The sequence below is a fragment of the Salvia splendens genome, chromosome 22 (genome assembly GCF_004379255.2).
Source record: "Salvia splendens isolate huo1 chromosome 22, SspV2, whole genome shotgun sequence".
Classification (NCBI taxonomy): domain Eukaryota; kingdom Viridiplantae; phylum Streptophyta; class Magnoliopsida; order Lamiales; family Lamiaceae; genus Salvia; species Salvia splendens.
The window spans coordinates 5,978,712-6,103,512 of record NC_056053.1 but is presented as its reverse complement, the minus strand read 5'-3'; the positions used below and the strand labels follow the sequence as shown (position 1 = coordinate 6,103,512).

Below are 124,801 nucleotides of genomic sequence, written 5' to 3'. Positions count from 1 at the left end.
GACGGTTGAAAATTAGTTGTGACAGCTGGCGGTTGGTTAAGAATTAGTTATGCGCTTAGATTTTTTTCTTAGCTCTTTTTGTGAGTAAGCTTCGATAGTATAAATAGCTTACGTTTCAGCTGCTTGTAATCAGAGTTTTTTTCACAATAATCAATAAAGTCTAAGTTTCTGTTTTTGTCATCTCTTCTCTCTCGGTTTGAGTAGTCTTAGCTCCTTGAGTGTATTTGCTATAATGGATGTATTTTGAGTTTCTACCTGGTATCAGAAGTAAACACCACCGTGTTTCCGCTCCGATCTCTACTTTAATCTTCATCCTTCACGATGAACAACCGTGGCAACCGTGGTAATCGCGGAGGAGATGCAATCGTCTCTGCCGATGATCACAGCAGTCCTTACTATCTTCATCCTAGTGATAGTCCTGGTCTTCAGCTTGTTCCTCACGTCCTCATTGGATCCAATTATATCAATTGGAGCAGATCAATCATCACTGCTCTCATTGCGAAGAACAAGCTGCAGTTTGTCGATGGATCTCTGATTCGACCAAATGATGATGATCTCCTCTATTCTGCTTGGATTCGTTGCAACAGTATGGTGGTATCGTGGTTACGCAACTCTGTTTCTCCTCAAATCTGCTCCAGCGTCATGTATCTGGACAATGCTTATGAGGTTTGGTCTGATCTTCATGAACGTTTTTCTCAAGCTGATTCAGCTAGATCTTATCAATTAAAGCAAAAACTTATGGCTCTTGTGCAAGGAAATTATGATGTTAGCACATACTTTACAAATCTTCGAATTGTGTGGGATGAATTCAAGCATACACAACCTGCTGCTTGGTGCACTTGTGGTACTTGTAGGTGCAACAGTGCTTTGCATTGGCACACACACCAGGAAGATGAATGCACAATTCAATTTCTTATTGGTTTGAATTCCTCATATTCTCAGATCAGATCCATTATTTTATCCACCGTGCCTCTACCTTCTCTATCCAAAGCTTTTTCTCTTGTTGCTCAAGAAGAGAGACAACGAACTATTGATAGTACTATGATGCACTCTTCTCCAGTTTCATCAAGTGAACAGCCGTTTAGCATCAATGCAGCTTCATCGAATTTTGGCCGTGGAAGACTGCTATGCTCTCATTGTGGTCGAAATAATCACACTGTCGATAGATGCTTTTCTCTACATGGATTTCCTCAAGGTTATGGCCGAGGAAGAGGAAAACCTCCTTACAGAGACTTCTCTACACCTAAGGTCAATTATGTTGAAGAATCAGCTACTGAGGATAGTGACAAAGCTGTCACCAGTTCGCTGCCCCCTTCAACAACTTCTACAGATCAACTTCAGCAGCTAATTTCTCTACTGCAATCTCAGTTTGCTGCCATTTCTACATCAAATACTCCACAGCCTTCAAGCTCCTCTCACACCTCTACTAATCAATCCAGTCCTCAGCCTTTCATCTCTCCTCAATCCACTCCATTTACTGGTACCACTCTTTTCTCTCCTTTTGTTGCTGCTTCTTCATTATCTTCTTCTCTGTGGTTACTTGACACTGGTGCCACACATCACGTTTGTTGTGATATTACCTTTTTCTCTCAATCATCTCCTGTTTATGATGCCTTTGTGAATCTACCAAATGGTGAAAAAGCAAACGTTACTCACATGGGCACAATCCACTTAACACCAACAATTACTCTCCAATCTGTATTGTGTGTTCCTTCATTCTCTTTCAACCTAATCTCCATCAGTTCTCTCACTTCATCTATGTCTTGTTGTGTTTCTTTCACGCATGACTCCATCCTCATTCAGGGAGCTTCTCCGGGGATTGTGATTGGGAAGGGTAGCCGACTTGGTAATCTCTACTCCCTTGATATATCCACTGCAAATTGTTCCACTCCATCAAATTTAGCAAATTCAGATTCTAGCTCTTGTGTAAATTCTGTTGTTGCCTTGGACATTTGGCACAAGAGACTTGGTCATTTGGCTTTCAATAAACTCAAATCTATGAATGATGTTATTTCATTTTCTAAATCTACTCATTCGAATTGTGAAGTCTGCCCTTTAGCCAAACAACATCATCTTCCTTTCCACGAATCTGATTCTGTTGCTGCTCATACTTTTGATCTCATACATTGTGACATCTGGGGTCCTTTTACTCCTTGCACCACACACGGCCATGCCTATTTTTTGACTATTGTTGATGATAAATCTAGGTTTGTATGGACTTTTCTCATGCAACATAAATCCGATGTCAAAACTATCCCAACTCAATTCTTTCACACTGTCTCCACTCAGTTCTCCAAGAAGATCAAAACTATAAGATCTGATAATGGACCCGAATTCCACCTACCATCTCTATATACTTCTTTTGGCACTCTAGTTCAACACTCTTGTGTTGAAACCCCTCAGCAAAATGCTAGGGTAGAAAGAAAACATCAGCATTTACTCAATGTGGCTAGAAGTCTCCTTTTTCAGTCACACTTGCCTATACATTCTGGGGAGACAGTGTCCTTGCTGCCTCATACATTATAAACAGAATCCCATCCTCTGTACTCCCAAACAATGCCACTCATTTCCATATTCTATTCAATAAACCACCCTCCTATTCTCACATGAAAGTCTTTGGTTGCCTATGTTTTGTTTCAACCTTACAAAGAGACAGAAACAAGTTCTCTCCAAGGGCTTCCAGATGTGTCTTCTTGGGATACCCCTCTGGATATAAAGGATATAGAGTTCTTAATCTTGACTCTATGCAAGAAATCATAACAAGAAATGTGGTGTTCCATGAAGATTCTTTTCCATATTCCCATCTGCATCCATCTTCTTTCCCATATGCCCCACCACAGCTTTCAGCCTCACATGATATTTCTACCGCACCTCATACTTCTCCATCTATTCCAGATCTTTTTAGCTCACCTACAACTCCATCTACTTCAGATCATACCTTACCTCCTGATATCTCTCATACTCTCCCACAGAATGCTACTACCAGAACTGGAAGAGTCACCAAACCTCCCTCACACTTGACGGATTATGTTTGTAATTCAGTTTCCTCTTCAACTCCATATCCCATATCTTCTTATTTTTCTCTATCCAAACTCTCTCCACAACACCTCAAATACATAATACTTATGACTGCGGTCTTTGAGCCTAAGCCATATTCTCAAGCTTCATCTTCCCCGGATTGGCAGCAAGCTATGCAGGAGGAGTTAGCTGCTCTGGAGAAGACAAAGACTTGGACTATTATGCCTTTACCTGCTGGGAAATTCCCCATCGATTGCAAATGGGTGTACAAGGTAAAATTCAAAGTTGATGCCTCGGTAGAAAGACTCAAAGCTCGCTTGGTTGCAAAGGGTTTCACACAACTTGAGGGCATTGATTTTCTTGACACCTTTTCCCCGGTTGCCAAGCTAACCACTGTGAAACTTTTACTAGCCATTGCTGCTATTGAAGGCTGGACTCTCTCACACTTAGACATCAATAATGCCTTTCTTTATGGTGATTTGGAAGAAGAGATTTATATGAACTTACCACCTGGGCTCATTGTTGAAGGGGGGTGCTCTACTGATCCTAAGCTTGTATGCAAGCTGAATAAATCTCTATATGGCTTAAAACAAGCCTCACGACAGTGGTATCTCAAGCTTTCTGAAGTTTTAGCCAAGTTTGGACTCCAACAATCAGCCTCGGATCACTCTTTCTTCTTTAAGAAAGATAAAACAACATTCTTTGGTGTTGTAGTGTATGTTGATGATATGATGGTTGCTACTAACACACCGGATATGATAGAAGAGTTCAAGAATTTCCTCACTTAGTTCTTCAAGTTTAAGGACTTAGGAGATCCAAAGTATTTCCTAGGCCTTGAGATAGCAAGAAGTAAGCAAGGCATTCAGATTTCTCAAAGGAAGTATGCTATGGATCTAATTAGAGATGCTGGTTTATTGGGCTGTAAGCCATCATCAATTCCTATGGATCCTACGAATAATCTGAAACAAGACACCGGTCATCCTATGCAAGATCCATCAAAATATAGAAGACAAATAGGGAGACTACTCTACTTGTGCATAACAAGTCTTGACATAACATTCGCAGTTCACAAATTGAGTCAATATGTATCACAACCTTGTGATGAGCATTGGGAAGCTACTGAAAAGATACTTAGATACCTGAAGGGAACACCGGGGCACTGTTTATTTTACTCAAGTGATAATGATCCCACACTTAGCATCTTTTCAGATGCGGATTGGGCAGCATGCCTTGATACTAGAAGATCCATGACAGGATATTGCCTATTCCTTGGCTCATCATTGATTTCTTGGAAGGCAAAGAAGCAACATACGGTTTCAAGGTCATCAGCCGAGGCAGAGTACAGGGCCATGGCACATGCTACTTGCGAGGTAGTATGGGGAAGAGCTCTATTAGAAGATTTTGGTATTAAAATTGAAAGAGCAGTTCCCTTGTTCTGTGATAATCAAGCGGCAATACACATCAGTTCTAATCCAGTGTTTCACGAGCGTACGAAGCACATCGAGATAGATTGTCACACTGTGAGAGAGAGATATTTGGATGGTGTTATCAAACCTACGCAGATAAAGAATGATCAGCAGCTAGCTGATATTTTTACTAAACCACTAGGTGTTTCAGCTTTTGAAAATATTCTCAGCAAGATGAACTTTCGAAGCCTATATAGTCCATCTTGAGAGGGGGTGTTGAAGCTGAGATCTTATGCAACATACATGCAAACGAGCTGGAACGAAAGGAAATCAGAAATGAAGAAGACTGTTGGAAAAGTAGCCGTTGGTGACGGTTGAAAATTAGTTGTGACAGCTGGCGGTTGGTTAGGAATTAGTTATGCGCTTAGATTTTTCTTAGCTCTTTTTGTGAGTAAGCTTCGATAGTATAAATAGCTTACGTTTCAGCTGCTTGTAATCAGAGTTTTTTTCACAATAATCAATAAAGTCTAAGTTTCTGTTTTTGTTATCTCTTCTCTCTCGGTTTGAGTAGTCTTAGCTCCTTGAGTGTATTTGCTATAATGGATGTATTTTGAGTTTCTACACGATCGGTTGGAACGGGGTATACCTTGAACAGATTTTGAGAGAACAACTGATAGCTCCCTCCTTCGAGTTGGGTTCTCGGTTTATTGAATTTGATTGACAAGAGTATGGCTGGTGTTCTTGTTGCATAGAAACGATTAGGAGGAAACTGATTTGTGAAAGGTATATTATAGAGAGGAGGTGGCTGATGGGTAGTTTAGATTTGGGGAGAGATTCATGGAGTGGGGGCGGTTTCAACGTGAGGAAGGAGTGGAAAGATTTGTTTTCCTTTTTTTATGTGATATTCATTAACTTAATTATTTTCAAATTTATTTGCAGATCATGGAGGAGGAAGATCTCTACAAAATCTTTATTTAAAATTTGAATTAAGGAATAATTGGTGATCAAGCCAACTAGGAAAAGATTTAATTAGATTAATTTGATTTTTTTTCTCTCTTTTTTTTCGGGGTGTTACATATAATGTAAACAACAAAGTTTAATTTCAACTTATCACTACTTTCGAGTTGCCTAAATCCGATGCGAATAGAATATTAAACGATGAAACTGGAAGAGTATATATAATGCGAAATAGAATAAAAAACAACTTCTTTTCTGTAAAATGCAATTGTTAACTGTATACAATGCAAAATCAGACTTCAATACTTAATTCACACAACATGCACTTTATTGACATTTGAAATAATGCAATATTCAACACGGGAAGATGCATAATAATCTACATTTTGCTTCTTTTGTCGTGAAACTGCAACTTCTTTTGACATAAATGTTTACTTCTTTTGTTCGAAAGTTTGCTTAATTTGTGCTAAACTTTGCTTATTATGTGCAAACATTTTCTTTATTTGTGCGAAACTTTGCTTAATAAAAAACTCGAGATTCCATTGACGAATTAAAGTATAATAAAAAAACTCACAAACTGGCGAATTGTCTAATTCCATTGACGCGTTTCTTTGGAGTGAAATCAAGATTTACGATTTGTATTTCAACAACATATAAATCCAAGAACAAGGGTTATGTGCATATGCGTGAAAACTTCTCAAATAATCTATGTAAATGAGTGTTTTGTAGAAGAAGGTAATGAAAGATTGGAAAAACTGTAAGTCGATTATGGATCAATCTTCTTCAACCGTAAAAAATAGTGAAAACTATGGAAAGTATGATTAATTCAATTGTAAAAAGAGTAAATATTGTAACTTACCATGTGAGAATGACTGCAGTTTAGGGAATTAGTGTAATTGGTCAAAATATACATTCCAAGCTTACCCTTTGTTCATGCAAATATGAATATTAAATCAAATTGTCAGCATATGACGTGGCATAATCGTGTGCGTCAGTAACTGAAATCGGATGACCTATATTGGTAGGAAGTTGTGAACTTAAAATGAGTTATTTTTGAAGTGCATCTCTGTTGCTTAATTTACACTTATTATGAACAAAATAATGAATCATTAAATGATGATTAACTTCAAAAGGAGAGTTACTAAGAGATTATTAATGGCAATTAATATGTGTCTAAGGCATGAGAGCTTAGATTAATGCATTGAGTATCCAACATGTATTTCAATCATAAAAATAACGATCATTTAATTGGATTCAAATTTGTTTTCGCAAAAAAACAAAACGAAGCAGCTTATTTATGAAATAATTACACCGATGAATATGTTAAAAAGATATCATCACCTCATGCACGATTAACGCACGTCCACATTTCGAATGTATTATAAATTCGAATAATTACCAAGCTTACACATTATCAACCCAAAAATAGTAATCATTTTCAAATTAGTATTTACTAGAAAAGATAGCATATGTCACACTGGCAGCTATTAAGAAAATTTCCCGAAATACAGAATATATCAATTTTAGAATATCCATCTCCTAATTAAAAAAAAATACTAGCTCTGTCCTTCCTTTCCTAAATGTTCTATTTTTTTTCTTCTTTTCATCCTATTAAATGTCATTTATCACTTTTACTACTAATGAAAAATAATTCTCGTATTACTCCCAACTTTTTTTTTATCTCTTTTATAAAATCAAACGATTTCTTAAAAATTTGAATTGAAAAAAAAAATAGAAAAAAATGCATAATCAAGAAGCAACTACCCCATTAACGGTTGGTTGGATTGAGAGATGCATCTCCACCGAACAAATCGCCATTATCAATTCTTCAAGCAAACGAAGACGTCAATTCGATTTCTACCCACTCACTCACTCACTCCTGCTTTTGTTTTCCTACATTGTGTGTTTCAGATCTCTGCATTCAATCTCCCAATTTTCTACTTTCTAGGGCTCTGCATTTCTCCTTTCACTCGCTCTCCACTGATTCAGCTCCGTGCATTCACTTGATCGATGCGATTGCTGTGATTTGGTGCCTTGTTGTTTGATTCACCGATTCCTCAAATGGCGGTGGATCCTGGCCCTGTGACTCCTGGACAGGTCCGATTTCGATATAATCACTTCATTTCTGCTTCGATTTGACTTGATTGGGAGTTGAACATTTGCCTCATTTTGGATTTGGACATTGAGACAAGTTTTTCTGACTAAACTTGAAGATTTTCAGTGGACCAGCTGTATTGGTGACATGGTTTTTAGTTGTTGAGTTAGTTATTTCCTGATCGCTTGGGTTTAATTGCTTCTTTAACTCGAGTCTAGGTTTTAGGAATTCTAGTATGTTGAATGTGCTGCTTCAATGAAAATCTACTTAGTTTTCTCTGCTTCGAGTTTTGGAATCTGAAGCTATAGTTTGAGTTAATGGTTCGTTTCATGTGATGTGTGTGAAAATGCAGTTTCTATTAGAAAATATTGCTCTATATGTTTGTGATAGTGCTTGTATGGCCTTTCTGGACAATTTAACTCATTTTTGGCTTCAAGTGGAAATGGAAAATTTCAGATGTTCTATGATCAGGTTCTTTGTGAGGATTTAATAAGATAATTAGGATGAGGGGACAAAATTCTTTCATCTAGCATTCCACTAGTTTGGCTTTATCGTCAGATAATATAATTGTGTGGATCTCCATTATCTTCATTAGAAGATAGCTTTTGAATTAATCTTTACAAATGACTACACGAAAAGGTAGCAATAATTCATGCAGGGGAACTCTTGTCTTTGAATATAAAATAAAGTGATTTTTGATATACTACCATGGATGTGTGGTGACTTTTTGTCTCTTCTTGCCTGTGTAGCAATATTTGAGGATTGTCACATCCTTAAACTGTTTTCTTTATAAATCTCTACTTATGATTTTCTAGGTGTCGTTTCTGCTTGGTGTAATTCCAGTTATTATCACATGGATATATTCTGAGTGGTTGGAGTATAGGAAATCATCCTCCCTTTCTAAAGTGTAAGCTCCTAATACTTCTCCTGTCTAGACACTTTGGACCAAACCGATATGATTATCATAAATTCTTCTGTTATTCATCTCCTATGATGTACGACTTTCTTTTCTTCCAAAAGTCATTCAGATAATAACCTGACTGAACTGGAAAGTGAAGCTATCAAAGAAGATGAACGAGCAGTTTTATTGGAAGGAGGTCTTGCTAAATCGGCCTCTACAAAATCATCCAGTTCATCTATAAAGACTAACATAATTAGGTTGGTCTTTCTTGTGAGTACATGAATAAATATAATTAGCTCTGTTTTATTTGAATTTTTTCATAATTAAATTGATGTATTCGTCTTACCAGCTGTGTGTGATTTACAGGTTTTTAACCATGGACGACGCGTTTTTACTTGAAAATCGACTACTTTTAAGGGCAATGTGAGTTTCGTATGATGTTTTAATGTTCCATTATGCTGTGTTGTTTCATTTATTACTGGAAAATAACTCGCGCAGGGCTGAGTTTGGGGGAATCCTGTTCTACTTCTATGTATGTGACCGGACAGATATATTTTCAGATTCTACCAAGGTGCCATATCATTCTTTGTTATTCTTGTTGCTATTAATAAAAAATCTGATCGCAGTTATACCTATCCGATCAAAGTTTAAGTTTGAGAACACTTTTATAACGATAAAACAGTAAACTTAACAAATATCTCATTCATACTCCTGATACAATGTAAAGAAAAGCTATAACTGTATAATAATACCATTTCTGTATGCTGTGTTACAACGAGAATATGTCTTAACTAAATTTCTCATTTTTCCATTGTTGGACAGAACTACAACCGCGATCTGTTTATTTTTCTGTATATACTTCTCATCATAACTTCAGCAATGACTTCTCTTAAGAAGCACCACGATAAATCTGCATTTTCTGGAAAAGCAATTCTATACCTTAATCGCCATCAGACTGAGGAATGGAAAGGATGGATGCAGGCAAGTATTCATTTTTGTTTAATTTGATGTTAAACCCACGAATACGTTTGAAGAAATAATAAATAGGCTTGTTGCCGCCCCACGACTCGTAGGTCTGGCTTCCTCACAGTGGATATTGATGTTTCTTACACTTATCAGATGACCATCTCTTTCTGCTGGCGAAGTATCTGAATATGTACTATGTTGTTTATAGGTGCTCTTTTTGATGTATCATTACTTTGCCGCAGCAGAGATATACAATGCAATTCGTATGTTTATTGCTGCATATGTTTGGATGACTGGCTTCGGAAACTTCTCCTATTATTATATTCGCAAAGATTTTAGTGTTGCTCGATTTGCTCAGGTGATGTTACTATCTGTCATTGTTCTTTTTTTGGTTTCCTAACAATTGGTCTAACTTGACTGGGTTCTTATCTTAATGCAGATGATGTGGAGGCTCAACTTTTTTGTGTCATTTTGTTGTATTGTTCTTAATAACGACTATATGCTGTACTACATCTGCCCAATGCATACCCTTTTCACTCTAATGGTGTACGGGGCTCTTGGCATTGGTCACAAGTATAATGATATAAGATCAGTCATGGCTTTGAAGTTCTTGGTGTGCTTTCTCATAGTTATCTTTGTATGGGAAGTTCCTGGTGTTTTTGAAGTTATATGGAGTCCTTTCACTTTCCTTTTAGGTTCGTGATCCATTTATTTTTCCTTGTTACTTTAACCAGTCTCATTCTGTCTTTTCCAGTGATATTCATATCTTCAGTTAGGCCAATTCAATTTCAGTTAGCTGTATATGTTATTTGTGCCAGAGAATTGATACCTTGATTGTTAATGTTACTGACAGGGTATAGTGATCCTGCAAAACTAGAACTTCCTCGACTTCATGAGTGGCATTTTAGGTCTGGTCTTGATCGTTATATTTGGATCATCGGAATGATTTATGCCTATTTTCACCCAAATGTAATGTTCTAAGCTTTCAATTTCGCTGATGTTTCTTAGCATGAATTAGGAACTTAGACCATTTTGTCATTGCAGGTTGAAAAGTTGATGGAGAAATTGGAGGAATCTGAGGCCAAGAGAAGACGTGCCATCAAGACGTCCATTGTTACTGTTACCTTAATTGTGAGTCACTCAACCTATTTATATATAGTGTGTGATGTTTGATTATTCCTTCTTCAGTTTTTCTTTGAACTTAACAGCAATCATTGAGTTATAGGTTGGCTACCTTTGGTACGAAAACATTTACAAGCTAGACAAAATTGCATACAACAAGTTGCATCCTTACACATCATGGATTCCCATAAGGTGTGTCCTTACACATTGTCTCAATGGCAGTTTTCCTTATATAGTGTGTTATGGATTTTCTCAATGGCAGTTTCTTTACAGTGTCTACATTTGTTTGCGAAATTTCAGCCAGCACCTTCGGAACTTTTCCTTGACACTTTTTGCGTAAGTCATATAATGATTTTCTTTAGATCTCAACACTCAACAGATATTGGCATATCACGTTACTTTTGCTCAATTATATGTGCTGCTTTGCTTTCTTTCCAGGTGGCTCGGGAAAATAACTTTGGAGACCTATATTTCCCAGTTCCACATCTGGCTTAGGTATGTGCTTATTTTAGTGTTTTAACAACTTAAATTCTTGCATATGATGATACTTGAATGCTGACCTTCAAATGCACATGAACATCTTAACAAGAAAATCCTGCTTTAATATGTGCTATCCTTTATTCTAGTAGGGCTCACAGGTTTTTCTTGATTTTGTATTACAGATCTAATACGCCCAATGGACAGCCTAAATGGCTGCTATCCTTCATTCCAGATTATCCCATGCTCAACTTCATGCTGACAACTGCCATTTATATCTTGGTTGGTTATGTGCTGAATCTATATGCTGAAAATTTCGAATATTCCTTTCTTGTTGGAAAATTTTTAATATGTGATTCAATTGCTGCTGCAGATATCTTGTCGGCTTTTTGAGCTCACCAATACGCTCAAGTCAGCTTTTATTCCCACAAGAGATGATAAGAAACTGCTGTACAACTTTTTTACAGCGGCTGTCATCTCCATGTGTTTGTATTCCATTTCGTTCATCCTGGTTCAGATTTCTCGTTAGTCTGAGTAAGTTCCTTATCTAATTAAGCTACTGATTAGCAAAATACACCTACTCCGTTTATATTCCTAGTTGAGATTGGAAAAGCACCACCCTAGTATGTCATGGTTTGTGCTAGAAGGTTTTATCTTCGTTTCTGTTTTCCGCAAAGACAACGATTGGGCTGTTGAATACCATTTTCCTTTTTAGACATCTAACATCTTTTGCTGTCATATTTATCTGTCATAGTTACTAGTTTGGTGCAGATTTCTACATAAACAAGCTAAGAAGGCATAGTAGAAGGCTCAGCTCGGCTTGGCTCGACTCAACTTGTAGAAAAGGAAAAGTAGGGACCTCATAGCTCTTATCTTGGGGATGAGGCGATGGTTCAGTACCAGCAATTTTGTGAAAATGATGGGAATTCAATGCTATTTACATGTTAAATGAGGAAAAAAAAACATGGAAAGTGTAATTCAATAATCAATGTATATTTTTATTTGCACAAAATACACATGAAAAAATATAATCAATGTTGATGTTTCCTTGCAATCTCGTTCTCACAGTTGACGAGCAAGTCGAGACTCCTTATGATCCATCAACGAAGAAACGTGCATTCGTGGGGCCGTTTGTTAACTTACACACTACTAATTCTTGAAGGAGAATCAAGCTCAACTTTGCTAGGTGGACGGACTATACTTCAATGGAGGTGGAAACAACATATTCTTGGTTGCACTTCTTGAATTTGTTGGTTTCCCAATTCTTATCCCATTCTACATCTATTTTTCATCTCGATCAACCTATACAATCTATGAGGAATCACCCAACAAGACTACCATGACCACAATATACATGTTGCTAGGTTTGTTCGAAGCCGGTTGTAGCATTATGTACGCAATCGGACTCCAACATCTCCCGGTCTCCACATATTCACTCATCGCCACTACTCAACTTGGCTTCTGTAAAAGTCATGGATTAAATATGTCCGGTCAATGGATTTTGACCAAATAATAAATCCATTGACCAAATAATAAATATGACGAGACATTTAATTTTGTGAAATTAAATGATATAGCGTCGATCTACATTTTACGTAGATAAATGTTATATATTCACTTTCTCAAATCCGATTTCCGGTGAGTGAGAAATAGTGGATTAAAGTTGGGCATAATTAGCTTTTAATTAAAGCTTGGAGTTTGAGCTTAGGGAGTAATTAACTAGTGTTAATTATCCCACATAGGAGAAGTAACACATATTTTAATGTGTTTAAATTAAGTGACTTTATGTTACTTAATAATTATAGTGGACCAAGATGGGTGAAAGAGCGCACACGTGCGCGCCACCGCCTGCCCGCCCGAGCCCGAGCCCGTGGTCGCGGGCCCGATCTTGGATCTTGGTCTTTGGGTGGTCTTTGGGCTTGGTGCTTGGCCCAAACTAATCTTTTTAGACCACCGTCGAGTCAGCAATCCAAGTGGCTTGACACATCGTCAAGCGAGGCACAGTCACGGCTGCCACATAAGAAATCCACATGCTCCACACGCGAAAGGCACACTCCTGCCACACGCCTGTAACCGACGACGGTTACGAATTTGCCATGATGAGCCTTCAATGGCTTGGTTGACCCTGCATGGTGGCTTGGCCTATAAATCGGCTAGCCATACCACTGCATTAGCTACACAAAAACAAGCATTCTCTGCATTCATAAGCTCTCTCCCTCTCTCTGCATTGTCTTTATGTCGAAGCTCTGCCCTCTCCTCCATCCAGTTCGCCGGAGCTATGCTGATAGCGGTGCTGCTTCACCAGAGACGTAGCCGTTTTACCATTGGGGACGACACGCCAAACCGAGAGCAATACCGGGGCGTATCTCGTCTTGCGGGAAGAGGCCTCCTCGACTTGGCTAAACTTTGTTCACGGTTTATTGTTTCTTTTCGTTGTAATTTCAGCTTCAGTTTCTCCATCTGTATTCCTTCCTTTTGGGTTGTATTACGCCCTGTTTATATCTTGTAATCCCCAGAAACCAACAATCGCAAGACGAGATATAACTTGGTTTTGATGGAATTTGGACTCTAAGCTGAACCTAAAAACTTTCGAAACATTTAACACCTTTGCTGGAGATGTCGACTGAATCCAACACCGCTGCTGCCACCACCACCGCCGCCATTTCCTCCACCATGGCGACCACTGGACCTATCAACACTTCATCGATTCTGTCGATGATGCCAACCCCTGGGTTCTATCCATCTTCATCAACAACCCATTGGGTGTATGTTAACACCCATGGGCTCACTGGCGGATCCACCTCGAGTGGAACAGTTGGTTCCACTTTTAGTGGTTCCTTCGGATCCTTTGATGGATCGAGTACTGGGGCCTTCGGGTCTCACACAGGTGCTGGGGCCTTCGGGTCTCACACGGGTGCTGGTTCCTTCGGGACCAACACGGGTATTGGCTCCTCCGGGACCAATATGAACATGACGGGCTCTATGCCCAACATGACCATGGCGGGCTCTATGCCCAACCACGTTGTTGGCTCCTTCGGGGGCAACAGAATTGGTTTCTTCCATGGACCAAGTGCGGCACCTTTGGCACCAAGAATGATGCCACCTGCCGAGAAGCCACCGAAGTTTGGAGGATCTGACTTCAAGCGGTGGTACCAGAAGATGTTGTTCTACTTGACAACATTGGGCGTCGCCAACTTCCTCACGGAAAACGAGCCACCCGCGCCAACCGACCAAGAGACTAGGCTCGAAGTCATGGCGGACTATGAAGCTTGGAGAAAGGGGGATTATCTATGTAAAAATTTTATTTTAAGTGCATTAGATGATAGCCTCTACAATGTATACTCCAATGTAACCACATCTAAACAAATGTGGGAAACCTAGAAAAGAAGTATAGCATAGATAATGCTGCAGGGACTGAACAAGTTGTAGCTTCCAAATTTATGGACTACAAGATGGTCGATTCTCGACCTGTCATGGAGCAAGTCCAAGAGCTCCAAATGATCATCCACGCACTAGTGGCTGAAGGGATGACCTTGCCCGATAAATTCCTAAGGTGCACGATCATTGACAAGCTTCCTCCCAGTTGGAAGGACTTCAAGAGCTATCTCAAGCACAAGCGAAAGCAGATGACCCTTGAAGACTTGATCGTGAAGTTGCGCATTGAGGTTGATGTGCGCAAAAGCGACCAAAAGGCTAAGGGCTTCACCCCACTTGAAGCCAAAGCCAATCTGTTGGAGCGGGGCGGTCCCTCCAACAAACGCCTTCGCCCAAACCGTCCAAATGACAAAGGGAAGGGAAAACAGCCTTCAAAGAAGTTTGAAGGCGACTGCTACAAATGTGGCAAACCAGGCCACTTTGCAAAGGACTGCCGCAGCAAGAAAAAGAAGCCGGCTGCCCACGTCGTTGAGAAGGAGTTCAAGGACTGGGACGAGAATGACCTCATTGCTGTGGTCACTGAAGAGGTTAACCTTGTTGATAACAAGGGTGGCTGGTACATCGACACCGGCACTACTGCTCATGTCTGCTAAGATAGGAGCAAGTTTGCCTCCTACACCGCGGTTGAAAGAAGGAAGATCAACATGGGGAATCAAGCATCCTCCGAAGTCCTTGGCATCGGAAATGTGATCCTCATGGTGACGTCTGGCGTCACAATAACGTTGAAGGATGTGCTGCATGTCCCGGACATCCGCAAGAACCTAGTGTCAGGATCAATACTAGTTAATAAGGGGTTTAAACTTGTATTTGAGTCTGATAGGTTTGCTTTGTATAAGTTTGGAAAATCCCTCGGGAAAGGTTATGTAACCGATGGGCTTTTCAAGCTTAGTGTGGCAACCCGCAGTGTTGCAAAGCCCTTGGCTAATAATAATAAAGCGTCTACTTCCTCTTATTTGACTTAGTCTTCAAATTTATGGCATTGTAGATTGGGACATGTAAATTCAAAAGCCATTAAAAGATTAGTGAATTTAGATTTACTAAAGGCTAATGAAGTGGATACCCAAGATAAATGTGAAATTTGTCTTGAAGCAAAAATGACTAAGTTGCCGTTTCACTCAGTTGAACGAAGCACAAAACCCCTTGAATTAATTCACACGGATGTATGTGATTTAAAGATGGTGCAAACTAGAGGTGGTAAAAAGTACTTTATCACTTTCATAGATGATTGCACAAGGTATTGCTACATTTATCTTTTAAGAAGTAAAGATAAAGCAATAGAAGCGTTCAAAAATTATAAGAACGAAGTTGAGAATCAACTTGGTTGTAAAATCAAAACGATTCGAAGCGATAGAGGAGGCAAATATATAGCCCCGTTTGAGGAGTTATGCAACGCAAGTGGTATAATTCATCAAACAACGGCTCCATATTCACCACAATCTAACGGTGTTGCAGAACGCAAAAATCGAACTATAAAAGAGATGATGAATGCACTGCTTCTGACTTCAGGATTACCACATAACATTTGGGGGGAAGCTGTTTTGACAGCCAACTATATCTTGAATAAAATCCCTCTCAAAGGAAAAGATGTTACTCCTTATGAGTTGTGGAAGGGAAGGAAGCCATCCTACAAATACCTCAAAGTGTGGGGGTGTTTGGCAAAGGTGATGGTTCCTCCACCCAAAGAAGTTACAATCCGACCTAAAACGGTTGATTGCATCTTCATTGGATATGCACTTAACAGTAGTGCATATCGATTTGTTGTTCACAAGTCTGAAATATCGACTATCACAGTAGGAACAACAATTGAGTCGAGGAATGCTATATTTCTCGAAAATACATTTCCTTGCAAAGACAAGGAAAAAGTCTCAACCAATTCTGAGATAAGAATTGAAGAAGCCACTAGTTCTAAACCAGTGGAAGAAGAAGCCACTAGTTCTAAATCAGCGGATGAGGAACCTGAATCGCGCAAGCGTGCAAGGCCCGATCCAAAAGATACAGTACTAAGACGTGGTAATAGAGTCAGAACGCCAAAAACATTTGGTCTTGACTATATTGCTCTCATGTTGGATGAAGAACCAACATCGATAAAAGTAGCCTTTGCTGGCCCAGACGGGCTGCATTGGAGAGAAGCTGTTCAAAGCGAAATTGATTCAATTTTGCTAAACCACACTTGGGTGTTGGTAGATCTACCTGAAGGTGCGAAACCTCTAGGTTGCAAATGGGTACTTAAAAGGAAATTTAAGGCCGATGGAACAGTGGATAAGTATAAAGCTCGATTAGTAGTAAATGGTTTTAAACAAAAGGAAGGGCATGACTTCTTCGATACCTATTCACCCGTAACAAGGGTTACATCTATCTGAGTGCTTCTCGCTATTGCTGCATTGCACAATCTTGAGATTCATCAAATGGATGTAAAGACCGCGTTTCTAAATGGTGAACTAGAAGATGAAATATATATGGAACAACCCGAAGGGTTTGTAGTACCTGGACAAGAGAAAAAGGTATGCAAGCTCGTAAAGTCCTTATATGGATTAAAACAAGCGCCATTGCAATGGCACTTGAAGTTTGATAATGTGATGTTATCAAATGGGTTTAAAATCAACGAGTGCGACAAATGTGTCTACATCAAGAGCACTAATAACGGCCATGTTATAGTGTGTCTATACGTTGACGATATGTTAATCTTGGGTAGCAACACTCAAGTCATTAACGATACAAAGGCCATGTTAAAGAGAAACTTTGACATGAAAGACATGGGTCTAGCCGATGTAATTCTTGGAATGAAGATTCTAAGAACATCTGATGGAATCATCTTAACACAATCACATTATGTTGAGAAGATATTGAATAAACTCAAAGCCTATGATGGCGCGCCAGTTAAGACTCCAATTGAACTCGATGTTCACTTGAGCAAAAACAAAGGCGAGCTCGTTGCACAAGAAGAGTATGCACGGGTCATCGGGTGCATTATGTACTTGACTAATTGCACTCGACCTGACATTGCTTGTGCCGTGAACAAGTTGAGTCGTTACACGAGCAATCCAAGCAAAGAGCATTGGAGAGCTCTTGTGAGGGTTTTGAGATATTTGAAACATACTCAAAATCTTGGGCTACACTTCTCGAGATACCCCCCGGTACTTGAAGGGTACTGTGATGCGAACTAGATATCCAATAATAGAGACTCACTTTCAACAAGTGGATACGTCTTTACTATTGGGGGTGATGTTGTATCGTGGAAATCCACAAAACAGACATGTATAGCCCGATCAACAATGGAATCGGAGTTCATTGCCTTAGATAAAGCGGGTGAGGAAGCCGAGTGGCTTAAGAACTTCCTTGAAGATATTCCATGTTGGTATAAGCCAGTGCCACCAGTGTTGATCTACTGCGATAGCCAAGCGGCTATTGGAAGGGCAATCAATGGCTTCTATAATGGTAAGTCTCGACATATACGTCGACGACATAACACCGTGAGACATTTGATCACAACAGGGATGATTACAATTGACTATGTGAAGTCAATAGATAATCTAGCTGATCCGCTAACCAAAGGGTTAAACCGTGATCAAATGAACAAGTTGCTAGAGGGAATGAGTTTGAAATCCACAAACTAAAGAATTATCATAGTGGTAACCCAACCATGATGACTGGAGATCCCAAGAACTTGGTTCAAAGGGACAACTAAGCTATAAGAGTTCATGAGAAACACTCAACTATATCTATTCCCTAGAGAGCAATAGAGTGTTGGAGAACTTGCCTAGTGGTAAAGGCTAAGTCTATGACTTTTAATGGTTCTTAAGGATCTCAAAGAGATGGAGTTCTCAAAGAGACCAAGTATGGTAAGGTACTTGACTAAGAATCACCTATGTAAGTGCGAAGTGTGGGCGCTTCATAAAACACACTTATGAATCCAAAGTGGTGTCCAAGACCGCAATGGACACAAAACGTGAGAACGGATGAGGTTGAGGTGTTTAAGCGTTAACACCATTGTCTCGGTGCACGCCGTGGGGGACTAGTTCAAAGCATCGCGCTACTAAGCCGCATGTGTATCCGATGGTGTCGACTATGGAGGGTTCAAAGCCAACAACTACCTATCCTTATGCTTATATACCTCTCGAGGGTTGAGCTTGTGTCTGCATGCATATGCATTCGGCTATTTCCACTCATGTGGGGGATTGTAAAAATCATGGATTAAATATGCCCGGTCAATGGATTTTGACCAAATAATAAATATGATGAGACATTTAATTTTGTGAAATTAAATGATATAGCGTCGATCTACATTTTACCTAGATAAATGTAGTATATTCACTTTCTCAAATCCGATTTCCGGTGAGTGAGAAATAGTGGATTAAAGTTGGGCATAATTAGCTTTTAATTAAAGCTTGGAGTTTGAGCTTAGGGAGTAATTAACTAGTGTTAATTATCCCACATAGGAGAAGTAACACATATTTTAATGTGTTTAAATTAAGTGACTTTATGTTACTTAATAATTATAGTGGACCAAGATGGGTGAAAGAGCTCACACGTGCGCACACGCGCGCGCCGCCGCCTGCCCGCCTGAGCCCGTGCCCGTGGTCGTGGTCGCGGGCCTCGGGCCCGGGCCCGATCCCGATCTCGATCTCGATCTCAATCTTGGACTTGGACTTGGACTTGGACTTGGACTTGGATTTGTCAGCAATCCAAGTGGCTTGATACATCGTCAAACGAGGCACAGTCACGGCTGCCACATAAGAAATCCACATGCTCCACACGCGAAAGGCACACTCCTGCCACACGCCTGTAACCGACGACGGTTACGAATTTGCCATGATGAGCCTTCAATGGCTTGGTTGACCCTGCATGGTGGCTTGGCCTATAAATAGGCTAGCCATACCACTGCATTAGCTACACAAAAACAAGCATTCTCTGCATTCATAAGCTCTCTCCCTCTCTCTGCATTGTCTTTCTGTCGAAGCTCTGCCCTCTCCTCCATCCAGTTCGCCGGAGCTCTGCTGATAGCGGTGCTGCTTCACCAGAGACGTAGCCGTTTTACCTTTGGGTACGACACGCCAAACCCAGAGCACTACCGGGCGTATCTCGTCTTGCGGGAAGAGGCCTCCTCGACTCGGCTAAACTTTGTTCACGGTTTATTGTTTCTTTTCGTTGTAATTTCAGCTTCAGTTTCTCCCTCTGTATTCCTTCATTTTGGGTTGTATTACGCCCTGTTTATATCTTGTAATCCTCATAAACCAACAGCTTCAACGCCCTCTTTGCCTTTTTCCTCAACTCAGAGAAACTTACCCCACCCACACTTAACGCAGTGGTCCTCCTCACCATCTCCTCCGCCCTGCTCATTTTCCAACTCAATCATTACAAAAATGACTGGGTTGAAAAAGGCAGGGCAAACAACTTTATGGTGGGTTCTTTTTGCACCCTGGTGGGGTTCGCGCTTTATTCGCTGACCCTATCAGTGACAGAACTAGTCTCTGACAAAATTATTAAACAAGAAACATTTCGTTCAATTTTACACATGAACATTTTTTAATCCCATATCTCGACATGCGCCATTGCGGTTCCTCTCTCGTCTAGTGGAGGGTGGCCGGCGGTAACGAGAGAGATGGGAAATTTTCAAGCACGGGAGGGTGGCGTACGTGGTGGTGCTCACCACGTCCGCTGTTGCGTCGCAACTTCAGGGGATTGGGCCCGTTGGCCTAATTCGAGAGGTTTTGTCATTGTTTTCGAATGCGATTGCAACGGTTAGGTTGCCGATTGTTCCAATTTTGGGAGCAATTTTCTTCCATGAAAGTTTGGATAGGATCAAGATCATCTCAATTATCTTAGTTGGGGTTTCACATCTTATGTTTATCAGCCCTATTTTCACTAAAAGTAGTGAGCAATGCATAACTAGTGAAAAGTCTAGACACAAATTATGCTAATCCAAAGGTTATTATAAATCCAAAATATCTTACATATTTAATTTACAAATAAATTTCTAGAGGCATTTATGAAATGTGACTTATTTTTCTCCTTCATCTATCATATTTCTGAATTATATTGTATAAATATAACAATTATATTTATATTTTTGAAATGGAGTAGTATTTATTAACATCTTCAATTTGCCTTCAAATTACTGTTTCCATTTATTTCTTTTTTTAGGCAGTGAATATAATATTGTTACTAACAAAAGAAAATGAAATTTACGATAAATAAATTGTAACACCCCAAGATCAAAACATGTAAATAGTTTCATATAATTTAACTTCCCCTTCATCTCCATAATTTCCTAACTCATTTATCCTTATCAAATAAATTTAGCAATTAGTTAACCAAGAAACAAAACATGTTTCGTCACGTTCTTTGATTTTATTTTCGTTGTTAACTCAAAAGAATAATTCACATGGTTATTCAAATATAAGAAGATACACAACAACCTAAATCCTCAAACCTCAAATTTAGTTAAGATTAGAGTTTACATTATCTGTCGAAGCTCACATCCCTTTTTGATTTAAAGACCAACATTGCATAGCCGATCCCTCTAAAGTGTCTTCCTTATCATTTTATGAACTATTCTCCCAATTATTATTAAATATTATGGTTTTCCCATGTGGACAAATGTCACCTTTTAGTTTCATACACAATTTCCCAATGTCTCTAGATTTCTCCACTACATTCCAATTAAATACAAGACCAATCGGCATTTTTATTTTTTTTCCTACAACAACAATTTATTTAATTGTCATTTTATTCAAATATCTTTGATTTATATTTAAGCATGTGTCTTATTTATTTATAGATCTTTTTGCTACTTTAAGTATCTCAATTATCTCAACATTGGTTATCGGAAACTTTTAATAATTTCACATATGTTAGAATGAGTCTAATTCATTGGTGATGTACTAATTGGACACTCTTAATTAATCGTACATACTAATGCACATAAATAGTTATACTCTTGTCAATAAAATTCAAACAATAATTTGAACACTTCAATTATATAAAATTTTTTTAGTTTGATAAACTTTATTTCATTTAATTTATGATAAAATCAAATAATCCTAAATTGCTATATTTTTATTTTTAAAACAACAAATTGCATCTAAGCCTATTTTAGGGATGTTACATAAATAAATAATCACATTTCATTTCATCAAATTAACGGTACATGCATGCGAAAATTTTGTGCTTCACTACTTTTGTGAACTTCACTTTCCGGTGGCAAAGTTGGTGGCATAAGCCCAAGCATGGTTGTTGACGGGGTCGGTGATGTGACTTACTTTGTTCACCATCCACTTAATGCATTATTTTTAAATTACGTGTCGAAAAGAAACGCATCAATTAACAAGGAACAAAAGGATTACTAATATTAAACATAAATTTTCAAAATAAAATTGACAGCTGTGGGATTTGAACCCACGCCCTTTCGGACCAGAGCCTAAATCTGGCGCCTTAGACCACTCGGCCAAACTGTCTGATGTTTAGTGGAGTAGTTAGTACTCCTACTTTATTTAAATATCCTATTAATTAATCATTTATTAACAAATAATGTCTGTAATTACAGCAGCTGCTTTGCATCCCTAGCATGCGACAAATGCTTAATTTTTTTGGTTGTAGCATTAATTCTTATTTAATCCAACCGGTAATATTTTGACACGTATTATTGCACTCGAACAAAGGCAATTTGAAATAAAAAGCATCATAAATTATGCAAGTGGGCGAGTTTTAGTTTACAATTGATTACTACTATGCCGTTGAATGGATCATAGGTTCATAGCACATCTAATTTCGATTATCTAACAACATTGAGTGTCTAATTTGCTACAAATACAAGTGTGGGGTCTTAATAACAACGATTCAAAAGAGACTTAGGTGGAAGGTTGTGCATTATTTGGAAATAATCCCTCTAACTATTGATTGATTCATCTTAAGCACACTTTTGAGAGTATATCCAAATTTTGTTACCAAAATGTAAATCTTAAATATTGGGGCAAGACTATGTTGTTAGAGACTATGTTTTAACGGGGATCATTTTCTCATGAGAATATACACGTAGGAATGTCAATTCAACCTATAATCTACGGATTGGCCTGAATAGTTCGATAATTTTATAACTTGAAAATAATACTAGCCGAGCATACCCCAGATATTACAAAAACAACAAAACATAAAGGAGAATCTGCTAAGTTGAGGAGTCCTTGTTTTGCAAGACGAGATACGCCTCAGTAGTAGTATTCTTAAAGTGACATGTCGTCCCCAAAGATAAAACGGCTACGTCTTGTTTGTTATAGCCCCACGCAGACAGAACAAGCTCTAGCGAACTGAATTAAGGTAAAAACAGAACTTCGACAGAAAACTATATAGATATAGAGAGGGAGTGATGGAGAGTGCTTTGTAGATTTTAGTGGTGGACAATGCATGAAGTGGCTACTCTATTTATAGATGTAATCCACTAAATTAGGCTAGGCTCGGACCAAGCCCAAAGAATAATCCAAAGATCAATTATCAATATCCAAACCCAAGTCCAAGTCAAATCCAAGTCAAAGGTACACAAGATTATTTTTGAAGTTTTTGCTTAAAAAGAAACGATATGAAACAAAGGGAATACAATATATCACGGGTATAAAGTTTACAGAGTTACTGTTTTTAAGAATCTGCTACAGCAATAACAAACTTAAATTGAGAATTTAGCATATTTCCATCAAAAACTATAGCTAGATAATCATCAACGCTATTACACAATAATTATTAAACAACAGATAATGGCAAATCTTTGCTGGCCAAGAATATGAAATCTTGGCTACAAATATGCTGCATAGCATTGAGACAATAAACCAAGAAATGATTTTGTCAGCTGACCTGGCAGTCGGTCGAGCTCTACTCATTCGAGCTACCAACTCCGAGCTTCTTCACCTCCACTCGGAGGGACTTCAGATAACGGACAGCTTCATCAAGCACAGCGACAGAGCTCATCCGGTTAGCACCGGGAACGATCCCTTTCAACGCCTTCACCATCTTCCTCACTTTCTGGCGTTTCTTGTCGTTGCTGCGGCTCTCATTCGACTTCTTGAACAGCGACCGGCTCCTCTTGGACATGGACTCGTAGTTCGAGCACGAATCCGGGGAGCTGCACTCATAGATGCCATTTGTTCGCCCTGTGCTCACTTCATCGCCAGATTCTTCTACATATTCCGTACCTAGAAGAGCATCAATGTCATCCGAATCTTCTTTCAGTTGAGATGTCGTAGCTTCTCCTTCGTCATTCAAAGACTTTACGCCAACGGTCTCTTGGAAGAGAGTCGTATGGGCACCAAAACCGGGATAGAACATTTTGGAGCTTATCTCCGGGTGGAGCATAATCTGGCTTCGGTTCTTAGTTTGGTCGAAGATTATGAAGTTTCTTGGGCAGGCATCAGTGGGGTGTATATCAATGTCGCCAATAGGCATCCGGGGTTTGATATTGCCAGGGGCGACGAGCCCATCAAACAGAGAAGCCATATGAGCATTTTGCGTGCAGTAACCCACTTGATCACCAAGAGGGGGCATCAGGTTTGCAGGGAAGTTTGGCTGGTTGCTATGCATGAAAGCTAGTCTAGAAAGTTTGTCAGAAAAACAAATACGAAGCGGCTTGTTATGGTAACGATTCAGTTTTGGACAGAATTTAGGGAAAAGAAATAAATTCCCGAGGAAAGGCTAATGGTAGAACTAAGTTGTATCCATTAAGGCTAAACAGGGCAGGCTATTTTTTATCAGTTTTAAATTGGTTTCACCCAACCAAATGATAACAAATGTGATTCCGATGCCCAGACTACGTAACAGGCTTGAGCAACTGACGGAAATATTCAGCCTGATGCAAGAAAATAGTTTAGAATCCAATTCAGCAACAAATTCAAACATGCAAGTCAATCGATTCGTCTTGTATCATCATCAAGCAAAAGGAAACAAGTGCACTACGAAATGCATGTGCATTGATAAAATATATTACTACTAAAACTCAATCCTGTGATATTATAGATAAACAATAAACTAAAGAACAACTTAGAAAGGATTGAATTTTAAGCCCTATTAAATTAAATGATATAGAGTTCTTAATAATGTTGGACATCGAAGGCCTTCCAAGAAAAGGTTTGAAAGATCCGATGCAAGACATGCAACTATGAAACTATTCACATTGTACCAAATTAATCAAAACGATATAATATGAATAATTCTATCTAAAACACCCTAGATCTCAAGTACTATGACTTTACAAGAAATGCTAACACAGAGTACCAAGTGTCTTTCTTGAGAGAAAACGCCCTCAATAGGAAAATCAATCTATTCAATCAATTGTAAGTTGTAACGTTAACAAGTGACTCGACTGTAGAATTAGCTGCAAAGGGAAAATTACACAATTTCGTGGAAAATATGAAGAAAGCACTAACCTGTCTAACTTGCATCAATTGGTAAAAAGCTATGCTTCCAATACTCATATTAATATGTCCCAGTTGTTTTGCTTTCTGATTTTTCTTTCGAGATACAACAATGCGCATTCTTCTCACTTCACCCACCACGAGAAAATATAGTTAGTAGACAAGTCGACCAAAACAAGGCAGTTCAGCAAAACTTATCTGCAAGAAACAAACTCAAGAGGTTATTCACATGAAATAAATCAGTTTAACCAAGAGGAAAACGAACAAAATCAGAAATTCACCAGCGACAACTCAAAACAGGTAAGGAAAGGAAATTTAGGGTTCATGAATCCCCGAATAGGGATTATAATTCCCAATTAGGGCACATATATATCCCATTAGGGTTTATCAATCACAATCAAGTTTTGAACTTTTTTATATATTTCAAAGGCATGTAAAAGTTAAAACACAATGAATCGGTATAGATTCATGGAGCTCCAACATGGAAATGGAAAATACTATTTGGAGACCCTAAAACCATACACATCTATCAATGCCAATATGGAAAGGGCATATTCGAAGAACTCACCAAATGAAGTTGATTTATAGGATAACGAGAAAGAACACAACCAATCGCAGACGCTTCCCAAAATAATTTGGAGATCCCCACGGCATGTTGATCTACTTCTTCAGCTCAATAGGTTTAATATGTATAACACCTACCCCTTTCTGCTGCATAAAAAACATAATCCAAGACAAATCAAAATGCCAGTTGCGAACAATAGATGTATACATATAAACAACATGACAATTATATCAAATCAATTATATAATCAAAATAATTCAAGAAAGCTAAAACAGTTGCAACCAAATCAACTCTTTAACTATGAGGAAACACTGTATTATATCAGAAAGGGAGAGAGAATTCATCAAACACTTAGGATCTCAGGCTTCACTGCATATTGAACTGAAAAAACAAGAAACTATAAAAAGTAACTATCAGAAATGCAAAATTACATCCATAAAGAAAAACTTAATTCTTCACTATATTTTAATACAGCTCAAAAATTAAAAAACGCCTAAAACTGCCAAATCTAATTTCTTCAATAAAGAGGCAAAAATCTGATATCAAAGATGCAACATTTCCAGAACAATTAGAAACACATAAAAACCCCAGATCGCTTTCGCAAATCACAATCTCAGAAACCCCCAAAATGATCAGAGACAGATCATGAACAAATAAAAACTCAAATCACAAAAGTTTATAGAACAAAAAAAACAATTCCCGAAGTTCCACAAATCAATTCATCCACACCAACATTCAACTAATCAACACAATCAACGCAATTCAAAACGAAATCAGATTTGAGCAGAAAAAACATGAGCTGAGCTAAGCTGAGCGGCGAATATTACCAATATCAAAAAACCCACAGCAGAATCGGTTGTTCAGAGGGAATAATGAGCGCCGAAACTCGAAAGAGCTGATATTTTTGGTGAGTGGGAGAGAGGTTGAAAAAAGTGGTGGTCCTAGTGGAGGATTGGCGTGTGAGGATTATTAAATGCAGTAAAAGCATGGAGAGGAGAGAGAATGTATGCAACGGAGGTCCGTTGGATTAATGCGGTGGTGGCCGTCGGATTGAACGAGCACGCGTGATGAGAAAAAGGTAGGCGTCCACGAGGTGTTTGACAAAATGCGTATCTAATATTGGAATTCGTAAAATAATTAATTCCAAGCTTTCGACATTTTTAATTTTATTACTCTGTTCCCGTCTTAATTTCTTAATTTATTTACTCCGTACTCCCATAATAATTGCCACTCTTGGGCACTTTAAAGAAATACAAAAAAAAGTTGGATGAAAAATTTAATAGAACGTGAGATCTATTTTTTTATATTGATTTTGTAATAAAATGTAAGTGAAGTGAGTTAGTGTAATGTGAGACTTATTTAACATTTATGGTAAAAATGAAATGTGATAATTATTATGGAACAGAGGGTGTATTAAGTTTGATAGGGAAAAAATTCCCTAGTTATGTCATACCAAAGTGATAATGTGATGTGGTATGTCTTAATAATAAAATTTTGTCATGTGGAAATATATAAAATCTCACTTCCAACTATATTCCAACTAGATGCATAAATTATGGAAATGCATTTAATTTCTCTATAAAGTCTCACCTCCAACTATATTCCAACTAGATGCATAAATGATGGAAATACATTTAATTTCTCTATAGAAGGTATTATTGTAAATTATGGAAACTATGCCAATTTGGACAATCATATATACTAATATATAGATATATATCCACACAATTGATAATAAAATGAATAATCGATCAAAAGTCAAGTGAGTGTTAAAATAATATTGCACCACATTTAAGATTTGATGAAATTTTTTGGGTTTGTATATATACAGGGTCCTATTAGGTTGAGATTTTTTAGCATAATTGAAAATTGAGATGCATTTTCAGTCACTCTATCACAACATTTTCGAAATTTCAACTGCAAGTAGATTATGTCAACTCGGGGGTATTATCGTCAATAGTCTGCACATCAAATGTCAGTAGCCTGCATATCAAATGTCAACAACTTATAGTTGACATTATATGTGTAGAGTTGACATGAATTGTATATGTAGTTGACATTATATGTGTGTAGTTGACATGAATTGTATATGTAGTTGACATTATATGTGTGTAATTGACATAAATTGTATATGTAATTGACAAAAAATAATTAAAAAAACATTAAAATTAAAAAATATATTTATTGAATAAAATGTACCATGAAATTATCACTCTGCACTTTCATAATTAATTAATCTAAAAATATTTTCCATGTGACAAATTCTAGACCACTCATTTAATAAAAATGAGTGGCTGATAATGCATCTCAATTAGGCTAAAAAAACCTCAATTGATCACAACCCTATATATATATACAAAAATCTACACAAATAAAAAATAATAATTAAATTTTATTAGCATTGAATGCTAAAATTAAATCGTGTATGTACTTCTTTTTTATTTTAGTATTGCACATTAACTATATAAATGAATATTTATTATGTTAAAATATAAAATAGTTAATAATAATAATATCTAAATTTCACTTTATCACAGTACTCAATGTATCATGTCAAAACTTCATTAAAAATATAATAGATGATTGCTGCAGGAAATAGTCATTATATTCAAAATTGTAAAAAACAATTAAAATTATTATGAACATGTAAATATATGCGTATATATGTTGTACCAATTAAATTTAAAATTATGAAAAGATGGAGCTCCTCATGCGTTATATATGGTCCATCTATCATATACGGAATCTGCAAAAAAAATTCTTTTAATTTCATAGTTTACTTTTATAGTTTGTCTAGTTGGAAGTGAGATCTTAAATGTTTCTACATGTCAAAATTTTATTAGTAAGACATACCACATCATATTGCCACGTTGGTATGTCATGACTAGAGAATTGTTTCTCAGTTTGATATTCCCCGTTGTAAAAGATGATCACTTCTTGGCGATAAAAAAAAGTAAGAGATGGGCTTTTATTTTTAGTAATTAGTCATCTTGAGTAAGATAATTAAAAATGAATATAAATCATTTTCGATAGGACATAAAGAATATAATTTTTCAATCCCAAGTTAATCGAGTTAATTCTTTTTGGCACAAAATTTTAAGTGTTACTATTTGTTTATAAATAATGAACTTTTAATATTTTCTAGTTTCATTTGAAAAAAACATTTAATATAAATACATGAATTTTTATATTAATTATTTATTACTTTGACTTATTAGAGGTTAAAGTTTTTCTTAAATTAAGATCGACATCTTAGATAGTCGTAAATAATAACTAAGTTATGTTGGCGATGAAGCTACTCAGAGTTGTGCCCAGACATAAGTTAGATTGATAACATCCGTCGGAAGTTGTTTGAGAAAATATTTTATTATACATATTTCTTAGTTGATACGAGATTTTAGGAGTTATTAGGTTTAATTAGAGAGAAATATATATGTATAAGTATTAAATGGAGAAAAAAAAGAAATGAATATTTTAATTGGAGAGGAAAAAGTGTTTGACTGTATTAATTAAAGAGAATTTTTTTAAAAAAATAGAAATAGTATTGTATCATCTTATTTTGGATCAACTTAAAAGAAAACGGTGTCATATTACTTGAAATGAAAAATATACTGCTATTATGTTGGACATTTTAGGGAAAAAAAATAAGATTTAATTAGATAGTGAGGGTTATGAGTTATAGAAGTGTCCGAGAATGAAATTGAACGTGTTGGGACTTGATTGAAGTTGAGATTGTTCGGATACATTAATTTTAATTTTATAATGATTTTATAAGAAGAAGAAACGAATGACTAAAAATATGATAAATAAAAAAAAATAGACAAAGGTGAAGAAAACCATTGGAAGCCAAATGATATGTACTAATAAGATGAGTTTTGTTTTCCACAAATAATTACGTACCTTAAATAAATTTTCTTTTATTCTCTTATATTTTAAAAATTGTACATTTAAACTCCTAATATCTCAAAATGTGTTATTTTTTAAAATTGATGGAATATAATAAATAAATAAATATGTTAGTATGTCTTTAATCTCTATTGTTTTCCGCTAGTCAAACGGGGCATGTCGTCTGTGTGCCTATTTATATAGAAGGAGGGCACATAACTATGTAATATGAAAACAATCTAAATACAACTTATTCTCCGTTTTCTGCCCATGGACGTAGTAGCCAGCACAACGTTGGTGAATCACGTAAATTCTGTGTCTCTTTACGTTTATGTCGCAATTACACAATTACTTTATTAGTATGTCACCACAAAATAAATAAAAAAGAAAAAGAGAAGCATGCTTTGATATGAAGTGTGAATGATTTGGCTACTGGTGCAATGTTGAAAATTGAAATCCAATGAACCACGCGAATCCAACATTCTTCAAATTCATTATTTTGAGGTTGCTGAAATAGTCAATCACTAATCAAAATCGTCACTGTCATTCCAGTTAAAAGACAACCTTATATTTTTTACTATCTTTGTCTGTCAATTTTGTAGTCTTATTTTAATCCACAAATTTTAAGAAATTATTTAATTTTATAAAAAAATTAAAGAAATGAGTTAGTGAAAATTAAATTTTATTTTTATATATTAATTTTATAATAAAATATGAATGCAGTGAATAGTACCTAAAATACAAAAAAAACAAATGAAATTTAAAATTACAAACATCCTAAAATAATAAAACAAAACATTATTTATGTGTACAAAAGGAGTAAGTGTTAGATCGTACCATTGACTTCGTCAATTTTTCCTTTTAGCTTGTGGCAAGAAACATTGATGGTAGCTTATAACTCAATTAATAAATTATACTGTAATGATTGCAATCAGGAATTTAGAGGTGAAAATAATCACCATATTCAATCAATATCAATAATCAATATTAATCTGCCCATCATGTACGACAAATTTAACCATTCAAACCAACATTTTAATAAATTCGTTTCATATTTGCCGTCATAAAGTTGGACTAAATAAAACTTGGGCCATAGCATTTCTAATTAAAATTTTTTAATTATAAATGAAGATTTTAAATCCACAATTACAAGAAAATAAAGGTAAATATCAATCTAAATTTCTACAAACAAGATGACTGAATCAATTAATATAATATAGTAGCACGAGATAGTTTAACATATTTCTCATTTTTGTTAGAAAGAGACCCGGAATATTCTACAAAATCAAGGAGAAGATCACGTATTGAATGAGAAGATTGCGGAGCATCTTTACCACATTATTAGAAAGATTTGATTGAGATAATATCTTACCATGTATAGTGATTATCTAGCCTATATATGATGTACTATGCCTTTGTGAATAATAAGCAATAAAATTACCCAATTCTACATGGTATCAGAGCGGGTCGCAGACTGTGGGTCAAATTTAACTGACCCAGCAGTATATCTGGACTTAAAAATTTGGGCCAAGTGGTCCAACCGATCGAAAAAAAATTGGGCCGATTGTCCAATCAATTAGACCCCAGACTAAGAAAGCCTTCAAAAATTACCCCCAGACTAGGAGATTTCTCGTATTTGACCCCATTTTGTGTAAAAATTCGTTTGCTCCCCTAGAAACCTTGTCATATGCATTTGAGGCCCGAGATTGTGATGAATTTGACGATACATGCTGGATTTTTTACTGTGAGGCCACTGATACCATGACGTATGATAAAAGGGATTTTGTGAAATTTTATAAAACCCATAAGTCACATATCCAAACAGCCAATGGGGGGTTAACTCCAGTTGAAGGAGCAGGGACTATAGAAATATTCCCTAATGTGCAGATTACGAATTGTCTCTATGTGCCGAACTTATCTCAGAAATTAATGTCGATTAGTCATGTGACTAAGGAATTGAACTGTACTCTGCTGATGCAACCAAACTTTTGTCTCTTACAGGATATCCGGACGGGGAGGATTATGGTACGTGGCACTGAATGCCGTGGACTCTATTTTGTAGATGAGATCGCTCGACACGATGGTACGGCGATGCTTGCTAACAGACCCACTACCCAGGAGACTTGGCTCTGGCACCAAAGAATGGGTCATACTTCTCCGGGTTATCTGAAATCTTTATTTCCCAAACTTTTTGTTCCTAAAGACTTTTCTTGTGAATCGTGTGTTTTGGCCAAGAGCCACCGTAATTCTTTTAAACCCAATGATACACGAGTTGAGACTGTTTTCTCTTTAATACATTCTGATGTGTGGGGCACAGCACCTATTGGTAATAGTTCAGGGTTTAAAAACTTTGTGATATTTGTTGATGATTGCAGTAGGGCTACATGGGTATATTTTATGAAACATAAGTTAGAGCATGCGCAGCGGTGGCGTCCGTCGCCACCGCCGTCCGCGCCGCTGGCACGGCGCTGCTCGATGTATCGAGCACGTCCGTGCCAGCGGACGCACACGTGGCGCGCTCCCATTCGTCAACGGCTCGACCGTTGCATTTAAACATTTTTTTATTTTTTTTTAAAAATCGGTTTTTATTAAAAAAACCGATAAAAAAAAATTCACTTCCCCAAAAAAATATATCCATTTATAACCGTTTTTTACACCTTTTTAATTTTTTTTATATTTTTTTACCCCAAAAATACACACTTTCATCTATAAATACCCCCAATTTCACCCAAAAATTCACATCAAACTACACAACTCTCATCATCATTCTCCAATATCCATTCTCATCTCCATTCTCTCATATCCATTTTCATCTTCATTCTCTCATACCCTACAACATCACTATGTCCGGCCAAGACGATAACCCTTCGGGCTCCCACGGTTGGAACCTCGAATGGTTCGGTTCACAACCGTTTCCTAGTCCGGAAACGAAATATTCGGCCCCTCCTCAAACCCAAGATTCGGCCGTTCCGGGTGGCTACCGTCCATACCCAATCGACGACCAAGGTGCCTCCGAAGGGCGCTACGGGTGGACACTGGAGCCTAGGCCTCGCGCCCCTTGCGGAAGGTGCCGCCGGATGCGTAGTCTTATTAGGAGTTTAATTATGTAATTTTTAATTTTTAGGATTTTAATTATGTAATTTTTAATTTTAAGAAGTTTAATTATGTAATTTTTAATTTTTATAATTTTAATTATGTATTTTTTAATTTTATTTGTAATTTGTAATATTTATTATGGTTTTTAAATGGATTTTAATATTATGGAAATGTTATTGTTTAATTGAATTTTATATTAATTGTACTCGTCCTTGCGGAAGAGCACAATTGTGGGTGTTGTGCTCTTGCCAGAGAGCAGGCATGAATAGTACCGCCCGGGCCCACAACCGTGCCGCTGGCAAGAGCACGGTTGTGGATGCTCTTAGAGGTTGTTGAAAAATTTATTTTGTTCTATAAAATGGTCCAAACCCAATTTTAAATAACCATTAAAATCCTACGGTCGGACAACGGGGGGGAATTCGTGAATAATTCTATGTCTCGGTTTTTTTAAGGATAACAAGTTAATCCACCAAACTTCATGCTCTCACACACCAGAACAAAATGGGGTAGCAGAGAGGAAGAATATGATCATCCTTGAAATGACTCGAGCACTTCTTTTTTATTCCAAAGTCCCACCAATGTTTTGGCCTGAAGCTGTAGCTACTTCTGTTTACCTCCTCAACCGCCTTCCCACAAAAATACAACATCGAAAAACCCCTTTGGGCCACCTGGCTACCTTAACACAAATCCCTGCTGCCTTATCTCTTCCCCAACATTTTCGGTTGCACTGTCTACGTACACGTTCCAAAATAAGAAAGAACCAAATTTTCTCCGTGTGCAATTAAGTGTGTATTTATGGGGTATGGGATCACTCAGAAGGGCTATAGATGTTATGACCCTAAAACTAAGAGAATTACCACTACCATGAATTGCAACTTCCTCGAAACATAATTCTATTACCACCTTGGGACTCAGGGGGAGAGTGAGAGACAGGGGGAGACCCAAGAAAGCGACTTCCTTCAGTGGCATGTGCCAAGTCACTTCGATATGGGACCACCGGAGCAAGTTGGTACCATCCATGAGTCGAATTTGTCTACAGAAACGAGCCCTTCAGCGCTTCCGCCGCCATCCTCTGATCCAACCGTACCGGAATTTGAGGTAATCTCTGGTACACTTTCTGAGGATACGATTAGTACTTCTAACCCCCCTGATACAGAGGAAGACATCACTATTGACCAAGACACGGGATAATACGTACTTCTGCTGCGCAGTACAAGAGGAATCCCTCCCAAGAGATATTCACCAGAGAGGATAGGAAGAAGAAGTAGATACTCAATAGCAAGCTTTGCTGAAGCTAATATCTCCAAAATGGCAAGGGCATTCCAAACTGCACTATACGAGGAGGAGATACCTCGAACATTTGAAGAAGCCATAAAAATCAAACATTAGAAGGAAGCAATGCTGGTTGAGATGAAAGCCTTGCAGAGAAATCACACATGGGAGATCAGTTCACTACCCGAAGGGAAGCATACCGTAGGGTGCAGATGGGTCTTCACTATCAAAAGGAGATCAGATGGAAGTATTGAACGATATAAAGCTCGACTGGTAGCGAAAGGATACACTCAAACTCAAGGTATCGACTATTCTGAAACTTTCTCTCCAGTTGCCAAAATGAATACTGTAAGAGTACTTCTATCTATAGCGGCAAATAAAGACTGGCCTCTCCATCAGTATGATGTCACTAACGCTTTCCTTCATGGAGAATTGAAAGACCCGATTTACATGGAAGCTCCACCAGGTTTTTCAGAAGAGTTCGGGCGAGAGAAGATGTGTAAGTTGAAGAAAACCCTATACGGGTTAAAACAATCTCCAAGAGCATGGTTCGGCAGATTCACAGAGGTGATGAAGAAATATGGGTATCAACAAAACAGTTCTGATCACACACTATTCATCAAACGAGAAGGTGGGAAAATTACTTGCTTGATAATTTATGTGGATGATATGATTATCACTGGAGATAATGACGCCGAGATAGAGCGACTAAAGGGGCATCTTGTTGCGGAATTTGAAATGAAGAATCTGGGTGACCTCAAGTACTTCCTCGGGATTGAAGTACTTAGATCTGGAAAAGGGATTTTTATTAGCCAACGCAAGTATATACTGGATCTCTTGGCAGAGATATGAATGTTGGACTGTAGGCCAGCAGACACTCCTATAGTTCAGAATCATGGGCTCCAAATCATAAAAGGAGCAAACCCTACTGATCGGGGAAGATACCAGAGACTCGTTGGGAAACTCATCTACTTATCCCATACTAGGCCAGACATTGCCTATGCTGTAGGAGTCCTCAGCCAATTTATGCACAGTCCTCAAGAAGAACATTGGGAGGCAGCGCTTAGAGTGGCACGATACTTGAAAGGAACTGCCGGACATGGAGTACTGTTTTGGAAGAATGGGCACCTAGACATCCACGGATATACTGATGCAGACTGGGCAAGGAACTTGATGGACAGACGATCCACCGAAGGATACTTCACTTTCGTTGGTGGAAACTTGGTAACTTGGAGAAGTAAAAAGTAGAAGGTAGTGGCACTCTCAAGTGCCGAGGCTGAATTCCGAGGTATTAGAAGTGGCTTAACCGAAATAATGTGGCTTAGAAGACTGATGAGAGAGTTGGACTTGGAGTCACATAAGACTTGCAAGCTGTTATGCGATAATAAAGCTGCAATCAGCATTTCAGAGAATCCAGTGCAACATGACAGAACGAAACACGTCGAGATTGATCGACATTTCATAAAGGAAAATCTTGAGGAGAAGATAGTGGAGATCCCCTATGTAAAATCAGAAGATCAACTAGCAGACATCTTGACTAAGGCCGTCTCCCCAAAGAATTTCCAAGAAGTGTTGGGCAAGTTAAGTTTTGGAGACCCGTCACTTAACTTGAGGGGGAGTGTTAGAAAGAGACCCGGAATATTCTACAAAATCAAGGAGAAGATCATGTATTGAATGAGAAGATTGCGGAGCATCTTTACCACATTATTAGGAAGATTTAATTGAGATAATATCTTACCATGTATAGTGATTATCTAGCCTATATATGGTGTACTATACCTTTGTAAATAATAAGCAATAAAATTACCCAATTCTACAATTTTATTATAAATTCGAGACACCACTGTCTAATAACGACCATTTATGTTCTTATCCGGTTGGAAAAAAGAAAAGGATATATTGGCCACATTGTCCAGAAGTTTAGACCATTTCATAGTAAATGTGTCAAAAATCATAGTACTACCTACTATCTAATAAACGCATACTATTAAAATAATAAAAATATGTTATTGAAATATGAATTGTATTCCGATATGCTATTCAACTTGAATTTCGACAAACTTCGATCCATTTATCAAATAGCCTAGCAAGTGAATAATGTTACTAATAAATATCATGTGCAATTTATCTGAAATTGAATAATACTTGAAGATGCAAAGATTCCATAAAGAATTAACTACGAGCACTGTATGTCATATGACACATGTCACCACCATATGTATCCATAGATGGGAGAATATGGAGCAACTATATTGGCGAAAAAGTAGTAAATATTTCTAATATCCTTTCATGAATGCCCATCATGCTTAGCATATCTAGCGGCGAATTCAGAATTTTGCTTAGCATATCTAGCGGCGAATTCAGAATTTTCGGTATTGGATACAATAAAAAATAATATTGAATTGAAAGTTCAGAATCAATCATTTATCTTTTCTATGTCATTATTTTTTAGGAAAGAAACTTCATTATTAATCAAAATGGATTAATTTATAGTATTACTACTTAGACTTTCATTACTTATTAAAATTAAGTGTGAACTATATAAATGGTATTTGATATTTCACTTTCGTGCATAAATGATACTTAATCTTTATTTTATATCGTTTTTGGTACCCCATGACAAAAATAACCCTAGATACCAAATATGTGATTTTTTTTGGTATAGAGGATATTTCAATTAAATAGTATCAAACATGTGATTTTTTTTCTTCCTTTCTTATTTCTTTTTCTCTTCTTTAGTTTCTTCTTCTTTCTTCTTTCTTTTTAGTATTTTATCTTCATTTCTTCTTTCTTTTTTCTCCTTAGTTTATGTTTCCTCTTTTTTCTTTTCTCTTCTTTTTCTTCTTTCTTTTTAGTGTTTTATACATACATCTAATTGCATTCATAATATAAATCAAGAACAAAACACCTAACTAAATTATTTATTTTAAGTAATTAAATTAATTGAATATTTTTATTAAATTATTTTATACTCATTTTAGGGTTGAAACACCTAACGAAAAATGTTAACTCTTTATATCATTATAAATACAATTCACAATTTTAAATTTTTATTAAGACTATATTGATTAGTTATTAATATAAAATAATTATTATTATTATTATTATTATAGAATATTATATGATTCGTAATTTAAATAATTGTACTATAGTTATTTATTAATTACTATTCCCTTCGTTCCTTATTAATAGTGACGTTTCTTTTCAGCACGGAGTTTAAAAATAGTGTGTTAAGTGTATGGTGAATAAAGTAAGTGAGAATAAAGTAAGAGAGATAAAGAGAGAATAAAGTAAAAGAGATGATTACTTTTTGCCAAAAATAAAAATGACTCATTTAATTTGGAACTTTTAGAAATAGTAAAATGATTCTATTAACATGGAACGGAGGGAGTACTAGTTTTTGTATTATAACAATAATATTATTATAATAATTAAATATAGTTATAACTATAATTATAATTAAGTATATTTAAATTATATTAAAAATAAATTAATTATTAATTTAAAACATCAAAATAATAGCATTAATATTGATTAATAATAAGAGTGAACTATAAAAATGGTCCCTGGACTATGGGTTTATCTCGCATATAGTCCCTAGACTTTAAAAATATCGTCAGATATCCCTGGACTAAGGGTTTATCTCGAAATTGGTCTTTTTGCCCTTTTTTGATATGAAAATACCATTTTGAGGGATTGGGCAATTTGGTCTTTTTACATTTTTAACATTTTAAATCTGATATTATTTCAGTGATGTATTAAATCTGATATTATTTTGTCATCCTTCACTTTGTTTCATTATTTCAATATTAGATTTAATTTTATAAAATTAAATTTTAAATATCAATAAATTTTTATTTATTAAAACTATTAATTTATGGACACTATAAATATTGATTAAAACTATTACTTTTTATTATTTAATATAATATTCAGTTGAATCGAAGAAGTACAGAAAAATAATATTAATCATGATGGAAAAATAAGAAAAATTCTACTTAGCATTCGTTCGGTTGTGATAATTGCTTGATATTATATATTATGAAGTTGAATAAAAATCTGATACTACTAAAAATTTTATATAGGAGTATTTTGTTTAAATTTTCTAGTTAATTTTGATTGTTTTCAAATAAACAAACAAAAAATTATATTAGTCCTACATTAGGTGCATATTTATTTCAGAATAATCGTGTTATATGATCTATTTATGATTAAAACTATTAAATATTGATTAAAACTAAGTTAGCGTCGGCATACCTTATTGATTAAATATTATACACTATCAAATATTGATTAAAACTATTAATTTTTGTTATTTAATAATTTTAATAATTAATAAAAATTTATTAATATTTAAAAATCTAAATTTAAAATTAAATTTTATAAACTTAAATCTAATATTGAAATAAAGAAACAAAGTGAAGGATGACAAAAGGGAATAAGAATTATAATTTTGAAATAATATCAGATTTAGTACATCACTGAAATAATATCAGATTTAAAATGTTAAAAGTGTAAAAAGACCAAATTGCCCAAACCATCCAAATGGTATTTTCATATCAAAAAATGACAAAATGTTCAATTTCGAGACAAACCCTTAGTCCATGGACCATTTTTGTAGTTCACTCTAATAATAATAGTATAAGGAGTGAGGAGAATGAGAGAAGATATTATAATACTCCATCCGTCCCAGTTTAAGAGTCATATTTTACTATTTCCGTCCGTCCCAATTTAAGAGTCTCATTTAGAATTTACCATATTTGGACATAAAATGTAACCTCATTGTTGATGAAATTTGCACTCAAATGCCATTACTTTCATAAAAATAAAACAAAACAAAATCCTAAATTTACAAAAAGTCAAAAGGGTCCCACTTTCCACTACCTTACTTCAATTATTACGCACTCCAACAACCATTATCTCACTTCAATTATTACACACTCCAACAATTTTTTTAAACCCGTGCCCTAACTAAATTGCACTCCTAAACTGGGACGGAGGGAGTATCACTTTTGGTACTAGTTTTGTGTATGCCCAAATATCCTCTATGACACAAATGGAAAAATGTACTCCCTCCGTCCCAAGCTACTCGCACTTATTTCCTTTTTGGGCGTCCCAAGTTACTTGCACTCTTTCCATTTTTAGTAAAAAATTTCACCTACAACCGTCATTTTTGACTTTCCTATACACTCATTCCTTAATCTCCGTGCCGAAAAGGAAAGGGGCGAGTAGCCCGGGACGGAGGGAGTACTTGTTTAGAGGGCATTTTGGGGTGAAAATCTCATTAGGTACCAAAAATGTGATTTATAGGTACAAAAAATGATACTCCCTCCGTCCGTGAAATATTGTCCAAGTTTGACTCGGTACGAATTTTAAGAAATATGAATAAAAATGAATTGAAAAAGTTAATGGAATAATAGTCCCACATTTATATTATAATAGAATGTGAGTGTAAATAGTTAGTGAAAAGTGGGGTCTATTTACAAAATATAGAACAAAAGCAAAGTGGACAACTTTTTACGGACGGACCAAAATGGCAAAATTAGACAACATTTCACGGACGGAGTATAAAATAAAGACCAGATACCATTTATGTGCGAAAGTAAAAGATCATATAATATGCATGCGTTCACTATAAAATTAAAGTTCTTTCAATTTATGCACTACTGATAATTTATGAGTTTTGCATATTATGTTATTTTTAATGACAAATCATTTTTTATTATATTGAAGAAAAGTTTCAATTGTTTTCAAATAATAGAAGAGATTTAAATTACTTTATAAAATAATTAACAAATTTTAAAAATAAAATAAACGCATTATAAAAATAAATAGAAAATACTACTAAAAAGTAAAATATTTTAAAAAGAATTAGGCTTAAGAGAATAGTGTAAAGATAACATGAATATATAGGTGGAAATTGAAAAATGTTTTGCAAGCAAAAATTAAAGATATGTACATATTTAAAATTTAAAAGCATTAGTAAAACAAGAAAAATATTCAAACTGAACAATTCAAAATTGAACTTCCCGGGACTGGTACTCGGTCTAGCCGTCTAGGAACCGATAAAGGGAGCTTCCTTCCACTCGGCCAATTTCTTCAACTATTAAATGTAAGAATATACTCTATCTGTTCCATAATAGTGGAGACATTTTTTTTTGCACGGAGATTAAGAAAAATTGTGTAAAAAGAGTTAAGTAAAGGAAGGATAAAGCAGGAAAAGAAAAAGGTAGAGAGATGAATAGAGAATAAAGTAAGAGAAAGTAAACTAAGTCAAAGGAAATGTGTTGACAAAAGGGAATGACTCCACTACTATGAAACGTACTAAAATGACAAAATGACTCCACTACTATAGAACGGAGGGAGTATATAAAGTTATTAAGTGACGTTTTGGGCATACAATTGTACCCCCTAGTTCTATTCTCCTTCCGCCAGTGAGCATACCTACTTGTAGGAGTGAGGAAAAAAAATTGAAAATCGAATATCCGAATTGAACCAAACGAAAATTTGAAATTTGGTTTGGTTTTTTCGATTTTTCGGTTAGGTTCGGTTTTGAAAATACAAAATTTTGGGTTTTTCAGTTCGGTTCGGTTTTGACGAAAAAAAACCCGAAAAACTGATTTTTTTAAATATAATATATAATCTCCGTCCCAAGTTACTTGAGTCGTATTCTATTTTGGGTTACTCCAAGTTATTCGAGTCATTTATCGTTTTGACTAAATGAAGATGCAAGGATTCCCCAAAGGCCAAAGCAAGGAGATTCCTTGAAACAATGAACTACTCCAACTCATATTTGCTTAAGAAAACACATTTGAAGTTGCAAAAATTAAATTAGTTTGTAACCCAAAATTATAATGTAAGGAAAGAGATAATTCAAGTTGGAATAGTTTGTTAAGAGTCATAAATTCTGCCTACAGGAAATAGGCTGGCAAGCAAGATTTGAACATTCTTTATTCAAATCGTTGATTTATAGTGCGACAGCGAACGAATATAGGTATAGATGTTCTAAGTCATTTGTAGGGAATAATTTACGTTACACTCGCAATATGATAAGGCTTGAACAAATATATGTACTCCTATTAAATTAATAATTGTAAGTTGATTGTGTGAGTTCGAGTGTGTTTCCATAGGTCTTCATAGTGGATGGATGCATATGTAGCGTGTCAATGTCAATGGATACAATCAAATGCAATTAATATAATGTTAATGGGTGGTGATAAAATATAAGTAGTGGAAACTCTAAATTATAATCTGGATTATCAAAAAATGTTAAAATATGATAAAATAATAACAATAGAAAATGTCAATACAATATTAATACAGTGTCAACATAACATCAACGGTTGATATTGTATTTATATTTTTTGTTACTATTATTTTGTCATCTATTAACATTTTTTACTGTCCAAATTATAATTTGAAGTTTGTATAGAGTTAGAGCATCTCCAATGGCGGACGTCCGGTCGGACATCCGGTCGGACGTCGCGACGGGCGACCCGGACGTCCGCCATTGTGGCGTTTAGGGTCGGATACGGACGTCCCGTGAGGACGTCGGGTGTTCTCGGACATCCCTGCGACGGGCGGGCGGACGTCCGCCCCTGTGGCAAGGGTCGGACGTCCCGCTCGGACGTCCAAAATTTTTTTATTTTTTTTAAACCCTATATATACGGCTCGTTGAACTTCATTTCATTTGCACCACTTGTTGTTAACAAGTTTCTCTCTTCTTTTACTACAAATTTCATTTCTACTTTTAATGGAGAACGATAGGAACTCCCCGGCCACGAGCGAGTCGCAGACTCCGGCGTTTCCCATCGACCTGGAGGGAAACGTCAGCGGAAATGCGACAACGGTACCGGGAATGGGACAGATGGGGGGCATGGGTGGGATGATGTCCCCTTATATGTACAATTGGATGGGACAGATGGGTGGTATGGGTGGCAATCAGATCTGTTGCAATCAGACTCTCGCCGTCGTCGTCGCCCGGTTGGGCAAAAGGCTGCGCAGCGGAGGGCTAGGGGAACCAGCGGCGGTAGCGGGTCGTTCGAGGTCGAATCGGAGGCCACTGCTCCCCAAGAAGATATCGACCGCCTCGCCCGCGCGCAGTTAACGACAAGCTTGGTCCGGACCATGCATAGGTGGCATAGCACGACCGATCCGCTGTACAAGAGGATGCTGAAGGATGTCATCGATGGATGTCGGCGCGATTTGGGGATGCCCCCCGTTGGAGATGATGGCGCCGAGATTAGCGGAGGGGACGACGGGGGCGGCACGGGCGACGAGGACAGCGCGGAGTGAGCCAGGGATGTTGGATTATGTATTTTTCTTTTTTTGAATGACTATGTATTTTGCTTTTTTCTAACTATGTTTTTTTTATGTTTTATGAATATGTATTTTTGCCCGTATTTTGCTTTCCCGTATTCCGTGTCAAAATTATATTTCCGTTTTTACGTAATTAAATTATTGTGATTTTTTTTATTGTGAGATGTCCTAGTGGGAAGGGCGGACATAGGAGGGGATGTCCTAGTGACGTGGCAGTGAGATGGGAAGTCCTAGTGACGTGTCAGTGGGATGGGAAGTCCTAGTGGATGTCCTAGTGGGATGTCCGCCCACTGGAGATGCTTAGCATTTGATTACATTTTTACTGTTAATTCCAATTAAAATAATGCGATTACATCATCATTTTTTAAAGTTTGCTAAAGTGACCAAATTGATCTTTACTGTTAATTCCAATTAAAATAAAGCGATTACATCATCATTTTTAAAGTTAGCTAAAGTGACCAAATTGGACATGATTTATAAAATTGTGGACTCCAAGTCCATGTCAAAAATTAATCCACATAGACTAAGAAAAGCAGCAATACCTTTGTAAAGTTGGAAAAATTGGGGTTAATCACATTGCAACAAATCAATAAGTTAAAAATGTGTATGTGAATGTGTTGGGCTAGTAGTATAATTATCTGCATGTACTTCTTTCGTCCCGGTTTAAGTAATTGATTGAATTGAGACGGAGGTGTATTAATATTTCAGGTTCGAGTCTATCGTGACATGATCTTTAAATTTTTGTTCATTTAAAAAACAGTAATTTAAGGATGCATCCCGCTTGAAATTTAAGAAACTTTATCTTAGGGCATGCATATATACATGTAAATTCTCCCGTCTCATAGAAATACTTGCATTTTTCATTCCATCCATCCCATAAAAATATGATCATTTCCATTTATGAAAAGTTGTCTCTAATTCATTACTCATATATATCAATTTACTTACAACTTATACCACTATAGCCCACCATTACAACCCATTAAACATTAATAATAATATGAGTTCTATTATCAACTAACACTACGTTATATTACTAATTATGCATTAATTTCCGTGTAATTTCAAATGCATATATTTGTTTGTGACAGATGGAGTATATTACTAGGGTTGAAGTGCGTTATATTACTAACATTCAACATAGTGTATTAAAAATGTCAATACGATGACATTAAAATATCAACACATAATATCAACACAGTATCTTGAAATGTCAATAAAATTATGTGTTGACATTTTAATGTCATCGTGTAAGATTTTTAATACACTACGTTGATGAGTTAGCAGAGATAGCAACTTAAGAGATTTAACAGTTGATCACACCCCATACATGTTCTACAATCTATGAGTTGTTCAGTTTGCAAAATTAAATTTGTGTTATGTTTGATTGATGACCTTGAATCTTGTAACTTAATCATAGATGGATAGTCATGTGATAATTAGTTATAGACAACCTCTTCGTACTAAATAATCTCAGAACTTAATCTTATATTATATCTTAATACTATTTTATCTACAAAATCAAACACCACAATCTGTATGCATATTAAATTTCATGAAGATGATAATGATATACACAATCTCATCATCATTCTCCAATATCCATTCTCATCTCCATTCTCTCATATCCATTTTCATCTTCATTCTCACCACAATCCGCGAGCGCTCGCCGGTCCGCTCGCCGCCATTGCAGGCGGCAGACCGGCGAGCGAATTTTAAATTTTTTTTTTATTTTTGAAACACTATATATACACGATTTGCATGTCATTTTCATTCACACCACTTGTTTTAACGAGTACTCTCTCTATCTTAATTTCTGTACAAGATCAATAACGCGAAATGGAGAACAACAACGAAGGTACTCCAGTGACGAGCGGGTCTCAAACTCCCCCGGTACCTGTGGGAGGTCGATGGGGCCCGATGCCCGGGTACTACAACATGTACCCGTGGCAGCAGATGATGCCCGGGATGGCACCTGGGGGGAGTATGCCTGGGGGTTTACCGGCTATGCCGGGGTGGACACCCGGGAAGCAGATGATGCCGGGGTGGGGTCCCGGGATGCAGATGATGCCGGGAGGGGTACCGGCGACGCAGGGGATGCCGCGGGGGTACCGGCGACGCAGGGGACGCCGGGGGGGGATGTCTATCGCCCCAGTTTTGATTTTTCGACTGATTCTTCGCACACATCCACCCCAACGGAGGCGCAGTTCACGCAATATGAGACTTTATCCTTAGAGGAGTTGGGGTTTGATCTTCTCGGTGTTCCGGAAACTCCCGTTCAAACGGGAGGAGTAGGGCGGGGTCGGGGCCCCGCAAAGAAGAAGGGCAAGGGGAAGTACAAGAGGGTCGGCCAGTCGTTGCAGCCGGTTGAGGACGACCCCTCGGTGCGGAGGAAGTGGACGGACGCGGAGAACGTCGTGCTTTCCAAGGCGTGGGTGAGTGTCTGTGATGATCCTCTGGCTACGAACAATCAGAGGATCGTCAACATGTGGGCCAAAATTGCTGCAACCTACATGAGATTTTGCCCGGAGGGGAGGCCGCGCACCGGGGAGGAGTGCCGGAAGGGGTGGGACCAAATCAGGGCTGGGGTCTCGCGGTTTTCGGGCTTGTACGCCAACGCCCTCCGCATGTAGAGCAGTGGCCAAACGGAGGATGACTGCAGGAGGATAGCGGAGAAAGACTTCCCCTAGCCCGGGTTGTATAAGGAGTTCACCTACTGGAACTGCTACGAGGTGTTGATGGACTCCGAGAAGTTCCGGGCAGGTGTCGACGCTGGCTGGCCGAAGAAGCAACGACTGAACTATACCGGTGATTACAGCGGCAGCAGCGGCGGTTCCCCCGACCTCCCCGATGATGCTCAGGAGCTCCCGTTCCCTCCATCGTTCACTCGCCGAACTCGCCCGGTTGGTCAAAGGCGGGAACAACTGGAGGCGAGGGGGGGCGCCGGGGGGTCCCAGGAGGTACAGTCGGCATCCCCCCTTGGGCAGTCGTCGGAGGATCTCAAATTATTCGTGCGTCAACAAACGCGCGCTCAGATGGCCAAGACGTTAGCCGAATGGCAGACGACGACGGACCCCGAGGAGAAGAGTTTTCTTCACGCAATGCTCGTGAGCATGCGTGACGATTTGAAGACCGGGGGGGCACCGGGGGGTTCCGGCGGATACGGAGGCGGCGACGACGGTGACGGTGGTGAGGGGGGCGACGGAGACGAGGAGTGAGGCGGATGTCGTGTTTTTTTTAATAATGTATTTTTTTTAAATTAATGTATTTTTTAATTTAAATAATATTATTGAATTTTCTTTGTGTCGTACATTTAATTTCGTATTTTGTGTGATTGTCAATTATTTGTTTTATATAATTAGGGGTGACGTGGCTAGGCTATTGCTAGGCTATTTGTTTATCCTGATGATGTGACAGGAGAATTTTTAGTGCTGATGATGTGGCAGGAGGAGTTTGTGGCTGTGCTATGGCCGGACGGAAGCCCTTGGAGATGACAAGTGGTATGTATATTTTGTTGGGTCTCATTGAACTTCCAAACTGAGTCAACTCAATAATAATTTTGAAAATTGAGTTAACTCGCGAAGAAACGCGGCATCGTTGTCGTTGAACTGCATTTTGCGCCATACTATTCCCAAACTACCCCTGCTCAGCTCACATATAATGGCTCTGCAATTCAAACTCCAAACTCCAAACACCAAAAACAAAAAATCACAAAACACCCTCGATTTCTTCCAATTTTCTACATCGATCCATCAACAATGTCTCTGCTGAGAGAAGGAGATGAGAAGAAGCCGTCCGTTTTCTCGTCACTATTCTACAAGAGGCTGAAAAACAAGGACAGCAGCCGCTCGTGGCGGCGGATGTCGAAGAGCTCGACCGGATTCCGGTGGAAGAGGAAATTCAGCTTCAGTTTGCGCGTTTGGTTCGTGGACAATGTCCTCTTCAAAATCGTCTCGATATTCGAAGCTGCTGTGCTCGTCACGAAGCTCTGCTTCTTCTACCTCTGCTGCGGCTGCCACTTTTAATTATTCGGATTTGGATCGTTGTTGGTGAAGAATGAAGATTGATTTGGGGGAAAAATTGGATTCGCTGATTTCGAGATTCTTCCCCAATGTTGATTTGGCGCTGGGAATCAGCTCAATATTGTTTTATTTTATTTTTAATTTCAATTTAGTGTGGTTTGTATATAAAATTTGTTGTTATTTAATTTGTTGAAAGTTTAAAATTTTAGTCACGTGCTTTTTTATTTCAACGAAATTTGTTTTTTAGATGAGTTTTTGCAATTTATATGAATAAAAGAAATAAAAAAATCCAGCAATTTTAATATAACCAATTATATATATATTTTTGTTATTTGTGTGATTGAAGCATGGTACAAATATGAATTTATTGACATACGTGTATAGAACACGTAAATTAAAGACTTGACTAAAATTAGAAGCCAAGACCTCGATATTACTACTAAATTTATGAATTTCATAATCTCATAATTTATACGAGAATAAATAAAAATGGACTATATGTCAGAGGCACACGTAGATAATGGACCTTGGGCCCAAAAATATATATTTTCAATTTTCAGCCCAAATATCTTATCATTTTCACCTCAATATAATATAATCACAAAATTTTCCAATTCTCATCACTCTCTTATCTCTTCATTCCCATTGACACCAATATTCGAGGAGATGAGTTCCTCAATATTCACACCTTCAGCTCAAACGGTCTTGAAAAAGAATCAAACTCCTCTGCTGCTGCACCATATCAATGCCTCTCCCCTCCAAAACCGAGTTTCTTGCAAAGGCAGAAGAGTAAAGGCTTTGCTTTCCACAACCAAACAGAAAATCTTGAAGGAATTTCACCAAAGAAGAGCCCTCAAAGTTAGTATTGTTGGATATTTTTTACATGTAAGAAAAATCAAAATTGAACCTATATTTTCACATTTTCTTTTTCCATTTGCAGATTATTACAGGATTGCAGAATTTTGACAAGGATAATGTAGCTGCTGTTGTTACTGCTGCAGATAAGGTCAGTTTCAGTATGTGTTTGTGTTGTTTTATTCATTGTTTAGTGGTAGTATTAATTTCTTTATTCAGATAAAGTAACAATATGGAGGAGTAGTGTTTAAACTAACAAATTTGTCATAAACTTGTAAATTTCTAAAAAAGAACTTACTAATGAATTGAACATGAAGGGGTTGTGTTTGTCTAGCCTATAAATTTGTTTTTGTCAAAATTGAGATAGTAATACAAATTTGTTTTGTTTTTTGGGTTGGTTTAAGTAGGGTGGTGCAACTCATGTGGATATTGCTTGTGACCTCGAATTGGTGCGACTTGCAACGCACCTCACTTCCCTTCCGGTATGCGTTTCTAGTGTAGATCCATCAGCATTTCCAGCTGCAGTTGAAGCCGGAGCCTTAATGGTTTGACTACTCTAACTCTCACTCTGCTTGCATTAGGCGTGTAATTGAGTCGAGTTGATCTGAGTCGTTGTTTTTTCAGGTTGAGATTGGAAACTATGACTCATTTTACGAAATGGGTGTTGTTTTCTCACCGGATGAGGTATTGCTATAGTAGTATTTCTTGTGTTCCTTTTTTGACTAGGGTTAAAAGGGTGTGTTTGAATTTGCAGATCGTTAATATGACAAAAGAGACTAAGAGGCTGCTTCCATCGACCGTCCTTTCAGTCACCGTGCCTCACACACTGAGCCTTCCTGACCAGGTGAAGCTAGCCGAGCAGCTGGAGGTTGAGGGAGCCGACATCATCCAAACCGAAGGTGGAAAATCGTCTACTCCTTCCAAGGCTGGTGTGCTTGGCCTAATTGAAAAGGTAACAACTAACTACTACACTTATGTTTTATAAGTGAAGAAATGGCATTATTTGACACTTGCAATGGTTTAGGCGTCGCCGACTCTTGCAGCTGCGTACTCCATCTCTCGTGCAGTTCGAATCCCGGTGATGTCTGCTTCGGGACTAAGTTCAATCACCGCTCCTCTAGCGATCGCTGCTGGTGCTTCTGGCGTGGTACGTACTACAAAACAAAACTAAACAAAACAATACAACACCAAAGTTTTTTCAAGCAAATAATTCTAGTAATGTTTTGGTTATATTGATTTGCATAATATATAATGTGTGTTGACAATGTGTAGGGTGTTGGGTCAGCTATCAACAAGCTAAACGACGTCGTAGCCATGATTGCTGAGGTGAAAACTATTGCGGAGTCTTTGAATCTTTCAAGGAGACAAGCACAAGTGTTTGATGAAACCATAAATATGTTTTGAAGCTTTCTCATTTCTGATTATTCTATCTCGATTTCGATCTTTGTTTTTAATTAAAAATGAAGTACTTTATCTTTGACTATGCTTTCATGTAGTGTCAAATTAAATTTGAATTAGATCTTCATTAATTTATACATGTGTACATGTATAATCAATTTGAGGCTGTGGATTTAGGTACGACTAACTCATTCAATGATTTACTTGATAAACGCATTTATCTCATATATCTGTATATGCTCAAAGTTAGCTTGAGTTAGATCCATACATCCCATAAAACGTGAAAAATATAATTATATCTTAACCTCGGGAATTATTGGTCACCTTTTTTCTCCCATGACTCGTATACATGCTAACCGATTACAAATTACTCCCTCCTCCGTACCTAAAAAATAGACCATATTTTTCATTTCCGAATGTCAATTAAAAATTTACCAGTTCTATTTAACTAAACTTTTCCCTCTCTAATGGGTGAGTCTCATTCTTCACTGACAATACTCTAATACTATATTTTTTTAATTTTTCTCTTATTTTATTAAACTCGTATCATTTTAAATGTTTTACATTTTAGGATATTGACACCTAATATCATGGAACTTTCAAAAAGTTAGGTTTTCCTACGAACTTTGAAATTGACAAATAATATCACTTTATTATTTCCCACCAATGAAAAAAAAGACAAATAATATTATGATATAGAACTTTTTTTTCATCATTTCTCGACAACAACTTCGAGAGCTTCGAGTTTTTCAATATTTGAAGATAGATTTTCTTGAAGCACACCCTCCAAAATTGTTCTTCCATCTATTAATATAGCCTTCTTTTTTTTATTACTGGAAAATAACAAACCCGAGGTGAAGTTCATGGGAAAAACTTAACTTTTTGAAAGTTGCGTCAGTATCCCTATATTTTAGGGAGGAGGTAATATTTACGAAGTTAACTCTTATTTTTTAAAGCTATCAGACAAGCATAATATATTGTATAAGTTGGAATAATTAGATCATGATTAAGAGGTCCCAAATTTGAGTTATACCAATAATTATAAATCGACAATGCAGCATCATGAAAAAACAGAAACCTGATTATATAGTACTAATACTTAAATACAAGAAAATCCAAGAGCTATTACCCATAATTGGGCACATTCTCACGAAATGCAAACTATACTTTGTGTAGTACGTAAGAGACACCGAAAATGTTGGAACACACAAGTGAAATGATTTAATTCTTTTTATTTTTCTCATATAAAATAAATAAATAAATAATCCAAATTCGATTATTGAAAACATTTTTCATTGAACATTAATCTATTAATAAGGTGAAAAGTAAGGTCCCTTTGTCATAATTAAACCAAACCAAAGGAACATAGCCCTTCACATAATTTGGAGTAAATACATAACACATACAGAATGTTTCACATTTATTTTATATTAGTACAAAAAATTTGAAGTTTACATAAATCATACAAAATGTTTCACTCGTGTTTCAATTTTGTACATTCCGTTATTTTTGTTTGGATGTTTTTAACTCTTTGTCTATGTGAAGTACAAAATATTTCATAGTTGTTTCATGATAGTACAAAAAGTTTTATCATTGTTTCATATTAGTACAAAAAATTTCATCATTGTTTTATGGTTTGTACGTCACATAAGTGAAAAGTTAACATCGTTTAAACATATGTAACGGAATGTATTAAACTGAAACACAAGTGAAATATTTTGTATGATTATGTAAAATTCAAACTTTTTATACTAATATGAAATAAATGTGAAATATTTTGTATGAGATATGTATTTCCCCATATAATTTTGAAAAGTGAATTTAATAGTATCTAATAAAATAATCGAAATAATTAAATATTTGAGCAATAAAACCACCTTTAACTCTTGCGATTTGAGCTCACATCGTTGGCATCGAATCGAATTCCAAAAATTCCGCCATGCAATCCCTCAACTCCACCGCGCTCCGCCCCTCCCCTCTCGACCCGCTCCGCTCCGCCTCCCTGCCTGGATTGACCGCCGCCGCTAGACCGCTCCGCAGCAGCAGGAAGCTCCATTTCAGAATCTCGGCCTCCGCAGCGGCGCCGGAGCGGGAGACGGACCCGAAGAAGCGTGTGGTGATCACGGGGATGGGGCTCGTGTCGGTGTTCGGGAACGAGGTCGACGTCTACTACGACAAGCTGCTCAGCGGTGAGAGCGGAATCACGCTGATTGACAGATTCGACGCGTCTAAGTTTCCGACGCGCTTCGGCGGCCAGATTCGGGGGTTCAACTCGGAGGGGTACATCGACGGCAAAAATGATCGGAGATTGGACGATTGCTTGAGGTACTGCATTGTCGCCGGGAAGAAGGCGCTCGAGGGCGCAGATCTCGGCGGGGAGAAGATCAATAAGGTATAAATGTGTTTTTTTCGAGCTAGCTGATTTATTTAGGTTATTGGATTTCGTTTACAATTGATGCGTTTTTATTGAATTTGGTTTAGTAATGAGTAGAATGCTGAGTGTTTCCGAGTTTCGTATGATTTGGTGTATTTATGTGTGGATTCACTGGCAATTTGAATTTGAGCTTCTGAAATTAGATTATCGGTGACTTGAATCGATGTGTTTTAATTGACTGATTGTTTAGGTCTTAGGATTTCGGTAAAATCGATGTGTTTTATTCGAATTTGGTTTGATAATGTGATGATGTTATTTTTGTAAGTAGTGAGTAGAATGCCAAGTGTGTGTGAATTTTATTTGAAGTTGATTGTGATTGTGCATTTTTCAAGCTTGATTTTGAGCTATTTTTTGTGGTATTAAGATTTCCGTATGATTCATATGTTTTTAATTAAATTTGGTTTGATAATATGATGATCATATTGTATTAGTAATGCTGAGTGCTTTGGAGTTTCGGAGTTTGGGACTAGCTGTTTGTTTTGTGTGAAGATTTTTGGTGTCTCGTTATTCTGCTTCAACATTGCAGTGTGCCGAATTTCTCCAAAAATAGGGGTTTTGAACGTTTACTTTGATTTAATTTATTGGGATTTGCTGTTGGATCCTTGGCTTTGGTCTCTGCTTGATTACTGAACTATATTATTTTTGGAAATTGGGTTTTATAATGTGACGGAGATGTGGTTAGTAGTGAGTAGTAGCTTTTTGTTGTTGTCTATGCTTTTGGCTCAACACTCTATTTTCGTTGTGCATCACTGTGTCTGAGAGACAGTAGACTGAGAGCATCTTGTTGGCATTTTTTGGGTTTCCGGTTTTAAGGTCATGTGGATTCATCAGCTGTTTACATTGGATGTGGATTGGTGTTGTTATTGAGAAACTCTGTTTGTTTGTATAAGTTTCTTTTCTTCTTATTTATTGGAATTGGCTAATTGTGTGTATGAATTTCGTGTAGCTTCATTATGCTTCTGTTTGGAGCGTGCAAATCTTGCCAAAAATGGAATATTTGCTAGTTATTTTATCTTTAGATTGATCTCAATTATTGGGATTGGCTACCAGATTCTTGATTGTACTGTCGATTATTTCAGAATCCGCTTTTACTAAAGAGCGACTTTTGATTGTCGATTTGGCATATGCGTCATCTGTATTATTGTTTGAGTCTTCGTTGTTTCTATGGATATCTTTTGGCTTCGTGGGGACTGGTCTCCGAGCTGATTGTGTTTGTTGTCTTGCAGATTGATAAGATCCGAGGTGGTGTTCTGGTCGGGACGGGAATGGGGGGTCTTCAAGTATTCTCCGATGGTGTCCAGGCTCTAATTGAGAAAGGCCACAGGAAAATAACTCCGTTTTTCATACCTTACGCTATCACAAACATGGCCTCTGCTTTGCTTGCGATTGATCTAGGTTTGATGGGACCCAACTATTCGATTTCCACTGCTTGTGCCACCTCAAACTATTGCTTCTATGCGGCTGCCAACCACATCCGCAGGGGAGAAGCTGATCTGATGATTGCTGGCGGAACTGAAGCTGCAATTATTCCTATTGGATTGGGTGGTTTCGTTGCTTGCAGAGCGTTGTCACAGAGAAACGACGACCCACAAACTGCTTCGAGGCCCTGGGACCAAGATCGTGATGGTTTTGTTATGGGCGAAGGGGCTGGAGTTTTGGTAAGGGTTCCAACTTCTCATCTCTCTTCAAAACACCGGGCCTACATTCATGATTGGATCAGATAAGTTTAAATTAGTGTTTTCTTCGATCTTTTTTCAACAGGTGATGGAAAGTTTGGAGCACGCCATGAAAAGAGGGGCGCCAATCATTGCTGAATATTTGGGAGGTGCGGTAAATTGTGATGCATATCATATGACAGATCCCAGAGCTGATGGCCTTGGAGTCTCGTCGTGCATTCAGAGTGCCCTTGAAGATGCAGGCATTTCACCCGAAGAGGTACTTTTTCCTCCAAATATTAGAATTATATCCTCATATGATGCTCTGCATCGGCACAGCTGTACGTAGGAAGGGGTAAAACCTTATTACTTAATGTAACAGCATTCTCTAGTTTTGCGTAAAACCTTATTACTTAATGTAACAGCATTCTCTAGTTTTGCGATCATCCGTTTCCTAGTTAATGTAGGTGGCACTTTTTTGACGCATGAAACCTGTTTCTTGCATCTGTAATTGTATATAGCTATTTTCGAACTCAAAATTAACATTGAAACGTTATTTTTGGATCATTTTTTCGATAGTAAATTGGATTATTCAAGAAAGCAGCTTTAACTGGTCTAGCGCATTTGCAGGTCAACTACATAAACGCACACGCTACTTCCACAATTGTGGGTGATTTAGCCGAGCTTAACGCTATCAAGAAGATATTCAAGAACACTTCTGGGATCAAAATCAATGCAACTAAGGTAAATACTCTCTCTCTGTCTCTTCTCATTCATACAAATGCATGTGATGCTGATTTTCTGTGTTTGTATCTTCTTGCAGTCGATGATAGGGCACTGCCTTGGTGCTGCTGGTGGTTTGGAAGCTATTGCAACGGTGAAAGCAATTACAACAGGATGGCTTCATCCGACCATAAATCAATTTGTAAGTTAAAACGATACATAAACGAATACTTGCAAACACAGTCTGTGCTCGAAAGAAAGGTCTATACCATTTCTCTTAGAAATTACTTTTTTTTTCTGCAGAACCGAGAGCCGTCTGTAGATTTTGACACAGTTGCAAATGAAAAACAGCAGCACGACATCAATGTTGGTAAGATCTCGTGCATGATCATCTAATTTAACGTTGACCTAGATTTTATACACACTGGTTTGTGGTTTGGGGCCCAGTTTCTCACTCGTGTCTGAAATTTTTATGCAGCAATCTCGAATTCCTTTGGATTTGGAGGTCACAACTCTGTTGTTGCATTTTCTGCATTTAAACCATGATCCAATTCAAACAGAGTTGCTTGCAGCCGTCACAGTCTACCTCGTCTCGTTGTACTAGTCGCTCTCCTTCAGCATTTCGGCCGGGCTTATATCCGTCTAAATCGGCGCTAAGCCCTGAGTTTCTCGAGGATTAGTATTCCTTCCAGCCTACGTTTTATTGTAACCTCTTATCGAAAGCATCACTGCTTCAACCTTGTAGCAACAGCTCTGTTCTTTTTACTTGTATTTGTCTTTTTTTTTCTTGAACAACCATTAAAACTTTGTTATATTTTAGTGTCAATTTTCAGCCTATTTTCACTGAGAGGCATTATCCGCTAAACCATGGCGTTCGGACAAAACGACAACGTCTAATTAAGTTCAAAATAACATTTTGCCCATTTGTTTGAATTGATTGTCACATAATATGCTAAAAGAGAAAAATGAGATAATTGAGAAAAGACAAATTAAAATTAACCATATTTTATAATTTATTTGACAATTTATCAAAAACAGAATAAATATATTGAAATGATATTCAGCCCAAAAAAATATTCGAAAATACAAACCGAGCCAACGAATGGTGGGCTCAGACCAAAACCGCTTACCCCATTCCCGCCAAATTCCGAAGCCCTAACCACCATGAACTCAATCGCGGTAGTACATTTTTCTCTGTATTTTTCTGCATTTCTCACACGATTAATTGGAGGCAATTCAGACTGAAAGCGGAGCTGAAGAAGATTCACAATGGATCTCAACGATGATATCAGCAATGCGCACAAGCGCACTTTTCTCAAATTTTTCGAGCAAACGGTGAGTTTCCAAACAGCATTGTTCAATTTACTGGATTTATAACTGTTTTCGATTTTCTGGTTATTTGCATCACGGTTTAAAGCCATCCGCAACGCTGTCTCTTATCCGTCTCTTAACCGTCTCGTCTCTTAACTATTCATAGGCCCCACTATACTTTTCACTCCATCTCTTAACTAAGAGACAGCACCTGCAACCCTCCATCTCTTATCCGTCTCTTAACCATTTCATCCCTTAACTATTCATTCAATTTCATTTTTTATTTTTATTTCCAACAAATTCAATTAATAAAAAACACACTTCATTAAATAAAATAAAAATACAACTTAAAATTCAAAAAATAAAAAAAAAAACACATAATTAAAATCCTAAAAAAATAAAAATTACATAATTTAAAATACAATTTTATAGAAATTGAAAAAACTACTCCGCCGGCGAATCATCCCCCGAAGGCGGTGGCGGTGCACTCAAGCTACCTGGAGGCGGAATACCAATTTGTCTTGCCATATACTCAATTCCGGCAAGATGGGCTTGATATTGTGGAGGCATCATGCGGGAAGTGTCCGCCATCATGGCGGTCAAGTACATGGATAATAGGGTGTTCAAGCCCGAGCCCGAGCGCCTGGCTTGATTCGCCTCGGCCCCTCCTACCTCTAGCCGCCTTCGCCGCCTTGGTCCATTGCGTCCGACGGCGCCCACGGGAGGACCCCTCTGCATCGGTGGTCGTGCCCTCAACCTCATGTGAGGCAAACTCTTGTGCGGCGCTTGCCTGAACCGCCCTCACTAGATGAGTATTGGCCACCCGTCGTGTGCTTCGTGCGTTTCGAGGTCGAGCCTGTGCTGGACTGGACACCGCCAGCCCACCTTTCCTCGTCTCTGACCACCTCCCAAATATCGACATGTTTGAATTCTTTGCCGTTGTCGTAAAAAAAGACTCGTAAAGCCACTCTCAGAATGTCGGCTCCACTAGCTCCGCTTTGGTAATTCGCCGATTCATTGTTGTAGATCCAGCAAAATTTTTTGACTTCTCTGTCTACTCGGTCAAAATGACTCCGGAGCATCTTCAATGTGCGGCGGCGGGACCCCTTTGGCTTAATCTCGTTGTAGGCGTCGGTGACCTTTTCCCAAAAACACTTCCGGGTTTGTTGATTCCCGACGATGAGATCGTACGAGACGCTGACCTAGGCGTTGTACAGAGCAATCGTGTCCTTGCGGCTGTATGAATGATGGCCTACATCCTCCTCCTCCTCGGCCTCCTCCTCCTCCTCCTCAGCGTCGAATGCGCGAGCCCTGGAGCTTCCACCGCCTCGTCCTCCTTTCGGATTGGGTTCATCCGGATAATCCTCCCTAATTTGGGATAATCCCTGCGAATACCTCGGGGCGGAGGGATGAGCGTATGCATCCACATTAAAATGGGGTGGTTGGTACGCCGCCGGCGTCGACGAACCGGAACCACCCAAGACATTGTACATGCCCCCCAGTCGCCAAACGCGTTTATGTCAAAGCCGCCGGAGCAGCCATAGTTTCCTGTCGCCCGACATTTTGTATGAAAATTAGAGAGGTGAGATGAAAATTGGAGAGGAAATGAAGATGATTTGAGAAGAATAGACGTGTATTTGTGTGTATAATGAGGATGAAAGAGGAGTATTTATAAAATAAAAAAAGAAAAAATAACCGTTAAACAGTCATATGACCGTTTTTTAATTTTTAATTTTTTTTATTTATTAAAATCAAAATTTAAAAAAAATGATTTATTGCGTCAGCGTGACGACGTCCACTCGTGGGCGTCACGCCTAGCGCCAGCGTGCGCCAACCGTCTCGCTAGGACGAGACGCGGGGCTGCAACTCCGTCTCGACTCGCCGAGACGAAATAGAGATGGCAACGAGATGTGTTGCGGATGGGCTAAGCATCTCGTGAAATGCTAAAATTCGCAGGATTACAACGTTGAGCTGAAGAAATCTGTGGACGTAATGTTACTAAATGTAAGTGTGTAAATTGGATGATCTATGAGAAATTTGGATTCAACTACGTAATTATAAGAGATTTGGATTAAATAGCATTGTTTAAAAACTATCGTCGTCGTTGAGGAATGAAGGTTTGAAAAAGACGAATTTCCTTGAGGCTATTGTGCAATGATTCACAGAATATACCAATATTTGGATGAGGTTAAAGGATTGAGGTGTGGTGGGAGCTTAAGCCCCCTGGCTCCTCTTGGGGTCTTCCACTCATCATCGTCAGGTAAAAGGAAAATGTGGTTTTACTGTTGTAGTGTTTGCCCAAGTTCATATTTGTGATAGAGACTCTAATAGTTGGAACTTTTTGTTCTCTTGTTAGGCCAAAAGTTGATGATTTGGTGGATTCCTGGGGATCGAGTTTGGAATTTACAAGGCAGTGTGAATGGAGTATTCAGGTTTATGATTTTACTCATTTTGTCATTCCATGAATTCAGGGAAGTCCTCTACTCTAAGCATTTGATATGATATGTGTTTTAGAGGGGAGGGACACTTCCAATCACTGCAAATACGTCGTCTATCAACTGCCCATGCTAAGCTGAAGCTGAAGCTGCGACGACAGGTACTACTACACTCTACAGTAGAATGCTTCTGCTCATTCATCATCTCGATTCTAGTTGGACGTGATCTTTACACAGTTTTCTGAAAATACACAAACCTTTTCCTCAATTTTTACACTTGCTATAATGTTGGATCTTGAAACAGAAACCTTTTCATGAATTTTGTGTGAAGTGATGCGGAAGCGATGGATGTAGATCCACCTCTAACAAACGAAGTGAACATATCATCAGAGAGGTCTGTTTCTGATCTATGCATTCATTTATTGAATCAACAATTCAATTCATTTCATTTCCTTTCCTAGCATATGTACTCAATCAAAAATTGAGATAGTGGTTGTTTGTGAAATTGTAGGTACGTCCCACATCGAAATATGAATATAAAAAGAGAGAGTTTATAATAAGAGAAGCAATGATAAGAGGCGTGTTCGTAGAAAGGAGAGATGGTTGGCATCTCCCCCGACAGGGACGGGAACAGCCTTCGGGCTTTACCTGTTACCAGCACATCCGGTTAAGGCTTTCCACTTCCGTGGATCTTATAACCCAATTTTTTTGTTTCCTTTTTTTCTATTATTTTTATAATTGCTATATTTAAAATTCAATTTATCCCCATTTTCATGATAATATTTATTATTAGAAAAAATATTACTCCTACTACTTTTTTTTTCAAAAAATAGAAATTTTATTATTTTTAACCTTTCTCGGCAAATTAATAGAGAATAAAGTCATTTCTTCACTCATTTTTTCTAATTTTGTGGTTCAGGCCCTTTTGTCTCGATAATTATATACACAGATGCTAGTACAGCCTGTAACTAAAGAAAAAAATATTAAGTTTATTAAAAATTATAATGAAACCAGAAAGTTTAGAATATGATTAAAAGTTTTATAATTAAATAAAATTTCACTCTGACTATATTTTAGTAAATACTATTTTCTTATATCAAACATATTAGTAGTATAATTATTTTTTACTGCAAAAAAAATGAAACTCTGGAATTATTTTACTAACGTAAAATTGAAACTTAAAGCAAGAAAATTTAGATAACTGAATTGTAGAGCTTTACCCTAACAAGAGGGAGCTCTTCCAGAAATTCTCAACAGCCCAAGTCAAGCCCAGGCCGAAGAGGGGGTTTGGAAATAGTTTTCAACCAGCAATAGACGCGCCTCAGTTAGAACCTCACTAGCTGCGTCATTGCCCCAAGCGCAAAGATAACTCTTACTATGTACCCACCTCACTTTTATTACAAGAGCTAATATATTTCCTTTTACAATTTTCCGATGTGGGATATAAGGTGTGTTGGTGGAATTACATTTCTACTGTTTTGTTTGTATTTGAAATTCATAAAATGCTCACAAATTTGATATTTGTTGTGATGTTTATAGATATTATCGAATACAAATACAAATACAAATACAAGAGCCAATTCACAAGCTACTATTCAACACCTAGCAAGAAAATATAGAGAAACAGAAAGAGATAGCAAGGAAGAAACAACTAATGGTGTTTGTTTTTTTCCCAAGCTCCTAAAATGTGTTCCACAATTTCATTTACTCCAACACCATGCTTATACAAAAACAAAGATATAAGCACACATCTCACCTACATTGATTCCATAATTTTAGCTACACTCAAGCTAGATACCTACTGTATTGTAATTGAATAATAATAGAAATAAACAATCATTCAGCAATGAAATTGATAGAGATATGTTTCTTCTTGAAGAGGAGATAAAGTCGTACACAATGGTTTTAAGTTGAACCAAAATTCAAAACTATCTAGAATGAGCCATAAAAGGACTATTTATACATGTGAATTGACAGAGACATTCCAGTAGCATATCAAGTCTAAGACCATCCACAAAGCGTCTCGCGCCGGGCTCGCGTCTCGTCTCGGAGAGACGAGACCCCCGCGAGACGCATTGCAGCGGCCATCTCGTCTCCAGCTCGCGACCGTCTCGTCGCGTTGCTCGTCTCGGAGAGACACGAGACGAGCTGTCTCGCCACGCGCCCGAGACACGTGGCACGTCCCCATGCGTGCGTGACGCTCACTCGCTGGCCCGCGAGTGGGCGTCGTCACTGATGACGCAATAATTCATTTTTTTTAAAAAAAAATCGATTTTTAATAAAAAATTTTTTTTTCAAACGGTAATATTACCGTTAAATATTTATTTTCATTTTTTAAATTTTAATTATTTTACTCTATAAATAATTCTATTCCATACTCATTTCAAACACAAACACACATCTATTCCTCTCAAATCCTCTCTATCACTCCAATTTCCATCTTCAATCAACTCAAACAAATGGATCCTTTTGAGCAAATGCGCCAATTAATGGAACAATCACTCGAAGAAGATCGACGACGAGAGGCGGAGGAAGCCGCACCACCCCCACGACGCTCCCGGAAGTACATCAATCGGAACCGGGAGGAAGCCGCCGCACGGTTAGTACGCGACTACTTCTGCGATAACCCGATTTGGGGAGATACCTATTTCCGTCGCCGTTTCCGCATGCCGAAACCGCTATTTCTCCACATAGCGAATACTTTGGCGGCCAGGGAGGAGTTCTTCCGAGAAGGGTTCGACGCGGTCGGTCGTCCCAGCCACACGACGCTGCAGAAATGTACTGCAGCCATCCGGCAGCTTGCGACTGGACAAACGGCCGACATATTCGACGAATACCTGCACATCGGAGACAGCACTGGGCGCTTGTGCTTGCTCAACTTCTGCAGAGGCGTCCGGGCAGCCTTCAGTGACGAATTTCTCCGGAGGCCAACCACGGAGGATTGTCAGTTCCTCCTCAACCTGCACGAACAAGTGCACGGATTCCCCGGGATGCTTGGCAGTGTCGATTGCATGCACTGGCAATGGAAGAATTGCCCGGTGGCTTGGAGGGGTTCCTACACGAGCGGCCACAAAGGCACCCACCCAACCGTTGTACTCGAGGCCGTTGCCGACTACCGACTTTGGATCTGGCACGCGTACTTCGGGGTCCCTGGCTCGAACAACGACGTAAACGTGCTCCAACAGTCCGACCTCTTTACCGAAGTTTTGGATGGTAAAGCGCCGGCCATAAACTTCGTCGCCAACAACCGGCGGTATAAAATGGGGTACTATCTCGCCGACGGCATCTACCCGAAGTGGCCGACCTTCGTGAAGACGTGCGGCAGGCCAGCGAACCCAAAGCAGGCTCTTTTTGCGCAGAAGCAGGAGGCTGCGCGCAAGGATGTGGAGAGGGCGTTCGGGGTTCTCCAAGCGCGCTTCAACATCATCAAAGCCCCGGCTCGTTCGTGGTTCATGGAGAGCATGGTCGACATCATGTATACGTGCATAATCTTGCACAACATGATTGTCCGAGACGAAGGACCCGATGCCGGAAATTGGTTCGACCCCGAATCCCCCGGAAGCTCAACCGCAAGTAGTCCGCCGCGAAGTGGAGCGCATCCATCTATACAAGAACGGTTGGCTATTCGGGCAAGGACACGCGACTCTAGCGCCCACACCCAACTCCAAGAGGATCTAATTGAGCACATTTGGGAAAACTTTGGCGGAGAAGATTAAATTATGTCATTTTTATTTTTTTAGAATTTTAATTATGTCTTCGTTTTTTTTAATGTTAAGTTGTAATATTGTTTTAATTTTAATAAAGTGTGTTTGTTTAAATTGAATTGGGTTTTTAAAAAAATTATAAATTAAATTGAATGAATAGTAATTAAGAGACGGTATAGAGACGGTTAAGAGACGGAGCGTTGCAGGTTCCGTCTCTTAGTTAAGAGATGGAGGAAAAAAGGACAGTGGGGCCCTCAAATAGTGCTCAAATAGTAGTTAAGAGACGGTTTAAGAGACGGTATAGAGACAGCGTTGTGGATGGCCTAACTATCAAATCTAAACACCCAACCATTGCCATCTCTCTCATCTCATGCACCTGTTATACTTCACTTTAAAATGAATTTCGCTAGATATTCTCTATTCTTCTATTTTCATATGTATAAACTTACTACGCCCTCACAGTCCCTAAAAATTTGTCATATTTTATTTTCTGCACTCATTTTGAAAAAATGATAATAAATAGTTAAAGTGGAGAAAATGGTAAAATAAGAGAGGGAATATTAGCCCAACCCTTATCATCTACTATCGCAATACTTCCAAGCTAGATGTTGGCAAAAACGAAAATAATTATATGCATCAACTCTGTGCACAACGCTACAAAAAAAAGTTGTTTTGGTGCCTTGCAAATAAGCATATATGCTTGCAAAACGTCATTTTGCAAGTACTTTGCGAGCAGGAAGGGTGCTCCCCATTAGGCTCGTCGCAAATATTACAAGCACCTTACCAAGCACATGCTGAAAAACTTGCGAGCGCGTTGACTAGTGCTCCCAAAATCTGGTGGTCGAATCAGTACTTTGCAAGCACTTTTTGCTCACAAGGAGTACTGTTTTTTCATTTAACTGAAATGATTCTCTATCTATTTATACTACTCTCTCCGTTCCATAGTAGTTGAGACATTTCTTTGGACACATGATTTAAGAAATTGGTCTGTTAAAGGTTAAAGTGGAGAGGAGAAAATAAGAGAGGGAGAAATTAAAAGAGATGAACAGAAAGTAAAATAAGAAAGGGAATAAAGTTTTTAATAAAAAAAAATGACTCAAACCTCAGGACAAACAAAAAAGGAATACGACCCAACTACTTTGGGACGGGGGATTATTAAGTTTGTCTATCTAATGAAGTGCATTTTATTTTTTACTAACAATCTTTAAACATTTTTTTCTCTATCCCATTCTTAGTTATCAATTTTATATTACTTCATCTACTATTAAATTTTTTTTCGTAGATAATGATTGTACAAAGTATTAGTGACATTTCATGAAGTTATAATTACTCCATTTCGTCTCTAAAAATTTGTCACTGTCAATATTATATTTTCCTCAGTACATCCAAACTATTTTCATAATCGTATTACAATTAACAATCAAATAACAATTTTCAACTTTCCACAACTATTAAGTACGGATTTTTAGAAACAATTCTTATTCAAAACAGCGAAATGAATCGAAGTTGAAATGATTAAAATTACATAATTTCAAAAAATATTACGTGTAGATTAAAAAAATCTTTAAAATTACATAAGATTCTAGCGTTCACTTTCATTTTAAAATCACTTGACCATTCCTCTTCAAGCATAAGAACGAAAAGAAGGAAAAATTATTACCCATACACGAAGAACCAGAAATCCTGTATTTCATAAGAGCATTCAACAAACCTTATAGATAAAAGCTTAATGTGCAAGCTAAACAAGCAAGACATGGTACAAGTCCAGCAAAAGTCAAAACTGATAATAGTTTGCAGAAATATAGGGCTACCGCCTTCCCACAAACGACAAAGCTTCTTACACGAACAGGTTGGGCCTGGTTGCCTTGTATGTGGTTTTGAGCTTCCTTGTTGGTGGCCTCACTTTCCTGTACATCAGGGGGAACTTGATCTTGGAGTTGTGGAACTGCTTCGTGCTCTCCCTCTTGCAAAGCTTAGCTGGGACGGTGGCAGTCTTGATGATCTGGATGCAGTGGTGGCGGACTCTGTGGCGGGAAGCCATCTCGGTGTACATCTGCTCAACACCACCGTTCAGGGTGGTGTCGCGGTACTCTTTGTACATGTTGTGGTAGCCAGTCCTGCTTTGATACCTCAACCAGATGCCGTAGTTCTTAATTGTTGTGGGGTTCTTTTCAAAAATCTATAATGAAGAAATGGCACAGGATGCACATTCAGTACAAGAGTTTTAAGTTCGTTACATGGCGAACAATAACTACAGACAAAGGCAATTACATACATTCAAACCAAGAAAAGAATGATATGTGCTGCAAAATGGATTAAAAACAAACATAAGGAAAAAGGATGATGATACACCTAATAACATTGTGCTTGTTTCTGCAAAATCTCTAGATGAAAATCTGGAGTTCACAAGGGTGGAAGACGATAAAACAAGGCCTTACTATCACTGGTTTATTTTATATACTATAAAATGCGCCGAAACATCAATGTCCAAACATTTGAAACACATAGCAGATTATCAAATCCAACTTATATCACTAAAGTGTTGTCAAGTGTCAACTAAATTCAATCAAACAACACAATTATTAAAATATACAACAACGATAAACGACACGGTTTCGAGCAAGCATATACCTCATTGATAGCAAGAACCTGACCATTACTCTTCTTCACCTTCTTCAATTTCCTCAGAAAGTACCTTCATAGATAAATACAAACACACACACATTCAATTTCAATCCAGCAATCCTAAATCCCCAAATCAATTTCTCAGTATAACCTAATATTAGCAAGTTACATTCATAATTCTTCACCACAAAAAGAGAATCATTTATCCAATTTTCCACAAAATAAACTAACAATTCATTCATTCAACCACGAACACGAATCAATCTAGTTAATCGCGCAGAGAATTCTACACCGAAGCTCAAAATTACCAAAATTTGGACTTGGCGCGGACCTCGTTGGTCGCCCACAGCTTCATGCGGTAGATCTTGGGGTGCTCATCCGTCTCCGTCGGCAAGGCTCTTCCGACCACCTGATACTGGTGGAACTGCAAACACCGCCATTCAAAAAATCAAATCAGTACTCATTGTTTCAACACACAAAAAAACTGAATCAACGATCAAATTCGGATAGAGAGAGAACGCATACTTTGTATGTCACCATTTTCGCCGATTCTGAATCTCTCCTGAAGCCTGCGGGCGGGGCAATAGCTAATGTAGGGTTTTTGCGGATTTGAGATGGTAAAGAAGAGTTCAAGAAAACCCTACTTTCATTTGGGCTTCTCTTTAATTATGGGCTTCGTTTCTTTCTGGATTCGGCCTTTTTTCTCCCATATTACTCTTCTCGAAAATATTTTCATTCTACACTATGTTAATAATAATATTCCGTCCGTACGTATTAGGAGTTCCGGTTTATCATTTTAGTGTATCTACCATTAGGAGTCTTGGTTCACTTTTTACTATAAATGGTATTACTACCTCTGTCCTAAAAAAATACTAGAAACATTTGAAAATAGCACAGATTTTAATGCACAATTGTTAAAGTAAGAGAGAAGAATTGGTAAAATAAGAGAGAAGAAAAGAAAAATTGGTAACGTAAGAGAGAGAAAAAGAAAAGATAGTGGAAATAGTGTTAATGATTTGTGGAGTTCATGTCCTAAAATAGAGTTTTAGAAAGTTTATATTTTTAGGGGATGACCCTAAATGGAAATAGTTTCTATCTTAAGGGACCGAAGTAGTACAAAACTAATATATTATAAAAAGGGGTCTCACATTCTACTATATTTTTCTATCTACTTTCCTTCATATTTTTAAAACTCGTGTTGAATTTTTGAATAAGACTTCTAATGGCGGATAAAGAGTACCTTAATAGAAGTAACTTTTTTGTGCATTTGACTTTATTAGAATTCCACTTTTACCCCCACTAGTTTAAGTTATCAAAATTAATAGTTTTATGTCACAGCCTACTTTAGTGTTAGATTTAAGAAATTGATGTTCAAAGGTTAGACAAAGAAAGAATAAAGTTCTTGTCACAAAAGAAGATGTAGCAAAATATTTGGGACAATTACTTATGTAGTTAAGTAATGATTAGCAAACTAAGGCACCGTTTGATAGCTATGTTACAGCTAGATAATAGGACTGATCCGGGTTTAACTGTGTGTTTGGTAGCTATGTTATAAATCTGCATTACCCGTGTTTTGTAACCGACTCGGACAAAGCCCACTTAAAAGCCTATGTTTCAAGAAACAATGTAACTACCCATTCGCCTAAGTTACATATCTAGTCTACCTAGTTAGTTTTAGGAAAATACAATTTTACCCATCAATTTTATATATAGCTATATTTATATATACACTATATTTTATACACACATACTTTTAATAATATTTCAATATAACAAATAATAATTAATTTAATTAATAATGTGTAATAATATAATAAAATAAGAATTAAACTATATAATTATTCATATAATTAATGTACGATGAGAAATGCTAAGTTATGGTGTGCTTGAGTATTTTTTAATATACATAAAAAATATGTAATAAAAATAAAAGTAACAAATATAGTTATGATATATTCATTAATTTTTTATTTTTACCATTTTTATATAATAAGAAACGGTATGCTCGGATAATTTTCATATAAATAAAATTATATAATAAAAAATAATATTAACAAATTTAAGTTATGATCATATTTATTATGTACTCCTTTTTTAGTATTTTATATAATAAGAAATGGTATGCTTGGGTATTTTTCATCGTCAACAAATTGCCAAAACCACCCAAAATCAAGGCAACATAAGGATAGTTTGATCATTATGTTAAATTAATGAGGATAATTTTGACGAGCCTAATTTTCTCTTTAGTTATAACTTGTTGTACCAAACATCTAAGGCCCTACTTGGTATGATGGAATGGAATGACATTCCTATCTCCATACCATTCCTTTGCTTGGTAAATTTTTTTCTTAGGAATCACCATTCCATTTGGAATGGCCATTTCATTCCACATAGGATTAGTCATTCTATCCATTTAGCTAAGGAATGACCATTTCATTTCATTTCATATTCCTTTCATTCTTACTTTAAATTTTAACAAAATTATATATTATTTTATATTATATTTAAATTTAATATCATCACAATTTTATAATAAAATTAAAATTTAAAATTTTTAATAATTGATAAATCCACACCCACACACACTACACACACTTCACATACAACACATATTTCACATATTTCACACACTACACAAACTTCACACATTTCACACTCTACACACAATTCACACACTACACACATTTCACACAGTTCACGCACTACACACATTTCACGCATACACACACTACACACATTTCACCCACTACACACATTTCACACAGTTCACACACTACACACACTTCACACACACACTATACACAAAAAATATGTATAGTGTGTAGTGTGTAAAATGTGTAGTGTGTGTAGTGTGTAAAATGTGTGGTGTGTGAAATGTGTGTATTGTGTGAACTGTGTGTAGTGTGTGAAATGTGAGTAGTGTGTGAAATGTGTGTAGTGTGTGAAGTGGTGTAGTGTGTGAAATGTGTGTAGTGTGTGAACTGTGTGAAGTATGTGTAGTTTGTGTATTGTATGTAGTGTGTGAAGTGTGTGAAGTTTTAAACATATTTCTATATTAATTTATAGTTATCAAACATGAGAATGAAATCAATCAAGGAATAACAATTTCATTCCTTTTGCATTCCTTGTGCTTACCAAGCACACGAATGGAATGGAATGGAATCCTCATTCCATTCCCACCTTCATTCTATTCCTATCTCCATTCCATTCCCTTCCCATTCCATTCCATCATATTAAGAAGTCCCTAAATAGGATAACTCACAATTATCCTTAGCTATCAAACACCCAATCAAGATAAATTAACTAATCAAAACTAAGATAATTATCACTATTTGTGTCTTGTCTAATTGAAACATAACATAAGCTACAAAACGATGCCTCGATGGAACGGTCTCAGCAAGAGTGATACAAAGTACAAATATAAATTTTAGACAAGAACATAACATGTTGTGACAGAATAGGTCAATTGTGTAATCGAGACAAACAGAAACATAAAGAGACACAAAATTTATGTGTTTCACCAATATTGTGTTGGCTACGTCCACAGACAGAAAACGGAGAATAGATTGTATTCAGATTGTTTTTCAGAGTACAAAGTTATGCACCCTACTTCTTTATAAATAGGCACACAGACGACGGGCTAGGCCCAATAAGACAATTATGGCACAAAACAGAAACATATCATACCGTCGGCCGGGGGCACTCCGCCCAAGACCCCAGGCAAGGGGACGTTGCCCCCCTGACTCGCTGACCGGAAGACCCCGTTCGGATAGCGGCAGATTGTACAAATTCAAGGCATACTAACATAACATTAAGGGAAAAATTGAACAAGGACAAGAGGCTCATATATATGAAAATGTTTTCATCACTATCTCTAACACCCAAATTAAAACTGAACAATCATGGGGTACTTGCAAGAAATTGGACGAAGGGGCTCATATACGGTACACATTTTTATGTCATTGCCTCAATAAACTATAAATTGCACAATAACTCCAACACCCACGATAAACTCATATATTGCATAGTTTTCAGGATTAGATTTAGCATGGTTTACTTGGTTTTAGGACAGGCTTTCTTTTTTTGTCTAATCATACTTCGATTCGTTATGTCAAAAGCACATCCTGCAGGTATTTTCCGCGTTTCAATCGCAGCTATGTAAAGAAAGTTATGTCTGTTTTACAAAGACTGTGCACTCTAGAAAATTCTACACGACCGTGTTAGTTTAAGCCACCATATCGAGTACGACCATCATCAGTCTATTAGTCCTACCCGACCAGGTAGGAATTGACCCTAAATTCCATATTTTTATCTATTTCTGTCCCATTGGAGTGTAAATACAAATGCTAGGGCACATATGAAAGAGAAGAGATTCACATATTCACTCAAGCTCTAGAAAGATGACGAATTCAAGAGTGGAAGTCCAAAATCATTCCACATAGTGAATACGAAGGTTCCAACCAAGATTCCATCATCTATTAGTGCATTTGGTTTGGTCTATGTTTTAACACAATTGCTTTGACACTTTTATTCTGGAACATGAGTAACTAATTCTTATGTAGAATTTTATGGTTTAGATACATTTATATGGTTTAATTAATTGTGGTTCATTTATGTTGGCTTATGCGTGTGAATATTTAATGATTCTTGATTGCTATCTATTTAATTGATTCATCATCCTTTAAATATTTTAGATTTTTTTTACAAGATTCGAGAGATGCATATTATATGCTTGAAATATGAACGGTTAACATCTTAACAAACGTGATTTGGGAAACTTGAGATTGTGTATGAGATTATTAAATTGATAACTAGATGTTTAATGAGAATGTTATTATAGCCAATTCAAGGAGAATATTATCTGCAAGGAGAATTGGATTAGATTTGTATAATTCATAATTTATGCAATCCGTGAGGAGGTACAGCTTTAAAATTTGTTTAGACTATCAACTATTGAAACAATTAGGGTTGCCAAATTGGATATCCAAAGCAGGAAAAAAAACACCCCTGAAACCTAAACCCAAATCTAAATCGAGTATCCAATTACCAAAAATCGGTTATTCGGTCACGAAAATACCCAAACTCTGGTAATTTTGAAACCTGATCGTAGAATCGGGTGGAAATTAGCTGATCATATACTTGACTTTATGTATTTGAAAATAAATACCTGGAATACGCATTCAACACTTCAACACTTGTTCAGTAACACAACAATATTTATGTATATAAATACAAAGTTTTATTAAAATTTTGAACTATTCTCATCTTCTACATAATTTAAATTAAACCCAAATTATTTTTTGAGGTAATAAAACGCCTATTGTCCTAAAATTAACATCAAAGCACAAATAATATCGTACATTTGGACGATTCACCGTTAGGAAATTGCTTCCTCTTCTTTCCGGTCGTCACGATGAACCAAATTCACTAAAAAAAATACTCCCTCCGTCCCATTCTAAGTGGCACGTACATTTCCTTTTTTGGATGTATCACTCTAGCTGACACATTTTTTAAAACAGAAACATCTTTATCTCTACTTTATTCTCTCCTACTTTATTTTCTATCCACTCAACTTACAAAAACAAAACTACATACAATCTTGTGTCGCCTAAGAAATGCTCTACTTAGAGTATGATGAAGCGGAATATATATTACTTGTTGCCGACGAAGTTCTGACTATCAAAGGTAACCCTTCGACCAAAGGTTTCATCGCCGAATATGTGATTAGTAAATACTGTTAATTTCGGACTGCTCATATTATCCATTGACATACATATATATATATATATATATATATATATATATATATATATATATATATATGTGTGTGTGTGTGTGTGTGTGTGTGTGTGTGTGTGTGTGTGTGTGTGTGTGTGTGTGTGTGTGTTAAGGTCCTTCGCAGATTTTCAGTCCAAGCTTCTTTTTAATCTCAGCCCTTGGATCATTGAATTGGATGATTGTGATAATCTGCATTATTACACTATAATGATGCATTATTAGTCGGTGTGCATTATTCAACTGAAAATCTGCATTATTACACTATAATGGTGCATTATTAGTCAGTGTGCATTATTCAACTAAAAATCTGCATTATTAAATGACACGTGACATCAATCTAACCGTCGGATGATAAAATCGTGGGGTTGAGATTAAAAAGAACAATAGAACAAAAGATACAAAAAGGAAATGAATACATCTCTATATATATATTGACTAATTTAACCTTTTATTGATGGGATGTATTAAGATGACAACACTCTTTATTGTGACACCATATCACCATTTTAGGCCATTGGATCTTAAAATCGTGTGTTTGTCAAGCTTCCATGTGGCATGATTTGCTGAATCAATTAAAAACGCGGAGGGATTTAATAGGAAATCTCTAATTTTACATTACCAGATTGCAGTGTTATTCATTGAATATTGCAGTCTTATCACAACAATATTGCAGTTTACAATATCTAATACTTTGGCCTGCAATATCCAATACGCTAGACTGGAATCTATAAGTGACACTGTGACAACACGTAGCCTGCAATAGTATAAACGCTACACTGCAATCTATAGATTGCTGTCTAGTGTATTGGATATTGCAGTCGGACAAAAATTGCAGTCTACCGTATTGGATATTGCAGCCTGAGAAAATTTGCCCTTGAGCGTTTTTTATGATTGACACATGGCAACTGATTATTCGTCCACGTGTACAAACGATTGGCTAGGAATGGTAGTATGATGTCACTTTAAGAGGTGTTGTCATTTTAACACAATCATTTAGGAGATCAGTCAATATCAATGATTTTTAGATCTTTGTTATACACTATAGCTAGGAAGTGGTATCACTGTAATATGACCATATTATTATATACTGATTATTCAATCAAAATTTTATTAAATAACTTTATATTTCAACACTTTGTACCTTCGAAAAAAATAACGGGAGCATGAATTATGACCTAATTTTGTGCATTATCCAATAAAATGGAGCCATAAAGATACGAGGGCATTATTGGTATACGAATTATAGGATTTTTTTAAAATAAAAATCGATTATTATATGAACCAGTCCAGTTTTCTTAATAATCAACTCACTCATCTTTCCTACTTTATCCTCTTATCTCTCCTACTTTATCTTTTCTCTTACTTTATTCTTTTTTTATCTTTCTTACTTTACTCTCTCTCTTACTTTACCATTAATAATTTAATTCATCAAACAACACTACCTAAATTCTTGTCCCAAAATTGAAACGTCTCGCTTAGGCCGGGACGGAGGGAGTATTTTTTTACAAATAATAAAAATAATGAAAATAATAATATTATTTCTTAATGGGTTATCCGTATCCAACCTGCATCCAACCCGAACCCAATCCGAATTTTTCGGGTTCTAAACGGATCAACCCAATATGGACACGAACCCAATAAGGCTTTACCCAAACCCATTATTTTCGTGCGGCTTCATGTCGGATTAACGTGTCGGGTCAAAAATTGTTAGCCCTAAGTATGTAGTGTGTTTGGTTCATGAGATTGAATCCTAGATGGATAACTATATGATAATTATTCATAGCCAACTCCCTTCAACTAAAATAATCTTACAACTCAATCCTATAATATATCTTGGTACTATTTCATCTAGAAAATCGAACATCACCTTAAGGTATAATTATCCTAAATCTCGTGCTTAAAAGAAGCGTCTCGCTTATGACAAAACAGAGAAATACTATTTTAAAATGAGTTTTGAATTTAGATAAGCTTTTTCATGGTGAAATAAGCTCAAATTGTTATAGAAGTTGCAGTTAAGATATTATTTAAGATATTATTGTATAATGAATGGTGGTGTAGATGTTGTTTAGGGCATCCATAATAAGCCCTAAAAATCTGTCACAATTTTTTTTTTCATTTGTCACGTTAGCATTTCTAATTTTAGCCACAATATCTATAATAAGGCACTACCAAAATCAGTCTCAAAATCAGCCACAACTCATTTTACTATTTTTCATATTTTGTTATTTAAATTTTCGATCTAGACACTAACACAGATAAAAATATCGATAGTCCAACACGATTTAAAAAAGATTATAATGCTATATTTTATTTGATTAAAATTCCTACTTAAAACTTTAAAAGAGAAGAAGAATGAAGATAGTAAAAATTTTGATTTCAGCCGCGGCTAAAACGACCCACAATAAGACCGAAAAAACATCCTCACGGCGGGCAACTGATTTTGAGACCTTATTGTGAATGCCCTTAGCATCTTGTAATGACTCCTAGCTACCTAGTTTATGCTCTCTACGCCATATAGGCTTTTTTCATGTCTTTTTTTTTTTCGTTTTGTAATAATGGTTTGTTTTTTGGCTGGGGTTGCTCATGAAGTGATATACGTGCTTCTGCCTAAAGTGAATTGTATTGATCAATTTGAAACAATGATTTCAATTTTCAATATTTTCATGCTGGCTAAGGGGAGATATGGATAGCCTGAGTCAGCCATAATCAACAACTATTAATGGCCACTTAATCAAATCTCTCCACACAAATACTACACAATTAATGATGTTAGCCACATGAAATCCACGTAAATTAAGTCATTACCATTTTCGACTAATCTACATTTGCAAGTTTTCAAATTAAATTTTAGTGGCCCTCTTTTATATTCCAATATAATGAATATGGGGAGTGTTTGTGTGGTGGATTGATTATATGCTATCTATGTCGTTTCTTTGCCTGCACAAATCTACGATATTCTATCAGACACATATTAATTTCATTTTATAAATACTCGTAAGAAATGATTGATGGATATAAATTCCACTTAGTACATATGTTATCAATTTTTTCATGCCACTAGTAAAATCTTGAAATGTACAATTTCCACCCTGGTATAAATTCTTGTATCAATTTATTTCATGCCACTACTAAAAAACGTGAATGATGAGTACCTAGTGGCCACTAAATGTGCAAGGGGAAAATGTTCTCTTATAAACTTGATGAACCTTTTGAACAATCATATTTCTGTAAAGTTAAGGGGGTTAGCTATGACTAATTATCCCATGATTATTCATCTAGCATTGAGTTGTGAGAATAAATCTCATGAACTAAACACACTACGAATTTAATCCCGGATACAATCTTGCAAACCGAACACCCATATAAGAATAATACATGCTGATGACAATCGACCACGAGATAGAATAATCACACGATAAATTCATAGAAACCTTAGTTTCAAGGAATTGTAATTAATCAATGTAAAAAAATCCTGCAAAAATGCTATTACCACTATTTAGAAGTGGTCCAAAAACCCTAGAAATGTGAAAGAAAATAATACGAAAATTAAAATAAAATAACTAAAAATTTAAAGAGAGTAGTAATTAAACTCTTTCCCGCTGACTGCATCGCATGTCATTCACTAAGACTAACCTATATATCAAACACACTATTAATATTAAAAACAAAATTTAACTTGCTCTATCACAATTATCGTACACCTTAATAAGTCAATTTATTTGGGTGCTACACGTACAATCAATGAGAGCGACTTTTTATAGTACAATGATTGTAAGTATACTAAATTTTGCCGTGGGCATGCATGATTCCACATTGACAAAACACAATTACCCAGTTTTCTTCTATAAAGTAATTAAAGATTAGGGTGCACAGCACCAAGTAATATTTTGAATGGACTCAGATACTGTCATGTTTAAGTCAAACATTATTAAAGGAGGCACAACCCATTTCATGAATATGTCTAAGGCTGGGCATTTAGTTTTCGATTCGATTTTTTGCCAAACTAAACCGAAAAATCAAAATTTTATCGAACCAAACCGAATTATCCGATAATCGAATTAAAAAAAATAGAAATCTGAACTATAAAAACCGATCTGAACCAACAAATTGAAATTTCATAAATATATCCTAAAAATTTGAAAAACCAAAATCCAAACTACAAAAACCGATCTCGAAATTGCATAATATATCCAAAAAAATAATCAGAAAGTTAATTTTCAATAATTAACGCAAAAGTTATCCCGTGTCAATTAACATATCCAAACAATTACTACAATTTTTTATAAAATCTAAATATTAAATATAAATAAATACAAATATAGTTGATTTTTTGGTATGATAGTATTATTTTTTAAAAGAAATTTAGTTTTTCAATTTTTTTATACAAACTGAACCGAAAAACTGAAATTAGCCGAAACCAAAAAGAAATTCAATTTTTTGGTTCATTAGTTATTTTGCTCACCCCTAAATATGACTAATGATGACGTGAAAAATCATGGACATGTGAAATAAATTATTTATATTGAAGATTAGGCTACAATGCAATATTGAGCAAGTATTTTTCGTACAATTGGATCTATTATTACTGTACTATTTAAAACTTATTGACATTCATCATGAATATCACCAAATCACATTGAATGTATCTTTAATACTCTTCCAAAATGTTACTCCAACATTCTATTGAAACGTCCCTATTATTGTAGATACATAATAATGTTATACCATCGTGGAAATCATGCTACTAAATATAAACGTTAACAAAATAAAGGTACTACATGAAAGTTTGGTCATACAATCCTTGATTTGTATAAGACTAGCCATAAATGAAGCATGTGATGTTTTACATTTTTAGTTGTTCATTAATTTCACATTTAATTCGAGATGTTATTTGATATTCCAAGATCCCTCTTTTCATTTCGGAAGAGTTTTTACCTTGGTCAAATTAGATTCAAGTTTAAACGTTTACATAATTATTTTGCTTTGTCGTACACAAGCTTTATTTAGGGTTTAGGGTTTAGGACATGCGAGTTTGAAGTTATATTTCAAATTATCGTTTATTTTGCATCAAATTCAAAATTGATTGAGAACTTTATCAGCCCATTGTCTAGAATATTGTTTGTGATTTTCAGAATAATAATATGTAGTTCAATTTTATACAATCAAGTAATAAAATTCTAGAAATACTGCTATTTGCAAGAGAACATACATACAAGGCCACAAGGGAGTAAATTAGCTATCGAAACCCACAAAGAGCAATTAACTTAATTTAAAACTAGAGAAATCATTACATTCGTTTGGTTCGAGAGTTTTGACTTAAGCTGATAGAATAGATCGAAAAGACAAAGTCTTGAGATAAACACATAAGATGGAAGAACTATCATGTTTTTGATTTACTAATTAGGTTTCTTATACTAAAAAAAATCGTTAAAGATTTTATTTTAATACAATTAAGGACGGTAATTTGTATTTCTAAATATACCAACTAAAATTAAAAGACGCAAATGGAAGCTGCCTAAAAAATAAAAGATTAAGTAAAATTTTCATTAATTTAGGGAGCTTTTTTTGCATCCTATCTTGTTACTATTATTTTTTAAAGCTTTCCAACGCAAGTGATTGCGTCTCAATTTTTATGTCCCTATGGCGACCACGTCATCATTTTTTTAATATTTACAAAATCCATACGAATTTAAAAAAAAATAATACATTAAAATACGAATTTCAAAAACTGAATTTCATTTAATAAAAATTAATACATTACAACGCGAATTAAAAAAACGAAAACTCAGCGACGGCGGTTACGAGCCCACACTTCTTCAATCATGTCGTTCAAAACCGCGTGCCATCGTCCGCGACCTCCACAATGGGGCGGACGATGGCGCGGCCGATGGCCATCGTCCGCGCTATCCTCCGCGACCGAAGTATAGGGCGCGACTATCGTCCGCGCCCTATGGCACGCACCCGCAATGGGTGCGGACGATGGATGGCGCGGACGATGCGCGCCATCGGGCGTGCCATCGTCCACCCATTGCGGATGCTCTTAATAAGGTGAGACCTATTATGTCTTAACAATATTTTATTTACTTTTTTCTTCCTACCTCTCTTTTATTTTAGCAATTTTATATTAAAATCCGTGTGAATCAAAAATGCATTTTTTTAGAATGAAGGGAATATGCAGTAATATTAATTGATTTTTCTTCTTTTCGAAATGATTATCTGACGAAAAGCAGGGACCACTATGATACAAGAAATATAGCATGAATCAATCTATATTTTCATAGATATGCAATCGAGTGATTTCAAGGGAATAAAAAATATAGAGAGCAAAATACACATGTATCTTGTGCATTATAATGAATATCGATAAAATCAAATCTTTGGCTCTTGATTTTTCTACTCAAATTTTGCCAGAGAGTACAAAAATCTCAGCCTCATCTTATAATTTCTTTTTAAAAAGTTGAAAATTTATTTAACTCTTTTTGGTATTTAAAGAATTAATTTCTTATCGACAGGTTGCATGGGTCATTTAGTGATAGTATGTGAATTATCAGATCCAATCCCAATTTAGGAGTAACATCTTAACTTTTTGGTAATTAGATTTCCAAGAAATTGATAGGATTTAATGACAGTTTCGTCACAAGGTTGGCTAGCCGGTGTCCAAATCTAAGAGACTAATTAGGAATAACTTATTAATCATCTTATAATGGAGAAATTAATTGTTGTCATTCATTTCATAAATAGGATCACCACATTATTACATATACATGTATACTGACATTTACCATAATCTGATTTGATTAGAAAGGACCACAAATAACAGACATAAAAATCCAAGATTTAGGAAATTTCAGGATGTAAGGACCATGAATTAAGGACCACATTTTGTCAAGCCCTCAAAAATAATCCATGGTTATTGAGTTCCCCATTCACTCACTCAATCAATCTCTCTACCACGAAATGATAGTGATATACACCATAAACGCATGCTCACTCTATGCAATTAATCTTGAGTTACTTTAATTAGTTTTATTTTCATTGTGGAAAATAAATTTTGAAGATGTGACAACTGTCACACTAAAATTGTAAGGCATGGCATCTCATCCTTAGAAATAGAATACAAAAGCTGGTCAAATGTAAATAAGTCCTCGTGTGATCGGTCTTGAATAGTAACTTTTTTTTTCAATCAGTCAAAAAATCTCAAATTACTGAAAAATGGCGAGATAAAGTATAACACCAACAAAAGCAAGAGAAGACAAACACCTGGCAACTAAGAAAGAACCAAGGATTATAGTATATAATACATGAAGGAAGTTTTGGAATTAGAGTTTATCTTTCGTTTAGATAAGAATACAACCATTTTGCAATAATGCTTTTCTTGATTTTTCATTTATATTTGTGGTGTTTGAATTGATGGCACATGATTGGTTTGTAATTTAAAGCCACATTACAGTAGGAAATTTCAAAACTATTCTCTGACTTTTTCTATATTTCCAAGACTGAGGTCTATATTAGTAATTTCAAATAATTTAAAATTAAAATAGTGTTGTATAGATTATTATCACTGAATTTTTCATGATAATTTTTTTAGCCTTAATTCAACGGGCCCTTGCCCATTGAGTGGGCCATAGAAAATTTAACCAACAAATCAAATACCAGATTGAGCCATTAAACGCATTCCAAATGTCCCTATCTACCAATTCAAACATGCCCGAAATCTAATAGTTGACAGAACTACAAAATAACGAACGGTTGAAACCCCAGCCAGATTACATGAAATCTAATAGTTGATGAACTTTGTCTACCAAAACAATTACGTCTAAAACACATAATTTCTTGATATCAACCATTTGGGGCAAACATGAGTGTAAACAAATTAAAGAAAGCAACAAAAGAAGCGCAGGACAAAAGTCAGTGCCACGACTTTGTGGGAAGATATCACAACTTCATATATATATCAATGTGATAACTCGATAACCATATAGGATAAATTATAATATATGGTCGGTCCACACATATAAGAGATAGAGAGATACATGGCCGGAATCCCTTTCTTACATATATGGTTCTGATTGCTTACTTACAACATATACAGGACAACCTTCAACTTTTTGTCCTTTCACAACAAAAAGAAAGATAAAACAAAGAGGATAAACACATTTAATTAAAGTTTTAGCCACAACTTCAACTAATACTACATTTTCAAAGTATCAAAAAATAATTTGGTAATTTGAAAATTGAGATACTCCACGGCCATAAAGATACTTTGTTTCGACGTGTGATACAGGTGTGAGGCCTCTTGCGATGAAGATGAAAACTTGCAGTAGAACTCACATTCTATTAACTTTTTCGACTCACTTACCATTATTTTCTTAAAATCCGTGTCCGATCAAAATGTGACAAAATTTAAGAGACCGAGGGAGTCAATGGTTAAAATATTACGCGCAAGACACGATTGCTAGCTGGACTTCAAATTATTAATTACTAATTCAATTTATAATAGTGTGGTTAATGTTTTAATTGTAGTTATACTACAATTACCACTAAACAACGGTGGTGATACCTCCTATCTAATAACATAGAAATTTATGGTTCAAATTTGATGGCTTTGTATCCTCAAATAAAAATTTTGTCGACTTTTTCAAATCTATGAAATTTAAGGTTCCTTGGTGCTTAGCTAGATTAGAAAGCATTTATCCTCAGCCATGTGCCATTCAATACAAGTACTCTCCAAACCAGCCCTCCTTCCACTCTTGTTCCCCTAAATATAGATGTTGAAATAAACCATCCCACCCCACCATATATCATTACACCATTGGCAACCTCGCATTTCATAAATGCAATATAAGATGCCAAATTAAAAATTTCAAGCATAATTCAACATCTACCATCTATCCGTCCCACGCCGCACCTCACACGGCTCGTTCCTTTTCTTTTTATAGGCAAACGAATAGAAATTTCAAAGACTGCACCATGGTTGACTCAAACCCGAGACATTTGACTTTCCAGTATACAGTCCCATCCATCTGTCAATGTAAACTTCTCATATATGGAAATTACAAGTGAGTATATACAACCTCAATCCAACCACCTCATTGTATATAAACTTCTCAGTCCCACACTTACTACATACTAACAAAAACCTCACTCCACTTCACTAACTAACCTTTGATCTCTCAACGCCACAACCACAAATGCCTCTTTCTTGTCTAAAAACCGCCCTTGGTAAAAACCTCTCCAACCACCATTTTCACATCGACAACGCCACCGATCTCCCTCCATTGACCACCACCGGCGCCAAGACGTCACGGAACCACATCATCTCACCTTACAATCCATGCTATAGGTGATCACATCTCTCTCTCTCTCTCCACTCCAAAAAAAAACAATAACAAAGATGCCTCTAATATTGTCTGAATCCACCATTTCTTGCAGGATTTGGGAGACGTTCCTCGTCCTCCTCGTCGTCTACTCAGCCTGGATTTCGCCCTTCCAATTCGCATTCCTGGCGTACAAGCAAGACACTCTCTTTGTCGTGGACAACATCATCAATGGCTTCTTCGCGGTAGACATCGTCCTCACCTTCTTCCTTGCCTACCTCGACCCCCAGTCGTACGTCATAGTAGACGATCCAAAGCGAATCGCAGTGAGGTAAATTGGGAAATTTAACCAACACATTTACTCCTTTCTTTTTTCTTGAATAAGAGGATTGTGGCTATTTGCAGGTATCTAACATCATGGTTCCTCTTTGATGTCTGCTCAACCATTCCATTCCAATTCCTTGCCATATGCTTCACATACAGCAGCGGCGGATTGGGGTTCAATTTTCTCGCCATGCTTCGCTTATGGCGCCTCAGACGCGTTAGCTCCCTGTTCGCGAGGCTAGAGAAGGACATCCGATTCAACTACTTCTTAACCAGATGCACCAAGCTTGTCGCTGTAAGCCTCCAACCTATCTAACATTTTTCTGAGTACCCGAACGTGGGATATGGTCTGCACCCCCTGACAGTGACAATAATCAATTTTTTTTTAAAAAAAATAGGTGACGCTTTTCGCGGTGCATTGCGCGGGGTGCTTCAACTACATGATCGCGGACCGGTACTCGGAGCCGAGGCGGACGTGGATCGGCGCGGTGTATCCGGATTTCAAGGAGATGGGGATCTGGGACAAGTACGTGGCGGCACTGTACTGGTCGATTGTGACGCTGACGACGACGGGTTACGGCGACCTGCACGCGGAGAATCCGAGGGAGATGCTCTTCGACATCGTGTACATGCTGTTCAACCTCGGATTGACCTCGTATATAATCGGAAACATGACGAATCTCGTCCTCCACTGGAGCTGCTCCACTGCGCATTTTGTACGTATGCTCATTCCTTTTTTTTTTCTATTTGAATGAATGAATGAATGAGTTTGTCTGGGGTGCAGAGGGACAGTATTGCGGCGGCGTCGGAGTTCGTGAAGCGGAACCGGCTGCCGTCGGATATCAAGGAGCAGATTCTGTCGCACATGTGTGTGAAATTCAAGACGGAGGGAGTGAAGCAGCAGCAGACGTTGATGGAGCTGCCCAAGGCGATTCGATGCAGCATTGCGCAGTTTCTGTTCTCCCCTGTTGTTCGACAAGCTTCCATCTTTCATGGTGTATCACAAGATTTCCTTCTTCAATTGGTGTGTTTTCCTCTATCTCTCTCTCTTTCTAATATTATTGGATTGTGGAGTCCATGTCCTACGATAAAAAGTTTAGAAAGTTTATACTTCCTCCGTTCCTCATTATGTGACCCAATTTTCCATTTTCCTCCGTCTAATTAACTGTCTCGCTTCACTTTTACTACTTTTGATAATGGACCTCATATTCATTAACTATTCACTCACATTTTATTACTCCATTCGTTCCATAATAAGAGTCACATTTTGTCATTTCGGTCTGTTTCACGATAATAGTCACATTTCGCTTTTACCATAGATGGTAAGTAGGTCTCACATTTCACTAACTCACTTCACTCACGTTCTATTATAACACCAATATAAAAATGTGAACTTTCCACTATTGTTTACGATTCTTAAAACTGGTGCTCACACCAAATGTATGTAGCTCATATTGCGGGACTCACATACTGTTAACTTTCTCAATCCACTTTCTGTTAGTACATTTTTTAAAACTTGTGTCAATATCAAAATAGAACACATATGGGGGGATCTGGGGAGTATTTCTATGGAACTGCCCAAAATGAAAATAGTTTATATTAGTATAAATCTGAATTTAATTTTTTGATGATCAAATCGAAGGTGGCAGAAGTGGAAGCGGAGTGGTATCCTCCAAGAGAAGACATCATCTTGCAAAATGAGGCATCAACTGATGTATATGTAATCATCTCTGGATCAGTGGTAATTAATGACTAATCACAAATTAAATAAGTATACATAAACTGCTATCTTGATTAATTATTTTATGATTGACTGATAAAAATATTTCAATGCTTTTTGGCAGTATTTTGTGGCGAAGATCAATGGACGTGATCAAGTAAGTGCTTCTGAATAATATTTTTGGATAAATAGAAGCTGAATAAAATTTCATACATAAATGCAGATTATTGGAAAGGCCTCTGCAGGAGAGATGGTGGGAGAAGTTGGTGTTCTGTGTGAAAAACCGCAGCCGTTGGGCGTTCGGACGGCTGAGATCTCTCAGACGCTGCGCCTCAACAAGAACGCATTTCTCAGCGTTCTCCGATCCAATCCTCATGATGAACACATTGTTATGAACAATTTGTTTCAGGTAATTTACTTATTGTGTTATTAACTACTTCCTTGGTCCGAGATTAGAGTTTTGGTTCACTTTTACGATAAATAGTTAGTAGACTCCAAACATTTCATTAACTCATTTCACTCACATTTTATTACTATAAAATTAATATATAAGACTGACACATTCATTCTACTATCTTTTTTTACACACTTTTCTTTAAATTTTTTTAAACTTGCGAGGAAATCAACTAAAACTCTTATCGTGGATAGATGGAGTATATTTTTTTATTGAAGAAATATTTTGTAAAAAAAAATGAGATTGGTTGTAGAAACTCAAGGAGTGGAAAGGTGTTGACATTGAGGGCCAATATGACCTGAGTCTAATGCTGAATAATTGGTGGGATTTGAACTTGAGACCGCACCAGAACTCTTCTGGCCACCTCGAGATGGTATGGCTCTCGGTGGAGAAGAAAGAGAACAAACGGAGCGATGAATATCATCATCATCCAGCAAAAGATGATGAGATGCAAAATCAAGGCATGATAGACCACCATGAAAATAGCCGGAAATCGAGGTCCGAGAAGAGAGTGACGATTCACATGAATTTCAACGAGGATAGCGTTGCAAGAAAACACCATGGAAAGCTCATAATCCTACCTAATTCACTACAAGAGCTTCTCAAAATAGCAGGTATTTTTTATATGTGGTTTTATAATATAACATAATAGTATTAAATTACATTAAATTAGGCTAAAAAGTTATATAAAATTTGATGCAGGTGAAAAATTTGGTGACAAGAATCTTGAAAGAGTAGTAAATGAAGAAAATGCACAAGTCGAAGACTTGAGCGTTGTGAGAGATGGTGATCATCTCTTTCTTCTACCAAGAAATGTGTGAAGGTGTTGAAATGTGTTAAGTGATGAGTATTATCATATGCAAATGCATAATGATATAGAGCAATTTATTCGCTCTTCATTAATCTAACTACTAGTAATATTAACTGCATAACAAGAATGATTTCAAGCAATCTATCTCTTTCTATGACTAGTTAATTGCATACGCCAAATTGATTATTCGATTGATCTTTTGTATATGTTTGAAAACAAGAAGAATGTTGTGGATTACATATTCAATTAATAGCAAAAAGAAAAATCAACATTGTAATACAATATTAATAAATGCGATTAATATGAATTGAAATAAATATATACATTGTTGAATAATAAAAGTGTAGTTTGGATACAAATGAACATAAGCATAATTGTAAAATAATCATGAACGTAGCCTGTTCTACAAGTTCGACACCTCTTTTTTTTTTATGCAAATAGATATGGAATATTTTTATTAGTAATGTGTTGAGATCCCGATTTTTACTATAGTTGAAAATATGATCGGAATTTAGCCCAAACTAAAATCTAAAGTCTTGAATAAAAAATTTACTTATATTCCTTCCGTTTTGTAGTACTAAATTCAAGAAAATGATGAGTAGAGAGTTAATGGAGAAAGAATAAAATATATGTCTGAATGGATAATAAAGTAAAAAAGGAATAATTGTACGGTTAGGTATCGATCAACCGAAGGCTAGATACAATCAAGGTATTGCTACTGTAAATTTGAGGAGATCAACCCTCACAAAACAGATCTGATACAATATCTACAAGTAATACCAGCAACCAAGTATGATAGCTCCTGAAACACTAAATAAACCGTTAGTAATTTCAAAACCCAATTAATAACTACCAAGAACAAAGTAACTAGCAGAAATCGAAGATTAAGAGTAGAAATCAAAGATTAAATGTGGCTCAAGTTGCACCAGGTACAACTACATAGATCTATTATATCCGGCCATCAAATATCTAGCCAACTCCGATTTGCACAAAGGGAGTGAAGGGGTTGGCAGCGGAAGCGCGAAAACAACTCAGATAATTGATCTATTTGGCAGATTATTTAGACAAATTCTATTCGCGCAATTATCACATGTATCATGCTCATAACTTGAATTAAAACATGCTTTAAGTATAATTGAAACTTAAAACATGGAGTAGGAATTATTCCTTAATGATTTTTCAAAGAATCGAAGATTGCTCGCTACTTCTCCTTGTGAAGATGTCGAGTACTAAACCATAGATCTTCTGACTGATTCCCGAACTGTATTATGATATCAGTGTGTGATGATCTCACCAGGATACTAGGACTTAAATAAAGAAGACATAAACCCCTCACGAATAGGGGAGAGAAAGAGAGATAGAGAGAGAAATTTCGTCCCATATAGAAAAAGGGAGAGGGACGAAAATTTTAGAAAATAATTAAGTGTATTTTATGGCTCCTTTATTCTCCTATTTATAGTAAGTTACATATTGGGTCCAGTCAGGGATCTATGGAAGGTTTTGGATATGACCTCCCCCAATTAGCTTTTTACTAATTAAATTAAACTCACAATTTAATACAAACTTATATTGGAATATTATTAGCAGTCACTACAGAAATAATATTGCACTGCCCATCCAAATCCGAAATTACAAGTAATCTAGGTTTCCGTTGTTTGTTGTTCATTTCCCGCGCTTAAGATAGAAAAATGTCCATTAATTGATTAATGTCTGCTATGGACTTATTAATTAACATCTTATTAATTAGAAGAGTGGACTTAGCAAGAAACGCTTATTTATTATTCATGGAATAATCAAATTCCAACTAGCTAGGTTCTGAATAATAAAACCTTGTTTCAAACTCCTCTTGAGGACATTATCAAACGAGACTCACCTCGCGCATGATTCAATATAATAGCAATCTTTGCACCGCTAGATATTAATCACCACTACCCAATATATCAGGATTATTGAGTTGCGAAAAACCCGCACCATTTGATAAGTCAAAGTAATGCATAATCAATATCGTATGTTCAATGCTAACATACATTGATTAAGAATAAATAATTATCAAGACCTCATCTTTCAGTAGATAGCATAAAGACTCGTCTCGCTGTTAGATCCCTTCAGTGCTCTACCGCACCAATGTCATCTTATTTCAGTAAGGCTTAGAAATATGCGGACTGACATTGCAACCTTTCACGATAGGTAGTCTAGGCCTATCTGGGTTGTGAAATTCTTATTTTTCTTTGTTCAGAACTGACCGTGTTACCTTAAAGTGAACGTCGCCCACAACCAGTCTACTAAAACAAACACTTAGACTTTGTTAAGTTTCTTATACATTTAAATATGTAATAAACATCCATTAAATGTAAAACATAACAACATCATGACAAAAATAATTTGTTTTATTCCTTGGAAAATAAAATAAGAGTTTTTAAAGTATTCAATCACTCGAAAGGTGATTTCTAGTATATAAACTCTAATAGGGAGAACACAGATCGACCACAGTCAATCAAGGAAAGTCACACCAGAACCCTAGATCCATCACTGAACATGAGGCTTTCCACAGAAACCTCAAGAACACCACAAACACTCTAACGGTCTCACTAATCTATCTCAGAGCACATGAAACCAAACATCCATTCACAACCGAGGACCAAAAACCAAAGGTTCCCGAAGTTCACCTACCACCACCAATCACCTTCACACTCACATAGAAGAAGAAGGAAGAAGGTGGAACACTCAAGATTTCACAGAGAGAAGGTGAATCATTTAGAGAGAAAACCCTAGATCTAAGAGAGAAAGCAGAAGTCGCAGCAGGGTGAGAGAGAGAGAGAGAGTAAAGTATCGAATGAGAGAAGTGAGGAGTCTCTCATACTCTAAATGGAGTCGGTGAGAATACACTAGTCACACACTGACACGTAGCTAGGGTTAGGAATTGGGCCAACACTTCAGGTAATGGATATTGGGCCCGGGACTTATACACTTGGGCCTCCTTCATAAGGGCCACATCTCCACATATACTATATTTTGCCAAAAAGAAAATAACTCACACTAGGTGAGACATCCCAAAAAAAAGAATACCTGTCACTTTGTATCTTGTGACAGATAAAATATTCCCTAGTCTAGGCTTACCATGGTAGCAATATGAGAGTACTAATTAATAATCATCATTGAAATCTGAAGTAATATTGAAACGTGTGATTAGTGCGTGTTGACGAAAGTTATCACGACCATAGATTGTTAAGGATAACTAAGCTTGAGAAATTGTGACTAAAGGAGGGATATATGAAGAGGGGAATAGAAAGAGGAGTGCTAACGAATGAATATTCATGTAGAAACAATGGACAGTGGCAATGACCGAAATGGAGATCTTAGACATCACCAGGGATTAATAAGAGTCGATTTTGTTCATCTAGAATACTAGTATGCATGCGTCAGAAATGAATATGGTCACATGAATGAACACATGCACATTCGAGAGGTCTTATTTATAATAAGGAAAATCACAATGGGGTCAATCGCTCGGCGCTAAGGGCAATCACAATGGGGACCAATCGCATGTGGCGAGCGATCGGCCCCCCATGGGCTCTCAAAGGCCCCCATTGTGGACAGGGGGCCTATCTCCCATCCCCTGCGGCTCCGCCCCAAGCCGATAAATCGGCCCAACCGATCTCCTTTTTTAAAAAAAATTTAATTCATCTTTTATCTACTATATATACCTCATTTCCCATCAATTCACATTCATCCCTCTCCAATCTCAATCTCAATTTTACTTCTCTCTTGTTTTTTTAATATAGGATGTTTTATTTTGTTTTTTTTTATTTTATTGAAATTTGCTTCTCCGTTGTATTGTTTTTCCCAATATTGATACAACGAAGAATTAATTTATTATGTACTCCCTCCGTCCGCCATTAGGAGTCCTGGTCACTTTTGCGCACTCGTTTTATACAAATGATAATAAATAGTTAAAGTGGAGAAATGGTAAAGTAAGAGAGAGAATAATGTTCTTCTCAACGTGGTAGGAGGAAATGAAGATAGGCTCAGATGGACTCCGGATTTAGGGCTCCCATTGTTAGTGCCCTAATAAAGGGGGAAATATCACCAATGATCTGTCAAGCACTCTTCTCAGCTCAACCTACATGTTTAGAAATACATGCAGTGTTGGATACAAAAATACTCAGTGAACACTTGTCAAACGATACATACATACTTTGATATCGTTAAGCTATCACAATAACATATATTCCCTCCGTCCGTCATTAGGAGTCCCGGTCACTTTTGCACACTCGTTTTATAAAAATGATAATAAATAGTTAAAGTGGAGAAATGGTAAAGTATGAAAGAGAATAATGTTGAGAAGAGTCTTATCTATATTATTATCTCTCTTCCTTTATTTTCTCTAAGCTTTAACTGTTTATTACCATTTTTGTAAAAAGAAGTGCGCAAAAGTGACTGAGACTCTAAATGACGGACGGAGGGAGTACGGTTTTTCTCCACAGGTCCGAGCTAACAAAATTTGTTTGCAAGATAAAAAAATTCTACTTTGCGATCTAAGTTCTTTATGTGATCCACCATATTTGAACTTTCTTGTGACAGAGAAGGTGGTCTACATAGAAGATGCATGTGCATAGTTATCTTAAGAATTAGAAGATGAAGTTAGATCATCCTTCGTACCTACTTTATACTTATAATTGACCAATTTTTTTTTCATAAATTCCCTAGCAAGTCATTTTGACTATTAAACCTATTATTTGAAAGCTAAATAATGGGAAGTGAATATCTAGACATGCACAAACCGAACCGACCCGGCGGTTAACCGCCGGTTCGTGCCCGCCGGTTCATGAACCGGGCGGTTCATGAACCGGAACCGGAACCGGCGGTTTTAACCGTCCGGAGGGTTGCCGGTTAACACGGGCCGGTTCAGGGTCGGCGAATTGTGAACCGTGAACCGGCGGTTCAAAACCGGCGGTTCGGCGGTTTGAACCGCCGGTTCAACCGAATTAAAAAAAAATTATTTATAAAAATTGATTTTTATATTTAAAATCAATTTTTACAAACAAATGAATACAAGAAATTCGTAATAGCCCATATATATTTGATGGGCTTGCGAATTTATGAAACCATTCTTGGTTGTTTCTCTTTTATAGAAACATCCTTAAATGTTTTATGTTCCACTTTCGATGTAGGACAAACTCATTCTTGGTTGTTTCTATTTTATAGAGACATCCTTGAATATTTTATGTTCCACTTTCGATGTGGGACAAACTCATTCTTGGTTGTTTCTATTTTATAGAGGCATCCTTGAATGTCTTATGTTCCACTTTCGATGTGGGACAAAATATGTTGAAGTACTTTCTTTTATAACTACATGTTTAGAGCATTCATTCATCTTTTTCCAATGTGGGATACAAAACTTTTTTTTGTCTTCTAATTTTCTTCATGTTTTGTATGATATATATAAACAAAATCATTATTCGAATATATTCTTGATTGATAAAAATAAAGAATTATTGAGAAATATGATTTGTATATAGAAAATATTTATTTGTATAATAATTATTGTTAGGTTTATACAATTTGTATAAGAATTATTCTTTCAATGTGTATAATATTATTTATTAGTTAACATATACATAAATTTATAAACATAAGCAAATCATTAATGATAAATAATATTTGTTATTATTACATAAACTATTATGTCCTATTAAGTATTGATATTTTTTTAAGTATTGATAATAATACTGGACATAATAGTTTATGTCCAATATTATTTATGTATTTATAAACTATTATGTCCAATATTATTCTATAATAAATTTATGTATTTATGATCAAAGCAAATTATTCTATTTCATTAGTTATTTATGTATATATTTATAAAATATCAATACTTAATATTGGACATAATAGTTTATGTAATAATAACAAATATTATTACATAAACTATTATTCATTAGTTATTTATCGTTAATGATTTGCTTATGTTTATAAATTTATGTATATGTTAACTAATAAATAATATTATACACATTAAAAAATAATTCTTATACAAATTGTATAAACCTAACCATAATTATTATACAAATAAATATTTTCTATATACAAATCATATTTCTCAATAATTCTTTATTTTTATCAATCAAGAATATATTTGAATAATAATTTTGTTTATATATATCATACAAAACATGAAGAAAAATAGAAGACAAAAGAAAGTTTTGTATCCCACATTGGAAAAAGATGAATGAATGCTCTAAACATGTAGTTATAAAAGAAAATACTTCAACATATTTTGTCATACATCAAAAGTTAAACATAAAACATTCAAGGAAGTCTCTATAAAAGAGAAACATCCAAGAATGATTTTGTCCCACATCGAAAGTGGAACATAAAACATTCAAGGATGTCTCTTTAAAAAAGAAACAACCAAGCATGATTTTGTCCCACATTGAAAGTGGAACATAAAACATTCAAGGATGTTTTTATAAAAGAGAAACAATTTAGAATGATTTTGTCCCACATCGAAAGTGGAACATAAAATATTCAAGGATGTCTCTATAAAAGAGAAACAACTAAGAATGAGTTTGTCCCACATCGAAAGTGGAACATAAACATTCAAGGATGTCTCTATAAAAGAGAAACAACCAAGAATGAGTTTGTCCCACATCGAAAGTGGAACATAAAACATTCAAGGATATCTCTATAAAAGAGAAACAATCAAGAATGGTTTCTTAAATTCGTAAGCCATCAAATATATATGGGCTATTACGAATTTCTTGTATTCATTTGTTTGTAAAAATTGATTTTAAATATAAAAATCAATTTTTATAAATAAAAAATATTTTTTTTAATTTCGGTTTAACCGCCGGTTCATGAACCGGAACCGGCGGTTCAGGCAAAAAACCGGCGGTTTTGAATCGCCTGGTGAACTGGCGGTTTTTGAACCGGAACCGGAACCGCCGGGAGGTAGGCGGGCCGGTTCAGGTTCAAGCATTTCCTGAACCGTGAACCGCCGGTTCATGAACCGGAACCGGCGGTACGTGACCCTTGTGCATGCCTAGTGAATATCCATACACTTGGAATTAAAAACAATGTTGAAAGTGTTGGAGGAATAAAGGGTTGAAAAGAGGAGTAGAAAAAGAATATAAAAGTGGTTGTTTTGAAAAGAAAAACTAAATGCATCGAAAACTGTTGAAAAAATGTGAAGTGCACAAAAGAAAGATGATGCATGAAACAAATAAAAAAAAGTTGAAAACAAAAGAGAAATTTGAAAGTGATAATAAAATCTAGACAAAGTCTAAAAGTTATGCAATGTTGAAATTTGTATTAAATGAAAATAATTGGAGTTTCTATCATTGATGCATTCAGAATTTTAGGCATTCTTTAGATTATATTTCCTCTTATAATACCAAAGAATCTATATCAATGACAACATGAGGATGAAAATAAAAAAATATACACATATTGCAGTGACTAACCTATATTTTCAGGGACGTAAGCAAAGAGTGAGTTTATGATTCAATCTTAAATTGTAGTACTCCTCCATCCTTCAATTATTGTCCACTTTGATTTTAGCACGAATTTTAATAAATACTTTCTGCGTCCTACGTTACTTGAGGCATTTATTTTCACCACGAATTTTAAGAAATATTATAAAGGAAAGTGGGTTAAAAAAGTTAGTGAATATGAGTCTCATTTTATATACTAGTTTTATAATAAAATATGAGTGGAAAGAGTCAGTGGAAAACGCATCCTTCAATTATAGTTTTTAATGGTAGTGGACCTTAGTGATATTAGTTTTAAATAAATTTATTTATATCGGTACTGAGTTTGCGAGATCTTTCCATAAATGAAAATGAAATAATATTATAGGACAGATAAAAAAAGAAAGTGTCCTTATTTTTATATTAAAAGTGGAGTATCTACTTTAAAAGTTAAAACAGTGCAGTGGATTGAAGATTCCCAAGATAAATTATCTTCTCTAAAGATTAGTTGACATTCACAAAAGCAAGAATCCAAACGTAAAATATATGGGAGGGGATCCTCTGCTGTGCTGAAAAGCACAGCAGCCCCTACTGCCTCACACAAAACATTAAAATAATATATATTTATTTAATTAAATTTATTTTTATTTATTTGATTATTTTATTTTTTGGGGTGAGGCAGCAGGGGCTGCTGTGCTTTTCAGCACAGCAGAGGATCCCCAGCACAGCAGAGGATCCCCACCCAAAATATATACTGTATTCTCTAATAGCCACTGCCATCTGCCAACAAAGCTTACTTTTTTTTGGTCAACCTATATCATTATCTCACTCCTTTAATTTTCTAATAATAAAATTATTATACAATCTTGAGAGTTCTCGATCTTGAAATTCCAGATATAATTACCAGATTTACACTGCTAAATCAAACTCTCTCACCAATATTTTTTCTAATGCATAGTAGCTATAACTATGAATAAATTTTGTTAAGAATAGTACTCCCTCCGTTCCATGTTAATAGAGCCATTTTTCTATTTTAGGAAGTTCCAAGTAAATTAAGTCATTTCTATTTTTGCCAAAAAAGTAATTATCTCTTTTAATTTATTCTCTCTTCATCTCTCTTATTTTACTCTATCTTACTTTTTTCACCATCCATTTAACACATTATTCTTAAACTTCGTGCCGAAAAGAAATGTCTCTATTAACGAGGAACGGAGGGAGTAACAAACAATAAAAAAATCATTCAATAATGTAATTTTTGCCCAACATCTTCATTACATAGCCTTCACATTTACCAAAACCCGCAGAGCCAAACAAACTTTGGGTCACATTGGGCCCCACATAGTTTTTGAGGTTGTGCTTGTGCCTATATTCAATAGCAATTTGCTCAAAAACTTCAACCTCAAACATGTTTATGATAATTTTTGGTGTGATTTTATCCCTCACAAATGTAAATGCCAGTTGATCCCTGTGGTTGAATGCCTCCAATTCATTGAAAAGAAGACATGAGAATTGGTTTGAGGCTGCACCGTGCTTCCTCAGGATCAGAGCAGTATCCGGAACATCTGATGTTATGTCAATAAAGACTTATCAACTGCCATATAACATTTTCGAAATATTTCACACAATTTTCTTATTTTATATTTAATATTTAAAGAATATATTCCATAATTTATTTCTTTTTCTTCACTAATGCTAACTATTATATATAAATACTAAAAAAAGAAACACTTTCATTTTTAATTTTATTTGGGAGAAGAATCTTGGATTAGGTAAGGAAAGAAGATTATGGAAGGAGAAAAGCAAATTATATGTAATGATAGTCCAAAAACACTCATAGGAAGAAGCTTTACTTAGGGAATACTCTATAGTATGCTTGAAGATCTAATTTTGGTTTTCTAGCTATTTTATTTCATTGATAGGAAAGTTTATACATGACGTGCAACATGGCTTGGCACATAATATCTATTAAAGAGTATTTAAAATGTGAAAGTTAGGTTCCACATGATTGACTATAATTTCCCTCAATTACTTAAAGAAGTACGATTTCATTAATTACATTATGTCTCAAACATAGTGGAGTACTTATTATATTCGATTTTATAATAAATATATTTTGACACATATCGTGCTAAATTTTCAATACTCTTACAAATATCGTGTTTAGAAAATCAATAAACCTATCATTTTGTTGGACCGAATCAATTTTCTTTAAAAAACATAGACAAAAAAATATACCTGTGGGATAAGACTTGTTTGAGTGCCAAGGTTGCAAACCATTCTCACAATAAGTCTCCATTTGCATTCTCAATTCATCAACATGCCTCCACTTCTTCCATCTCGCTGTCGCCATGGCCTCCTCGATCGTGTGCACGAAATAAGGGTGCCTCGAGAGGGCCATGTCGACACCAGGGCCCACAATGAGGGCATCAATCAAAAGTAGTGGATCATTAGTTAATTGGAGCTTCGCGTCCACCCAAACACTATACTTTGTGTTTGGGAAGAGCCGATGAACCAAGTGCTTCGGTATCACCCCGTTCATTGCAGGGTTCTTGTATAAACCCTCACCCGAAACCCTAACAATGCTCCACACGCCAATCTTGTTCTCCTTAGTTTGGCTTGAAATCACATTGTACAAATACAAACCCTTAATCGTTGCATCATCTACAAACACGAAAAAGCACACACGGTCCGAGGTTTTTGGCCCTAGATTCCTAGGTTGCCGGATTTTGTCATGGTCGTTGAATATAGCCGTGACTACTACCACCCCGTTACATTTCTCCATCGTAGTTCGATCTAAATATGAATAAAATAATCCATTAAACGCATGACAACACAAAAATCAAAATGTAAAACCAAATAATCCAATAAAAAACTAACCCGAATAAGAGATTTTAAATGGCTTGAAGAAACCACATGGGATTTCATTCCCATAATCAGATTGATCAAAATGAGACAATCTTTCCTTCAAACTCAAATTCCCACCAAAACTTTCACCATTCCCCTGCATATACCTCAAAGACCTCTCACCAAAAATCGTCGAATTCATCAAATTTGCCTCCATTTTCTTCAAAACCACCGAGTAATCTGAAAACAAAACATAAAATTCATGTAAAAATTGTCCCAAGATCCATTTTTTATCTTATAAATATATATATATATATATATATATATATATATATATATATATATATATATATATATATATATATATGTGTGTGTGTGTGTGTGTGTGAATTTTACTACCTGAGAAAAAAACAGGGGAATTGCAAGATGAACGTGTGGTGGGAATGGCATGCTTGTTCTCTCCATAAGAGGGAGGGTAAGAGAAGGGAGGCGGGGAGGCGGAGGGTGGCCGGAGAGTGCATTTGGAGGAGGAGAGAGAGAGGTAGACGACGGAGAGAAGGTAGAAGAGAGAGAAACAGAGGATTTTGGATTGGAGACAAGTCGTATGTTTCTCCATGAAAACAATCTTTCTAAGGACATACCCTTTCTTTATTTGTATTTTCCTCAAATGTTATTTCAAATAGGAGTCATATTTGATTTGGGCACGAGTTTTAAGAAATGTAAAGAAAGTAAGTTGAATTTTAACGGAATGTAGGTCCCACTTATATATATATATATATATATATATATATATATATATATATATATATATATATATATATATATATATATTATATTAGTTTTATAATAAAATGTGAGTAGAATAAGTTGATGGAATGTCAGACTTATTTACTATTTATGGTAAAAGTGAAATATGACTCTTATTGTGGGACGGACGAAAACGGCAAAAAAATAGGACTCTTATTGTGAGACGGGTGTTTATTTTGAAACAATTATTAATAGGTTTTGAGAAAATTCCAATGTAGACATTCGGAATTTTCGATGGTTCTTGAAAGAATTATAACAAACAAACTTCCAACTGCAGGCTGGCCCAAGGTAGTATTCGGCTGCATAGGCATTGGCAATGGTCCCCCACCATGTTCTCATCTTAAAAAAAGCTTGTAAATTTAGGTTAGAATATGGATATGGATTAATGAATCAATTAATTAATAGTGTGTGAATTTAAGTAACATATGTAAAATTCAAATGCTAATTTCCATAGTTTGTTATTATTTTCATATTTTGGAATAAAGTGGAAAGGTAAAAGAGGCCAAGCTTGCACTCTGATAGATTAGAATCACAAGCCTCCAAATTATTCATCTTCGTCCCTTTATCAAAATCTTTGCCCTCATTATCTTAAGGCAAATTAAATTAAATAATCATTTCTAAATTATTGCATGAAATATTTTTATTCCAATTATTTATATTGTAACAGTAAATATGAGACCGTAACATTTGACTATTTGACTTAGAGCATCCGCAATAGCGGACGTTCTGGCGGACGTGAGACTGCCTAGCAGGACGTCCGTCGCGAACGTCCACTATTGCAACCGCCTAGCAGGTGATGGACGTCCCAGGCGGATGTCCGCTATTGCACGGACGTCCCGATTTTTTTTTTTATTTTACTTTTTTATTTATACTAATATTTACAACTCATTGCACTTATTTTTTGTATATTTGATAAACACCAACAATTAAAATAAATTAATTGTATTTTTCAATTTGTTTTATTGGCTAGGGCGTCGGCTAGTCCTAGTGCTAGGCTATTATTGTGCAGTCGAATGTCGCAGTGCAGTGGGATGTCCTTATGACGTGGCATGAGGTATTTTTGGAATGTCCATGTGCTAGGCTATTGAGATGTCCATCCTATCGTGGATGCTCTCATGAGCAAGTTCGTCAACTAAATAAGTCGGGGTTTAGCTCATTATAACATCAGAGTATTTGAGTTTATGAGCAAGTTCGTCAAATAAGCTTGTGTCAAAATATGATATTACTGATAATCATTAATAATGATTTTATCTATTTTTATGAATAAACTAATTTATTTATTAGAATTATGATTTATAAATTAAGCTCGTTTACTAATGAATAGTATTAAACGAATTTATTTAACAATGTTTATGTGGAGCTAGACATATGAAACAAGTTACTCATCCATTGGGGTTTGATAGTCATATGTAAATGGGTCTCTTGTGGCCTACTAAGTTGGGCCTCTTAATGTGGAGTCAAATAGTCTGCACAAAAGCCCAAAGTCTCCTTTTTTTTAATTAGCGGATGCAGATATTTAAAGGTCCCGTCATTATGCATTCGAACTTGCAATCTTTAACCTCATGCATTAACCACTCTACAACTAAGCTAATACCCACACACACACACAAAAACCCCAAAGTCTCTAATATGTGATCTTATAGAAGTACTAGCTTTTAACAGGCCAGTCCATTAATAAAGTTTCATAGAGTGCCGAGTATATAAATTATTACTCCCATCGTCTCAGTCTAAGTGGAGCATTTTCTAATTCGGTATTGAATTTTGTGTACTATGTAGTGTTATTTTGCAAATAAAGTGAAGGAAATAAAGTAAGAGAGAGAGAGAGAGTCAGTGGCGGATTTAAGATTTTTAATTTGGGGGTACGACATATACATTGAAACTTTACACTTTGATCTATCACTTTTCTTCCATTTTATTAGTTTTTATATGAATATTTTTATTAATTATAAATTATTTATATAGATATAAATATACTAATTACATAATAAAAAAAATACTAAATCTTTTGAACATAAATTATTTGAATAAAGTTAAACTATTTCTAAAAAATAAAAAAATATAATCACTAAACAATTGATAAATTATTCGTAATAGTATATAAATAGGAATATAATAATGATTCAAGAAAAATTCAGTTCTTTTCAAAACAAAAGAAATTTTATCATAACTATAAATACTGCAAAGTCGCATATAGATAAAAATAATATTTTCAAAATAAATAACAATATAATAACTACTCCACAAATAGAAAGTAGATTAATGAATTAAATGCAGTAGAAAAAAAAAGGAATACTACTACTTACTACCATCTAAATAAAATACAAGAAAATGAAATCCAAGAAGGAAGGACAATAAATAAAATGCAAGAAAATCAAAATATTATGCAATAGCCAAGATTCAAACCCTGGTTGTTGTTGAAGAGAACGAGCAACACTCTACCGCTGGACTACTTAGCTTCATTTTAAATAATATTACAATATATACTTAACATATCAAGTTTTTGGGTACAGTTGTACCCCTGTCCTATACTGGATCCGCCAGTGGAGAGAGTGGTGATTACAGATTTAGAAATGTGTCATTTGGAGTGGGACAACCCAAAAAAATGTGTCACTTATAGAGATTATATGAATAGCTCCCTTGTGAATAATTATTGATTAGAGTAACAAAACTACACCATCCTCAAATAAACTTCTACCACTCATAGTTATAATTCTTGCAACAGTAGATCCATATCCATTAAATCATTTCCTCCTTTCCTGACGATGTGTTTCCACCTCTTAGAAAACGAAATTCTCTGATCGACATAATGAAGTTTCCACATAGGAGCCCACAAGCCACAACTTGAATAGTACTATATTCTAATTATGTCTCTTTTGAGATTACCAAAAGGTGAAATGGATATATATGAAGATGAATGTAATAATAAAGTTCGAATTTCATTATATCATAGCTTGATTCGCTCGTAGTTTATGTATTTTTAGGGATAGATTTATCTATCTTGTTTTGTTTGGGTTTTGACTAGTTTTTATTATTTTTGTTTAATATTCTACCAATTTCGAGTGTCTTGACTGTTGAGATTTGAAGAAAAAAATGGTCTAGAGTGAAGAGTGGCCCTCAAGAACACCAATCTTTCGCCTTCAAAAGAGTTTTATATGGATATGTTGCACGTTTCATTTTGATTAATGTATAGAAAGTTAAAACCCATTTATGAAAACAGCGCAAACAAGAGAGAGTTACTGATACGAGCATTATTTACTTAGTTAGTGCAACCAAGCAACTTGACCAAGTCATGTCATCTAGAGGACTCCATATATCTCCACTCAACCTAGTAAGTTAGGGCATCTTTGGAAGGATAAATAACTCATCTGGGGATGGATTTCTATGAATATGATCCGTCATCCAAGGAGCTATAATCTGTCCATGAATTTAACATTGTTAAGGATCCATTATATCACAAACTTTCTGATTCTTGAGAAGATCAAGTAAAGTAAGGAATGTACATAATATAAAAAAAATCACAAGATTGATCCACTTTTATTGTTTATTATTTCTATTCTGTTTATGATTTTCTTTGTAATGATATTATTAGTCTTCTTATATCTACGGGGGGACTTATACTGATGAATTTTATGATTTGAAAGTATTTCTTTTTCATATATTGATGTTTAATATGAGGGCACTGATCTTAGAAACTTTTGGAGTTGTGTCTTGGTAGCTAGACGAGATGTCACTGGAACATACAACCTAGTAGTATGATTTAGCTGAATTTGAAAGGGGGCCTAAATTGTTTGAGTGGTTTATCGGAAGTTCTTGTGTATCTATTTTTGTTTAAATTATAAAATTTAAGACCATTTTATCGTTTGTCTAGATCGTATATGAAATTCACATAGTTTTATTTGAAATATAATAAATTATTATTAATAGGAAATTAAACAAAAATTTAAAAGACTCAAACCTAATACCTTTGACTTCAAACTTTATCATACTACCAGTAGGCCAATTCACTGACCCACACTAGACATCACCAAACCGAACCGGCCCGGCTGAACCGGCCCGGAACCGTCACCGGCGGTTCCGAACCGGAACCGGAACCGTCGGCGGCGGTTCCGAACCGTGACCGGAACCGGCGGTTCCGACGGGCCGGTTCAGGTTCATGAAATTTGCGAACCGTAACCGGCGGTTCCGACACCTTTTCAGGCTACCACCGGCCTAGACGTAGCCTTTTCAGAAACCGGGTCAGAAACCGCCGGTTTTTGTCAGAAAACACGAAACCGGCGGTTTCTGACCAAAAACCGGCGGTTCAACGAGTAAACCGGCGGTTCCGGCGGTAAACCGGCGGTTCCGCCGGATTTCAAAAATTTGAAATTTTTTCTTTTTTTTTCTTTTTTAATCACATTTTTCCCCTATAAATACCCCCTCATCTTCATTTTCTACTTACCCCATTCTTGTGTTGATAAGAATTTCTCTCTCAATCTCAATTTCTCTATTCTCCATCCTCTTTCTCTCAAGTTGTTTACGTTATTTGCGCTCATAATTTACTCACGTTGTTCTTGTTTACGTTAATATCACATAAACACTACTCTCTATTCTCTACTTCCAATTTCCATAATATCATGTCTTCATCTCGTCGTGGTGGTGATCGGGGCAAGGGAATTGCCCAAGATCAAAGTGACTCTCGTCGTCGTCGTGCCCCTTCTAGAGCACAAGTTGCGGAGGAGGTGGGAAGGCGAGCCGCTCTTCGATTACAAGTAAAGTTGCGGAGGAGGTGGGAAGGCGAGCAACGGAGGAAGGACGGCACATTCGGTAAGTGAGTTAGATTTATATTTAGACTCACACTTTTCATTCAATGAAGAAGAAGGAGGTCCCGTTCCCCAACAAATCGACGTCCTAGATTGGTGGTCTTCACACGAGAAAGATTTTCCCATCCTTGCATCAATGGCCAAGGAGATCTTTTCGGTTCCGGCTTCCACTGTCGCCGTCGAGTCCGCCTTTAGTGTTGGAGGCAACGTCTTGGACGACCGAAGAAGTAGGCTCACCGGACAAAACATGGAAGCCACCATGTTACTTGATGATTGGTGCTCCGCCGAAATTAGAGACCAAGAACCGGATTGGGACAAACTAGTAGTACAACCCGACCAAGACTACTTCCCCGACGAAGAAGAGTAGGCGCCAATACTTCCGATCAAGCCAAATAGGTAAGCAAGGTAAGAGAACTACGTGGACTTTGATTCCAAAATGCAATTGAGCATTGAGGATACGTAGGCATCTCAACTTATATTTCAACTTAAATTTTAAATTTAAGTTTAAATTTAAGTTGAGCTCAAGTCCTTTTCCTTTATTTCTTTTTTCTCCCCTTTATTTCGAATATGTAATTTTGTAAATTGTAATGAAGACTTTAAGTCTTTTGTAATTTATAATTTTGAAGTTGTAATTTCTAATTTTTATGTTGTAATTTGTAAATTTTAACTTGTAATTTGTAATTTTAAAGTTGTAATTTGTAATTTTGAAGTTGTAATTTGTATCAATAAAATTAAATTTGTACATCGCTTCATTCTAATGTTATTTACGCAAGTTTTTTTACATTTTAAACTTGAATTACAATTTACAAAATGCAAAAAAAAAAAAAAAAATCAAAACGAACCGCCGAACCGGCCGAACCGGCCCGGAACCGGCCAATCACCGGCAGTTCCACGGTTCACTTGAACCGGCGGTTCCACGGTTCACGAACCGGAACCGCCACACCTTGGCCGGGCCGGTTCAGGTTCATCAATTTATTGAACCGGAACCGGCGGTTCCGAACCGTGAACCGCCGGTTCCGGAACCGTGGTGACGTCTAACCCACACTATAAATAATAGAGTGAACTGCATCAAAAGGCCCTAACTTTTCGCTGTGTAACAGCAGAGGCCCCTAACTTTTAAAAATCCCACCAGAGGGATCTAACAAAATATGTAATCACAAATCGTGTTTTTTCGGACCATAACAACCTCAGGGCTTGGAAGGGCAAAACCGCCCTTTTGTATGGCCGCCACTGCTGCATGCACTGTTGATGGGACCTGCGAAAGTAATTGATGTGACAGCAAAGCATGGTTCTTGTCCCCTATTTTTTCCCACGCTCGGACCTGCATTGTAATTTATTAAGCCGAAGTTTAGTTTCATTTCACCCGCAATTTTTTGTTTTCATTTCATATTTATTTGACTCAGTTCAAGTATTTTCGAAACCATTGATTATTCAATTCCCTTTTTAATGTTATATGGCATTGTTGTTGACAAATTGTTAGGATAAGATCATCTATTAATATGGTACAGTATAATAAAGTTGACTAATGAAATTTAAATAAATCATAGTAATAAAAATAAAATAAGCATTTGTCCTTATTTACATTTTTTTATTAAATGGTACGTTTTCCACTTTAATGTAGTACTAGTAGCTTTTAAAAACACAAATAACTTTTTGAATATATACTTACTATTTTAACATGGGAATTGCAGCATTAAAAATATAAATATTATGAATCCAAATCAATTTTTATAAAAATTAAAAGGGATATTGTGGCACAACATCCCATCGGACTTTCATCTTCATACGTGACTAAAATCCTATTCTTCTGCTGGGCACATTTGTTTGCTCCAATAAAAGTAGTTCACTTATATATGTATATATATTTTAATTATGTATTTCTATTTTTGATAATTTTCTTTCTATTACCAATTGACCATTTTCCAGAGTAATACTTCACTCACACTTTTTTTCATATCTGTCCCATATAATAAATTTCACATTAGAACTTACAGCACAGGTCTTCCAAATTCTTTATTTTTTAGAAATTGGAATAAGTATTTATCTATGTCCGTTGTTTAATTTGCAAAATAAATTGATAACCCATGTTATTTTCTCGATGAGAAAGGACCGCACAGAGTTTATTTAACATAATCGAAATTCAGAGCCAATTAATTCTATATGGAGTACTACACCATTACCTAACTTCCTCCAATGTAAAAGCCACAGTACGTTTGCATTTATACCAAACGGCTACATCAATTAGGAGAATGGAATTATGAAGACTATATTGTTTGACAAGACAGCCCCTGCACATGCAGACTATGTGCAGGCATAGGGAGCAAGTGTAGTACGTAAAAGGTCTAAACTGCCCTTCAACCTATTTGGGCATTTTCGTCCGAAAAATGGCAAAATATACACGTTTTGTGATTACATATTTTGTTAGATCCATCTGGTGAGATTTTTAAAAGTTAGGGGTCTCTGCTGTTACACAGCGAAAAGTTAGAGACTTTTGGTGCAGTTCACTCTAAATAATAATATTATGTAATCAATCCGAATTAATAATGTCACAAAAACTTACTACTAACTTTAAATAATTACCCTAAATATGGATAAATTGACACTATTAATTAACTCTTAAACAAATTAACCCTACTTGAACTTGGTAATTCTAATTAATAACCTTATATTGTAACATAATAATTAAAGAAGAGGACAATCGAAAGCCCAACAAAATGAAACACGAAAATTAAAGTGGAATATAGATATTTGAATAAATATTGGATCAATTATTGTTCTTTCCTTATAAATTCTCAAACATTTCCAATAATCCACACACTTCTCTCTCTCTCTCTCTCACAAAAACATGGTGGTTTTATCCAAAAAAGTTGTTCATACCGACTTGGCCAACTTCCAAACATGCAAATCCACCACTGATATATTCACCGGAGTTCCCGTCGTGGATATGTCCGATGCCATCACCGCCAAGAAGCTCATCGTCGAAGCCTGCAGAGAGTTTGGATTTTTTAAGGCTGTCAATCACGGAATCTCACCGGAGCTGGTGGCCGTGTTGGAATCGGAGGCTGTCGACTTCTTCGCACTGCCGCAGCAAGAAAAGGACAGGTCAGGCCCGGCCAGCCCGTTCGGCTACGGCAACACGAGAATTGGGCCCAACGGTGACACCGGCTGGGTCGAATACCTCCTCCTCTCCACCCGCCCCGGTCTCATGCTCCATAAGCCCCATTTTCCCGCCATTTCAGAAAACCTCTGGTAAAACAATTCACATTAGTATGATATTGTACGCTCGAGAATAAGTGCTCATAGTTTTATTATTGTGACACTTTCTAAAATATCTCATACTCCCTCTGTATTCAAAAAATAGAAACATTTAAAACGGCACAGGTTTAATGGACAATTGGTAAAATAAGTGAGAAAAATTGGTAAAGTAAGTGAGATGAAAAGAAAAATGAGTAAAGTAAGAGAGAGAAAGAGAAAAAGTAAAGAAAGTAGAGTTAGTGGATTGTGGGGTTCATGTCCTAAAATAGAAATAGTTGCTGTTTTTAAAAAGCGGAGGGAGTATATTAATAGGAATTGGACATAATACCTCCGTCCACCAAATATAAACATAGTTGTGTATAACACGAGTTTTAACGTGCAATTGGTAAAGTAAGAGAGAAGAGGAAAAAGTAAGGTAAAAGTAGTGTTAGTGGATTGTGTGGGGTCCACATTATTAGTACTCCCTCAGTCCACGATTAAATGTCTCATTTTTCCTTTTTCTTCCTTCCGTCAATAAATGCTATATTTTACTTTTAGTGTACTATATTTGGTAAATGGACCAAACATTCCACTAGTTCATTTCACTCACATTTTATTATAAAACCAACATATAAAAGTAGGTCTCACATTCCACTAACTTTTTCTCCTACCTTACTTTAAAAAGTTAAACAATTTCTTATACCTTGTGTCGATCAGATATGAGACATTTAATAAAGGACGAAGGGAGTAGTATTTTAATGTTCAAAACTTTCTATATTTAGAAATTGTTCTAATTTTGCTAGACGGCTCAAAATGGTAAAACTAGTCTATTTTTCATGTACGAATGTAGTATATATTACTTGTACATTTCTAATTCTCCGATGTGGGATGGTTTTATGAGGTTTGCTGCGGGTGAGTATATCTCAGCCGTGGCAAAAATGCTGAAGGGAGTTTTGGAGATGATTTCCGGGGAGCTGGGAATTGGGCCGAGGGGCTGCCTAAGCGGCCTCGTAGGGGACGAGAAGAGCGATTCGTGTTTCCGGCTGAATCACTACCGGCCGTGCCCGAATCTTGAGGCATTGAGTGGCTGGAATTTGATCGGATTTGGTGAGCACACGGACCCTCAAATAATGTCGGTTTTGAGATCTTGCAACGCACCGGGCCTCGAAATTCGGCTGCAAAATGGTTCATGGGCCTCGGTCCCATCTGATCAAACCTCTTTCTTCTTTAGTGTTGGAGATTCTCTTCAGGTAAATAGAGAATCACATTATGCCTAATAAATTGACCTCACTTTTTGCTCTGTGAAAATATAACTGCCTTTTATTCAACTATAGTTTTCATGCAGATTTCCGATTGCCGTCAGACTTTTTTAACTGGGCCCGGCCAGTATTGGATTTGTCATTATCAATTTAATTAGATATTTTTTTATAAAAAAATACTCCTCAGTCCCCTAAAAAAATAAAATTTAAAACGGCATAGATTTTAATGCAAAATTAGGAAAGTAAGAGAGATAGAAAGAAAAGTGTATTAGTGGAAAATGAGTCTCATCTAAATAATATTTCATAAATAGAAAGTTTTAATTTTTAAGTGATGGACCGAAAAAGGATAAGAGTTTCTATTTTTATGGGACGGATGTATAACTATATAGATCTTTATTCTTTTTATTGTATCAAACTTCAAATAAAAGTAGAGATGTGTCGGAGCATCTGTGTCAGGTCTAGTGATTCTAACTCTTCTTTTACGTAATTTATTTCTACCTCCGTCCCACACATTAGTAATAGTATGTAAATAATAGTCTTCCTTTACCAATTTGATCTGTTATATAAAATGAATCCATTTTTGTTTAGACAAGGTTTTTCATCTTTTATGAGTGCTATACTGATAATATTTCAATCAATCTTTTTTTATCTCTTTACTAATTTATCTATTTTGTACTATTAAAACTTTTGTTGTCCACAAACTCCTTATTTTTAGAGATAGTATGGAGTAGATACACAAATATGATCAATTATTAAAAATCATAAAGAATCAGAGTCCCTAGCTCAATTTGCTTATATGACGGTAAATTGAAATGGAAATATAGGGAAACTCTAGATGTAATAAAATGATGGGGTTGGTTGTATGCAGGTGATGACCAATGGAAGATTTAAGAGTGTGAAGCATAGAGTGGTGACAAATTGCCTCAAATCAAGGGTGTCAATGATATATTTTGGAGGGCCACCATTGGATGAAAAGATTGTACCTTTATGCTCATTAATGGAGGAAGGTGAAGAAAGCTTGTACGAGGAATTCACTTGGTCCGAATACAAGAAATCAGCTTACAACTCTAACTTGGGTGATGATAGGTTGAAGCTTTTTGAAAAAATCAAGTGATCATGTCCCTTGATTTAATTAAACACCATAATTCATAGAGAGTAGACTTTCCATATATGGCAATGACGAGGCATCCATGTAGTTGCAATTTGAATTTTCTACATAGGTTATGAATAGGTAGGTTTAATTTATTAAATCGTAATATATGTATCAAATTAGTTATTAAAGTTTGATGCAATGTCAATATTTCAGTATATAATTGTTGGATACTCCCTTCATTCCATAAAAATAACGTACACTTTATTTTCGTTCGTCCTATAAAAATATGTGCATTCTACTTTTGAAAAATTATCCTAATTTATTACCTTTATACATTAACTTATTTACTGCTTATACCAACATTAAACACTACTAATAATAAGAGTTCCGCTATCCACTAATACTACTTTAATTAGCCTTCTCCTCATTTCTCTTACTTTACCATTTTTGTCTTAATTCTTGTGTTATATCAGTTGCTCATATTCTTATAGAGTAGGGGGAGTACAATTTAGTTAGATAGCAGTTCAATATACATGCAAAATAAAAATCCCTACTTCTAATCACAGTAAAACACATATCCCTAAAAAATACTCATATGAAAATTAATCCTAATTCAAATAAGATATATACTCCATCCGTCCCTTAAATTTTTTCACACTTCTTTTCTGCACTCGTTTTGTAAAAATAATAATAAATAATTAAAGTGAAGGAATGATAAAGTAAGAGACAGAATAATGTAGAGAAAAGTTTTAACTAAATAATTCTCTCTCTTACTCTCCACTCTCTCCACTCTAACTATTTATTATTACCTTCGTCCCACAATAAGAATCCATTTTTACCATTTTAGTTCATCCCACAATAAGAGTCCACTTTCACTTTTACTACTATAAATAGTAAGTAGACCACACATTCTACTAACTCATTATCACACACATTTTATTATAAAACTAATGTATAAAGTGGGACCATTTACTCCACTAACCTTTTTAACTCATTTTCCTTTACATTTCTTAAAATCCATACCGAGTCAAATGTGGACTCTTAATGCGGGACGGAAGTAGTATTATTTTTACAAAATGAGTGTAGAAAAGAAGTGTGACAAAATTTCAAGGACGGAGGGAGTATAAACCTAAAATACATGATAGAATCAAATGATACTCCACCTTCCCAAGTTATTACTTCTATCCCAAGATAGTTGAGTTGCGTTTATTTGAAAAGTCTCAAAATAGTAGTCATGTTCTTTTTTATAAACTTTATTTTTTTTCCTAATTTATTCTCTGTATCCTCATACTCCATTCTCTCTTTTTCTTTATACTTAATTCTCTTTCTATTTTACTATTTAAACATCAATTTTCTTTTTCTTTTATACTTAATTCTCTTTCTATTTTACTATTTGAACATCAATTTTTTAAATTATGTGTCTGATAGAAAGCCCCAACTACATTGAAACGAAACAATACTACATGTGACTATTAATAACACCGTACCATCTATAACCATACTCCAAAAATGAGTTTTGGTGTAGAAATCTTCTCCAACCATACACCAAAACTCAAACCCATTTTTGGTGTTTTTTGTGAAACAATACCAAATATGGTGCTATTGCAAAAATTTTGTGAGACAAAAACTCAAAAATGGTGTAAATTTTGAATTTGGTGTAAATGGTTAGGGTAAAACTACTTTTTGGTGTGAAGTATACTCGAAAATGGGTTTGGGTATGGTGTAAATGGTTGGAGATGGTCTAAGTAAGCGAGATTTGTTCAAATTTTAGACTGTTATAAAGAGACTTATGAGGGAAATTTATTCAAATTTTACACTGTTAGAGCATCCGCAATGGCGGCGAGCCCACCGGCTAGCCGATCCCTGGCGCTCGCCGATCCGCTCGCCGAACCATTACAGTCGGCGAGCGCCAAATCGGCAAGAAAAACGGCGAGCGCACGCCGATTCCCTCGCGCTGGTGGAAGCGCTCGCCGATCGGCTGGCCGCCATTGCAGGCTCCCGATCGGCGAGCGATCGGCAAGCGGAATTTTTTTTTCTTAATTTAATTTTCGAAACACTATATATACGCGACTTGCACGTCATTTTCATTTGCACCACTTGTTATAACGAGTACTCTCTCTGTCTTAATTTTTGTACAAGAGCAACAACGTGAAATGGAGCACAACAACGAGCCTACTCCAGGGACGAGCGGGTCTCAAACCCCACGGTACCCGTGGGAGGTGGATGGGGTCCGATGGCCGGGTACTACAACATGTACCTTTGGCAGCAGATGATGCCCGGGGGTGGTGTGCCGGGATGGCAGGGGATGCCGGGGGGGCCGGCGATGCAGGGTAGGCCAGCGATGCCGGGCGGGCAGGGGGTACCGGGGATGCAACCCGGGATGCAGATGATGCCGGGGTGGGCACCCGGGATGCAGATGATGCCGGGGTACCCGGGGATGCAGGGGACGCCGACCCTGGGGGGAGACAACGTCTATCGTCCCAGTCTTGATTTTGTTACTGCTTCTTCGCACACATCGTCCCCAACGGAGACGCAGTACACTGGGTTTGAGACCTTCTCCTTTGAGGAGTTGGGAATAGATCTCGGGGATGCGGGCACTCCCGTTCAAACGGGGGGAGTAGGGCGGGGTCGGGGCGCGCCCAAGAAGAAGAAGGGGAAGAGGGTGGTCGGCGAGTCGTCGCAGCCGGCTGGTGACGACAGCCCGGCACGGAGGAAGTGGACGGACGCAAAGAACGTCGCGCTGTCCAAGGCGTGGGTGAGTGTTTGCGATGATCCCCTCACCTCGAACAACCAGAGGATCGTCAACTTGTGGGCTAAAATAGCAACAGCCTACAAGGCATTTTGCCCAGATGGGGAGGAGTGCCGAAAGGCGTGGGACCGAATCAGGGCTGGGGTCTCCCGATTTTTGGGCTTGTACACCAACGCCCTCCGCATGCAGTTGAGTGGCCAAACTGACGAGGACTGCAGGAGGATGGCGGAGAAAGAGTTCCCCGTGCCCGGGCTTTACATGGAGTTCACCTACTGGAACTGCTACGAGGTACTGATGGACTCCGAGAAGTTTCGAGCAAGTGTCGACACTGGCTGGCCGAAGAAGCAGCGCCTGACCTATACCGGTGATTACAGCGGCGGCAGCAGCGACGGTTCCCACGACCTCCCCGAGGATGCACAGGAGTTCCCGTCCCCTCCCGCGTTTGCTCGCCGCACTCGCCCGATTGCTCAAAGGCGGGCGCAACGAGCTCGCCAGGCCTCCCAGGAGGTCCAGTCGGCATCCCCCTGTTGGCCAGTCGACAGCCGACCTCGCCTTCTTCGCGCGTCAACAAGCGCGCTCTCAGATGTGGAAGGTCTTAGCTGAATGGAGGGCGGCAACCGACCCCGAGGAGAAGAGTTTTCTCCACGCGATGCTCGTGAGTATGTTGGCCGATTTAACCTCCGCCGCGGCACAGGTGAGGGCCTCAAACGCGGGCTCAGATGCCGCAGATTTGGGGGTCCCGGATAGCGGCGACAACGGCGACGACGGCGAGAAGTGAGGCGGAGGTGAGGGGCTCGTGTGTGGAGGAGGATTTTTTTATTTATGTAATTTTTTTAAAAATTAATGTACTTTTTTTTAATTAATGTACTTTTTTAAATTTTAATATTATTATTGAGTATTATGTGTCGAAAATTTAATTCCGTATTTTATGTGATTGTTAATTTTTTATTTTTATAATTTTATTTATTGTGGCTAGGCTATGGCTGGGCTATTGCTTGTCCAGATGCTTGTCCTGATGATGTGGTAGGAGGAGTTTTTAGAGCAGTTGATATGGCAGGAGGAGTTTGTGGCTAGACTATGGCTGAGTTATTGCTTGTCCAAAACTATTGTGGATGTTCCTATAAAGAGACTTATGATTTCCCTCATAATATATGGGTATCCGAAAATGTGCCTTGTAACTACTTTATTAATACAATAAAGGACCACTAAAATAGTTGTCGATGCCTCATTGCTCTGTGCTTGACCCATAGTAGAAATCGTGAAAGTCTGTATCAAGAATGCTACCTATTTTCCTTTCATAATCTATTAGAGTATGCAAGACACGAACATGAAGCAACAGCTCGAACATGAAGTGTTGAAACTGTTAGATATGAAAGCATTCTGCATTATCACAGCAGCCATGCACACGTGAAGTGAAGAAGATAGAAGCTTCGAGATATAGCCGTTGGCTGATGTTAGTTTGTTAGTTAGAGTTTGTTAAAGTCGGTTATCCTAGCTGGCACCTAGCTGGCACTAGATATTTTGTTGTAGATATTTTGTGTTAGCTCATAGTGTTAAGTTCACCATGTATATAAGGTGAGCTCTTCTATTGTAATTGTAATCTTGGCACAATGTAGTCCATAGTGAAGTCTCCATCTCTGTAAATGCTCCATCAATACAGCAACGTATCTGTTGTTCTTCATCAGAATGCAGCAGCTTCTTCTTTCTTTTTTCTATCTTGTTCTTCATGATTTCATCTCTGATTTTTCACCATACTCAAACTTTGACATGGTATTCGTTTTGTCTTATTTTTAGTGTGTCCGAATTGTCCCTCTCAAAGAAAAAGAAATTCCCAACATAATGGTCATAATGTCTGGCAAAGATTCTTAACAATATAATTATATTGAGTTTTGACACAGTGCTCGGTGTCGAGCCTTTCCAATATTAGCCGTTAAAATCTAAGAAACTTTTAGGAATAAGAGGAAAATATATAGGAAAATAGGAAAACAAATAGTTTATCACAATATAATTATATTGAGTTTAATTTCATTCATCGTATCCCACTAGGAATGAAAAAATCTCATTAAATTCACTATTGAAAATATATAGAATATTTGAAATTCCATATGCTAGCACTACAGGGGCGCTGAGATAGCTGATTTGGAGCCCATTTTCAATTAATTCTTTTGATTTTCTTTCATTTTTAGTTTTTACTTTCAATTTTGCATGATTATGTAGAATTTATGACACACAATTAGGATACATAATTATTTATAAAGTTATTTACCTATAAAATTACGATCAAATTCTGATTTGTTTCGCACTTTTCAAAATCAGAATGAAAAATCATGAAGTTTCAGAAATTATTGAGTCTTATTTGAAACTTCGTTATTATCATTCAAATTTTAGAAGTGCAAGAAAAATCATGAATTTGATAAAATTAAATTTTTTTGAATCTTCGTTATCATCATTCAAATTTTAAAAGTGCAAGAAAAATCATAAATTTGATAAAATTGTATATTAGTTAATAATTCATTATTATGATTGAAATATTTAGGCTGTTGTAGTATTAAATTTGTTAACTACATATAGTAACATTTATTTTTATGAGGTGGATATTAAAATACTCCCTCTGTTCCATAGAAATAGATCATTTGGGATTGTCACGGGTTTTAATGTGTAATTGGTAAAGTAAGATAGAAGGAGAAATATTGCTCCACCTAGAGCACAACTTCAAGTGTGGTTTCTTCTTCAAGGAAAAATCAACACTAAAGAGAGGCTTTTCAGGCTTGGAGTAGCTAGAATTGAGGATGATCAATGTACTTTGTGCAAAGAAGAGACTGAAACTGTTGAACACTTGTTTTTTTGTTGAACACAATCGAGCGATCTTTGGTATCACTGCTACAAATGTTGTGATATATCTTTTTGTCTTCCCAAAGATCCAAAGACTTGTCTGCTTTCTTGGCTGGGTACTACGTTCAAAAGATTTGATAAGCGTTTGTGGATCGCCATGTTTTATGACTTATGTCATTGTGTGGACAATTTGGGATATTAGAAACAAAATGGCATTCCAAGATTTGAAACCTAATTGGGAGTTTGAGAAGAAGTGACTCTTCTAGCGCCTTGGAACTTGGGCGAAAGGATGGTGCCCGAAATTTCCCTTTGCACCGGGGCTGCTAGTGGATATTTGAAGGCTGTGAAAGGCTGGGCAGGAACAAGAGCTTCACGAAGAGGTAGGTTATGTTGACTTTTAGTTGAACTCTGCGATTTTGTTGTTGTTACCTTCTCTTGTGGCTTTGTTGTGGGTTTTGGCTTGATGAGGGGATGGTTGGTCTGTTACTTTGGTGGGGTTGCCTTTTTAGGTTGTTTTTTGCTTGTTTTGGATCCTTTTTTCTGAGAGGTAGGAGGTTTCATTTTTTGGTGGCTTTGTCTTTTGGCTTGCCTTTTTGTAGCTCGCCATTTTATGGCTTGAGCGTTTGCTTATCATAAAAAAAAGATAGAAGGAGAAAAAGTAGATGAAATTGTGTAGTGGGTGGTGGGATGATAAAGTAAAATAGAAGAAGAAAAAAGATTACCATAAATGGATATGGACTATTTCTATGAGACGAACGAAAAAGGAAATATGGCATATTTCTATGGGACGGAGTAAGTAATAGATAATTCAATAAGCTAGATTCAGATATCAAACGGTACGGTATTGCTTTTATATACGGAGTATATTCAAACTTGAGTTTTTGAGCTTATGTTTGAAAATCTGCTCAGGCGTGTAATCTAATGATCGAAATTGGTTTCTAATTCTTATTCATTTGAAATGTGTGAAAATTTGAAATGGTGAGGGTACACGAATCATGCCAGACATTGATGGTTCCGCGAATTTCTGATGTTAGTAAATGCTGGTAGAGAATGAAAACTACAACACACAGAATTTACGTGGTTCGATTTACTGAAGTAAATCTACGTCCACGGGAAGAAGGGAGGGCAAGATTGTATTGCTTGATCTGGGATTACAGCTTACAACACAGACTTGCTATATGATTTTATCTCTAGAGAGCTTAACCTTTTTCTATCTGATCTAAGTTCTATTTATACAATGAACTAAGATCGTGGCTTGCATCACCACTAAGTCGTGGATGTCGTGTAGGTCATGGCCTAAGATCGTGGATGTAGTGTAGGTCATGGCCTACGATCGTGGCCTGAGTTGACACCACGTGGTAGTGGGTGTGTTGGAAGTTGTGGAAATCCTGTATGGGTCCACTAACTCCTTGTTCGGTCGAATACTGAGACCGAACTGCTTTGGTTGCCGATCTGAGAGTAGAGCTTGATGCCGACCTAAGAGCAGAGCTTGATTGGTTGGCTTTTGCCGAGCTGTAGGCTGAGGCCGAACTCTTACTGAGACCGAACTGCTTTGGTTGCCGATCTGAGAGCTTGATGCCGACTTGAGAGCAGAGCTTGATTGGTTGGCTTTTACCGAGCTGTAGGCTGAGGCCGAACTCTTTGGTAATGCCGAACTCATACTCTTCCTTGGGCTGATGGGCCGTCACTGCTGTTGGGCTTGTTTAGTCCGTACCCCATCACTACCCCCCCCGAAAGACGAAGTGAATCACTTCGGCGAAGCGAGTCACTTCGGCATTCTGGATAAAGGTACGGGGGAGGCTGACGCCTTGCACGTGACTGCATTAAATGCGACAGTAAAATCCGGCCGTTGAATCCTGAAAAGGTGGGATTCGAAACGGTGCGACGATTTTGAAATCTTCGCCGAATCTGATAAATACCTCCCTTCTTCATCATTGAAGCACTTTTGCGACTGCTTCTTCTGCACTCTATCTCCTTTGCGTAAAAATTTCCTTCCGCTTTCAAGAATTTCTTCAGAATTTCTTCAGATTTTGCAAAGAGTAAGAACCATGTCTTCTTCTTCTTCTTCCGAGTTAGGTAGCGGTAGGAAAGGGGGCAAGGGGTCTTCTAGCCGGAAAGAGTCCGGAGAGAAGACTGTAGAATACTTTCACAGCGTCTTGAGTAAGGACACCGTGATATCTCTACACGAAAAATATCTTCTTCCCGGGGGGAAGGCGGTGGTTCCCGACGATGATCATAGGGCTAACGACCCGCCGGAGGGTTATGCCACCGTTTACGAAGCCTGCTTAGAATGCGGGCTTCGTTTCCCTCTTCCCCCACCTTTTGTAGAGCTTCTTGATTTTTTTCAACTCCCTTTAGGTCAGGTGACTCCGAATTCTTGGAGGCACTTGTCGGCTTTTGCTGCCGAACTCCGTAGGCTAGATAAGGATCTGTCTCTGCGGGCAATCCTTAATTTTTTCCAATTTAAAAGGAAGGGGTCTTGGTTTTACTTGATCCCTGTACAGCCCTTTAGGGCCTTTTGTAAAACGAAGTGGCCGAAGTGGCAAAACCGCTTCTTCTACTATGATAGGACCGCGGCTCCTAGTTTTCCCTGGAGAGGGCCGAAGTCCGTTATCCGTCATCCTCGGCCCGAACCGTTGGACGAGCTCGATGGCGAGCTCAACAAGATTCCCATAGTTAGGAAACAATACACGGAGTCTGAGCTCGTCAAGGGCGACGTCGTGTTCGACATCTCGTCTTCGGACGAAGAGGCCGAGGGTGAGGATTTCTTTTTATCTTTATGCTCTACTGCTTTAACGAAGAAAACTAACCTTGTTTCCTTGTTTTTTGGCAGTGTACATGCTGAATAAGGCTATCCGAAAGTCCTCCGAGCTTGTGGAGCCGGAGAGGCAAAGAGCCCCTCGTTCGGCGTCTGAAGCCGAGAAGGATCCGAAGAGGCAAAAAACCTCTTCTTCGGATCCAAAAGTGCCGGAGTCGTGTTCGGCTAAAGGGAAGGGGAAATTTCATGAGTCCCCAAGAGTGCCGGGGAAAGACCTGGTCATCTCCGAGGTGGTTGCAGACATCTCGGAACACGTCCCTGAGCCTTTTCAATGGCCGACGAATTTTGTGGAGGTAAGCTTTCTGACTTGGCTTCTTTTCCACATTTTTTGATGGCCATTCTGTTGAGTTTTTTCCTTGTTCATCTTCAGAGAGCCAAGCTCGTCTCCGTGGAGCTCTCCAAAGCATCCCACGACTACGAGGAGATGCAGAAGGAGTTGCATCTTGCTCGTAGTGTGGCCGAACAGGCTGAGGCCAAATTTGAGAGGGCCCGAGCTGCTAGGATCTCGGCTCAGGATGAAGCCCGGTCAGCCAAAAACCAGCTCATCATCCTGCAAGAGCAGACGAAGCACCGGGAAGCTCAGAAGGAGGCTGCCGCCGTGGCTGCCCAGGGGGAGGCTCTCCGTGTTTACACGGAGAAACTCTTTTTGAGCAGCCAGTTCTCGGCCTTTGTCGGTAGTCTGGTAAGGCTAATTACCGATAAGGGCGAGCAGGGGGCCGACGTCGTGCTGCCTCTGTACAGCCGAGAGATAGCAGCTCGGCTTCAGAATCTGCCGCTCCTTGATGAGCTCGCTTCATCCTCGGTCCTGCTTTCTGCAGACCGAGTCCGGAGTTGTCGAGCTGATCGGGACGAGAACCTGGAGGCTATCTTTGCCTCCGTGGGACCCGTTTCACCCGCTTCGACTTACAACGGGGAGGGTGAGGCCGAGCCGCTGGAGCTGGAGGCCGAAGTCGAGCGGGCCGGGCATCCGGAGAAGGAAGCCGATCAGGAGGCGGAGGCGAGGCCGGCAGGATGCGAGGCCGAGGCTGAGGTAGCTCAGGAGAAAGAAGCTGAACCAGACCAAGGAGCCGGAGACGAAGCTGGCGGAGTATGATTTCGTCTCCCTTCTCTTAGTCTAGTTTCTTCTTTGTAAAATGGCCTTGAAGCCCTCCTAGTGTAAAAAATTTTCCTTGTGAATGAAAAATTCTCTACACTTGTCTTCGTATAGCTTTTCGTACTCGCCTTTATTCCTGTTGTATTTTACTATCTGCTCGGTACAGCTGCCGAACTAATATAGCTGCTTTGTACTCAAGGAGATGGAGATACTTCACTGGAAACGGCTGTACTCTTCGGCTTTAGACGAAGCTGAGAAAAGAGCTATAGCCGATCAGACGAAGAATGACGAGCTTCTGGCTCGTTTAGTGAAGCTGGAGGCCGATAATAAGGACTTAGAGTCCGATAAGAAGGATCTGGAGGCCGAGCTGAATACGGCCATTGCTGAGAGGACTGCGTATGAGGATTATATCCGTGAGCGCGGGGGAGTTACCATCTCGGATGTTCAGAGTCGAGTTGACGAACTGTGGGAGGAATATCATGTACTCCGGAGGAACAATGCGCTGGAGAGCTCGGCTTGCCAACAAGTTGTGAAATCACTGCGGCGTTGGGCTTCTCGGTACAACATTGTTCTTTCTCGGCGCCCCTCCATAGAAAGATTCCTTCGGCATATCGTGCCAACAGATGCTCGCACTCCAGATCAAACCTCTGGTTCCCTTGTTCAAAATCCTACTCCCAGTCAACAACGAACTCCGGAACAGCCGGAAACGTCAAGACGAGAACGGGCTCAGGAGCAACCGGAATCGTCAAGACAGGGACGGACTGAAATTCGCCGAGGAGTTGTGACTATGAGCGAGCAAGATCAGCAGATGCTTATTGCAGAGACTCTTCATCGCCGAGGTGTTAGGACTTCTCGGGCTCGGGGAAGAGGCGTTGGGTCGAGGATAGCATCTCGTCGACCTGTTTATTCTTCATCTGCTCGGAACAACCGAACTCGGCTTCCAGAGGATTTTGCAGATAGGTGGCTTAACTTCAGCAACCCTGGACAGTAGAATAGTCCTTTGTAATAGCGTAACGCCATTTTGTAGGGTAGCGGAGTTGTATGCCGAACAAGATTTGAAAAATGAAATTTTGTTTTCGCTTCTAACACTGTATTTACAGCTTAGCGAAAAAATTTCATCGTACTTGTCCTCGGTCTTATGAAGTAAACTTCTTTGACCGGACTTGGTCCTTGGTCTTATGAAGTAAACTTCTTTGACCGGACTCGTCTTTGGTCTGATGAAATAAACATCTTTGACCGGACTCGTCTTTGGTCTGATGAAATAAACATCTTTGACCGGACTCGTCTTTGGTCTGATGAAATAAACATCTTTGACCGGACTCGGTTTGTGTTCTAATTTGGCGATTTGTCGCCGGGATCGAACTTTCCCTTGTCCTAATTCGGCGAGTTTTATCGCGTGGATCGGACTTTCCCAGTTAACCGAAGTGGTCTTATGCAGTAAACCTCTTTGACTAGACATGGTCGTCCTCGGTCTTATGAGGTAAACTTCTTTGACCGAACTTGGTCGTCCTAATTCGGCGAGGTTTATCGCGTGGATCGGACTTTCCCTTATTGCAGTTCGTTTCAGACGAAGTGCTTATTTCTTAAGCCGAATTGTGGTCTTGTATCTTCCTGAGAAGCTTGGACTCACAATCGTTGGCTTAATGCAGTTCGTTTCAGACGAAGTGCTTGTTAAGCTGAATTGTGGTCTTGTATCCTCCTTGGAAGCTTGGACTCACAATCGTTGGCTTATTGCAGTTCGTTTCAGACGGACTGCTTGTTAAGCTGAATTGTGGTCTTATATCTTCCTTAGAAGCTTGGACTCACAATAGTCTTTAATAATCGATCTAAAAAGGGGATCAGTCTTTAAAGAACGATATACCTTGGTACCATTTGTAAGAGACGACAAGCACATAGAGACAAAACACAGAGAAAAAAAAGAAAAAGATGAAAGAAAAAAAACTTTAAACTTTTTTTTTAAAAAACGACAAGTAAAAGGTGCAAGTAAGAAACAAACAAATAAAAACATATACCCCTATGACCGAACTAGACACGAGACGGACTGACCGGACTGTCTCTTACAAGTGGAACTTCTTGAGGTTGGAGATGTGCCATGTTCGGGGTACTTGTTCTCCTGACATGTGAGTCAATTTATAAGACCCTTTGCCGAGGACTTCTGACACCCGATATGGACCCTCCCATGTGGGTTCGAGTTTGCCCAGCTTTTCTGCTCGGCTTACTTCGTTGTTTCTCAAGACGAGATCTCCCACTTGAAATTGAAGCTTTTTCACCCTTTGGTTATAATACCGGGCTACTTGCTCCTTATACTTGGCTGCTTTTATGCACGCCAATTCTCTTCTTTCTTCGGCGAGATCTAGTTCTGCTCTCAGTCCGTCGTCATTCATTTCTGAGGAGAAATTTAGAGTTCGGGGACTGGGTACGCCGATCTCCACCGGAATTACGGCTTCAGTGCCGTACACCAGACTATACGGAGTTTCACCGTTGGAGGTTTTGGGTGTAGTTCGGTAGGACCATAGGACTTGAGGGAGATTTTCTACCCATTGTCCTTTGGCTTGTTCTAACCGAGCTTTTAACCCTTTCACCAGAATCCGGTTCGTTACTTCCGTTTGTCCGTTTGCTTGGGGATGGGAGACCGAAGTGAACCGCTGTTGAATGTTCAGCTCTTGGCACCAATTCTTGAACGTCTTGTCGGTGAACTGAGTCCCATTATCCGAGATGAGGATGTGGGGTATGCCAAATCGGCACACTATGTTCTTCCAGACGAAGTCCAATGCCTTTGAGCTCGTTATCGTAGCTAATGGTTCAGCCTCCACCCACTTCGTGAAGTAGTCCACGGCAACGATAAGAAATTTCATTTGCCGAGGAGCTTGAGGAAGTGGTCCCACTATGTCTATGCCCCATTGCATGAAAGGCCAAGGGCTTTGCATAGTGTATAGATCGGTCTGCGGCATCCTTGGGACATTTGCATGAATTTGGCACTTCGTACACTTCTTGACGAGCTGCACTGCCTCTTGTACCATGGTTGGCCAATAATATCCCCATCTCAGAACTTTTTTAGCTAAAGCTCTGGCTCCGATGTGGCTACCGCACGATCCTTCATGAACTTCTCTGAGGATGTAGTCCGTCTCTTCTGGTCCTACGCACCGCAATAACGGCTGGAGGTAAGACTTTCTAAAGAGGACTCCTTCATGAAGTTCGTACCGAAGAGCTCGGCACGTGATCTTCCGAGCTTCTCTCTTATCCTCGGGCAATTGTCCTTGATCCAGATACTGCAAGATCGGCGTCATCCAGTTCGGCGAGCTGGATACTGAATGTACCTCGGCTTCATCAATGCTTCGATGCATTAATTCTTCCGCCTTTGAGCTCGGATCTGAGGCCAACTTACTTAAGGCATCTGCTCGGCTATTTTCCGCTCTGGGAATGCGGATTATCCGAAAATAGGAGAAACTTCGGCTGATGCTTTGCGCTTTGTCCAAATACTTCTTCATTCTCTCGTCACGAGCTTCACTTGTACCCAACATGTGATTTACTATGACTTGTGAATCACAATGGACTTTGAGAGATTTGACGAGCAGACTTTGCGCTAACTGGAGTCCGGCCAGGAGGGCTTCGTACTCGGCTTCATTATTAGTAGTGGGGAATAGGAAACGAAGTGAGTAGGTTACCTCGTGTCCGTCGGGAGCGACAAGTAAAATACCAGCTCCACTTCCCATCTTGTTTGAAGCTCCATCTACGAATCCGCTCCAGCAGTCCGGCGGCTCTACTTCGGATTCCAAGGGCTGTGCTAGTTCGGCATTGGCAGAATTCTTCTGTTCGGCAATAACAGGAATTGCTTGATCGAACTTCGCTTCTGCAAGAAAATCCGCCAAGGCTTGTCCCTTGATGGCTTTCCGAGGTAGATATTCAATTGTGTGCTCTCCCAACTCTATAGCCCACTTGGCGATTCTGCCTGATGCTTCTGGTTTGGTCAACACTTGCCGAAGTGGCAGATCAGTTAAGACGCATACCTTGTGAGCATAGAAGTATGGCCGCAGTCTCCTTGCTGCATTTACTAATGCTAGAGCAATCTTTTCCAGAGGTTGATACCTGGTTTCTGGACCTCTTAATGCTCGGCTTGTAAAATAGATGGGAAGCTGCTTTAGGCCTTCTTCTCGTATAAGCACCGCGCTGATGGTTTGATTCGATGCCGCTAAGTATAAGAATATTTCTTCGGCTTCGGTTGGAGCAGAGAGAATAGGAAGCTCGGCTAGATAACTTTTGAGCCCGTCAAAGGCCTTTTTCTGCTCGGCTCCCCACTCGAACTTTGGTGCCTTTTTCAACACCTTGAAGAACGGCAGTTGCTTTTCGGCTGCTTGGGAAAGGAATCGATTCAGTGCGGCTAGACATCCGGTTAGCCTTTGCACGTCATGTATGGACTTCGGCATTGCCATGTTCTGAACGACTTGAACTTTTGAGGGGTTTGCCTTGAGTCCGTCCTTTGAAACCCAACAACCCAGAAACTTTCCCGAATCTACCAAAAAGGTACACTTTTGGGGATTAAGTTTGAGGTTGGCTTTCTTGAGCACGTTGAGAGTGGACTTGAGGTTGTGCTCGTACTCCGAGGTGCTTTTGCTCTTGACGACTATATCGTCAACATACACTTCGACCTCCTTTCCAATCAGGTGCCGAAAAAGCTTGTCTACCATCCTTTGATAAGTGGCTCCGGCATTCTTTAAACCGAATGGCATCTTTTTATAAGCGAAAATGCCGAAATCAGTAATGAAGGCCGTTTTTGAAGCGTCAATCTCATCCATTAAAACCTGATGGTATCCTTTGTATAGATCAAGAAAACAAAAAATTTCAAAGCCTATCAGAGCTTCTACTTTTTTATCTATGTTCGGAAGGGGATAGCAATCTTTGGGACAGTGCTTATTTAGATCGGTGAAATCTATGCACATCCGCCATCCTCCTTCCTTTTTCTTGATCATGACAGGATTGGCCACCCACGAAGGATACTTCACTTCGAATAACACATCCGCCTTCAATAATTGACGGACTTCGTCATGGATGACTTGACTTCGTTCTGCCGCAAAGAGTCTTTGCTTCTGTTTTATCGGCCGGACCGAAGGATCAATATTTAAACGATGAGTGATTACCTCGGGGGGCACTCCGGTCATGTCCAACGGAGACCATGCAAAGACGTCTTTGTACTCCTTGAGGAGCTGGATGGTTTTTTCCCGAAGTAGAGGCGTTCCCGCGAAGCCGATCTTAACCGTTCTGGATGGATCGTCTTCGTACAGCTGAACTGTCATCGAATTCGGCTCCGGTATGACTTCGGTCATTGCCTCTGACTCCGGTTGCTGTGATTGCTATGCTTGGTGGTGCCGATCTGAATGCTCGGCACTTCTAAGCGCAATTTGCAGACATTCCTTTGCTCTCTTTTGGTCACCTCGGATGACCGCTATCCCTCCTTTAGTAGGGATCTTGATGGTGAGGTGATAAGTGGAGCAAATGGCCCGAACTGTGTTGAGCCAGTCTCTTCCCAGGATGACGTTGTACGGGGACCGAGCTTTCACCACGAAAAACTCAATCATCGTACTGGAGCTAGTAGGCGCTTTCCCCACCGTGATCGGAAGGCTGATAATACCTTCAGGGCGGGTGTCCTCCTGGGCGAAGCTCTTCAGGGGAAGCGGAGCCGGACTGAGCCGAGCTGGGTCCACTTCTAGTTTGTCGAAGCACTCTTTAAAAAGAATGCTGACTGACGCTCCTGTATCCACAAACACCCTGTGGATCAGTTTGTTTGCCACTCCGGCTTGGATGACAATGGCGTCTTGGTGAGGAGAGATGGCCGGGACGGGATCAGCATCCGAGAACGTAATCACTTCGTCCTGCTTCAGCCTTTTATGCGTTGGCTCCTCTCGATTGGAGCCTCTGCGCTCTGACTTCAGGGACGACTTGGTCTTCCCGGCAGGGAGAGCGTCAATAGTCAGGATTACTCCATCATATTGCGGCTCGTCATCGTCTTCGGGATCCGGCTGCCTTTTCGGATCCTGAGGAGCGCAGTTCGCACCTCTCTGCTTCTTATTCTTCTTTGACTGCTTGCTTTGGTATTTCTTCAATGTCCCTGCCCTCACAAGAACATCGATACCTGCAGCCAAGTTTCTGCACTCCTCGGTATCGTGACCGTGGTCTTGATGGTAGGAGCAGTAGTTATCCTGGGGTCGGCGCGCGGCTGATTTCGTCATCCGCTTTGGCTTTTCGAACAGATCAGAGTGCAGTTCGAAAATTTCCGCTCTCGGCTTGTTCAGCGGTACGAACTGAGCGGGCGGCTTCTCGGGATGGAGACGGGGGCCCAATCTGTCTTGCACCGGAGTCCTTTGAATCCTTTCAAAAGGAGTTCGGCGAGGATGTCCCTGATCGCCAAAAGGAGTTCGGCGAGGATGTCCCTGATCGCTATGATCGGGCTTCCTCCTGTCTCCTCGGGACGATGAGCTGTCTAACGACCGTTTGCGACGGTCTGCCTCATCGGCCCGGGAGTACTGGTCCGCAATGTCCCACATTTCCTGAGCTGTCTGCGGACCGCACTCAACGAGCTTCCTGTAGAGAGCTCCGGGCAGGATTCCATTTTGGAATGCCGAGATGACAAGCAGATCGTTGAGATCGTCTACTTGCAAGCATTCCTTGTGGAATCTTGTCATAAAGTCGCTGATTTTTTCGTCGCGACCTTGACGAATGGAAAGCAGCTGAGCCGAAGTGATTCGGGCTTCCGCTTTCTGAAAGAACCTCCTGTGGAAGGCATCCATTAGATCTCGGTAAGATCTGATGCTGCCATGGGGGAGGCTATCGAACCACCTTCTCGCGTTCCCGATGAGCAGCTCGGGAAACAGCTTGCACATGTGGACCTCGTTGAGACCCTGGTTCGCCATGTTATATTGATAGCGCCCCAAGAAATCGTGAGGGTCCACGAGCCCGTCGTAAGTCATCGACGGAGTTCGGTAGTTCTGTGGTAGGGGAGTTCGGGTGATGTCGTCCGAGAACGGAGTCTTCAGTGCTCCGTACACGGCGAATCCGATATCTCGTCGGTATGGAGGAGATTGAGTTCTCCTGTGATTCCGGTACCGAGGAGGAACAGGAATATGTCGGGGTTGAGGATTCTTCTTCCTGGAAGACACGGCACTACTGCGGTAGTGACTTTCATGTCTGGATGAGGAAGGAGAATCCTCCGTTTTCGTCTTCGGCTCTTGGCTCTTTTGCAGGAAGGCTAAGAACTCATCCTGCTTCTCAGCCAAGAACAGCTTGACAGCCTCATTCAAATCAGGCTGCTGGGAAGACTCAGTGGGACGATTTTTGGAGCGGCCTGTTCCTTCGCCATGAGAACTGGTGGTGGATTTATCCCTAGGCTGTTTTCCAGACCTATGGGATGGATTGGCTTCCTCCTGGTTCTCACGGGCAGGAATACGGGTACTCTGCGATCTGGTATGCATTTTTTGGGTGGAAAAAATGGATCAAAAATTCGCTTTATCACAAATTTTGTTCTCTGCTTCCCACAGACGGCGCCAGTGATGGTTCCGCGAATTTCTGATGTTAGTAAATGCTGGTAGAGAATGAAAACTACAACACACAGAATTTACGTGGTTCGATTTACTGAAGTAAATCTACGTCCACGGGAAGAAGGGAGGGCAAGATTGTATTGCTTGATCTGGGATTACAGCTTACAACACAGACTTGCTATATGATTTTATCTCTAGAGAGCTTAACCTTTTTCTATCTGATCTAAGTTCTATTTATACAATGAACTAAGATCGTGGCTTGCATCACCACTAAGTCGTGGATGTCGTGTAGGTCATGGCCTAAGATCGTGGATGTAGTGTAGGTCATGGCCTACGATCGTGGCCTGAGTTGACACCACGTGGTAGTGGGTGTGTTGGAAGTTGTGGAAATCCTGTATGGGTCCACTAACTCCTTGTTCGGTCGAATACTGAGACCGAACTGCTTTGGTTGCCGATCTGAGAGTAGAGCTTGATGCCGACCTAAGAGCAGAGCTTGATTGGTTGGCTTTTGCCGAGCTGTAGGCTGAGGCCGAACTCTTACTGAGACCGAACTGCTTTGGTTGCCGATCTGAGAGCTTGATGCCGACTTGAGAGCAGAGCTTGATTGGTTGGCTTTTACCGAGCTGTAGGCTGAGGCCGAACTCTTTGGTAATGCCGAACTCATACTCTTCCTTGGGCTGATGGGCCGTCACTGCTGTTGGGCTTGTTTAGTCCGTACCCCATCAGACATGATCCTAAAATTTTCATTGAGACAACGACATTAGATTTAACTTTACAAAATAATTTATTAGAAAGGATTATCTATACCATCACCTGAAAAAGATCATATATATCATCTCCAAATACATCTCCTAATATATTGATATAAAATTAACATGTGATTTTAATGAGATTTTTTGGCTAGCCTTTTGGCTATTATCTTCAAAAGGGATTTTCTCTGTCATGAAAAAATCATGAAAAAATGATGTTATTTATTGATTAATTAATGGAGGAAGATGTACATTAAATATTTGTTCAATGGCTTCACGGGTTCACTAGGTCAAACAATAAGCCAGAATAGCGTTTTTGTCACCGTCAAATATTGAATTAAATTAAACCTCAATTTAACTTAAAAGTCTAAATATCTTAGGCCAATCCAACATCCTCCGTAATTCATGATCTAGCCCTTAAAATTACTCATTAATTAGATGACTGAATATGAAATTGAACTGAGAGAATGAAAAAAAATAAAGAATTTTGAAAATTCCAGGAATTTCAAATTTTCCTTATCCTCATCATATGTGGATTTGGAATTGGATTGAAATCCTAGAAAATGGAATAGATTATGGGATATTATAAATACCAAGAATTATTTTTAATCAAAATTTTGGGCATTTTAAACATGGGGAAGTTCGAATTCTCATGATTTTGTGTTCTCTCTTTTTTGCTCTAGGTCCAAGTCTAGTTCTACATGTCTGACAGGTTCTTGATCTATCTAGCTTGAGCACCACGAATTGAACGACAAATAGAAAAGATAAACCTAGTTGAGGTGGTAGGGGCAATTTCCGTCAGAACCGAAAATGAGAATAAGTTAATACTTTATTTCTCAATGATTCAAAATACTGTAGAATTCTATTAAATATAAAATTCTAAATCAAAAAACATATAATGGTAATCAAGAAAGATTAAAAAAAATAAAAAGCTTACAAAAGATGAAAAATAAATAAAGATAACTAACTAAAATAAAAAAAATACTTTTAATCAAATAAATTCTCAAATAAATTCAAGAAAGGTATATTGGAAATGATCTTTGACGATATTTACTGAATCGAGGACTCTATCATTGTCCGACTTGGGCTCTTTCCAATAACACCTCATCTGAGATAGTTATTGTTCTACCATGTTCTTGAGTCATTTAGGACTTAAAATGTGCGGATTACTTCAATTTTTAGCTTTAAACCGTCAAAATATGACTTCAAATTGGACAGAGGATATATAACAAAGCCTTGATCGCAAAATTTAGAAATTGCATCTTGTAATGAATATTTATCTCTATGCTTTGTTTACGAAAATGGTAAAATGGAGGAGAAATACTTCGATGACAATAATAATAGCACAATACATTATTTTGGCACAAGTCCTTATTTAGAAAAATACTATTCATAGGAAGAAGAGTGTGTTAATATTTTTAAAAATGTAATGAGTGTGTTAATATTTTTAAAAATGTAATGAGTGTGTTAATATTTTTAAAAATGTAATGAGTGTGTTAATATTTTTAAAAATGAATTACATTATACAAGTTCATTGAACTTGATGTGAAAATATACCAACATCAATATTCATTATAATGTAGTAATTGACTACTCACACTACAATCTACACTAAATTATACAGTCCAATCCAATGTAAGTGACAAAATTTGATATAAATCTTGGGCAAAACCATAATATGATGAAGTGAAAGTTGATTTGGATTTTCCTAAAACTTTATCCACATGTAATCATTATTATGGTAAGAATATAGACAAGTTAGATATTACTGCAATGTTCATTGTATGTTTTAACTATTTCGTAGTGTTAACTAGGGGTGGCAAAATAGGTAGCGGGTAATGGGTAATTCCCATCTCGACCTACTACCCGCTGAGTATCGGGTATCCGCTATAACGGGAAATGGGGAGGGTTTGGGTAGTGTGTTTTAGAATTTTGCGGGTAGCGGGTATACCCGCTACCCGCGCAAGTATACCTGTTAGTTCCAATAATACCCGTTATTATTATTATTAGCCATATACCATCTTTTAATGCTCCCTCCGTTGTATGTTAGTAAAGGCATTTCAAATAGTTAAAGTGAGAAAAAAATAAATAGTTAAATAATAATTTCCTTATGCACATTCATTTTGGAAAAAAGTAATATTAATAAATAGTTAAACTGGAGAAAAAGTAAAGTAAGAAAGAATAATATAGAGAAGATTATTTATACTAGTATTATTTTTTAAAATAAGTGTAGAAAATGAAATGCATCTATTAAGGCGGAACGAAGGGAGTACTTTATAGAACATACAATTGAAAACTCACCGGAACTAGCTATATAGTGACCCCTCACTTTTATTCTCAATCTATTCAAAGCTTACCATCGATATTAATAAAGTAAATTAGGGAACATAGCCGGCTATTAGGATTTCCAAATTTTCTATTGGGATTTTGTGTCGGGTACGGGTACTCGCCATGTCGGGTACGAGATACCCGACACGGGTATAGGGTAATCCCGATATGTTGCAGGGCGGGTATTGGGACAATAAATGTAGTTGAAATCGGATACGGGTACCCGCGGGTAACCCGTTTCGTTACCCACCAATAATTTAGCATTATTAACATTCATTGGATTTATTCATCAACTATTGTTCTCTCTCGCTATAGTTGAGTTTTTAACTATTGGCCTGTCTGTTTAACTAACTTGGATTTTAGTATCAACTTACAAACTAAAATTTTAGGAGCGGTTCGGTTTACAAGATTGTATCTCAAGATTAAATATATAGTGTGTTTGATTTATAAGATTGAACCTCACAACTCAATCCTAAATGGATATTTATGAGATAATTAGTTATAGCTAACATCCTCCAACTAAAATAATCCACAACTCAATTCTAAATTTTATCTTTGTACTATTTTATTTAGCAAACCGGACACCATCTTAGAGTAACTAATAAGGCAGAATCAATTTTGTTGTCCAGTGCAGGTAAATGTAAAAAAAACAATTTATCTCGTTCTAAACTGCCTGAGATTTGACACATTCAAAAACACATTTACATGAAACCTCCACATTCTATAGACACATTTTTTAATTTAAACTCTCATAGCCGCGCAGATATTTTTTAATTTTGAGTTACAATAAATAATATTGCCTCCATCTCAGTATACGTGACACATTTCTTTTGGATATATATTTTTAAGTAGTGATTAAATAAAGAGAGGATAAAATATTAGTGTATTAGTGAGAAAAAGATTTAAAAAAAAGTAAAATGAAAGAGAAGATAAAAATAAGAGAGAGATAGAGTATTATTTTCTTTGTCATAATTTAAAGGAAATGTGTCACTTCTTTGCCATAATAAAAGGAAATGTGTCACTGTGAAACGATTCAAAAAGAATATGTCTCACCTATAATGACACGAAGAGATTACATGATCTATTGGCGGCTGGCTGGCCCAAATGAAAATAAATAAGGCGGCCCAGTATGTTTTTTACCATATACGTAGATAAAAATACTTGAAAATCTAAAAAAATATAATAATTATAATAATAATAAAATAGAATGAAAGAAAATTGGAAGACATGTCAAATATATATGAGTTTAAACATGCATATTCAATAGCTTACATATTTATAAATTGATTAAATCCACTATAAATATATGAGTGTTGTATTCACTTAGGATTCATTACTCGAAACAAAATCATCCAAGATTAATTTTTTTCTAAATTTATAAGGCTAGATTGATCAGACTTAACATTAAAACCCCAAATTAAGTAGTATGCTTAATTTATTTACTTTTAACAACTATATGAGAATCAATCTTAATATGATTAACCTAAGAAAACACAACACTTGCTATTATTGATATGGAATCTGACAAAGTAAACACTCTTCTCAGTTCACATGTTGGCACATAAAGACAAATAGTGGATACTTTATGGGGAACTCATTAATTAGTTCAAGAAAAATAAAAGTCTGGCATTCGATGATTTTGACTAATAAGAATATTACTAATACAATTGCTAGGACCATATCAATGTGATAATAACACTTTTTTTTATAGTCAAATGAATACA

General features: G+C 37.4%; 8 protein-coding genes and 3 non-coding genes across 15 annotated transcripts; 6 read left to right on the top strand and 5 right to left on the bottom strand.

Moving 5' to 3' along the window:
• The first annotated feature begins 7,124 nt into the window (after positions 1–7,124).
• LOC121786073 (protein REDUCED WALL ACETYLATION 3-like) lies at positions 7,125–11,996 on the top strand. 3 transcript variants are annotated; one of them, XM_042184595.1, is made up of 16 exons: positions 7,125–7,478; positions 8,292–8,383; positions 8,497–8,634; positions 8,744–8,800; positions 8,876–8,948; positions 9,200–9,358; positions 9,552–9,701; positions 9,783–10,038; positions 10,197–10,312; positions 10,388–10,474; positions 10,569–10,657; positions 10,766–10,801; positions 10,904–10,960; positions 11,128–11,224; positions 11,316–11,476; positions 11,704–11,996. In XM_042184595.1, exons 1-15 carry the CDS (start codon positions 7,443–7,445, stop codon positions 11,469–11,471), a joined length of 1,599 nt encoding a protein of 532 aa, XP_042040529.1. In that variant the 5' UTR covers positions 7,125–7,442; the 3' UTR covers positions 11,472–11,476; positions 11,704–11,996. The 3 variants fall into 3 exon arrangements, with proteins under 3 accessions (XP_042040529.1, XP_042040530.1, XP_042040528.1); XM_042184596.1 differs by having other exon boundaries at positions 7,126–7,478; positions 8,530–8,634; positions 10,739–10,801; XM_042184594.1 differs by having other exon boundaries at positions 7,127–7,478; positions 10,739–10,801.
• Positions 11,997–21,751: 9,755 nt separating this feature from the next.
• On the bottom strand, positions 21,752–21,831 carry TRNAL-UAG. Its single transcript has one exon. It is a non-coding gene; the product is annotated as a tRNA-Leu (tRNA).
• Positions 21,832–22,947: 1,116 nt separating this feature from the next.
• On the bottom strand, positions 22,948–26,305 carry LOC121787746 (transcription factor bHLH144-like). Of its 3 annotated transcripts, none has more exons than XM_042186580.1 (4): positions 26,161–26,305; positions 25,337–25,479; positions 24,781–24,966; positions 22,948–24,203 (listed from the first exon to the last, which is right to left on the bottom strand). In XM_042186580.1, exon 4 carries the CDS (start codon positions 23,936–23,938, stop codon positions 23,234–23,236), a length of 705 nt encoding a protein of 234 aa, XP_042042514.1. In that variant the 5' UTR covers positions 23,939–24,203; positions 24,781–24,966; positions 25,337–25,479; positions 26,161–26,305; the 3' UTR covers positions 22,948–23,233. The 3 variants fall into 3 exon arrangements, with proteins under 3 accessions (XP_042042514.1, XP_042042513.1, XP_042042515.1); XM_042186579.1 differs by having other exon boundaries at positions 25,337–25,476; positions 26,161–26,300; XM_042186581.1 differs by having other exon boundaries at positions 24,781–24,896; positions 25,337–25,476; positions 26,161–26,300.
• A 20,236-nt stretch (positions 26,306–46,541) lies between these two features.
• On the top strand, positions 46,542–48,315 carry LOC121786103 (uncharacterized protein ycf23-like). The gene is made up of 7 exons (XM_042184638.1): positions 46,542–46,785; positions 46,868–46,933; positions 47,190–47,327; positions 47,407–47,466; positions 47,537–47,734; positions 47,807–47,929; positions 48,055–48,315. Exons 1-7 carry the CDS (start codon positions 46,594–46,596, stop codon positions 48,184–48,186), a joined length of 909 nt encoding a protein of 302 aa, XP_042040572.1. The 5' UTR covers positions 46,542–46,593; the 3' UTR covers positions 48,187–48,315.
• Positions 48,316–50,098: 1,783 nt separating this feature from the next.
• On the top strand, positions 50,099–53,835 carry LOC121785930 (3-oxoacyl-[acyl-carrier-protein] synthase I, chloroplastic-like). Its single transcript, XM_042184414.1, has 7 exons — positions 50,099–50,572; positions 51,841–52,272; positions 52,376–52,549; positions 52,900–53,013; positions 53,093–53,194; positions 53,296–53,362; positions 53,471–53,835. The coding sequence occupies exons 1-7, from the start codon at positions 50,120–50,122 to the stop codon at positions 53,536–53,538; spliced, it is 1,410 nt and encodes a 469-aa protein (XP_042040348.1). The 5' UTR covers positions 50,099–50,119; the 3' UTR covers positions 53,539–53,835.
• Positions 53,836–57,318: 3,483 nt separating this feature from the next.
• LOC121788142 lies at positions 57,319–57,448 on the top strand. Its single transcript, XR_006047594.1, has one exon. It is a non-coding gene; the product is annotated as a U6atac minor spliceosomal RNA (small nuclear RNA).
• A 502-nt stretch (positions 57,449–57,950) lies between these two features.
• On the bottom strand, positions 57,951–58,105 carry LOC121788202. Its single transcript, XR_006047652.1, has one exon. It is a non-coding gene; the product is annotated as a U4 spliceosomal RNA (small nuclear RNA).
• A 4,000-nt stretch (positions 58,106–62,105) lies between these two features.
• LOC121788061 (60S ribosomal protein L18a-like) lies at positions 62,106–63,724 on the bottom strand. The gene is made up of 4 exons (XM_042186921.1): positions 63,593–63,724; positions 63,376–63,491; positions 63,074–63,137; positions 62,106–62,621 (listed from the first exon to the last, which is right to left on the bottom strand). Exons 1-4 carry the CDS (start codon positions 63,605–63,607, stop codon positions 62,280–62,282), a joined length of 537 nt encoding a protein of 178 aa, XP_042042855.1. The 5' UTR covers positions 63,608–63,724; the 3' UTR covers positions 62,106–62,279.
• A 13,965-nt stretch (positions 63,725–77,689) lies between these two features.
• LOC121787066 (potassium channel KAT3-like) lies at positions 77,690–81,631 on the top strand. Its single transcript, XM_042185678.1, has 10 exons — positions 77,690–78,188; positions 78,278–78,493; positions 78,568–78,781; positions 78,885–79,202; positions 79,271–79,510; positions 80,129–80,227; positions 80,331–80,363; positions 80,430–80,615; positions 80,914–81,274; positions 81,363–81,631. The coding sequence occupies exons 1-10, from the start codon at positions 78,037–78,039 to the stop codon at positions 81,479–81,481; spliced, it is 1,938 nt and encodes a 645-aa protein (XP_042041612.1). The 5' UTR covers positions 77,690–78,036; the 3' UTR covers positions 81,482–81,631.
• Positions 81,632–90,161: 8,530 nt separating this feature from the next.
• Positions 90,162–92,403, bottom strand: LOC121786643 (probable hexosyltransferase MUCI70). Its single transcript, XM_042185275.1, has 4 exons — positions 92,187–92,403; positions 91,821–92,027; positions 91,179–91,736; positions 90,162–90,505 (listed from the first exon to the last, which is right to left on the bottom strand). The coding sequence occupies exons 1-4, from the start codon at positions 92,401–92,403 to the stop codon at positions 90,180–90,182; spliced, it is 1,308 nt and encodes a 435-aa protein (XP_042041209.1). The 3' UTR covers positions 90,162–90,179.
• A 7,828-nt stretch (positions 92,404–100,231) lies between these two features.
• LOC121786308 (gibberellin 2-beta-dioxygenase-like) lies at positions 100,232–103,209 on the top strand. The gene is made up of 3 exons (XM_042184916.1): positions 100,232–100,642; positions 101,529–101,877; positions 102,755–103,209. Exons 1-3 carry the CDS (start codon positions 100,239–100,241, stop codon positions 102,998–103,000), a joined length of 999 nt encoding a protein of 332 aa, XP_042040850.1. The 5' UTR covers positions 100,232–100,238; the 3' UTR covers positions 103,001–103,209.
• Positions 103,210–124,801: the final 21,592 nt, after the last annotated feature.

Coding starts and splice junctions, on each gene's coding strand:
- LOC121787066 (XM_042185678.1), top strand. CDS start 78,037: ATGCCTCTTTCTTGTCTAAAAACCGCCCTTGGTAAAAACCTCTCCAAC. Junction 79,203..79,270: donor GCTGCTCCACTGCGCATTTT/GTACGTATGCTC, acceptor TCTGGGGTGCAG/AGGGACAGTATTGCGGCGGC. Junction 81,275..81,362: donor AGAGCTTCTCAAAATAGCAG/GTATTTTTTATA, acceptor AATTTGATGCAG/GTGAAAAATTTGGTGACAAG.
- LOC121786643 (XM_042185275.1), bottom strand. CDS start 92,403: ATGGAGAAACATACGACTTGTCTCCAATCCAAAATCCTCTGTTTCTCT. Junction 92,028..92,186: donor TTCCCCTGTTTTTTTCTCAG/GTAGTAAAATTC, acceptor TTTTGTTTTCAG/ATTACTCGGTGGTTTTGAAG. Junction 90,506..91,178: donor AAACAAGTCTTATCCCACAG/GTATATTTTTTT, acceptor ACATAACATCAG/ATGTTCCGGATACTGCTCTG.
- LOC121786073 (XM_042184594.1), top strand. CDS start 7,443: ATGGCGGTGGATCCTGGCCCTGTGACTCCTGGACAG. Junction 9,702..9,782: donor GTGTTGCTCGATTTGCTCAG/GTGATGTTACTA, acceptor ATCTTAATGCAG/ATGATGTGGAGGCTCAACTT. Junction 10,658..10,738: donor ACATCATGGATTCCCATAAG/GTGTGTCCTTAC, acceptor GTTTCTTTACAG/TGTCTACATTTGTTTGCGAA.
- LOC121786308 (XM_042184916.1), top strand. CDS start 100,239: ATGGTGGTTTTATCCAAAAAAGTTGTTCATACCGACTTGGCCAACTTC. Junction 100,643..101,528: donor GCCATTTCAGAAAACCTCTG/GTAAAACAATTC, acceptor TGGTTTTATGAG/GTTTGCTGCGGGTGAGTATA. Junction 101,878..102,754: donor GTGTTGGAGATTCTCTTCAG/GTAAATAGAGAA, acceptor GGTTGTATGCAG/GTGATGACCAATGGAAGATT.
- LOC121788061 (XM_042186921.1), bottom strand. Junction 63,138..63,375: donor CGCGCCAAGTCCAAATTTTG/GTAATTTTGAGC, acceptor TTATCTATGAAG/GTACTTTCTGAGGAAATTGA. Junction 62,622..63,073: donor AGGTTCTTGCTATCAATGAG/GTATATGCTTGC, acceptor TCTTCATTATAG/ATTTTTGAAAAGAACCCCAC.
- LOC121787746 (XM_042186580.1), bottom strand. CDS start 23,938: ATGCATAGCAACCAGCCAAACTTCCCTGCAAACCTGATGCCCCCTCTT.
- LOC121785930 (XM_042184414.1), top strand. CDS start 50,120: ATGCAATCCCTCAACTCCACCGCGCTCCGCCCCTCCCCTCTCGACCCG. Junction 50,573..51,840: donor GCGGGGAGAAGATCAATAAG/GTATAAATGTGT, acceptor GTTGTCTTGCAG/ATTGATAAGATCCGAGGTGG. Junction 53,363..53,470: donor GCAGCACGACATCAATGTTG/GTAAGATCTCGT, acceptor ATTTTTATGCAG/CAATCTCGAATTCCTTTGGA.
- LOC121786103 (XM_042184638.1), top strand. CDS start 46,594: ATGAGTTCCTCAATATTCACACCTTCAGCTCAAACGGTCTTGAAAAAG. Junction 47,328..47,406: donor TTGAAGCCGGAGCCTTAATG/GTTTGACTACTC, acceptor TTGTTTTTTCAG/GTTGAGATTGGAAACTATGA. Junction 47,735..47,806: donor TGCTTGGCCTAATTGAAAAG/GTAACAACTAAC, acceptor GCAATGGTTTAG/GCGTCGCCGACTCTTGCAGC.